The sequence below is a fragment of the Patella vulgata genome, chromosome 6 (genome assembly GCF_932274485.2).
Source record: "Patella vulgata chromosome 6, xgPatVulg1.2, whole genome shotgun sequence".
Lineage (NCBI taxonomy): Eukaryota > Metazoa > Mollusca > Gastropoda > Patellidae > Patella > Patella vulgata.
Window position 1 is genome coordinate 60,935,932 of NC_065884.2, and position 133,988 is coordinate 61,069,919.

A 133,988-nucleotide genomic window follows, 5' to 3' on the forward strand; every position below is an offset into this window, starting at 1 on the left:
TGAATCCGATATAATAGACCCTTTGACCAGTTCGTTCGGCCGTGAATTACGCCATATTTAATTTATGCGAATAAGTTTTTAAACTAAATTAAATCGAAAATGCTATTCACTTTCTCATCTTGAGTTCCTACTGCAACGATAAAGTTTTTGCCATTTGAAGTTTACGTTAGTATTAGTGATTTTAATATCGCAAGATTTATGCTTCTAAAGTAAAGAAGGCAACAATAATTCCAGTACATTTCAATAGATTCCAGACAATTCTTACTTAATAAGTAAATGTGGTAAGTAAAGGAACCCATGACAGTTAGAATTCGATGAAGAGATGGTGGAAACTCTCCTGGTCAGACAAAATGTCCCCTATAGAATACTGCACGGCCGTTTTCATTTTAATTCTGTGTCGTCGGCCACCCCTTTAACCTAATTAATCAGAATTATGAAAATCTAAAAATTATACAGAAACAGTATCTATTATATAGAGTAACAAAACAACGCCTAGCGTTATAACACGATGTCGATGATATCCAGACGGAATTAGTTGACGACAATAGTAAGTAATAATTAAATCGAAAAGCATGTAATCGCATAAACTTTACTCTAATAATCCCTAACGATATTGTTCTTTTATCTTTCAAATATCATTTATTTGTGTTATAAAGGTATTCTCTCTTCTTGATGTCCTAATACCGTATTAGGATTAAGCACTGTGTTTCATAACCTGGGGGTGGGGATTGGATGGTCGAAGGGTTAGGAAGTGCGCGCTGTATCATAAGGTCTGCCATTGAGTCAGTGGTTTCGATTCCCTGGTTGTACGTGACAAGGTGTAGAGTCGCCTGTCCAACCTCATGCATTTACTCCCGGTACTCCGGTTTCCTCCCACTGCTAAAAACCCAAATGCGCAAGCGAATTATTGAAATAAAAAATTGAACCACATAACTTGGGGGTTCGTAAAGTCAAAGGGCCAGGGGGTAAGCGGGTCCTAAAGAGAAGTATAATTCAGAATAAAAATATTTGGTATTCAGACAATGAATGTCAGTAGCTGTTACAAAAGTCACATGTATAGGAATGAAGTTTAGCCATGGGTTGATGTACGATGTTTTGATCAGAATGGCTTTTATTTTATGTTCACCCAAGTTAGAGGATTTCCAAGGATTTAAGTGAAAAGTGGTGTCATGTTCCTTAGGTCCTGACGACTGTTATATAAGAAATCTGACTGAACAGGGGTACATGGAGATGGCGTGGAAGTGGGCGGAGGGAGGGTGGTCTTCGGATTTGGCAGTGGTATAATGCTATGAACCACTGCGCTAGTAGATTCAAAGTTACCTTCCCGTGTATAAACTGGGTGATTTGAAGATATATTTGGACTAAAACATATTCAAACTAATTAATCTAGCAAACATTTGCTTCAAATCCCTCTCAAAACATTGTATTCGAAGGGGAAATACCCCAGGACGTAAACAATCTATTTTAGAAGCCATGTTTGTCATGTAACTTGCATTTGTCGTTACCTGCTGTCTATTTGCTATACATATAGCAAGTAAATTCTTGTATTATCTTCTGCCAATTTCCGCCGTTTAATCGCAGAGGTTTTGTACGTTTAAACCCTTCAATGTTACCACAAGAAATAACAAGCGCTTCCTAAGGAAAGCTGGCAGCCAAAAAGCCGTCGGGTTGCCAGTTAATGATACCCTGACATTTTTACCTAGTGCCTCCCTCATGGGTGTTTTTCAGGGACTCGGGTATTTTTCTAATAAGATTAGGGGTCTCTACTTTCCATATTTGACAAATTTGCCATACCTTTATTGGAAATAACTACCCTTTCAATACTTTTGTGAGAATGTATCTTTAACTAAAATATACTGAAATGAAATGGGGTTTAACGTCCTACTGTTCTGCTCCGACTGCTGGGCTAATGAAGACGGGCATACAGTGTGCTATGAGGGAAATTTTGGCGGGACAGCGGCGCTTATATGGAATTCTAACTGCCAGCTCTTCCAATTTATACACTGTCCCTTGTCAGGCCCTCTGTCCTGCACCAGTCACGATGAACTTTCCCGGCCAACAACCGGATCGAACACGGGACCTTCGGGTTAGCAAGCCAACGTCTTAGCCACTTGGCCACCGCGGCTTATTTAACTTAAAGAATTGAAGGGACATTGTAGTGGATAAAAGCAGACAGTTCGGGGAATTAGAAATCACACGTTATTCTAAAATTCTGAGATAGCAGCAAGATTTTAAGACAAATGGCCCTTGGGAAGGCAAACGTTCTATTATTTATTCTAAATTTCTAAACATAATATTGATTTTTATTTTTATAAAACAGTACATAAGTCGCGGTTGGCGTGAAGTCAGGATTCTGGACCCAGAGTGTTGCGGATTCGAACTCCCGTAAGGGTTGAAACGGGGTTAGATCTTACAACAGAAATGATAACAAAACGAACGTATACAGTCTAAATACTGACTAAACAACTACTAAACCTTGTTCTACGTAGGGGTTTTCGGTGGCCGAATGGTTAATGGTCACCTTTTAACCTCGCTGGGTTACTCCCAATCTGATTACAACACAGATACTATTTCGTTTCTTGTTTTGTAGTTCAAAATTTCGTTTTACTTGTCTTTACTACATTATTTTATGGATGATGTGAGGGATGAGTCAATGAAACGGCTTGTTACGGCGAGCTTTTGGCGTGAGGTGCGCGGAACTGTGTCCGTCATATTTGAAATAAACCAGTCTACAGGGGTCTGTAGGAGTCGTTCTGAAGTGCAGAAACCAGGTGATATTCTCTTCTGAAGGGTAATTTTTATTTATAGGTCCATTTTGGCACCATGGTCACGAAAGAAGAATTTTTTCCGCCATACTTGAAACAATCCTGGTTTCTACTAGTTCTACCGGGATGTTGTGACGCGTTCAGTTTGGAAATCGTTCTGGAGTAGGAGCCCAGGGGTTTATTTGTTCTGAAGTTGTGTTTTATTTACTTTTGGACCATACCCTATCAGCTGAAAAAGGAATCAAAAGTTGTCCGTCATATTTGAAATAAACCTACGTACTCGGGTCACTATAGGGGGCGTTCTGAAGCCATAAGCCAGGGGATTTTTTGTTCTGAAGGGCACCTTAAAGTTTGCCTTAGCAACGTGAACATATGTAGCGAAGATTAAATTTGTCCGCAAAAATTTGAATTAAATCGACTTTTTCCGCGATGTCGGGGATGTACAGCCTATTAAACCCAGGGGATGTACAACTTAAGAATTCCCATTCTGACAATCGGCCGGCGTGGTGCCTCCGTTAGGCATAGTGCCAATTTTGTCCGGAAGTTTAGGAACAACGGTCAACTAGCTCCCCTACTAAAAAGATCTGTATTTTAAACAGATTGGGTTTCTCCGAGTAAGCCGGTTTCCTCCCACTGCCAAAGACCCATACGAGCAAGCGAATTATTGAAATATAATGGACCCATATATTAGTCCCGAAATGGCCTAGTTCGTGTCGAGTGGACGTTAAACCCATCTCTCTCTCTCTCTCTCTCTCTCTCTCAGAAGTGGCACCTGTCGTTAGGAAAACACCGTTGTCCAACGTACAAATCGATACTGAACATTAAAGATATTCTGACATTGCACATTCCGTATGTTAGTCTTTAAAAGTACAGTGTGGACAAGACGTTAAACCCTATTCCATGAACATAAAACTCATTTAATATTTTCCAGAATTAAAGGTGTTAGGGTTTCGATAGAAGGTAAGGTTTTACACATAGGCCACATCTGTTCCCCAATCCATTTCAGATATCATGAATAAAATATTGTTTATAAACATAAATGGCTGTTCAGTGTTAGTAAAAGGGTTTATTTGTCCAAAGTGAGATGCGAATGCGTGAGGGCGGTATCTGTATGTTGATTTGTGATCTAAGCACTTATTTCAGAAATACCATAATATAGATTACAATGTGCGGAATTTGCGTCGAAATTATCACTGTCCTTTCCATTGTCCACCAAACCGTCAGATAGACTTAATCACTGACTATGCAATGTAACTTACCCTACCCAAGCTCGGTAACCCCGGCTAGCAATGGTAGTCTTCCATCTCGGTTTTCTAGATGGTTTGGCTTGGTTTCATGAAGATCCAGTTCTTGTACATAAAAGTACACTGGAAAACGCTTATTGTACTTTTTAGCATGTCCGATCTATTATTTGTGTTAAGTGAACTTCGTCATGCTTAAAAAGTACCGGAATGCAGTAACAGGTCAGTACTCAAATCAAATTGGAAGCGCAGTATGATATTAATGGTTGCAACATCAAAGATGGTCCCCTAGTGTCCTATCAGGGGCGGATAACCAGCGTGTAACACAAATACACCCACATCATCGCGTCGTACCCACGTGAACTGTCAACTTGTCACGAATGGGAGATAAAATGAGAGACCGTGAATGAAATCACTAAGAAGGAATCATCAAGCCGAGGACGGAGATTGCTCTGCTATAAACGATAGAACAAGGTGTAGGGAATATACATCATAGTAAAAAGGTAAGTTATTTTGTAAACGATGTTGAGATAGGATAAAAATCAATTTTAATTTGTTTTTTTTTGTTGTTTTTAATTTAATTAATGAATTTCGGCTAAGTTGTTCGCTTTGAAGATAACGGATATTTTAATTATTTATGTTTAGCCATATAAATTTTCAGTTTAACATTACGGAAACAATTTTTGTTTGGTTTCATCATTATATGTTATGCTTAATATGCCTGCGAGTACTATAATCGCGGATACTTTACATTGAAACTTATTTTCCTATGATTTACTAGATCTGTTTATGATTCTACAGTTGTGATGAGTATCATTCGCGAGGCAGGGTATGGTCTTATTTTCTGTAATATGATATGGTTTTTTTTCTGATTCTATAGTTAATGGTGATATCACACGCTAGTTCCATAGTTGTCGTGGGTATCGTATGTGGGACAGAATATGATTTATCGTGAGCATGTCACCGGGGTTTTTAAGTTCTAGTTAATTCAGGGATTAAGGCTTCCATTTAATCCATGAGTAGAACCGGATAGAGTTTATTCTATTCAAATATCGACCGTGTGTGGTGGCGGGGATTTGGGGTTTTTTGGGGGGGGAGGGGGGGTTGGGGGGGGGGATTTGTTTTGTTTTTGTTTAATTGACAAACCGGAAAAGACACTTTTTTATGCTTCATTTTTTTAATTACTTCGTACGAGTCAAAATTGTGTCGAATTTTATATATACAATAGCTTGTAGCATGAAGAACGACGGCAAATTAAAGAGGACAAAATTATAAACTTTAATTAGGGATTCATTCAAATATTGGTACTACAGTTTTGTTATCATGAAAAAAGGAAATAAAATGAAATGGGATTTAACGTCCTACTGTTCTGCTCCGACTGGGCTAATGAAGACTGACATACGCCATATAGTGGGCTACAGCCCTCTCGTATTTCGAAGTCCAACTGCCAAGGGGTCTTTTACGTGCACGCCGATGACTACACGGGACCTCGTTTTTTCGTTCCACCCGAACGACTATACAGCTGGCCTTGTCAGGCCCTCCGTCCTGCATCACTGACAAGGGGAAACCACACCGGAAAATCCCGATGAATTTTTCTCGCCTAACACAGGGTTCGAGACCTGGACCGCTAGTAATGGGTCTTACTCACTAGACTCCCTAGTAACGAGTCCTACTCACTGGCCAGCCTAGTAATGAGTCTTACTCACTGAGTACTGACACTAGCGATGGTGTAAAGTTTAACACTGCTTACAGTTTTTAATTGTTCATATGTAATGGTCAAGTCTGAAACTCGTGAATACCGTAAATACAATATTAGTAAATATACTATAATATAATTTTTGTGGGGCATGTAGTGATAGGAAATATAAAATAATAATACAGTAGATTATAATGGTCAGACAACTTAACGTTCCGGACAAACGCGTCAATAATGTTCCACAAATGCTACCCACTACTCTTAGGTTTTCATTTTTGTTAGACACTACTTCCTCCAAATATGGTATGGCGGCCATCGTGGATCTTCAATATTTCTGCAATGCATAAACCTACAACTACCATTTAGGATTGCAATCTTGACCTTCCTCCAATGGGTAGCAATGGGAGTGGGGGGGGGGGGTACTTTTGTTAGGGATGTTCACATCAACTTGCTAACCTGTTTCCATATTCTAATGTACATGGGTCCAGCTGAAGCAGACTGGTATGAAGTTAAAAGGTTGTAACCCGTGCATTGCTAAATACCTTCAAATAATCGCCTGTAACATGTTTCCATACTATATATATATATAATCTTATGCTATTTTTCGGTTGCCTGATTCACTCCATAGACTTTCTTGAAATGAAATGAAGAAAAATGGGGTTTAACGTCCCACTATTCTGCTCCGAACTGGGCTCATGAAGACGGGCATACGCCATAGAGTGTGCTGTGAGGGTAATTTTGCCCGGACAGCGGCAATACGGCCTACTTTTACATTGAATTCCAAATGTCAAGGGATCTTTTACGGGCATGTCAATGTGTACACGGAACCTCGGTTTTTTATCCCATCCTAACGACTAGACAGCTGTACTTGTCAGGCCCTTCGTCCTGCATCACTTACAAGGGGATGGGGCCACGCCGGAAAATCTCCATGAACTTTCTCGGACAACGCAGGGATCGAACACCGGACCTCCAGACTAGCGAGCCAGCGTCTTACCCACTTAGCCGCCGTGATCCCCCATCTAGACTTTCATACAAAATCCTAAATGTTTATGCTAGGGAAATTGATTTGGATCGATTTGTCATGATAAACTAAATTTGAATAGTGTTTCAGTCAAAGCCGCCACGACATGACAGTTATGACCTTCGATCTGTTTAGTTTCACAATGTCTAACTCTATAAAGCACTTTAAGTTATTAAAATCTTTTACACCATCTATTTATCAAACATTGGCATTTTATTAACTTGATTAAATTTTATTTTATGATTGTTTTATGCGTAAATGTGAAGGTATGTGCAAGGATGGTCATATTTATGGGGGATAACTCTCGAATAATTTTGGAGAATTTATATAGACCTTTCCCAGTTGTTCAATGCGGTTTGATTTATTGAATAAAATATTTTTAAATGTAATTCCGGTGTAGCAAGTGAAGAATATCGATATTTTAAAAGCCCGTTTCCCATTTGTCAGGAGTGATGTCTAGTCGTTCGGATGGGACAAAAACCGTGCCCCCTCCCCCGTGTATACACGTAAAAGAACCCTTGACAGTAGGAATTCTGTGAAGAGTGGGTGGATTTAATAATTCTCACCAAATTGCTACTTTGTGTACTATGTGATAAAGAGGTTAAATGGCAATTCACGGTTGATACAAAAACCATTCAATATTTGGAATTCATCATTTAATTTTTGATATTTGTAACATGCAGATGCTAAAAGAGGGAGTACTCTGACATACGCAATATGGTATCAGGCAGCAAACACATTGGCGAAATCACTACTGTGAGTTATAAGTTAGGGGTCCGGTTGGGCCCCTTGTTCCCTTCAAGTGTTGGGGCTGATTTGCATGTAACATAACTCTGCATGTGGGAAGCAGATGAATATCGAACTCTTCGCTACGTGTAAAAATGTATAGGAGACAAAGTCAGTAAATTTCAGAAAGTTGTACCCAGTAGTTATTACAAAACACTATAAAACATGTGCATGGGGTCCACGGAGACCCCACGTGAACCGACAAGGGTTAAAACGCGGGGGAAGGGGTGGCCGAATGGTTAGCACGTGCGCGTTGTATCATACGGTCTGTCATTGAGTCAACTGGCGTGGTTTCGATTCCCCGTTTGTACGTGACAAGAAGTAGGGTCGCCTGTCTAACCCCGTGGGTTTTCGCCGGGTCATCCGGTTTCCCCCAACTGCTTAAGACCCCTACGCGCAAGCGAATTATCTCTCTCTCTCTCTTTCTCTCTCATTAAAACGCAATTATCTCTCTCTCATTAAAACGCAATTCTCTCTCTCTCTCTCATTAAAACGCAATTATCTCTCTCTCATTAAAACGCAATTCTCTCTCTCTCTCTCATTAAAACGCAATTATATCTCTCTCATTAAAACGCAATTCTCTCTCTCTCTCTCATTAAAACGCAATTCTCTCTCTCTCATTAAAACGCAATTCCTTTTCTGTCTAATATATTTTAGACGATAAAATCCTTGCTGCGGAAATTGAGTTTAAGTGATTACGTAATTTTAGATTTTGGAGAGTATATAAATATATAAATATGGACACATCATATAATGAATTGTATGATCATATTTAGAACAGCAATATGATCATCTGGACGAGGCTTAGATCTTGATTCACTTAAATAAACAATACAATAACAACAATATATTTTACCCATATTCAAGGTAATATTGACTCGCATAAATTGTCAAGTTCTACCTACTTGATTCATCCCGCTGGAATTCATTTTTTTTATTGTTGTCCAGGGCCCTGTTTCTCGAAATTTTAACTAAAGATAAAATCCAAATTTTAGTAGATACTTCAATTTTGATTGGCTAAGCACCAAAATCAATCTAATACTATCCAATCAAATTTACTCAAATTTGGATTTTATCTTAGTTAAAATTTCGTGAAACAGGCTCCAGAGATTTCAGCTGGTTTGTAATAAGAAATGTTTGAATTGGCAAAATTATCGAAAAGCTTGTTTCCATAATTTACAATCGTGTATTCAAATATATACTTTCCGCCTGAGATATTTCAATCAGGCTCACGACAGAAATCCATTAATATTTCTCGAGAGCTTAGAATTAAGGGAAGTCAATTAAATATAAATTATTGTTTAAATAATGGACTTGTGACAATAATAAAGACATTAGCTCCGTTAGCATAAAAACTCATGAATTTAAATGCAGCTCATTAATTTTAATTTAAAATTTAAAGTCAAATAATATGGGTTATAAGGATAATATGGGTTATGAGGGGAATATGGATAATATGGCTAATATGGGTGATATATATGTACATTATCAGTAAAAAAAAATAAATAATTTAAATACAACTTATTAATCTTATTTTAAAATTTAAAGGAGCTAAATCGCTAACATTTGGGACCTAGAAATTTACAAAAGTGGGTCGCAACGCATATAATACTGTAATATGAATGTATATAAACTGATTTACATTTAATGGTTTCCGTTTTTACTCCAATTTCAAATCAGTTATGTTCGGCGAAATAAGTCAGCAATCTCAATCGCGTGCAAATTTCTAGCGTCTAGTTATTCTAGTCTACATAACTCCATTTGATTTAGTTCAATGTGTCTAGCCTCGTCCCTCGAGTCTCTCAATACACCTTGGGCTGAAGCGCATTATGGTACACGATTCGTGTACCAATGTTAAAAAATTATTTTTTCTTAAATATCGGATATCAGAAGCTCATCTTTTCCCGGTAAGTTTACATCATCAATGTTGATTTAAATTGACCAATAATTCGTGTTTTCGATGTCGAAGATTTTGGAGGATTTTGAGTTACGGACTTAGGTCCTTTAAAGTCAGATAATATGGGTAATAAGGATAATATGAGTTATAAGGGTAATATGGATAATATGTACTAGCCTGGAGGTCGGGTGTTCGATCCCTGCATTGGCCGAGAAAGTTCATCCAGATTTTCCGGCGTGGTTCTCCCTTGTCAGGGATGCAGGACGGAGGGCCTGACAAGGACAGCTGTCTAGTCCTTCGGATGAGACGAAAAACCGAGGTCCCGTGTATACATTAGAATGCACGTAAAAGATCCCTCATAGCACACTGCATGGCGTTTGTCCGTCTTCATTAACACGGTATAGGAGCAGAACAGTAGGACGTTAAACCCCATTTCATTTCATTTCATTTCGGTAATATGTGTTATATAATAGCGATATAGGTATTGTGGGTATTACGGATAATATGGGAGAGAGAGAAAATGGGTTTAACGTCCACTCGACACAAACTAGGTCGTTTTGGGACTAACACATGGTTCAATTTTATTTCAATAATTCGCTTGCGCGTAGGGGTCTTTAGCAGTGGGAGGAAACCGGAGGGCCAGGAGAAAACCCACGAGGTTGGACAGGCGACCCTACTCCTTGTCACGTACAACCGGGGAATTGAAACCCCGCCAGCTGACCCAATAACAGGCCGTATGATACAGCGCGCACGTGCTAACCATTCGGAATTACGCATACTATGGGTAATATGGATATGGACTATATGGGTAATAGGGATAATATAGGTAATATAGATATGGGCAATGTGGGTAACAAAGGATATTATGGGTAATGTGGGTGATAAGGATGATATGGTAATAAGGATGAATGGGTAATAAGGTTTGAATGGGCATTAGAGCATATATAGCGGTAATACGGGTAATAAGAACAAAGGGTAATATGGATGACATGAGTAATATGGATTCTTTCAGGATACGTGTTGTCATTTTAAGCATTTATAACACGGATTTATTACAGGGATTACAAGTAATGTATAATTTGCTACAATTTCATCATTTTCCACATCACACGCTAAGTAAAATTATTAATTTAATGGATTCGAAATCGTGAATGTCATAAGTAAAAATTAAATATCGATTACCACAGCTCAATTACAATGACAGAAATAAGAGAAGCCAATTAAAGATACATTATGGGAGATTCGATAACGCGAGTTGGCAGTTCTCACTATAATAATTAAAAACTAGATAACGTAAAGGCAATTTGCTGAAAATTTCATTCAAATTGATGGACTATCAACCGAGAACTAAGCGAATAAAATTTCTGCCTAGCCTCGGTCATCATTACTAAAGTCAGTACGTTAAACAGCATAGTCTCGATTATCCATTTAATCGTTTAATTGAAAAGGAAAGTTATGCAGTAAATCGGATCACAATCCACTTAAGATCGCAGGCTAGCGATGCCATCTAGCCCTTGCATAATGTATGTTTAAATATAAATTATCGTTTATATGTAAAAGACAATACTTATATTAACATATACATCATAGGTTAAAATAAATGAATAAAAATTGGACTCAACTTTTAGATGTGTAGTCAGAAAAACTATGGGTAATATAGATTCTTTTAACATATAAGTATTACATGGATCAGAAGAGAAACTTGTTATTATCATTACTGTGACGCTATACTAATCACAGGGTCATAACTCACAACGATTCCCCAGTTGTACGTGACAAGAAGTAGGGTCGCCCGTTCAACCTTGAACTATTGAAATAAATTTGAACCATGTGTTAGTCCCGAAATGACTCTCTCTCTCTCTCCCTCTCTCTCTCTCTCTCTCTCTCTCATAATTCACGACAAACAAACAAAAAACGATGTGACACTACGATCATTTCGTTTAACTAAAATTACGGGCGTTTTTTTTTATATCGTGAATCAGTAGAGATCACCGAAGGCCCGGATGGCAACGTGTGACAACGCCTCGACCAAGTCCGGCACATCATCTGGCAATATCTACTTCTCGTATTGCTGCTACTGTGTGGCGTTCATATAGATTCACCTATAGACGTTGGATCAATTCGAACGCCAAAACTGAAAGGTAAAGTTGTTATGACATCAGTAGGCCGAATTCCTTTTGTCGGCAAATACACAACCAACAATCACGTCAAAAAGCAAGTACAGAGCGGTATGTTATTGGGATGGTACAGTATTTAGATTGGTTTAAATCAAGTCAGAAATATATCGGCAGGGTATTTTATGTCATTCCAATTGGTTGATGATTGTCCCTTAGCATATAAATACAGTCCGAAGATTGGTCTGTAAATATGATATGCCACTGGGGTCAACGGTGCGGCTTCAAGACGTCACGATGCATAAGTCATTAATGCATTATTATACTTTCAGAAACAGATAGGTCTTATAAATCGTGACGTCAGCCAATAAAGCGAAGATTACTCTTGGTATCTTATGAACTAAGTGGTTCTAAAATTGAGCAAAGGGGCTCATATGTGAAAACATCTTGGCATAGAAGGGTTTATGTTGATATTGGCGTTTAAAGGACATTATGTAGGATTACATAAAGAGCTAACCACTCTCGCTATAACAGTTTAAACATAGATAATGAAAGGGGAATATGTTCAACATTTCAAATTACTTCACTCTTAGCCGAGTTATCTCCATTACAAGAATCGTGTAGCCTCGATTGTCATTTCTACCATTGTAACGATAAGAAACAAAGTCTCGGTTATCCATTTTTTACGTTAAATCATTAACCGCAAATCTGTTAAAAATCTAGAGTATCCGATATACAAGTACTACTAAAAAAATATGGTTTCTACCATCACCTCTGCCAAGCCAGGGCATCGGGGATTGGACCGGGGATGGGGGTTGAAGGCTCTGTGGGACAAATACCGTCTGTGCCGACCTAAAAGATTAAATAGGCCCCGGAGTGATGCACAGAAAGCCCCCGCCACCCATACCCCTCTCCTAGGGCCCGGCTTAAGCTTGCAATTAGCGTCAACAGACTTTCATAATAAAATAAAACCAAGTATAACAATCAAAGAAAAGAAATGAAATGAAATGAAATGGGTTTTAACGCCCTACTGTTCTGCTCCTATACTGGGCGAATGAAGACGGACATACGCCATACAGTGTTCTATGAGGGAAATTTTGCCTGGGCAGCGGCACTATCGCCTACTCTTATATCGATTTCCAATTGCCAAGGGATCTTTTACGTGCATTCCAATGTATACACGGGACCTCGGTTTTTCGTCTCATCCGAAGGACTAGCCAGCTGTCCTTGCCAGGCCCTCCGTCCTGCATCACTGACAAGGGGGAACCACGCCGGAAAATCTGGATGAACTTTTTCGGCCAATGCCGGGAATGAACACCCGACCTCCAGACTAGCGAGCCAGCGTCTTACCCACCTAGCCACGTGATCCCCTATAACAATCAAAACCATTAGACAAAATTCGAAATGAAATGAAATGAAATGAAATGGAGTTTAACGTCCTACTGTTCTGCTCCTAACCTGGGCTAATGAAGACGGGCATACGCCATACAGTGTGCTATAAGGGAAATTTTGCTCGGACAGCGATCTTTTACGTGCACGCCAATGTGTACACGGGACCTCGGTTTTTCGTCCCATCCGAACGAATAGACAGCTTTCCTTGTCAGCCCCTCCGTCCTGCATCACTGACAAGGGAGAACCACGCCGGAAAATCTGGATGAACTTTCTCGGCCAATGCATGGATCGAACACCCACCTCCAGGCTAGCGAGCTAGCGTCTTACCCACTTAGCCACGTGATCCCGACAAAATTCGAAGTCCTAAAAAAAACAAAAAAAAAAACGGTATAGGCAAAATAGTGTAATCAGCAAATGGACCGTTCACCATGTACAAAATACACGATGGGCAGTGGTAACAGGTGTCCGGAAGAGTAAGCTTACCCTGCCTGGCGCCGCACCCGCCATAGCTGCATCAAAACCATTAGACAAAATCTCGGTAAAATAGCGTAATTGGCCAATGGACTTGTCCGTATGCAAAATGATGAACATTGTTAACAGATGTCGTACACATAATCATGAAGAAGTATTCGCGTCGATTAAATATATCTAGAATAAAAGCCGAAAGAGACATGTTATTTACTAATCAAGTCAATATGATGACCATAAAACTTTTTAAAAGGTTTTTGTATGTTTAGTGGGTTAAAAGGAAAAAGCTCTCGCGTATTAAATTAGCTGAGACAGTGGAATGTTACTACTAATAAAGGGAAAGTTAACAATCGTTTATCATCACGTTTATCGTACAATTTAATACTCAGTTTATAGCAATTGTCAAAATCGAGACGCAGATCTATCTAGGAAGTGTTATTGTCGCTGTCAGTAGTATTTTTAACTTCGAGCTCATCAGGATATATGAATTCTAAAGTGATAGAACATCATCGATATATCGATATATCGATAAGTGAAATTAAAACGTCTATTTGTTTTTACGAGTTTCAACTGAAAAAAAAAAAAATTTATAAATTTAGATAATTTATCAGAATTATCAGGAGACAGTTTTGTTACAGGCACTTGAACAGAATAATTTTTTTTACATTGTAGTCTTGGCTAGCATAGTACAGTAGTGACACGATATAATACCCGCCATTTTGACAAAATAACTGAAATGGGGTTAAAGATCCTACTTTTCGGCATCTCATTTTCACATCATTTCAAGTTTGATTTTTTTTAATTAACAGCGCTGTAAATAGACCAATTTAGTTATACTGGAAACCTTTTAAGGATTGAATAAAGTCTGGCAATAAAGGTGCTTATTGCGAAATGGTCGAGAACGAAGTGTCCTTCACCGAGTCATAACAATATGGCGCGTGATATTCATGTCCTAGTCGAGATAATGTAATTGGGTTTATTTCAGTCCCTACAAGAGCAAGTGCATGTGTCTGTGCTGTATTCATGTATTGTGTGTTTCGTATAGGTCTCTCAGTCAGTTTTCGTGAAATATTATAAATCTAAAGTCCGCCGTTTGAAAACGACATTGACTTGTCATTGACATTAAAGGGAAAGACACAACAAGCTTCAACCAAATTTAAAACATGTTGTCCTTGTACAGGACTTGTTGGCATTGCAGGTTATGGCACAAAAGGCATGCAGAAAAGTGCTGTATATTGGTTAACCGACAAGATCAAATCCCTTGCACTGTCTTAATAGTGGAGCGGCACCATTGAGGCAACTAGTGAACCGATTTAAATTTTAAATACATTAGAAATTGAATAGATTATATCCAGTTTTTAGCGAAATAAAAAAAAATCGACACAACTGTGTTCTTATAAGATCTCATTAATGTTCACGATTCTGTAAAAAAAAAATCGGTATATGCTAGGTTCCCACTACCACGATTTGCGCTACGATTGAAATCGTGGTTTTAATCATGGAGTAATCGAGGTGATCCTATCAGGTCTTGTCATATTGAGGTCAGTCGTAAACATCGTGTAGATCGTATCAAAACGTACCCGAACGTATCTGCACGTACCAGATCGTGGACCCAATATAGACTTTTGGCAAGCATAATCCGTATGGATTTTGTGCGTGACGTCATCAATGTGTGTGTATTTCTCATTACGTTAAACTCCACACGGATACGGCAACACGTATCGAACAGTTTTCATACGGAAAAGGTCCGTATAACATTGTCGTCTTTTTACTGTCTTTTTTGTTACTTTTAGACGCTGAAAATTTGTATCATAGCGTTTTTATGAATCTACGTGTATCCTAAACACGAAGTGTATATTTGATGTGATTTTAACCATGATAAAGACTGGAATTTAATCATTATTTTTGATGGGTTTTTCTCGGAATTTTCATAGTAATGTTTAAAAAAAAAACATTTTGGTATATATATATTAATAATTGAAAAATAAAACACTGTTAACTGTTACTTGATCGTAAAGTAGACGAAAACCGGTGACTTTTCTGAATGTGGGTACCTAGTGGCTTAACTAGCCAAGCAATACAAAGTAACAATGCGTCATTTGCATTTTCGCTAAAGTGTCAAATTTTTCATCTCACAGCGTAATTCACGCTAATATGTACACAGATTGATATTTAACATTTATTAAATAAATAAAAATACCAACTCTGTAACCTCCCGACTTGGATTCAATCGGAATTAAAGCAGGCCTACCCATACCTTTTCGCGGACAACAAAATGGCGGTGGATATATTACATTGTAGCGAGGAGTGTATAGATCGATGACATTTCAATTCCACGTATTTTTGTAATACTTAACAAAGTTGGACCATTCTTGTACTGGTATTCCTATTAGAGATTAGTCTTTCACAATATTGTAGTTTGCATGTGATTCAAAAAACGTTAAAGTAAAATGACGCATCGAGACTTTAATGAATTAGAATTTTGAAACTTTGTATTTGAGAATTGTGGAGATTTGTGAGATTCAAGAAGTTTGTAGAAAACCAAAATATTATTTTATACAAAGATCGGACACGGTTGCTTTTTATTATTTTAATAATTGCATGCACAATATTCCAACTTTAACTCGCTGGTCTTAAAATCTTTGTTAAAATTGGAGAAATTTATATTAACATTTTTATTAAATGTTTAATTTTAAAATAATGTCAGTAATAATACTTTTTATATGTTGACAAATCGATTAAATTTATTTGTTTCGAAGCCATTTGAAAAGATCTGATCAGCTTCAAGAAGGATTTGATAGATGAGATTCATATATTGTAAAATGTTGTATAAAATACTAGATTGATGACTTCAAAAAGGGGTAAAAAGATTAATAGATCTCTAGGCGAGAAGATCTTGTCGTCTTTGTCTGGGTAATTTGATACAGTTAAAGGTGAATGATCCTTAATAAGATTGTAAAGCGATAGAATTGTTTTATGATTTAAGTTAGTTAAAGGAAATTAAATGCGCAGCATAATTCCTCGGCCTTTTTAAGGGGCAACTAGTGGTATTCTTAAAGTAGCTAAGTCTCTAACTCATTATCATCAAAAGTCTTACATGTTGAAAACACGAATTATTTGTCAATTCAAATCAACATTGATGTTGTGATCTTACCAGGAAAAGGAAGGCTTCTGATATCCAATATTTAAAGTAGCTAAGTCTCTAACTCAATATCATACAAAGTCTTACACGTTGAAAATACGAATTATTTGTCAATTCAAATCAACATTGATGTTGTGATCTTACCAGGAAAAGGCAGGCTTCTGATATCCAATATTTAAGACAAAATAAACATTTTACCATTGGTACACGAATCGTGTACCATAGTGCGTGTTAGCGTCATTTGCAACAAGTGACTAGAAAGAACGAGGCTAGACAAATTTAACTGGAGAGCCTGCTTAATAGACTGGAATAACCAGACGCTAGAAATTGCTATAGGGTTGAGACACATTCCGTATTTCGCTGGACATAACTGATTTGAAATTAGAGTCAAAACGGAAACAATTGAATGTAAATCAGTTTATATACAATCAGATTACATTATTATATGCGTTGCGATCCATTTGGGTCAATTTCTAGGTCCAAAATATTAGCGATTTAGCTCCTTTAATTTCAAAGGTTATGTGGGGAATTTAGTCCGGGCAGCGGGTTTCTACCTGCTTTTCTTGCACACATAAACTGCCAGGGTATGGCTTTCTTTCACGAACACTTCTATTCATATACGAGTGGACAACGCTTTTTGTTCTATCCGAACGACTAGACACACCTTTATTGTTGTCAGTCTTACAGTATAACCGGCGGGATTTGAACCCTGGAGATTCTAGTTAGTGTTTCCAAGGATTAAACACAATTTCTATAATTATCAGCCAATCTAGTGGAAACACACACCGGGGCTTGACATTCCTGGTCGTATTCATTTTATATTATCGTATATGTAGTATAATGATTGGGGGATGATTGGGTGGACCACGGTGGCTAAGTGAGTAAGATGCTGGCTCGCTAGTCTGGAGGTCTCTGGTTTGATTACGGTGTTGACCGAGAAAGATCATCGTGACTAACCGGCGTGGTTTCCTTCTGTCAGTGGTGAGGGCGGAGGGTCTGGCAAGGACAGCTGTCAAGTCGTTTGGATGGGACTAAAAACCGAGGTCCCGTGTATACATTGGCATGTACGTAAAACATCCCCTGGCAGTTGGAATTCGATTTAAGAGTAGGTCATAGTGCCGCTGCCCGGGCAAAATTTCCCTCATAGCACACTGCAAGGCGCATACATGTCTTCATTAGCCCAGTCGGGGCAGAACAGTAGGACGTTAAATTCCATTTCATTTCATTTTCTGCCTCGGCCGTTAAATCTGTGATATTGGGCCTTCAAATTCTTACTGAACACACTATTTGGATTATTGCATCCCCCGTAGAATTATTGAATGTATTTAACGGTCATTGGTAACCCTTTGATCATTTTCTGCCTCGGTCGTTAAATCTGTGATATTGGGCCTTCAAATTCTTACTGAACACACTATTTGGATTATTGCATCCCCCGTAGAATTATTGAATGTATTTAACGGTCATTGGTAACCCTTTGATCTGACGCCAAGGTAGTACAACCCTAGAGATTTCCCAAATGATAGATTTAGCCCGATTGCTTATTGCATATGGCTGTGTTAGCGGATGGTTCTCTCTTTTTACCAGCCTAAAACTTAATCTGCGCCCCCCTCCCACCTCGGGTCATTCAGAATACGTTACATCTTTAAATGGACTGCCATTCAGTATTTGTAGCCCATAGAAATTTTACGGATTTATTTCAGTTACCGTTTACATGTTGTTAATATATCAATGAGTTAGCCAACGATGATGTCATAATTATAATTATCAATGATCTGGGGGGATTTCAACTAAAATTTGTTGAGTTTAAAGCGGAAATTGCAAATTTTCAAGTTATATTTTTAAAATGTATTAAAATAAAGCCTTAAAATAGATGGTATCCATAAACAGTCCTACCTTGTTAAAGAATAACCCTATTAATCCTATAATTCACTATTTCCAGCTGAGAAATTGGCAAAAATATCATTTTTAACTTCAAATTTCAACGTTGGAAAATGGCTGCCCCATGTTGTCAATAGCAAAACAGGGGAGGTTATTGTGTTGTAATTTCCTGTGTCATACATTTTTAAGGGTGGCAAATAATGCACATGATCGTATAATAGTGATTTGATAACCTATTGAGCAAAAGACATAGAAATAATTATGTTTTGACTTTCTTAGAAAATTTGAAATTCTCGCTTTAACTAAATCGCTACACCATAAAAAAAAAACAGAGATTACGTTTCGCATATCATTTCGGTATTCAAATAGCGGCATGTTTATACCATAGACCAAAAATTTAATACCGATTCTATAATTTCCCTGGTGTAATATTACGCCATTTTGTATTATCGTTTCTATTACTTAATGGTGATTTATTTGATCAAATTCAATTTGGGTTCATTTACCAGAGAATCGAGTTTGACTTTTTCACTAAACGTGACAAGATTAATGATCGGGTAAAACAATTATTGGAGATACTTTAAATAGTAAGTGTGCGAGAACATAAAATGAACACAAAATATTTTAAAGGTGCCCTCCCAATCGGATTAAAGTACATATCTATATTTCGTTTCGTTTTTTTATACTTTCGATGGTCTCTACTACGAGAAGATCTGACCAGTTGTCAGACGTGTAATTAACCAATCAGCGTTGATGTTTCTAGTAAGATATCCTCAGTTCCGTGCATCGCACGCCAAGAACTCGCTGCAACAGACCGTTTAATTGGCCAATCTCTCGACAGAACTTTACTACGAGAAGATCTGACCAGTTGTCAGACGTGTAATTAACCAATCAGCGTTGATGTTTCTAGTAGGATATCCTCAGTTCCGTGCATCGCACGCCGAGAACTCGCTGCAACAGACCGTTTAATTGGCTAATCTCTCGACAGAACTCAGATTAAAAAACAACTGTTCCAGATCCTAGTATAGTAAAGGCATGTAAAACGAAATTTTGAGCTATAAAAAACGAAACGAAATAGAATCTGTGTTTTAATCAGATCCGTGTTTTCCCTGTTAAACCGATTTGTATTTTGATGCCTCGGTGAACTGTTTCATTGACTAATCCCTCACATTAACCAGAACGCGGGTTATATAACAACTCTTCCAGACCCTAGTGTAGTAAAGACAAGTAAAACGAAATTTTGAACTATAAAAAACGAAACGAAATAGGATCTGTGTTTTAATCAGTTTGGTGTTCTCCCTGTTAAACCGATTCTTATTTTGATGCCTCAGTGAACTGTTGCGCTAAGAACAGTGTGAATTTTGAATACATAATTATATCTCGGCAACTACTGACCGAATTTAATTTTCTAGAATAATTGGATGGTGTTATGCAAATGTGATTTAACCCCAAATTTGAAGTTTTGAGAAAACACCGAAAATAGAAAATAGAACCCATTCCAATAAAGAACAAAATTCAAAGTCCCAGAAAGCTTTTGTCACTTTAACATCATGAAATACAATATAGGACTAAAATGTACTACAATAATAGTTGAAATATGGAATAGTAACCATGGTAACGCATGAAATGTGATTAGGTCATTTTTGCGTAACTTCCAACCAAAATAATCTTAATTTGCGTAATTTTGCCCCAAAATGATACAATTGATTAAACTAATTATTCATCACTAAACTCCAATTCAAAGTCTATGATTCCATTAAAGCTATCAATGTCTTTTCTTAAATTTTTGTCACAATCAAAGCCAGTATAAAACTGTGTGCTATCACCAGGAATAGTGTGCTTCAAATTTTGGATATCCTTCGCACAAAAATTAAATAGAGTGTGGTGAGGTTGTGGTGAAATGCGGGAAAACTCTTGTAAGTGAGAAGGCATTTTCATGTTCTCACTACGCGTACACAATTCCCCCGCTACGCTCTTGGCACACACAATTTGCGCCGCACAGCAACGTCCCCACCGCTCTCAACACGACGCTCCAGCCCCATCATTGATACGCTGTTACAATGCTTTCACAATGATTAGTGGATCAATTGGGCTGTAGGACAGATACTGAGCCTCATATTAGGAGATCTAAAAAATAACCTAACTTCACACATAAATCACGACTTCGCTACGACCTAAAAAAAAATCTGCCAGATCGTGTATGAAAGCGGCATGGACGTGGCGAGATCTTTGTGAGCATTGTATCGAGAGGCAGTGAAAGCCGGGACAATGTAGTGGAACCGAAGCATATACTGAGAGCAGAGCGTGATGTGGGGAGAGGGGATGGGTTGGGGGCGGGGGCATAGCGAGGACTTTGTTTTGTCTGAAGGGGACTATACGAAGCCCGTAATAGAGGTGAGATAGCGTAGCACGATCTGACTGGTCTAGAGGGAGCTTGATGAGATTTTTGTCAACGTACTAAGAGTGCCACCATGGGCGTTCTACCCCGCTCTCTGTACGCTGTTAACACGCATTCTTTTCCATCGGGGATCTGCCTGATTTTTGAAGTCAAAGCAAGGTTGTGGTGTATGTGTGAAGGGGGTACACCTCTCTATTACCAGCATGTAGTCACCAGAAGTAAAAAGGCACTGCTGGCGCTTCAATGCGCATTTTAAATCACCAAAGTCGGAATCATTTGAAGAAAATTGTGTTTCAATACCCTAAACCGAAAATGGACAGTGTGAAGAGAAAGATCTAACCATCAACATAATTACCAGAAGACTGATCTAACACACACATAGCTTTGTTATGCAAAATGCATTTTCAGAAATAACAGTGATCTAACCCACTTACATCAGAATGTTTAATAAGCAAAAGGAGCCAGAGTATTTTGTAATGATGTTCTATAAAACAATCTATAAATAACTTTGTTCTATTAATAGATATCATTTAGAACAATATTGCATATCAATCGTCATGAATTCTTTAATCGAAACATGTACTAAAACGATTTTTGGAAATTTGTGGGTTAGAACACATTTGCACAACACCGTCCAATTAGATAAACGAAAGGAATAAAAGATTTAGCGGGCATTTGATATCTATGTTCTTAGATTCAAGGGCAACTACCGAACAAATTTCGTTGATTTCATATTTTAAAAATCCATTAGAGATTTAGTAATGGTAGATTCAATTGAGATAAAAGATGGAAATTGAAGATATTATGAGCCATTGTTAGTTTTGTGAATAGATTTAAAGGGGTTAAACCGATATATAATTTGATGTTACCGAACCGATTTAGTCGATTTTATTTTTTTAATTCATTAGAAATTAAGTAAAAATCTTAAATTATTAGATTGAAATAAACAACAAAAATTTAAACTATTGTAAGCCTTTGTTAACTCGTTTTGTTAACTCTTTTCATATATTTAATTTGAAGCCTCGGTGAGCAGTGACAAACAGAGTGGTATGCAGTTTAAATTCATATTCCACGGCAACTACCGAACCGATATAGTTGATCTAGGTCTTTTAAATGGATTCATACATTTAAGGGGTTTCATTGGAATTTTGGTCGGTCTTGTAATAAGTAAATATCCGTAATACTATTCATTTTATGTCCAGAACGAGAAATGAAAATGAAATGAAATTGGGTTTAACGTCCTACTGTTCTGCTCCTAACGTGGGCTAATGAAGACGGGCATACGCCATACAGTGTGCTATGAGGGAAATTTTGCCCGGGCAGCGCCGCTACGGCCTACTCTTATATCGAATTCCAACTGCCAAGGGATCTTTTACGCCAATGTGTACACGGGACCTCGGTTTTTTGTCCCATCCGAACGACTAGACAGCTGTCCTTGTCAGGTCCTCCGTCCTGCATCACTGACAAGGGGAAACCACGCCGGAAAATCGGAATGAACTTTCTCGGCAAATGCAGGGATCGAACACTCGACCTCCAGGCTAGCAAGCCAGCGTCTTACCCACTTAGCCACGTGATCCCCATCCAGAACGAGAGAATCCATCTTATTGTGACCGACGTTTATTGTAATCCTACTTCATTTCAGTATTAATATTTCTAAAGTGTTGGCGAATTGCTTTTACTAACTTTAGAATCTGAGTTAATTCATAATCATACGCATTAGCAAATTTAATACTCCCATTGCGACTCATTAACGTCACAAACCCTATTATACATCGATATAGTTATCCTAAACTTTATCAAATGATACATAACTATTATTTAGCGCGCATTTAACATATGCATGGTCTTCTTTGAGTGGCATTTAGCAATTTACACACGTAATGAAAACATAATACGGAACACAAATAGAATATTTATTACATCTACGTTTCGTTGAGGATTCTCAACGTTATCAAGCAAATGGTGTACATATACATGTAGTCATAAACTCTACACTATGGCATGTTGGTTGGTAAAGTCTAAAAGTTAGAGCCAACTGCAGATTTCGTCAAGGTCGCGAGATGGTTATGTAATCGCCCAAAGCTAATATTTGTCGAAAAGAAAAGCCATTTCTGAATATTTTCTTTCATTGATATTACATTAAAATACAAACATATTTTCTGAATCAATCTCAGTCAGATTTTCTTTGTCAATTGTGCAGGCATGGGCCTGGTAAGGTACAGTGTCTAGTCGTTCGGACGGGACCAGAAATTGGCAACCCTTGTGCGTGCACTTAAAAGAACCACGAAGAGCAGGCAGAAACACCGCTGTCCGGGCCAAATATCTTGCTTAGCACACTGCATGGTATACACGCGTCATCATAAGGACGGTTGGTTCATTAATCATCTTTTGTTTCCGTAATTTTGGAATACCAAAATTGAGGTTTTATTTTTTTTTAAATATATCTGAAATGCGTTAAAACAATAAATGCTATAGGCTTGATTCGTCGTGTTGAGTAGCGTTCTCCTTTACCCCCATTTTCATGTCTGATTCAATTTATAAGCCAGATACTGAAATGAAATGAAATGAAATGGGGTTTAACGTCCTACTGTTCTGCTCCGAACTGGGCTAATGAAGACGGGCATACGCTATACAGTCTGCTATGAGGGAACTTTTGGCCGGACAGCGACACTACGGCCTACTCTTTTATCGAATTCCAACGGTCAACGACTAGACAGCTGTCCTTGTCAGGTCCTCCGTCCTGCATCACTGACAAATCTGGATGAACTTACTCGGTCAATGCAGGGATCGGCTAGATACTAATTGACAAGGGATACTAAACATTTATAGAACACCCAGTACCATTTCAGCTTTGTACGTTTTAGGTGATGAATGCATATAGTAATATGGCTAACAATATTGTAATAAAAATTATAAACATAATTCTTCTACCTAACTTTTAAATTGATTATAAAATTATTATCAAAGGAGATAATTATTTCCTTCCTACATTGACCCATGCTTGAAAGATGGTAATTACCATTTGATATGGTTTGACTTAAGACGATTTTTTTTTGTTATTATCAGGGGAGATAATTACGACTTATAATATTTACTTACTTTTAAGCCTGATCCACGCATTCATGGTGGCCACTAGCCAGTAGTACTTTGATAATGATCGCTGATGATTTGTCTAATCTAGTTATTATCAGGGGAGATAACTACGTACATTAAAATAAGAAAGATTAGTGCCTTACATCACTGACCCTCGCTTTGATGAAAACCTAATAATCTATTTGGAAACTATTTGATGTGATTTGAGTATGAAATCCAATAACACTTTACGTTACATATACTCGAGAACAAGTTCTAATACCAAGGGAGATAATTAATATCACAGTCATCGATTACTTCCTTGTCTTCAGTAGATGACTTAAGATTTAATTCCTAATAAGGATACATTATAGTCATGTTAGTAACATTAACAAAACTTTTAGTAAAGTCTTGAGACTTATAAACACTTTGTTTAAGAGCTAATGGTCGATTAAAACTAAGAATTCAATAATTCTTATATCTCTTTGAAATCCGTTGGGAGGAAGAGACTTCAATGCCCTCATTAACATTAACGAAGAGGTGTGAAGTCTTAAAGACTATAATGTACTATAGAACCGTTACAAGGTCGTCATAATTAGAACTCCAGCCCCCATACTCCTCGTAGCATTGCCATATGTGTTAAGATTTATAAGTCTTGTAATTTTTATACAGAAACATGTTGGTTGTGGGTGGGACCATCGCCATACCCCCTGGGTTTAAAGGACTTTGAATCTAGAGTTATTTGTTATCAAGATAGGGAGATCGGCTATAGATTTATTTGTTATCAAGATAGGGAGATTGGCTATAGAAAAAAATAATCTGGCAACGTTACTTACCCATGGAATATTTTTGTGTGTATGGTATTCGATCAAATCAGAATTTTAGATGTGTTTTTTTATGAATGACAGTATCGTCGTCGTGTTGGTGGGATAATCAATCCTATAGTAGTTTGAACTGCGCCTTTCTCGGCTAATCAGGTAATTGAACCCAGTACCTGCTGGTAACTGATTCTGCGTCATACATACTCACCACGTCACCTTGACCCTCTGCTTGTTTGAATTGCGTGGTTCTGCATTTCCATTAATTGTTTAATAATCAAAAGCACAGCTTAAACATAAAACATCTAAAGCGGAGTGAACACGGTTAGGCGTCGTATTAGGAAGAGATGTTTTGTTAAGAAATCATTGCTTTCTATTTCTAGGTTGTTTTGATTTTTTTTTTTTTTTTTTTGCTTTTATACCATTTCACAGCCAGGGGTTTAGTCGAAGCACATTGTAGCAAACAAAAAAACAACCCAATAGTTTCTTATGCAATATAGAATTAAGTCTCCCTGAAAACAAACGAAATTCAGTTAAAGCGCGGGAAAACTGGCTCCGTTCCATCAAGTACTACTGATTATTGTATTATGGGTCGGAAATAACTCTGTGTGATATGTGTCTAAGAACAAAGTGAAATTGAAAGAACTATTTACGACGTTAGTAATACGTGTATTTCAAGGTTTTCTTATAAATATTTTATTAAAATCAATTATGGACCTTTGTTAACGTATTTGGACCAGTTTCGCTTGCATATTAAATCTATTTTTAAAGTAGCTAAGTCTCTAACTCAAAATCTTCGACATTGAAAGCACGAATTATTTGTCAATTTAAATCAACATTGATGCTGTTATCCTACCGAGAAAAGATATGCTTCTGATATTCAATATTTAAGACAAAATAAACATTTTACCATTGGTACACGAATCGTGCACCATAATGCGTTCAGCGCCATTTGTAACAGGGGACCAGAAGAACGAGGCTAGACATATTCCACAAGTCATGTCAAACGGTGACGCCATATTCTTATCTGGAGAACATGCGCAATAAATACTATCGGTGTAGACTGGAATAACCAGGTGCTAGAGATTGCCATTCGATTGAGACTTCTGGCGTATTTCGCCGAATATAACTGATTTGAAATTAAAGGGACTATCCCGATTTCAAGAGAGTCTCAAAAATAAAAGTCAGAGTACGTATGAAATTTAAGTGCCAAAATATAGAGGAATGGTGTATTTAACTTCTCTCAAAATACCAGCTCAGAATATTGAGTCGTTTGGACGTGAACGTCAAAACTGCTTATCCGGACACGTAACCCTTTTAAGATTTTGTGTCAGTTTTTTCGTTGGGAGACCTCATAATCGATTCCCGTTCCTTGAGAGGTCTATATAGTGAATGACCCATGTGCTGTACTTGATAACGAAAGGTAAACGTCACCTACACATTACTTTTATAAAACAAAAGTCTGGTTTTATCCAGACACCGCATAATGCAGCTTGGGACACCGGTCTCCATTTCCAGATGAAGGCTGGTGGGTTTCAGTTATTTGAAATCTTATCCCAAATATTGAGTTAGTTGCTCGGCCCTTAGCTAGAGGATTTTAAGGGATTTATACAAAATTAAGCAATTTTATTCTCCAAAAAATATCGGGATTAGCCCTTTAAGGTAAAAACGGAAACGATTGAATGTAAATCAGTTTAATATACATTCATATTACATTATTATATGCGTTGCGACCCATTTGTGTCAATACCTAGGTCCCAAATATTAGCGATTTAGCTTCTTTAACCTATTGTGTGTTTTACCTCTATGCTAAACACCATTCAATTACCCATAGCCCAGTTTAATACATACATATTAGTGGAGAAAATGTGGAAATCTCGGTATATGTACTTCGGGTGTTCATTGGCTCGCACACTATACAAGCCAATCAAATGCCAAATCATAAAATGTTGCGCTCATGAATAAAAAAGTTTTTTTAGGAACTGATGTTGTATGTGCATCTTATATAATAGATTAATCGAAAGCCAAGAAGGGCTATTAAAACCCTGCACGGAATCGGACGCATATTTAGTAAGATGGCGAGTGGAAAGATAGGAGGCGTTATATATACTCTCCCAAATATTAAAATATTTCTACTTTTTCTTTTTTTCCAGCATTTCACCAACCATCCAAGATGTCGGCTGTTACCAAGGTGTTTCTTCTTTCCTATTTTGCCTTATTTGGTATTGTCACGTGTCACGTTCGCCGTTCTCCTGTATTACCATGCCAACCGTGTAACTATTTAGACGTACCTATGATAGAAATTGTCAAATACAGCGTCCTGTGTGGAAACTGCGGAACGAATTTCGGATCTGAATATGAACACTGCTGTATGTGCCATAGCAAATTTCGACAAGTTTGTGCTATATCTCTTGGTATGAAGTAAACAACCAACAACGCTCAGTGACCAATGTTAAATGATATATCTTGCTCTTTTGGAAATGGCAAAGATTTCCACCCATGAAACTTTCTTCATTACAAAAACCGCTCATCTTAGTTATCTGTGTTATGCTGCCATCTTTAGTTTTGTTCTTATTCAAATTCAAAATGTCAAACTGTATTATATATCTGTTGATACTGCTTGCTATAATTGTTATAGCAGGATACGACTGTTGGCAATGGTGTTAACTGTGTAATGTGGTAAAAGCTATTGATGGTAAAATGTCGGTACACGATGTTGTGATCTTGGTCTGATGACGTGGTTAATGGTGTGGATTCCGGTGGTAATGCCAGGATTCAGCCCTCGATACCGACGTTCTTTGATGCCAATATAGATGTGGATGGCGATGCCTTGATGCAACTCTCAAAACTGATGGTAAAGCCTCAACACATACCTGCCCACGCATGACCTCTCGTTGATACATCTGAAGAATCTTATGGGTAAAGCGTGAATAGCTTCAAACTGGCGAATTGGGAAATCATCTGCTGATCAATGCAGCTGTCCACACGACACTATATTAAGGTACCACGCACAGCGCAGCTGCACAGGGTCCACGCTGTATTGAATTTAAAGATGTTATTCACATCCATACACCCAGAAAAAAGCCCAGAGAGTTGCTATTTGACAGGTTGTTTCTTCTTTAGGTTATGTGATGGCGGTTGAGTTGAAGTGGTCTTATGCCATTGTTTTAATTTTGTTTTGTGCTCATTAATTAAAGTATATTGTTTGTTAATTTTTTTTTGCTTCTTTTTTTTCAACAACGCAAGTAAACCTCACCAAAACAAAATCTGTATCCACACACCAAAGGTTGGTCGGTGAGGTGCGCACTAAATGTCATTTAATCTCGAGTAACAGTTCGTGGCCGGTGCAATGCCTCCTGATGAGTGCCCCAAGACCCCTCCCCCTCAACATACAAATACACCTGCTCTACTAAAGTTCATCGTACAACTCCGGTCAGCCCAATACTTTTCAACAACAGACAACATACCCATCGCAGGTATTATAGAATGACAAAGCGGTCGTGAAGCCAATCTGATTCAAATCAGATGACAGGAGTTTTATTTTGTTTATTGTTATACATCTGGCATAGTGTCGGTGTAAAGCAATGGTTCCCAACCTTTTGTTGGTTGCGACCCCATTCCATAAACCATCACCTGTACTCGACACCTCGCAGAACAAAGTCACCATTTACTATGAAATATTATTATCTTCACAGATCAAAATGTTGTGGGGCCACGGTGGCTAAGTCGGTAATACGCTGGCTCGCTAGCCTGGAGGTTGGGTGTTCGATCCTTGCATTGGCCGAGAAAGTTCATCCCGATTTTCCTGCGTGGTTCCCCCTTGTCAGTGATGCAGCACGGAGGGCCTGACACGGACAGCTGTCTAGTCGTTCGGATGGGACGAAAAACCGAGGTCCTGTGTACACATTGGCGTGCACGTAAATGATCCCTTGACAGTTGGAATTCGACATAAGAGGAAGCCGTAGTGCTGCTATCTGGACAAAATTTCCCTCATAGCACACTGTATGGCGAATGCCCGTCCTCATTATCCCAGTTCGGAGCAGAACAGTAGGACGTTAAACCCCATTTCATTTCATTTCAAAATATTGTAATAAGACTGAGGAAACAAATCGTGGTCTTGAGAGGGAAAGACAGTCGAACAATGTGACAAGAGAGAGAGAAATGGGGTTTAACGTCCACTCGACACAAACTAGGTCATTTCGGGGCTAACATATGGTTTAATTTTATTTCAATAATTCGCTTGCGCGTAGGGGTCTTTAGCAGTAGGAGGAAACCGGAGGACAGGTAACCCTACTCCTTGTAACATACCACCGGGGATTCGAAACCACGCCAGTTGACTCAATGACAGGCTTTATGATACAGCACACACGTGCTGACCATTCGGCCATCCAACCCCCCGAGGTATATATAAATCAGAGGTTCATATGCTTTCCATGAAAACAGCATTTCTTCGAAAGTTTCAAAGTAGTTCGCCACGATCACACACAAGTGCTCTGGGACCCCTGCTGAGGTCGCGATTCCTGGGAACCCAGGGTGTAAACGGTAGCCAATCAGTTTTGATCTAGGCGGCGAAAAATGGGGATTTTTAAAAAGCAGCACATATTTCTTCATAGAGTAAGGCGGGGGATAATGAGAAAAAACAAGCTCGTTTAATCACAATGGTGTATATGTTAAATTTACTATTCAAGGTTTTGTCGGGAGGATATTGTTGTCTTCATTTAGCAAGTAGAGGTTCAAACCACAGTCGTGTAGCAAAGTGAGGGTGGCGGGGGCAGCGGGGAAATGTTTTTCTTTTATACTTTACTCCTACCTCAGTCCACCCCAACAGCATCAGAGACTTACGCGAAAAGGGAGACATTTCCTCAAGGGTAGTCTCGGTCAACCAGAACCTCATAGTCTTCAACGCACGGTGGGGGGGGGGGGCTTGGCGGGACCGTTGTCAATCTTTGACGAAAAATTCTATTGCCCATACGTTTAATAACCGGGAGTTGCACCCCTTCCCGCAATAAATCCCATAATTCTTGCATTATTATAAACAACCAGGAATCGAGACGGCGAATTAGGATTAATTTAAAAAACATAAATATGACCCATGAGGAGAGAAATTTTACAATAAAAAAAAATAAGAGTGTTAGATATTGAACTGGCAATGCAATCAGATGGATTTGGAATTAATTTCATTGGCGTCGACATCTTGTCTTCCGTTGTTGGCAGAGAAAGTTCCTCGAGATTTTTCCCTTGCGAATGGGGAAGGCCTGTCACTGACAGTGTATAGTCGTTCAGATAGGACGAAAACCGAGGTCGGGTGTAGACACTGGCGTACCTTTGACAGTTGGAATTCAAAATATGAGTAGGCTGTAGCGCGGCGCTCCGACCAAAAGGTCCCATATAGCACAATGTAATGGCGTATGCAGATTTTCATTAACCCAATCGATGCAGAAGACGGGAAGTTAAACCCCATCTCATTACGTCTGTAACTCAGATGCAGGTTTCATAGACTACTAATCTTATGATGCATTTTTCAGTTTAAAGGGCAATACATGAATATACATAATATAAATACAGTAGAACATGGCAATCAATATTTTAAACATTATATACAACTATTTACACGTAATTTATCGTAAATGTCACTGTTATGATGGATTTTCCAGTTTAAAAGTGAATAATATAAGGTACGTGAATACATGAATATACATAATACATAATATAAATACATGTACAGAAGAACGTGGCAATCAATTTTTTAAACATTATATACAACTATTTACATATAATTTGCAGTATGATATTATTGTACTGTTAAAATAATAATGACAAAGCTGGGGCGACGTCCAAGGTTAAAGAGGGCAAAGACTCGAGCTTCAACTATTGGTATAAGGGGACCTCCCAGAAATGTTTGAAAAACAAAAACAGACTGACAGTATTGAGACACAGGTTGTCGAGATTAATATAGTTGACCAGATACCGCCTGTCCCCTGATCACTAGTTTATCCGACCAGAGAGGAAATTGTCAAACGAACGGACTTGCGAAGCTCCCGAAAGTTTGAAAAATAGACAATCGGAAATGCAGTCTGGCAGCATTTCAGGCACTGATGATCGAGATAAATAGGCTTACCAGATACTGCCTGTCGCCTGACCACTAGTTTCGTCGCTTTTCTGGCGAACCGACGAATCTGAAATATTTAAGTATTGAGATTTATGCGTTTGAAATTTGCGTTCTGTTGTTATCTCTGTAGCCATCAAATTCGCTGGACGATTGTGACTACAAATAAATCAGGTGATTGGTATAGCTAATCCGAGCCTTCGACAAATAACATAAATTGAAAGTATAGCCTCAGACTAATAATTTGCCCCACACCGAGATTTTTTAACATTACGATGATCTCGATATTTATAATCACAAAGAGTCCAATGTTTCACAATCGGATTGAGCCGATTTTTTTCTAGGCCTGGTCAAAGAAAGTAATAAAGGTGGTCAACAAGCCATAGAGGCTTAATGGTAGACCGAAGAAAAGGTATAAAAGGTATTTAGTAGGCGATCACCATAATTCATGTGTGTTTACTTTCTGGTCCTTCCACCTTAAAATCATGAATATTCAGCAAACTGCTGACGGAAAACGTAAATTCAAACACTCTCCTTCGATTTTAGGTCAGAAAGACAACAAAAATTGACATGCAAAATTGAGGAAAAGGGACAAAAAGGGAATTGCTATAAATACAGGCACTCCATAAAGATATATTGAGGAAAGCCTTGCCACAACAAATGATATGATATGAATAAACTCGACCCCAGGCCCCAAGTTCACAAAGCATTCTCAGACTTAAGTTCAGAATTTACCCAAAATTGTTCGCCTTATATTAACTAAAATATAACCCTTTATAAAACTTTTGTTGTTTTAATATATTAAATACATCAATAAAAAATCTATGAGCAAAGTTCTTTTTTTCTGAATCAAAGATGTTTCTCATAAACAGTGATTGAAAGTTGAGTAAATTCTTAACTTAGGTCTGAGAATGCTTCCTTAAACAACCAGGGCCTGGTCTTTTCATCGAGTTTCATCTCTGTAGACACCTTTTCAAGCTTCGTAAGTGTCAAATTCTGTATGTACAATCACGATGTTGACCTTGTTTTTGGTCAGATTTGGGCAACAGCCAACGAAATCACGGACCCCGGTTTAGGATCTAAATCGACAGGGAAGAGTTCTAAATCGATTTAATTTTAATTTGTTTTATGGGGAGGGAACTCCTTTAAAAAAAACAAACACTGATGGTGTTGATGTTGATATATAGCATATATGAACTGCATAATTTAATCATCAAATTATAACATCTGAAAACCTTCAATTAAGAGCAGATAGATATCTTATGATTTGACATCAGAATGAGAATGTAAAAGTGGTTGATTTTCTTTACGTATGTATTTTTAGTTCATTCTAATATACATAATCTAGCTGTATTCTCTTTTGTGAGCGTCCTCAAATATTATAATATATAATCACCAACATGATATACAGGTCTGTTGACCTCCCCAGGCACCTCGTCAATTTTTCATTAAGGATGTTCAAAGATATGAAAAGGGTTAGACAAGTGTTAGTTTTAACGTGGATTTTGTTTTAAGACAAGAATTGAAAATGAAATGAAGTGAAATGAAAATGGAATGAAGTGAAATGGAATTAGATTCGGTAAGTTTTAGATTCAGCGATCGATCTCCTGGGTTTTAATCAATAGAGACTAATGATTGAGAATTACTTTTTGATTTGTCTTTGAAACCAAACCCTTTGACGGAATCTTTAACGTACTGCCAATCTTAGACTGGGTTGTACTGCCAATCTAAGACTGGGTTGTACGTGACAAGGAGTTGGGTCGCCTGTCCAACCTCGTGCGTTTTTTCCGGGTCCTCCGGTTTCCTCCCACTGCTAAAGACACCTACGCGCAAGCGAATTATTGAAATAAAATTGAACCATGTGTTAGTCCTGAAATGACCTAGTTTGTGTCGAGAGGACGTTAAATATCTCTCTCTCTCTCTCTCTCTCTCTCTCTCTCTCTCTCTCTTGTAAGACTGTCCATAATGCACCATTAGCAAGGGAGAAGTTAAAGATGCTTAAAAGTTAGAAAAAGAGTTTATTAGAGAATATGATTGATATAAATAAGTTTACAGCCAAATTACATAATTGATCTATTGACATTTAGTTAATCTCGTCACTTCCGTATGGTTCTGTTGTTAAATTATACCAGGAAGACTATGTAAATTAATGAAAGGTTAAGTTTTATTATAGCCAGATTACATAATCGGTCTATGAACGTCCGGGAAGACTAGTAGATTAATGTCTTGTTAGGTATATACCTGTAACCTTTTGTTCTGTTATTTATTTATAATCCATTATCATGGAAATCTATTATTCTAAGAATGTATATAAAAATATATGTATGACATTTGCAATATTTTGTATACATTATTAATATCTGAAGACGACCGTAGAAGACAGCCAGCTAGCTCATATGATTTAATGTATGTCAGAATGAAGTAAAGTAGAGGATTTTTTACCTGCGGACGCATTTTCTTATATATTATAAATATGTTTTTGATAGAATCTATTTTGTAACTGCTTGTTTTCACAAAAGATTTTTAATGACTCTTGTAGAAAGTTTTTTTTTTATAATTGGTCTTTCCCCTATTGAATCAGCATCCTTTAAGCGTGTGCCACAAAGTGGGCGTTAAGAAGATCTAACAAGGCGACGAAAGACGAAATAAATTTCATATTTTGAAGAGAAAGAATATCGGGCTCAGTGGTAAAAAGTGAAATGGGTTTATACGTCCTACGTATATGCACCATTCCGACGTGGTTTCCCCTTGTCAGTGATGCAGGACGGAGGACCTGCCAAAGAAGCTGTCTAGTCCTTCGGATGAGACGAAAAACCGAGGTCCCGTGTATACATTGGATCCCTTGGCAGTTGGAATTCGATATAAGAGTAGGCGATAGTGCCGCTGCCCGGGAAAAATTTCCCTCATAGCACACTGTATGGCGTATGCCCGTCTTCATTAGCCCAGTATAGGAGCAGAACAGTAGGACGTTAAACCCCATTTCATTTCATTTCATTTTTCTAACCTCTGGGTCCATCCACGGGAGAGACGCATAGTCAAATTATCTGCCTTTGCTACTTCTGCTATTTTAATCGATCCAATCGAGTGGGCGAAGAGACGTAACTCACATTTTATTGCAACTAAGATGGCCACAGATCACTAAAGATTTCCCCATTGACTTTAATGTTAATTCCCGTCTCTTTGACCGGCGCTAACGTTTTCCCAAATTTTCGTTGGGTAGAACACTATCTGCCACAGACGGAACAACATGTGGCAAACTCATGCCCAAAAGCATGTATGAGGTTCACCTTGAAAAACTTGAGATACACAAGCTGGAAGTAGAGACAAATAAACATGCAATTTTCGGCCCTACATTTCAACTTCACCAATCTCCTTCCGCCTCAAAATCATGAATATTCACCAAAACCTGACAGAAAATGTATTTTCAAACCCTTTTTTTCGATTCTACACCAAAAAGTCAACAAACATTGTCATGCAAAAGGTAGAAAAAAGGAAAGGGAAAGAAAGACTAAAAATAACTTTCGCCCTACATCCGTGGGTGACGCCGTAGACATATTTGGTGATTTGTGTCCTATATAGGGGTGGAACTTCAGGTATCACCAAAAGGCCTTTTTTTATATATGCTTCCCATATGTTCTGGCAACATACCTGTGAAAGAAAATCAAAATCAAAGAATAACTGCAAAAAAGATGGCCCTTTAAGTATACATGCTGCATTATGTACAGTGGTGACGCTGGGGTCCATGGGCCTTTTGTGCTAAAATTTAAAAAATCTTTCTTATTAAAAGCAGTATTTGAGTTCTGTGACAAAAATTAGACAAGTTACAAAAAAAAATTACACAAAAACACTCATAATCTGGAATGTTTTTCAAAAATATAATTTTTTACTGCCATGTCATGATAAATGTACAAAATTTACATGTAGCATCTGTCAAAAAACAATAATTTTCCACTTTGTTTAAATAGCCAGACTGGCAAGAAATATATTTTGAGAAACCCTGGACAATATGCAAACAGAAAAATCACAAATCAGTTGCATTGATTGTAATATTAGATATTAATATTGAATCATGTATCCACACCCTCTAAACATGTCACTGACTGAATCAATCTAATCTTTGGTTGCAGAACTAACATTACCAAAGAAATCTTTTTAACAGCTATGTTTTACCATTTCTGGCTAACATATGTACATATAAACTAAAATATGTTCAATAAATATGAATTATGGTTAAAAATAAGCCTTGAAAGAAAAACAATGCCATATTTGGTCTATGACCACCCCTCTCTAACAAAAGGGTCACACTATACACAATTTTCACAAATTTGGAAATATTTAAATGTTTTCAACATCTCAAAGCTCAGGGGAATCATACAAATCTTTATTGCAATTCTTGTGCTGAAGCTAGATGTCTGGACGTTTACATCAATTTCCTGAAAAAAAATGAAGTCAAAAATGTAGTTATGACAGAGTTGACAACATAAAGGAGCAAAATTAACATTTTACTGTTCTATCAGTAACATAAATACAACAAACACCACAAATCCTAGATTTTGATAAGAAAATATTGAACATTAAGCTGGTATTTACACATCTACACCATTTTCGTATCAGGTTGTGGTTTCATTGGCCTGACATGTCTCAGGGTTTTGACTTAAAACAAAAAAGGTTAGATATCTTTGAAATGTACAAAATAACTATTTATTGGTGAAAAATAACATTCCTAGTCGCAATTCAACCACAAATTCCAATTACTGTCATTTAATTGTCAACACAGGTGCAATTAAATCTCTCAAAAAACATTAATAAAAAAGGTCTAGAAAGACTGGTATATTGCTTTCTACATGGAGGAAATGCAAGAATTTAATGTTTCAAAGAAGATTGTTAGACAAAATTTGGTGAAATTACAATACAGTTTACTTTATCTGGGCTTTCTGGGGCTGAATAAGCCGAAATTGGACATTAAAATATTTTTTTATTTACTGTTAGAAATTTAAAAAAAATGAAAATTGAAAAATTTGCAGTAAAACCACAATTTTTCTCCAAACTTTGACTTAATGCTAATTCTCGTCTCTTTGACCGACTCTAACTTTTTCCCAAATTTTCCTTGGGTAGAACACTGTCTGCCACAGACGGAGCAACATGTGGCAAACTTATGCCCAAAAGCATTGATGAGGTTCACCTTGAAAAACTTGAGATACACAAGCTGGAAGTAGAGACAAATAAACATGCAATTTTCGGCCCTACATTTCAACCTCACCAACCTCTCAACTCTTGTATCCCCCCGCCTCAAAATCAGAAATATTCACCAAAACCTGACATAAAATGTATTTTTAAACCCTTTTCGTGTCAGGGATCAAATGAGCGGCTTTTGACCTATGGCGTCAGACATTTGATTAACAAATCAGCGTTGATGTTTAAAGTGGGTATTTGGAAATACAACTCCTGCTTTGTCTTCGCCGGGAGATGTTTTAAATTGTAAGCCGGTTGGGGGAGGTTCGGGAATTTCCGACTCTAAATTGCGCCGAAGTTGAGTCCACAATTTCCGCTTTATATAAATGAGTATTTTGCTGAATACTAACCCTAACCCTAACCCTTTTAAGAGGTGTAAAAAGTAAATTGGATTTAAGTTCAGTCTTCTTAAAAGGGTTAGGGTTGATATCCCTCCAAAGTACTTATTTATGGGAATGGATTCGGCAATCATCGGGAAAAAGCACGTTAAATTGGCAAAATAATCACACCTCTAAAATAAACTGCCTCAATGGCATTTTGTAATTGAACTGGAGTATACAGGTTACAATAATTCTATGGAATACAATTACTGCTTATTACTGAGCGACGTTTGGACTAGGTTTCTCTATAGTCATTATCTAGAGAAGCCTAGTCGAAACGTCGCTCAGTATTAAAGGAGCTAAATCGCTAATATTTGGGACCTAGAAATTGACACAAATGGGTCACAACGCATATAATAATGTAATATGAATGTATATAAACTGATTTACATTCAATCAATTCCGTCTTTACTCTCATTTCAAATCAGTTATGTTCGGCGAAATACGCCTGAAGTCTCAATCGAAAGTAAATCAATAGCGTCTGGTTATTCTAGTCTACATAGCATGTATTGCGTATATGCTCTCCAGGTAAGAATTATGCGTCACCGTCTAGCCTCGTTCTTCAAGTCCCTCGTTAAAAATGGGCCTGAAACGCATTATGGTACACGATTCGTGTACCAATGGTATTTTTTTTATTTTGTCTTAAATATTGGATATCAGAAGCCCATTTTTTCCCGGTAATATCACAACATCAATGTTGATTTAAATTGACAAATAATTTATGTTTTCATTGTCGAAGATTTTGGATGATATTGAGTTAGAGACTTAGCTCCTTTAAGCAGTAATTGTATTCCATAGAATTATGACCCGTATACCTCTAATATAGTTTTGATTATTTTATGTCCTGGTGTCTGGATTAATACAAAGTACAAAATGACGCATCAGCGTCCTAGTAATATACTCTTTAAAAAAGTAGGGGATATTGAAATGCAAATACCTATGCAGGTTGTGATATGGTAAATAGTCATGGACCATTGACATGCTTTGAGAGTATGTTCACAGATGAAGAACTTAAAGGACAATATTGGTGTCAGTCATTATAAAATATGTGATAGAGCTCGTTAAATACATCCCAAATATAATTTTAACACAAAGATCATTGCTACGGGAGTTGTGTAACAAGCACGTGAAGAAACGGGAAGTGACGTCAAACATGATAAACATGAGTTGTCCTTCTATATAACTGACTGAAATAACGAGCGGTAACAGACAAACGATCGAATTTCATTTCACTGAAAAGTTGTTATTTCTGACGATGAGAGGATATCTGACAATCCCAAAAAAAGAATTGGCTGTCAGTAGATAAAAGATAACGAACAAATTAGAAAAAGTCCCTGCATTACCATGTTTTTATTAGGAACAGAATGAATAAAAACGGGGGATTGCACGGGATTTTTCCACTTTTTCTCGTGTCCCTTATCTAGTGACAGCCAATTCTATTTTTGAATTGTGAGATACCCTCTCATCGTCTCATATAATAACTTTTCAACTTCAACGGAATTATCAGTGGAATAAAATTCGATCGTTTGTCTCTTACCGCTCGTTACTTCAGTCTGTTATATAGAAGGACAACTCGTGTTTGTCATGTTTGGCGTCACTTCCCGTTTCTTCACGTACTTGTTACACGTCTCCCGTAGCAATGACCTCTGTGTTAAAATTATATTTGGAATGTATTTAACCAGTTCTATTACATATGTAATAATGACTGACACCAATATTGCCCTTTAACGCTCCAACAGAACCACTGAGCTGCACATGCGACACGCAATAGCGCCATACACGTGGGAGGGGTTCATTGCCAAATTAGACACTTCAAGGGAGGGTTGATGAAAACTGCCGCGTGCTGGTTTATCTACCCATGTTTGCGTTCCTATCGGTTCTTGCATAAGATTTACTGTTTAGCGTATCTTTGCTTTAGTGTGTTACGTTTAATTTGATCGGGAGACGTGTTCGTCGACGTCAACGTCAACCCTGCAAGAATTGGCCGTGGAGTGGGTCAGATTGCCCTAAATCGTGATTGGACGGTTGATTAGGAGCATGCCACGACGAATTGCTGAATGTCTGAGGATTGGTGGAGCAATTACTAATTATTAAGACTAAAATCAAAAACGTCCATTTTCACTTTTGACGGTGTATCTCTTTGCGAGTGAAATGGGGCCGTCAGATGAGCCGCCTATATGAAATGTTTATGTTCATGTGTAGGCAATTGGCCTGTTATTAACATACACTGGTTACCTCTAATAAAAACCGCATTGCATTCCGCAGTTTTGTATTGTTTCTGAATATCCCCTACCTTTTTTGAAGAGTATAGATCATTATGTTTTCGAAGAAGTAAACATGCACTGTCCCGTACCCGACACACGTGATTACTTGAGCTCTTCTCAGTAACATAAATAATATATTCAATGATGTTGGTGTATAAATGTATAATAAATAATTCCACAAATCAATCCAGCTACAACTAATAGAAATATAAACAACACTATGCTAGCTATAGCTAATTCCTTCGCTGTTTTACTGTGACGTTCGGCTAATTTCAAGTCACCGACTTCTTTTATAGCTCGTCTTGGCTGCAAAATATAGGATATAACAATATTTTTAAAAAAAATGAAATGGATTGGAGTTTAACATCCAATGGTCCTAATGAAGACGGGCATACACCATCCAGTGTGCTATGGGGTAGTAAATTTTGCCCGGGCAGCGGCGCTCCGGCCTACTACTCTTATGTTGAATTCCAACTGTCAAGAGCTCTTGAGCAGAAAAGTTAGGCGTTAAGCCCCATTTCAATTCGTACTATTTCAGTCTTGTTAAAAGCAAATGTCAATTACGTTTCGTTTTATTTCAGTGTAATGTAAAAATCAGAGCAATTAAACGAAACGAAATTGTAATCTAACTTAAATTATATTGCGTACTTTGTATGATTTATCATTGTCTTTTTTTTTACCTTATTTGAATGGATAATTATTGCACCCTTTTCTTACCTTATATGAATAAATAAAGGAAGAAAGTCCAACAGGACAACAACATTTAAGACAAGTAAAGACAGACAGTCGATGATGACTGGAAAAACTTCCGGTTTGGGAGGACGAGGTCTGAAATCACAAAGACATCAATCAATATAAATGTTCATATGAGAATCAAAAATAACAATAAAAAAAGTTGGTAGACTAAATATGTTATACCTTAATGTTGATTTAATGATCAAATGGTAAAAGAAAAACAGTATATCTAATTCTCAGAGGGAAGGCGGACTTCGATTCCTGTAAGCTAATTAGGCCACAAAAGAAACTGTTTTATTTTTTTAATAAGGTGATGTTAATGCTCAATGTCGGATTTAATCATAGTATTAAAACAAGCTTACACTGCGCTACAGCTCAGGGCCTCAAATCAAGATTTGTAGAATTTTGTGTTTATAATTAATCTGTGGGACCCACGTTGGCCTAGGCGACCTTCGGTTGCACGGATTTCCGTACTATAGTCGAACCATCTGCATGCGAATGACATTTAGTTGAACCAGTGGTCGTGATCAGCCGTACCATGCGATAAAGCACGGTCGGGATAGTTCAAAGATGGCTGACAAAACTGACACTTGAGAAGATTTTCCTAAAAATATAATAAAATTGCCGATTGCCTTTGCGTTATTTACACCTTGGTCGGTATTATAGTGCCCATGTTAACGCCTGAAAGTTAGTGAATGGGCATTGTAGTATAGATGTTAAATATGTTTTTTTTTTGTTCGTCTTTTTTGATGAATGTGACAGATTAGAATCTTCTTATTCGAATATATAGAGGTACACGACAAAAAACTGTACGTGTGAAATGATTTAGTTGGGTGACATAATTCCAATGAAAAATATTCTGATATTGACTAATCCTATTTGTAACCTATTTTAAGCTTGCTTTCACATCGCAGTATGGAAAAATAACCAGTTTTTAAAAATACACATGAGTAAATAGGAGAAAATATAGCAGGCGGAACAACTGACATGGTCGCCACCATATTGAATAGTCAATGGCTAGGGCCATTTGCGTTTGGGTGCTAGTTCAGACTGTAGTCGCGACCATAGTCTACATCCGAAGGTCGCCTTAGGGAGCAAGACATTGGCTCACTAACCTTCAAGTCTTATGTTCGATCCCTTCGTTAACCAAGAAAGTTAATCGAGATATTCCGATGTGGTTCCCCCTTGTCATTGGTTCAGGACGGAGGGTCTGGTAAAGGACAACATATAGTCGGTCAGATAGTCGTGTACAGATTGGCGTGCACGTAAAAGAACCCCTGAGTAGGCTGTAGTGCCGCTGTCCGGGCAACATTTTCCCCATAGCACACTGTATGATACGCCCTTCTTCATTAGCTCAGTCGGTGCAGAACAGTAGGATGTTTCATTTCAAATTGATGCGTGTTGTTGTATATAAAATGGCTCCTGAGTGACAAGTTTTATGTCATTAATTTTTAATTTTTTCAGAATTTCCAACAGTTAATAGTTTTTTTACGTGCACGGCAACGAGTATACGGGTTAATCTCGGTTTTCCATCCCATCCGAACCGTAGACACATTTCCGACACAACTTTTGTTACCGACAGTGCAGTTTCTTCAACTGGAATCCAACTGTTAAACCATATTAAACTCACCGTTTGAACAGGATATAAACTGTCTACTTGTATTGGCCTGTATGCAGATAATGTGTTGTCGGATTCTGCTATGTCGGCTGAAACATAAGAAACAAATAATGTTGTGTAACTTCTTACTTTTCTGAACTGACATATACAACCATCCAGTTTGCCGTGAGGGGAATATCTTCCATTTGTTTTCTGTACTGGACGTCGGTTTTCGTCCCATCTGAAGGACTAGATACCTCTCCATGACGGGCCCTCCATCCTGCACCGCGAAATATCCCGAGGAACTTTCTCAGCAAACACACTGGGATCGAACCGGAACCTTCTATTTAGTGAGCAATCCACCGTAGCTCTCAACATAGGCCTACATAATATAAATGATAGGCCTATATATGTATATTACGGCCAGAGAGAGAGAGAGAGAGAGAGAGAGAGAGAAACTAAGATATGTTCTAATTTTTTTTATTTCATTAATTCGCTTGCAAGAAGGGGTCTAACAGTAGGAGAGAACCCACGTAGCTGGGCAGGCCATCATACTCCCTGTCACGTACAAACGGAGAAGCCCACTTGACTGAATAACAGACCTCCCGATCCAACGCGCACGCGTTAACCATTCGGTAACCAAACCCATTAATAGTATGGAGCTTGCCCCATCATCGATCAGATCAATCGTAAGTAAGTAATTTGTTTATGAACGTGTCACACACTAGATACATTAGATACAATACACATACAAAAACAGCAGTGTCCAGTCCATATCGACTTACAAGACACAGTTGTCTATTCCAGGTCTTTCTTTAGGCCTGAAATGTTATCTAAATTATTAATTAGACATTATTTAACTTATCCAGACCATAATCAACTCTCGATGGCATCGCTAGCATCCGATTTGCTGCTCAACTTTCATTCATGATTTAATCATGAACTGGATAATCGAGATGACTATATTTTTTTTTTATCTTACCGACTTTAGTAATGATGATCGAGGCTAGGCCGAGAATTCAATCGCTAAATTCTCGGTTCAGTGTGGATCAATTTCACTGACATTTTCAGAAAATTCACTTTACATCATCTAGTTTTTAACTATTATAGTGAGAACTGTCAGTTCTTTATCTAATCTCCCATAATGTATCTTTAATAAATAGATAAAATACATTCTGATTAATATTCTTCTTCGTTTTAACATGATTAAAAGACAATTATCAAGAGTAATATTATTATTCATTTTTATAACATTTAAAAACATTTCTTTTGAAGATATAGTATCCAGATTTATACATAACACAAACTAGGTCATTTTGGGACTAACATATGGTTTAGTTTTATTTCAATAATTCGCTTGCGCGTTGGGATCTTTAGCAGTGGGAGGAAACCGGAGGACCCGGAGGTGTGTGTGGCTGGGGCTTTTACAATTTTTTGATTTTTTGTTACAAAATGGTGTCTAAATATGCACTTTCAGCTATTCTGATGAGTTTTTACCAATAACAAAATAGTTCAGAGAGCAATTTTTAATCGAAAAAAACATTCAATAAAGTGTTTAATATATTTAAAACAAAAGAACACTACACTTATATCCACTCTGCCTGATTCTTTTCCCTTTGTCTCCATTCTGGACAGCCCATGACAGGTTTTAAAAAATGTCTTTTCCGATAAATTTCCTAAATTTCTAAACCATTTTCAAAACAGTAAATTTCACTTACTTGTAATAATAAGTACACGATTCTTGGCTCAGCTTACTGTACTCCAAAAAATAGAGGGTTCGAGTCTTAAATTTTAGATTTAATTGCCTATATTCCACAGAGAGAGATAGAAACCAGTCTTTAAAAATACGTTTATTTAGTATGGCAGCAAATCTAGCATTGAAGGGTTCCCCTGATACACAAAAATCCTTTAGTTAGGTGATTTATCATCCAGTATACCAGATAAAAACAAAATCTCAGATATGCACACCTACATGGTATACATAATTATTATCATATTCCCTATGGAATATTTTTATTATTTACTGTTATAATATGAATTATCACTTATTCCCTGTTAAATAAAAATCGGTCACCGGGTGCAGCTGTACAACTTCAAGGACCCGCCTCAAGTGCCTGGGAACAACTCTACACTTTCTGAAATGTCAATAAAAGCTCTGGAATGATTTCAATTTTTTAAATTAAACATTAAGCAAAACATCGGAAATAAGTGGTGGGGGCACAGTATATCATGTCCACACCACTAAAAATATTGGGGGGACGCGTCCCGGTGTCCCCACCGGGATCTGCGCCCATGATGGGTATGAGCGAGTTCACGGTTGCGAGGCAGACATGCACTTTCAAAATATTCATTTAAATACATTTATCAATCGGAAGGTATGTGCAAGGTTTACAACAGACGGCTGATCAAACATATTCATGTGGGCCTGGTGCCTTATGAAATAATGAACTGCACATTTAAATCAAAGAAACTAACAAAATTGTATGGCGTGGGCCCGTCTTCATTAGCCCAGTCGATGCAGATGGTAGGCCGTTAAACCTCATTTCATTTCGTCTGTACAGCATATTTATGCAGGATTCAAAGACTACTACTCTTATGATGGATTTTCCAGTTTAAAAGTGAATAATATCAGATACGTGAATACATGAATATAAATACAGTAGAACATGGCAATCAATATTTTAAACATTATATACAACTATTTACACGTAATTTATCGTAAATGTCACTGTTATGATGGATTTTCCAGTATAAAAGTGAATAATATAAGGTACGTGAATACATGAATATACATAATACATAATATAAACACAGAAGATAATGACAATCAATGTTTTAAACATTATATACAAATATTTACATGTAATAGTAAGTGCCGGGGGACTGCACCACACATAATTTATACACAAACAAATCTATGGACAAGACACAATACGCAAATTTATACACAAACAAATCTATGGACAAGACACAATACGCAGAAATCACAAACAAACGAACATATCAAATTAAGTGAATCGTAACAAAAAGCACTTTGTTACTAAATTTCACTTAATATAAAGACCATGAATTTACATAGTTTTATTAAGTGTGTACCTTGAACCCAACAGGCTAGGCAAGAGACCCTACTTCTTGAGAACCACAGACGTGGGATCGAAGCCACATGTTTGAATTCATGACAGATCTTATGATCTAAAACGTCAGCGTTAGACAAGTCAATCAATCGAACAAATCCGGTGTTTGAAAAAATCTTAGATGTTGGAGGGGAATTGAACATGAACGGTTAGACTGACAATTACTGCGTGTAGTCTCGATTTTCATTGCTATCGTTGTTACCATAATAAACAATGTCTCGATTATCCACTTTTAAGTTAAAAATCATCATCCGAAAACCTATGTAAATCTACTTAATATCGGAGCCATCTGATGGCATCCAGGGTTGATTGTGGTCTTGGTAAGTTAATTAATGTCTAATTAATAATTTATATAACATTTAAGGCCCGAAGAAATAACTGCCTGTTTAACTACATAATATCCAGATTTTTACAAGAGTCTAATGGTGCTATTTATTTATTTTTTGATGCAATATTTGAAGGATCCAGGTCTTTAAATCAACTATTTCCACAGTTTTCAATATTGCAAACACGAATTATAGGACAAATTAAATCAACATTGATGTTGTTATCTTACCGTGAACATTTGGGCTTCTGATATCCAATATTTAAGACAAAATTAACATTTTAAAATCGTCACACGAGCGCCAGTTGTATGAAGCCGCTCGATGAAAAAGGCTAAACATACCCCGTGTATGGGAATACTTTCTCTGTAGACTGGAATAACCAGACGCTAAAGACTGTCTTTCAGTTCAGACTCTTCATGTATTTCGCCGAACATAACGCTGGAAAACCCCGGAGTGCTTTCTCGGCGAACACCGTTTATATCTAACCCGACAGGAAAGGGTTCTAAATCGATGTAATTTTTAAATTTCCATGTGGAGGGAACTCCTTTAAAAAACGCTGATGGTGTTGATGTTGATACATGGCATGTATGATCTGCATAAAGGCGTTTTATATTTTTTATATTAGTTATCTTCATAATGATCATCAAATTATAACATAATATGAAAACGTTCAATTAAGAGCAGATAGATATCTTGAAATATGATTTTATATAATATATCAGAATGAGAAAGTAAAAGTGGTTGATTTTCTTTATATACATTATATATACATTGTATACATAAATAAATAGGGGGGGGGGCGAATGGTTAGCTGTATCATACGGTCTGTCATTGAGTCAACTGGCGGGGTTTCGATTCCCCGGTTGTACGTGACAAGGAGTGGGGTCGCCTGTCCAACCTCGTGGGTTTTCTCCAGGTCCTCCGGTTTCCTCTCACTGCTAAAGACCCCTGTGCGCAAGCGAATGATTGAAATAAAATTGAACTATGTGTTAGTCCCGAAATGACCTAGTTTGTGTCGAGTGGACGTTAAACCCATTTCTCTCTCGCTCTCGCTATCTCTCTCGCGCTCAGTTAAATGAATAAATCAACCACTTTACTTCATTTTGATATACATCAAATCATGACCTATAGCTGTCTTATCTTTTTTGAGCGTCATCAGATGCTATACTGTATAATCACTAAGGATGATTTGCAGGGTTAGACATCAATTATGAGAGCAGATGTCGTGTTATATTGTTCGTCTACCCACACAGTAATATGATACACAGGTCAGTTGACCTCCTCGGGCACCTCATCATTTTTCCATTAAGAAGTATAAAAATATTTAAAAAAAGCTTAGTTAGTGCTAGTGTTAACATGGGTTTTGTCTTAAAAGACAAGAAAAGAAAATGAAATGAAATGTAATTAGAATCTGTAAGGTTTAGTTTCAGTAATATAGTTTCAGTAATGAATCCCCTGGTTTTTAGATCAATAGAGACTAATGTGTTTTGAGGTTTTTTGGGGTTTTTTTTGTCTTTGAAGCCAACCCATTAACGGAATGCACCATGATTGACTAGGGGGAAATTATGCTGGAAAATACCGAGGAACCGGAATGGACAGCAGGACTTCCTGGGTAGTGGACAGCCCCATATTCACCGATCCACCTGGCCCCGTTTTCACAAAGCATTCTCAGACTTAAACATACATTATGCAAGAGCTAAATCTCCCATTGCAGGTCTTTCTTTAGGCCTGAAATGTTATCTAAATTATTAATTAGACATTAATTAACTTATCCAGACCATAATCAACTCTCGATGTCATCGCTAGCCTGCGATGTTTCCCATTTGCTGCTCTCCATTCATGATTTAATCTTGAAATGTATAATCGAGACTATGTTTTTTTATCGTACCGACTTTAGTAATGAGGATCGAGGCTAGGCCGAAAATTCAATCGCTAAAATCTCGGTTCAGGGTGGATCAATTTGACTGATGTTTCAGCAAATTCCCTTTACATTATCTAGTTTTTAACTATTATAGTGAGAACTGCCAGCTCTTTATGTAATCTCCCATAATGTATCTTTAAGTTAAAACTTTACTCAACTTTCAATCACTGTCGATGAGAAATATCCTTGATCAAGAAACACAAAACTTTGCGCATGGTTTTTTATTGATGTATTTGATAAATTAAACCAACAAAAAGGCAAATAATTTTGAGTAAAGTATAACTTAAGTCTGAGAATGTTTGGTGAACTCGGGATCAGGACTTTCCTGTGATAATATTAAACGGTACGGTATCTTGCCCAAATCGATTTCAATAAGTATCGATTTTATATAGACGTACATGTTTTTGATAGAATCTGTTTTGTAACTGCTTGTATTCACAATAACCAAATAAAACCAGGGCTATTCTTGAACAAATTATCTATTTATATAAGTAATATACAGTAATTCAAAATTTAAGACTATTTTTGACTTCAATTTAGAATAAGATATATCTCAGGTGGCTCTCCGGTCGATATATATTTTAACGACTTTTGCAGATTTTTTTTATTCTTCTTTATTGTCATGCCGGTCAATAATACTAATATGATCAAAACTATCTGATTTATTCACACCCATGACGCACATTGATTCCATCATAACACTCACCCTTATGGTCTTTCCCCTTTTGAATCAACATCATTTAGGCCTGTGTCCCCAAAGTGGGCTACATCGTCCACCTGGGGCGAAAAGAAGATCAAACCGAGCGACGAAGAAGAAAAAAAGGCATCATTACCTAAACTAAACCAGGATGAAATAAATTTCATATTTTGTAGAGAGAGAGAGAGAGACAGAGACATAGAGAGAGAGAGAGATGGGTTTAACATCCACTCGACACGAACCAGGTCATATGGTTCAATTTTATATCATTATTCGCTTGCGCGTAGGGGTCTTTAGCAGTGGAAGGAAACGCACGAGGTTGGACAGGCAACCCTACTCCTCGTCACGTACAGGCGGGGAACAATTAATGTAGACGGTGAATGGTATAAAGATTAGCAATGCAGATGTCCAATGACTTCTGAACATACTACAGTTTACGAGTTTTAGTCTAATTAATAAAAAGGAGATTAGTTCTTTAACAAAGAGGTCACGGGTTTGCTCCCGATGTTTATCCGAGAAGGTTCCTTGGGATTTTTCGGTGTGGTTTCCACGTGCCAGATATATGCCATGTTCCTGAAGCAACGACTGTGAGTTTTACAACATCTGGAGGGGGATCACGTGGCTAAGTGGTTAAGACGCTGGCTCGCTAGCCTGGAGGTCGGGTGTTCGATCCCTGCATTGGCCGAGAAAGTTCATCCAGATTTTCCGGCGTAGTTTCCCCTTGTCAGTGATGCAGGATAGAGGGCCTGACAAGGACAGCTGTCTAGTCGTTCGGAAGGGACGAAAAACCGAGGTCCCGTGTACACATTGGCGTGCACGTAAAAGATCCCTTGGCAGTTGGAATTCGATATAAGAGTAGGCCGCTGCCCGGGCAAATTTTCCCTCATAGCACACTGTATGGCGTTTGCCCTTCTTCATTAGCCCAGTTTAGGAGCAGAACAGTAGGACGTTAAACCCCATTTCATTTCATTTCATTTACAACATTTGGACGTTCCTAGATTACTTCACAATTCCCGAACTTAGGGCTACGTTATCCACAGACACGTGAACAGTAGCGTCCAATCAGAGGTTTTGACATAGCAACCTCAACGGAAACCTTGACATTGAACGAACCTTGAACTTTGCAATTCGATCATCACAGGTAGACATTTTAGTTTGAAAGCGCGAGACATGGTATTCGCGACGATCGTGTAATATGATCCGCTCACAAGCTGGGCTTGTACCCAATCGAAATTAGTGCCGAAATATGCAGGGTACTACGTGAAGGCATTGATAAGATGTACGTAGTTAAAGCGAGATCAAGCCTTCTATTGAAGATGCAGATATGCAGGTCGGAGGGCCTGTGAACAGGGTGGGAAGGAAAAACTGAGTTCCCGTGTGCACATTGGCGTGCATGTAAAAGAACCCTTGACAGTTGGAAATCGTTATAGTAGGCCGTAGTGCCCCTGTCCGGGTAAAACTTTCTCCCATAGCAAACGGTATGGTGTATGCCCGTCTTCGTTTGCTCAGTCGCTGAGGAACTGCAGGACATTTAACCCCCATTTCATTCGAATCCACTGTTGTAAGGCAGCCATGCTATTTCAAAATATTCATTTAAATACATTTATCAATCGGAAGGTATTGCAAGTTTTGCAACAGATTGCTGATCAAACACATTCATGTGGGCCTTGTGCCTTATGGAATAATGACCTGCACATTTAAATCAGTGCAACTAACAAAATTGTTTTATTTTTTTTAAATTTAATACATGAAGCCTGCATTATTTACAATAACAAAAGTATATAAAAGGGACAGAGATTTCTTCTCAACTTTTGAACTATTAATATTTTAATATTGAAGCAGTATTTAAAATTCTTGCGAAGAAACAAATTAAAGCAGCGTGTACACCATGAACTTCTCGGTAACATGTTGACCAACATTTCAATCCCTCCACCATGTTGATCAAAGGTTGACAAGTGTATACAGAGTAAAAAGTTCGTCAATATGTTGCCCAACATGTTGCAGAAAGAATGCATATACTTTAACTAATCAGAAATCAGCTTCAAATCAGCTGACCTAGCTGAAATCATGTGACATTGAGACAAAATGGCAGACATGAAATGAAATGGGGTTCAACGACGGCCTACTGTTCTGCTCCGACTGGGCTAATGGAGACGGACACACTCTGAAAAGTGTGCTTTGGTGTATTTTTGCCAGGACAGCGGCACTTAGGCGTTCTATTATATCGAATTCCAACTGCCAGGGCATCTGTCACGTGCACGCCAATGTGTATACAGGACCTCGGTTTTTCGTGCCATCGGAACGACTATATGTTGCCCTTACCAGGTCCTCTGTTCAGCACCACTGACAAGGAGGAACAACGCCGGAAAATCCTCATCAACGCAGGGATCGAATACGGGACCTCCAGGTTAGCCAGTCAACGTCTTACGCACGGAGCTACCGTGGCTTCAGATCTGGAATTTACACAGCACACATTTTTTCCAACATGTTACCGAAAGTTGGCGAGTGTATACAAGGTCAAAATGTATGTTACCGAGAAGTTGATAGTGTACACCCTGCTTAATCCGAACAAATAAAGTTTAGAATTACTTGAAAGCCTTCTAGCGACGATCACTGGAGTTATTTTATCCAAGACTTTTTTTTATTAATTCCAGTTCTTCGGTTTTACATTTCTGACACATGTTATTACAGTTCTATTCAGTAACTGTACATTGCTTTCAATCATGTCCGTTATCTCCGGATACTTGATATAATATTCAATCGGGCAAAACAAAAGCACGCTAAATTGGCAAAAAATCACATGTCAAAAACAGTCTGGATAATTGCTATGTTCTAGTATCTGGATTGATACAGGGTACAAAAAGATATATGAGCTTCTTAAAATAAAGACCAAATGTTTTGGCAGAACTAAATATGCACTGTCCCATACCCGACATACGTGACTACCTGAGCTCTCCACAGTAATCTAAGCTATGTCCTAATATCTGGATTAATACAGGGTACAAAAAGATATAATTATGAGCTTCTTAAAATAAAGACAAGATGTTTTGGCAGAACTAAATATGCACTGTCCCATACCCGACACACGTGATTACTTTAGCTCTCCTCGGTAATATAAATAATATATTCAATGATGTTGGTGTATAAATGTATAATAAATAATTCCACCAATCAATCCAGCTACAACTAATAGAAATATAAACAACACTATGCTAGCTATAGCTAATTCCTTCGCTGTTTTACTGTGACGTTCCGCTAACTTAAAATCACCAGCCTCTTTAGCTCGTCTTGCCTACAAAATATAAGATATAACAAATTTAAAAACAAAAATGAATAACGCCCAACTGTTCTGCTCAGACTGGGCTAATGAAGGTGGGCATACGCCAGGCAGTGAGTTAGTGGGGCAATTCTGCCCGGGCGGCTGTCCTACGGCCTACTCTTATATCAAATTCCATCTGTCAAGGGTTCTTTTACGTGTTTTTGTCCAATCCGAACGACAATCAAGTGTCCCTTGCAAGGCCCTCCATACTGCACCACTAACAAGGGGAAACCACGCCAGAAAATCCAGATGAACTGTCTCTGCCAACACCCAGATTGAACATGGGACCTCCAGGTTAGCGAGCCAACGTCTTACTCACTGGGCCACCGTGGCGTCAGACTATAAAAACACGGGGATCTTAAACTTGAATTTTTAAAAATAGCATATTTCTTTTGTAATCGGGGTCATATGATATGTTTTTTTTTAAAAAGACATTAGAGTTTTGTAATTACACACCAACCTTTAAAGGATGGTGTTCAGATGGGTTTTGTAACTTACCAATCATTAAAAGATGTTTGTAATTACACATCAACTTTTAAAAGATGACAGTTGGGTTTTGTAATTACACACCACCTTTTAAAAGATGGTGTACAGTGGGGCTTTGTAATTACACGCAAAATTTTAAAAGATGGCGAGCAGTGCGTTTTGTAAACCGATCTTTAAAACATGATTTGCAGTTCGGTTTGTAAACCAATCATTAAAACATGATTCAGGCTCTACAGTGTAATTACAAAATACACAATATGGATGCCGGTGTGGAATTTACAGTGTGAATTGACATGCGTAAATGTGAAAGAATCTCCGAATAACGACATTTTAAAGGTCATTACATCTATTGTCCATATTGTTTCGGTGGGTCGCGGTGGCTCAATGCCAAAAACGCTAACCAGGAGATAATCTTGGTGTTGATCTAGAAAGTCCCTGGTCAGTGGCGTCGCACGGAGGGCCTGGCCAGAAACAGTGTTTAGTCGTACAGATGGAACAAAAATCCGAGAACCCATATACATACCTTGGCGTGTACGTAAAGAACCCTTGTCGTGACAGCTAGATGAAGAGAGGGCGGAAATGCCGCTGTCCGGACAAAATGTCCCTCACAGCAAACGGAATGGCGTTTGCCCGGCTTCCTTTGCCCGTTTTTGCAGAAAAGTAAGACGTTAAACCCCATTTCAATTCGTACTATTTCAATCTTGTTAAAAGCAGATGTCAATTACGTTTCGTTTTATTTCAGTGTAATGTAAAAAATCAGAACAATTAAATGAAACGAAATTGTAATCTGATTTAAATTATATTGCGTACATTGTAAGATTTATCATTGTCTTTTTTTTTTTTACCTTATTCGATTAGATAATTATTGCACCCTTGTCTTACCTTATATGAATAAATAAAGGAGGAAAGTCCAACAGGACAACAACAACAAAGACAAGTAAAAACAGACAGTCGATGATGGCTTGATGGTCGGTATTGGAAAAAGCTTCCGGTTTGGGACGGCGAGGTCTGAAATCACAAACACATCAATCAATATAAATGTTCATATGGGAATCAAAAATAAAAATAAAAAACGTTTGTAGCATATAACTATATCTGTTCTTCACTTGGATATTAATGTTTTCTATTCACTAGCGCTACGATTTTTAACAATATGTAACGATAAAGAATTATTTCTTTCTAGAATAAAATCTCTTTATTTTAAGTGCACTGCCAAAGGCGGAACACAATTACGTATTTTAAAAGAATTTCGAAACTTCCATTTCTTCAACATACCAAATTTGACATTTCTTATAAGTGTGTAACTGATTACATATTGGTTAATGATCTAATTGAATAATTGTATTTAAATTTTGTACAATTTACTAATTCCATCTGGATTATCGCCCTTACTTTTATGCCGTTATATAAATACCCTTTTATAGTTCGATTTCTTCAACATACCTAGTCTGCATTTCTTATAGGTGTATTACTTATTATATTTTGAGTAATCACATAGCCGATTAGTTCCGAAATTGATAGTTTATTAACTTTTTAGCGTTGTCTTGTTTGAATTACCGCCCTTTTTATTGTTGTTTTTTGTTATTTTTAACTATTGACGTCATTTGCCAAACTACCGCCTTTTACGTCACTTACTCAGCAGACAACTTTCTCCTGTTACTTCTTTATATTCAGTAGTGGACGCTTACGGCTAGTCCCCGGATTCATTCAATTAATCTGATATGCACGTTTGTGATTTCTGCGTATTGTGTCTTGTCCGTAGATTTGTTTTGTGTAATTGTGTGTGGTGCTGCAGCAGTCCCCCTGCTCTTACTAATAATGGAGATTTAATGATCAAATGGTCATTAAACATTATATCTAAATCTCTAGAGGGAAGGCGGGCTTCGATTCCTGTTAGCTCACGGATGAAATTGTTTTATTTTTCCATTAAGGTGATGTAGGTTATGCTCAATGTCGGATTTACACACAAGATTTAAACAGCTTACCTTACAGCTTAGGGCCTCACATCAACAGAATTTGTGAATTATATTGATGCGTTATCCTACTGTTGTATATAAAATGACCGGTGACCTTAAAGATGCCTTATGTAAGATTTAGGTAATGCGCTGCTCATTCTTGCCATTCTAAGCTAAGTTATCATTGTTTGAAGTTTTGACAATATGTAGAGAGAGAGAGAGAAAAATGGGGTTTAACGTCCACTCGACACAAACTAGGTCACTTCGGGACTAACATATGGTCTAATTTTATTTACATAATTCGCTTGCGCGTAGGGGTCTTTAGCAGTGGGAGGAAACAGGAGGACCCGGAAAAAACCCACGAGGTTGGACAGGCGACCCTACTCCTTGCCACGTACAACCTGGGATTCGAAACCATTGACAATATGTGTAGCATATATTGTTTATTAGACCTATCGTAGCAGTGGGACTTGTTAATCGTGACTAAGCTTCCATTCGCCATTTCTAAATTAAATAATTAAATGGCGATCGGGGTTTAATCCGTTTAAATCTCCGCTTGTCGTGTGAATAAATGTGTAAATAATAGTTTATATAAAATTTGAAGTCAAAATAAAGACCTGCAGTAGGCAGATATAGCTCTTACATAATGCGGAGGGTTGGATGGCCGAAAGGTTAGCACGTGTGCGCTGTATCATGAGGCCTGTCATTGAGTCAATTGGTGTGGTTTCGAATCCCCAGTTGTAGGGTTACCTGTCCAACCTCGTGGGTTTTCTCCGGGTCCTCCGGATTCCTCCCATTGCTATATAAAGAGCCCTACGCGCAAGCGAATTATTGAAATAAAATTAAACCATATGTTAGTCCCGAAATGGCCTAGTCGTGTCGAGTGGACGTTAAACCCCATTTCTCTCTCGCCCTCTCTCTCTCTCTCTCTCTCTTACATAATGCATCTTTAAGTGGGAAACTTTATATGCCATCGATCTACTTTATTTCAGACCTTCCAACAGTTAATAGCTCTTATAAGTGCACGCCAACACGTACACCTTTTCCGGACAACTTTTGTTACCGACAGTGCAGTTTCTTCAACTCGAATTCAACTGTTAAACCATATTAAACTCACCGTTTGAACAGGATATAAACTGTCTACTTGTATTGGCCTGTATGCTGATAATGTGTTGTCGGATTCGGCTATGTCGGCTGAAACAAAGAAAACAAATAATGTGGTGTAACGTCTTACTTTTCTGCTTTGACCGATACAACCTTCAGGGCCCTCACAAGCCCATGTAGCGCCCCAGGGCAAAAGTTTCAGTGACGCCCCACACCCTTTTGCATACTGTAACTGCTTCGTTCAGTGAATGTGCTCTGTAGATTTTTTTATGATTAAATTTATTTTAAAATACTATTTTTATACTTTTAACACTTTATCTAAATAACTATTTTTTAAATCAACTTATGTGTAAAAATGTTATGTTTATTTCCCCGTCAACTCTCCTTTTGATCAAAAAACCCTATAAAATATCTTGGAAAAATCAGAATTCTACCCTCTCTATTTGCTGAAATATGAACTTGTTTACACTGGTTATGGGGAAGCGAAGGCTGGTGATTTGCTATCTCGGCAATCTGATTAAAATACAGATCTATATTTCGTTTCGTATTTTTTTATACTTTCGATGGCCTACACCTAGTGTAGTAAAGACAAGTAAAACGAAATTTTGAACTATAAAAACGAAACGAAATAGGATCTGTGTTTTAATCAGATTGCTATCTCAGCCTCCAAGGGGGTAAGTTCATGCACTAAGATAATTTGCCGAAAGGTATGTAATTCATCACGTAACTTATAAACTTCTACCTATTATACAGTGTATATGTATTCACTGACCCCATTAACCCCTACAGTGTAGAAATGGTAGGCCTATGTGTAGATTGTGGCCCCAGGGCAAGGTATGTAATTCATCGCGTAACGTATAAATTTCTACTTCTACCTATACTGGCTATACAGTATACTGTATATTCATTCACTGGCCCCATTAACGGGGTCAAACAAACAGTTATTTGATGTGAGACATTTGTTGGCCAGTTTGTATTTTTGCTGTTGATTTTTTTTTTTATAATATTCTGTAATTATTTTATTCTTTTGTGTGTCATCTCAGTCTCACAAAACTTGCGTAAACTATCACTAGAGTCCACTACTAAGCACCCTTCCGACTGGATAATCGAGCGTGAATTCCATCGACCAATAGCTAGATCTATTTGTTAAGGCCAACTCAATTTTCGTCGAGGTCGCTAAGATGTAAATAGATTAGGTTGTAGGTTAGGGTAAATGTTAGGGGTAGGATTAGCGCTAGCCCTGTTTACATCGTGTGAACCTTTGACCAAACTTAAAGTTGGCCTTATCAAATAGATCTAACCATGGACCAATGCGGTATCTAGTCTCTATCATTTAGCGAAGTGCGGGTGCGTCTGTATTGGGGGTGGGGATGGGGGTGGCTTCCAGCTGGGTGGACGGTTGTTGAAGTTTGTAAGTGATTTTTGAAACAAAACCCTTTGTGGCTGTATCGTGCACCCACTGTAGCCCTTTCTAATCGTCCGTAACAGCTTCCTATCCGATTCCTTCACGAACAGTGCCATATAACGTAAATTTTTGGTAGCTTTATCTGCAACATTCGTGGAGAGCGTAGTGTATTCGTAATGAAGTCGGCATATTCATAAGCAATTCGGCATATCCGTAAGTCATTCGTAACTGAATCGCTTCGATTCGTATAGATGATTCTTTTATTTCGGACCTTTATCCTAACCCAACCTTGAAACCCCAGGCATATTTTTCATCCGATTACCTACGAATTATCGTAACTCTTTCGTAAACTATTCGCAACTGCTTCGTAGCTTCTCCAGATTCTTTACGATCTCTTTAATTTTTTTGCCGAATCGTCACGAATTTTGATTCGCCAATATCCGGGTCGATTCGTAGTTTTTTGTGTTTTTTTTAAATTTCAGACAGGTTAATGTATAAAATTAGGACCTATATCCCAGTAGCCAATCTCATTATATAGGAAAATATATTATGTTTAATAAATTGTCGTATCCATTTTGGCTCGCTATGCTTACACCCCTCAGATATGAATTTCGTTCCGACGGTTGCGTTGTTAAACAAACAGAGAATTGCGTGGGATTCAAAAGTCTATTGTTAAAGTTAAATAGAGTCAGCAGTTAGCCCTCGTTGTAAAGAGGCGTAAATAAAAAATAATCACGTGATTTTAAGACGTGTTTGATAGGACCTCTTACGAATATTGTCTTGTTCGTGTATTTAATTGGGTAACTGATAAGACCAGCTCCATACCATTAAATTTTGGTTTTCGAAAGATTAAGCGGAAGTTGGCTTGTTTATGGAGCTAAAATGGCATCATTCCACAAAGCAAACTATCATATAAAATCCAGTGAAATGGTCAATTTTATATTTGTCCCAAATCAAAAAGGTGATACCATTTTAATTTAGATTCATCTTTGAAAGCTATCAAATCAAACACAGCCTAACACAATAATGTCAACTTCTCGCACTCGTGCTAAATATCATGTTATAAAATAATATATATGAACATAAAATTGCAAAACATATTGAACACCGATATGTCATGTGGTTATCATGGGAATTACTCCTGCTTTAATTTAAATGGCAAATAAGTGCTAATGGTGACATTTGTCATGATTTGTAATTCTTTAATATGTTTTAATAGAATCTAAATCACTTTAACCCTAGACGTAGTCCCGTTTTACACACTAAATGCAGATGACCATCAAGTTTAGATCATATTTCCTGGTGTTTGAAAAAAAATGCAGGACTGTTCAACAAAACATAGACCGAGTAAACTCCATTATACATTATTGTGTGACCATATGCAATACATAGGCAACGGCAAGGATGTTCGGGCTTCGATCGTAAGCTAATGCAAAATAAAACATTTGCCATGATGGTACCGAAATGACCTAGTTGGTGTTAAGCGGACGTTAACTATCTCGCTGTCTGTTTAGCAGAAAGCACAACTACTGTTATGTAGATATGTGTAGAAGTTTCAAAAGATATCTTTTTGGGTTCCTAAGATATATTCCGGAAACAACACGGATATCCCCCCCCCACCCGCGCCCCATTAACCTCGCTGAGCGTGTTATAAAAGATAAATATTGTTACAGGTACATCAATTCAAAGCGGAAATACCTTTCTTTCTAATTAAAATAAAGTGGCTTACCTAGTTCAGGTGAAGACGACATTATTCAAAGGGCAAAAACATTTCTTTCTAATTAAAATAAAATAGCTTACCTAGTTCATGTGAAGTCGACATATTTGATTTTTTATCCTATAATTTATGGATATCACTGCTGGTGTGTTTCAGCTTGATGTTTAATGAAGAATATTAATTAATCATTCTAATTAATAACCTGTCGTTTAATGCGTCATGACGTCATGGTGGCCTCGAGGTGTGTCGGGTTGAACAGTGATTATAGTGATGAGGATAACGACCATGTTGTACGTGGTGTAAATTATATATAATTAGGTTTTATTGACTGGGTTAAATACATTGCTTACTGAAAACTACATAATATCAGATGATATTTGGTCAATGTCGTGTCATTAGGTCTGTCATTGAGTCAACTGGGTAAGACGCTGGCCGCTCGCGTGGTTTTCCCTTGTCAGTGATGCAGGACGGATGGCCTGACAAGGACAGCTATCTAGTCGTTCGGATGGGACGAAAAACCGAGGTTCCGTGTACATATTGGCGTGCACGTAAAAGATTCTTTCATTTTCATTCCATTTCATTTCATTTTCATTTCATTTTCCTCCCAGTCCCGATATGACCTAGTTTGTGTCGAGTGGACGTTAAACCCCCCCCCCCCTCTCTCTGCATTGTCGGGATTTATATAAAGAGGTCCCCTAGGCCATTGCACTTATAAGGCCTCTCCCAATTCTCCACCCTCTCGACTACATGAAAGTGAGTTTTAAAAACAATGGAGCAACGCCGAGGATGTTGAGAGACGTTTAAGACTACATTGTGTGTAAGAACGGCTATGACAGTGTCAAACATATTATACACCTTGGCCGGGTTCCCTATTTATTGAGGCCCTAGGCTAGAATATGAATCCGATACTAATGTAATTGGTTCAACATGCTCGCGGGTCTCTATAGTAAGCGTGCAGATTTGGCGTATGTTTACCACTCTTCACCATTTGGCAACAAAATATAATCAAAGGGACTGTTTATTGAGATATTAAATACGAAATTATGTTTTGTAAGGTTTAATAGTCTCGGTCACCCATAATCTCCTAGTCTTCAACGTACGGAGGGGTCTGGGAACCGTTGTCAATATTTGACGAAAAGTTCCATTGCCCATGCGTAACCGGGAGTTTGTTTTTTTATGTGGTTGGTTATCCAGTATTTTTAGCCAAGTCAAGTAAGAGTTGCGACCCTTCCCGCAATAAATCCCACAATTCTTGCATTAAACAAACATGAATCGTGGCGACGAATTAGAATTACTTAAAATAACACACATATGGTCCATAAAGAGGGAAATTTTACAATAAAGAAAATTAAGAGTGTGCCAGTACAATCAAATGGATTTTCTGGAATGACATTCTTAAATTATTTCATGGGCGTCGACATCTCATTTTAGGACTAGTTACCTCCCTTAGACTTTGTTTATGAGACTGTGAACGGCCGGATAATCTAGCCAATGACCTATTATTCTCAGACATTGACAACGCATCCAAACAAATATTCGTAGAATATTTTTCTGGATGATAAAGACTAGGTTTAATGCACATGGCCCTCGCGTAAATTCACTCATAGCAACACGGATAGTTGTTTAGAAAACTTCATTTCCACATTTGATGTGATAATTGTAAACCATGAACGGATTTTCAGCGTACGACATTTTGTTCTAGACATATAATATGTCTTGTTAGGTGCTCGCGATTTTGAAGGGTTTAATTCTTAATGGGTCGCGTCCTTGTATAATATTCTCCTAATATCTACTATTTGGCACGACCTTTAATTCCGGATTTATGCCCACTCTATCAAAAATCCTTGTTAACACGATAGAGGTTACAGGTTTTAACTGATCCTTATAAGACATATAGAAATAGATTTCACTAAAAATAAAACACACTTATATGGATATACTACTTCTGAATTTATTAACATGCTACGTTTCGATACACATACAGATATCGTTTTCAAGCAAATAATGATAATCAACAATAAATGTGGTACAATATATAGGTAACAAGTGGAAACCATTTAACAGAATAATCAATACTATCAACAACGCATTATCAAGATCAAAGAAGTTATATAAATTAACATGATGAAAGAATAACACTAATAATACAAAAGGAAGAGATTAGAGGATAATTGACTACTAATAATACAAAAGGAAGAGATTAGAGGATAATTGACTACATGAAACCGTAACATCAAGACGCTAATTAACTATATGAAACCATAACTATAAGATGAGATGAAAGTCAGAGATAGAAACAATCATCACAAGTGAAACCTTAACTACAAGATGAAATAAAGGGGGGGGGGGGGGGTCATACACTTATGACCACAGACACTTCTCATCACTAACACACACTGATTAAGAATTAAATAAATCAACCCAAAGATTTGGGAGGAAATGTCCTGAGTCTCTGTTTAATTTTGGCTTATGTTTTTGAATTTCCAAAGCCTCGCGAAGAACTCTGCTTTTCCATGTTGATTGGTTTCTAGCTAGTATTTCTGTACTTTCCCATTTGATTTGGTGCTGTGGGTTTTGGTGGATATGTTCTGCTAGCGCTGATTTGTTTTGTTCTTGTTTTTTAACTGCTGTCTGATGCTCTTTAGTTCTGATTGAAATTGGACGGGATGTTTCGCCCACATAGGCCACATTACACTCACAATTTATTTTGTATATGACTCCCTTTGGGTCCTCTTTTGGTTTTAGTATTCTACCATCAGCTTTTAACATAGTTTTAAGTGTGGTTCCGCTACTGAACACTACCTCTGCACCGATTTGCTCTGTTAAAATTATTTTTATTTGGTGGCTAGCTGGTCCTATAAATGGGATAGAGATAAAAAGCGGGCTAGTTCTTCTGATGGCAGTGGGTGGTTTGCAGGTATGAGTCAGTGTTTTCTTCATGGTGGCATTAACTGTATTAGCAGGGTAGTTATTGAATTCTGTAAGGACATGGTTGATATGCTGTAATTCATTATCGAGGAGGTCTTCATCACATATTAATTTTGCGCGTCTCGTTAAGGTACTAATAATTCCTGTTTTTACTTTGGTTGGGTGATTTGAACTATTATGTATGTATTGGTCAGTGTGGGTTGGCTTGCGGTAAACAGTGTTTTTTAGGTAATCTGCGGAGTTGTTTACTAATACATCAAGGAATGGTAATTGGTTGTCTTTTTCTAATTCTACTGTAAATTTCATTCGAAACGTAGCATGTTAATAAATTCAGAAGTAGTATATCCATATAAGTGTGTTTTATTTTTAGGTTTTAACTGATTTATTTCAAATTTAGTGTGAAGTATTGGAGTTACTTCCCTTCTTGCAAATTTTTTTTCAATTGGGTGTAAAGCATTGGGATCGAAGAAGAATATAGGGGGGGTTGATTTTAAGCATTTCAGAACTTGTGTTCAAGAGATATAGTATTGGCGGGGTTACCGGCCTTTTGGTGGGGTTTGAGAATTTATTACCGGGGTCGGTAGTCTACAGAAATTTGATAACTGATCGTTTAGATTGAAGTGCTACTGTCCATATTTGTTCTAACTAGTATAGGATGCCCATGGTGGCTGTTAGCGGCCATTCAAATGAATCTAAATCGTCGCCTTGTGAAGAAGGCGACAAGTCGACAAAATCAACCCGCCAACATGACAAAATAACCCGACGAGCGTCCCCTTCATTTCGTCGACTTGTCGCCTTCGACTTATTCACAATCCGACAAGTCGACAAAATACAATTATTTCGACTTGTCGTGCGGCGACTTGTCGCCTCGGAAGTTAATCTTTGTGCATGCAAGTTATCCAATCAGCAAATGCGCAAGCTCGAGTTTGACTTCCGAGGCGACAAGTCGCCGCACGACAAGTCGAAATAATTGTATTTTGTCGACTTGTCGGGTTGTGAATAGGTCGAAGGCGACAAGTCGACAAGTCAACAAAATCAACCCGCCAACACGACAAAATAACCCGACGATCGTCGCATCGTCTCAATTCTGTCGACTTGTCGCCTTCGACTTATTCACAACCCGACAAGTCGACAAGCCGAAGAATCGAGTCGACGAATTGACCCGACAATCGTCGCCTTCATTTTGTCGCGTTGTCGGGTCATTTATGTCGACTTGTCGCCCTCAAGTTATTTACAAGTCGACAAGTCGACAAAATACAATTATTTCGACTTGTTGTCGCCTCGGAAGTCAAACTCGAGCTTGCGCATTTGTTGATTGGATAACTCGCATGTGCACAGATTAACTTCCGAGGCGACAAGTCGCCGCACGACAAGTCGACATAATTGTATGTGGAAATATGCAGTATTAAAAGTTCAAAAACCTTACTACATTATGGAATCAATGACAAATCAAACCTTTTACCTTCTTAATATACTTTTATATAATAATAAATAAAGGGAGATAACTGACAGAACCTGATTATGGTGGATTTTGGATGCCTATTTGATCAAATATGTATTCTAACTTATGTACATCATCAGAAAATGTGAAATTGACTTCTACTAATGTTTATTTAATGGCTAAATTTTGTCAATTGGGGAGGTACTGTGACATACGAAAATTGGAAAGGAATTAAATTATTGACTCTATCTAATTCCCTAAATATATGTGGAAAACATCCAAAAGCTGTCACTGACAAGAAAAAACGTGATTTATTAGAGTTTTTTTATGTTTGTTATTTTCTGTTTTGAGTGGATTTTTTTTTTCAAACATTTTCTACGTAGAACACTTTCCAAATTGAACGATTAAATGCGGAAGAACGCCAATAAACATATTACATATATGACTTTTCACACAATAAGGTCTGAAAGACATTTCTTTACAAGGAAGTTTAAAACAATTAGGTTGCCAGGCAGTGAAAGATGCGTCTTGTTGTCCATAATCAGGACCTTAACTAGCTCAGAGCAACGAGGTGGACGGGAAGTGTTCTCAGGGTTGCAGTAAAATTGACGGACAATGTATATCCCCACCCCACCCCCCTAGTTACGGGCCTGTCCAGACCATAATCAACTGTAGATGGCATCGAAAGCCTGCGATCTTAAAGGGCCAATCCCGATAATATGTTGGAGAATAAAACTGCTTACTTTTGTGTTAAAATCCCTTAAAATCCTCTACCAAAAGGCCGAGCAACTAACTCAATATCTGTGATACTTTTTCAAACAACTTAAACCTATCAGTCTTCATCTGGAAATGGAGACCGGTGTCACAAACTGTATTATGCGACTTATGGATAAACCAGATTTTTACTTATACAAATAATGTGTAGGTGAAATTTACCTTTCGTTATCAAGTACAGCACATGGGTCATTCATTGTATAGACCTCTAAAGGAATGGGAATCGATTATCAGGCCACCCAACGAAAAAATGACCAGAAATCTTAAAAGGGTTACGTGTCCGGATAAGCATTTATGGCGTTCACGTCCAAACGACTAAATACTGTGAGCTGAATTTTTGAGACACGGTAAATACACGATTCCTCTATATTTGGGCGCTTAAATTTCATACGTACTCAGACTTTTATTTTTGAAACTCTGTTCAAATCGGGATTGTGAGACGATTTACTACATAACTTTCCTTCTTGATTTAACGATTAAATGGATAATCGAGTCTATGCTGTTTATCGTACTGACTTTAGTAATGATGACCGAGGCTAGGCAGAAATTTCATTCGCTTAGTTCTGGGTTCATAGTGGATCAATTTGAATGAAATTTTCAGCAAATTGCCTTTACGTTATCTAGTTTTTAACTATTATAGTAAGAACTGCCAACTCGTTATCGAATCTCCCATAATGTATCTCTAATCTAGTCTCAAGCTTATCTGTTAGTTGTTGTAGATCAGCTGCAGCCATTTTTAATTAGATCCGGATAAACTTGTGAAATAATATGTTAAAAATATCGCGTTTTAAAATTCAGAGAACCCGACGCCGAGAACTGGTTTTAAAATGTTCATTGTGTATTAGATATTATTATTATTATTATCATTGCAAGTTATTTATATAACATGTTCAGGGGCACTTTACAAAGTGACAATTTAATCATAAATAAACAACAAGATTACGATTGTATACAGAGTCTTCTGTTAAAAGCCTGATTAAATGAACGTGTTTTAAGTTGTTTTTTAAAATATAATAGAGATGTACAACATCTTAAACTAAATGGTAGATTATTTCATAAAACAGGTGCTTGATAACTAAAAGAGCGCTGACAATAAGAGACTAGTTGAACAGTTTTGGGCTTTAAAAGTAGTTTATCTGAGGTACGTAGTGTTCGGCCAGGTGTATAAAGTTCTAAAAGATCTGACAGGTAAACAGGAGCTAAAGTCAGTAGTAAAATCTTAAAATCAATTCGATTTTAACAGGTAACCAGTTCAAATTATATAAAACAGGAGTTATATGGTCGCATTTCTTCGTTAAAGTAACACGTCGAGCTGCAGTATTCTGTACTTTTTGCAATTTATCTATAAGCTTTAAAGGTAAACCAACTAAAAGTGAATTAACGTTATCTAAATGAGAAGTGACCAGAGAATTAATAAGTGACTTACCTAGTGGCCTCTACAGTTACAAATTTACGTATTTTACCTATATTTCTGATATTAAAATAGCACAATTTACAAATATTATTTACTTGAGCTGCCATATAATATGAGATATCAGGAGCCCATATTTTCACAGTAAGATAACAACATCAACATCGATTGAAATGGATCATTATTAAATCCAGTTGGTGTCTATAATGTGAAAGTTTATGGATAATATTGAGTTAAAGGTTTAGACCCACCCAATATGGAAGCGTATTTGGGTCACTACTTATTGAGATAATATCGCAACACATCGAACTAAAATATGTCAACTTCATGAGTTATATTACAACAAATCGACTAAATAAGTCGACTCGACGCATTAAATTCACCTCTAAACGACAAAAACTCGCTAATGGTTAGCACGTGCGCACTGTATCATAAGGCCTGTCATTGAGTCAACTGGCGTGGTTTCGAATCACCGGTTGTACGTGACAAGGAGTAGGGTTGCCTGTCCAACCTAGTGGGTTTTATCCGGGTCCTCCGGTTTCCTCCCACTGCTAAAGACCCCTAAAATTAAACCATACGTTAGTCCCGAAATGACCTAGTTTGTGTCGAGTGGATGTTAAACCCCATCATTGGCTGCACTTTCATAAATAAGCAATCTCGGGCAATGAAATTAAGCACGTGGTACATAACTGAAAACAGCGACATTATTAAGTCTATATATTGCATTAAAATATGACTTGTTGATTTAGAGTCAAATCGACTATTGGCATGATGTAAACATATCGACATAGTTTTTGTCGTTTAGAGGTGAATTTAATGCGTCGAGTCGACTTATTAAGTCGATTTTTTTGTAATATAACTCATGAAGTTGACATATTTTAGTTCGATGTGTTGCGATTTTATCTCAATAAGTAGTGACCCAAATACGCTTCCATATCTGGATTTTATTTTCTAGATATTGGAATTAATGTCCTCTGGCAATAAAATTGTTTATACATATATATTTTCTAATTCTTTTAGAATTTATTTTATTATTTTATTTTAATTTTTATTTTATTTTTTCTGGCGAATCGTGTCTCTAGGATCATTAGCCTATTTTATACTCACCTTGTTATCCGACTTTTCACGTCATCTAAAGACAAGAAATGTCTACTGCTGATGTGAATTTATTAATCTAATCCACATTATGTATGTAACATAGAATAATTGGGCTGTTTAATGACAATTACTAAACAATAAGTGAAGAGTTTAAGACACGGTTATTAGCAACATTACAGTAGCAATCATTCATATTCCTTTTTCTTTTTTTTTCGGCTAGTAAAAAAAAAAAAATCCTATATTCTTCATAACATGTACAGAGAAGTGCAAAACCTATTCACGCAATGGGGGGTTAGGGGCGGAATGGTTAATGCGTGGGCGTTGCATCATAAGGTATGTCATTGGGTCAAGTGGCGTCGTTTAGATTCACCGCTTGTACGTGACAAGGAGTAGGGTCTTCTGTCCACCATCGTGGGTTTTCTTGGGTCCTCCGGTTTCCCGCAACTTGCATACTAATGCCCAGCTACGAGAACGTAGCTAAAAACGTCGAGGTACTGTAATTTGTTTGTTTTTAACTACGATTGGATGCCTTTAGTTTCACCTGCCAAACTTAATTTTATATTTTTATTAATGCATAACTTAAAAATAAGCTAATTTAATACTAATGGAACTAATTAAACATACTCAGCCCAATATAAATAACTTTCGTTTGTCCGCAAATATTGTCAGTAAAGGTAATCAACCGGTGTTTTTAACAGAATTGATAAGGCCATTCTTGAGACCTATAAAGTTTTTCTTACTTTTCTCGCATTTAGATTAGCTGAACTGTTACATGATACATCTGTAGCCCTGCCTCCATGACGTAACTAGACGTCAATTTAAAATGTCTGGCAAAGAGAACAATTATCGCTTCGATTTAAAAGAGATGGTTTGTACCCGTGTCAGGTTAGATTAATTATATGCTTAATTTTAGTTGGATGTGGCAGAAATGTAATAAATAACAATAATCAATCGTTGTTTTGAAGAAAAAATTGACAGTTTTGCTTTTTGAGGCACAATCTGATTCGCATCGGGATTTTGCCAGATAAAACTGTAGTACCATCTCTTATCTCGAAACACGGAGGGTTAAGAGATAAGGTTTATTTTCTAACTATTGCCATCTAGAAATTTATTGAATCTTACAGTTCTCCACATTTCTAAAATAAAACGTTTGAAACCCCAAATTCTAAAAATTAGTTGGCAACCAAAATAAGGTTTGTTTACACAGAGAGAGAGAGAGAGAGAGAGAGATGTGGTGGTTTAACGTCCACTCGACACAAACTAGGTGACTAATGGTTCCATTTTATATCAATAATTTGCTTGCTCGTAGGGGGTCTTCAGCAGTGGGAGGAACTCCTTGTCACGCACAACCGGGGAATCGAAACCACGCCAGCTAACTTAATGGCAGACCTTATAATACAGCGCGCACGCGCTAACCATTCGACAACCAAACCTCCAGTCTGTTTACAGTAAGTGACGTTATAGACAGATTTATAAACAATGGACATCATTCTAGAATAGTGCTAGTATGGGAGCTTAAACTGTTAGAATTGTAATTCCTTTAGGAAAGGCCTCTGATCGGGCGATGTCCTTTCACCGTTCCGGTTCGTCCCTATTAAGCTGTAGTATGAAAATACCGCTCTATCCCCACCGCTATTCTAAGGCTATTTTGGAACCTTTATCTTCTATTTTTCACATTGATTCTTCTTTGTTCGCCAAAAGGAATCTGACACAAAGTTATAATAATTCAACACTAAACAATTTTCAAGTAGAATTTTGCGAGAGGACATCGCCCGGTCAGAGACCGTTCCTAAAGTAACTATTAGAATTGCTAAATACATGCAACAGTTTGTATGATTAAAGCTGATTTCTGACAACAAATTATTTTGCCTTCCATAGACTTATTTATTGTGATCGCTTTAAACAGTATTTATGCAAATTTACAACTGAGTGTAAAATAAAGTTGCTTAGTCGCACATGAAATTTTCCAGAGCACAATGCCAGAATACCTATGTGCACATTTCCTGTAAATCGTAAGTTTTAATCATTTCAAAGATAATCTTAACCGGTGGGAGATACAAGTCCCGTACGTAGCGCCAAGATCGCGAATAATCATTTGCCTTATTTAAAGATACATTAGTTAAAAGTTTAATAAAGAGTTGGTCATTCTTGCTATAATAATTAAAAAATAGATGATGAAAAAAGAAAATTTAGAAAATTTCATTCAAATTACTTCATTGTTTGTAGTTTTGACCAGATGCGTGCACAGTGGTAACCAGGGCACTGGTATAATCGTGACTTAGCCTCGCTTTTCCATTTTTAAATTAAATTTTTAAATGGCGAACCGTTTTAATCTAGTTAAAATCTAGAGTATCCGATGCCATCGAGAGTCGATTATACCCTTGTTTTGTTAATAAATGTCTAATTAATAGTTTATATAACATTTCAGGCCTAAAGAAAGACCTGCAATAGACAGATTTAGCTCTTGCATAATGTATGTTTAAATCAATTTGCATTTTAGCAAGACTACTTTTGATTGCGCGTGATCTAAAAGTCTGTATTTGCCTTTTAGTCAAAGATGCTGTGTCTTTAAAGTCAGGTAGGATCGCTTTAAATAAAATAATTTAGAACCCGTCATTGATGTAAGGGAGATTACTCCATTATTTTGTTTTACATACCCGGTTCGCCTGTTGCCTTTCATGTACAACTTTGAGCTTATTGGTTTCCAATTTCTGATTATTGATAAAAAATTATATAAATAATTATGCCGAAAATGATCAATACTGCTTTTCCAAACGGTTGGAGATTGACCGAACATTTCGCAAACGAAAGAAGATAACCTGGTTAGCTTTTAGTTATTGTAGCTGATCAGGAGTGAATATTGGCTAGCTGTGGGATAAACTGTAGGATAAGTTTAGGATAAACAAGCTGTAGGATAAACTATTGATGGTCCTTTAAAACTACGAAACAATGGAACAGTCTCTAAATATATAATCTGACAGAAGATAAAATCCTTTCCAACTACCTTACTTCTATCACGAAATGAAACACCTTTAACATTCTTCTGTCCTGTAGGACATTAAACCCCATTTCATTTCATTTCTTCCGTTCTGTATAACCACTGACAATCTTGAGGAACTTTCTCTGCCGACACCGGGATTGAACCCGGGAACTCCTGGTAAAACTTAGCTCACAACGCGCCCTGTGTGCTACTACGGACAGTCAATGGGGGAAATTTTAGTAAACGTGTGTCACTTGCGTGTGTTTGTGTTCGGCACCGTAGAAGACCCTATACTGGTCGTAGAGACTTAGTTTTGGTCCTGCACATACAAAATGTTCACCCGGTTTCTTGCGGCTGGTCTGCAAGCTACCAAACCCCACGATCCGTGCGTGTAAAAACGCGTACGGCATGTTGCGAGCTAGACTTCAGCGAGCCACCACGGCTCCATCTATTTAACTCAGTGATTCTCAACCAGTGTGCCGCGAGATCTTCCTAAGTGTGCCGCGGAATTTTGAACGGCACGATAAGAAAATGCAAAAAACTACATGAGCCCAATTGAGTATTCAGTGGTTTATTAGTTCATAGCTGCGTTTTTCTTTATTTATTTTGAGTCATTCTATGTGTCTATGACTAGTCTCTGTCTACGGATGTATGCCGTCTGACTTGCCATGTTTTTATTTTGCAAAATTCAAATATTTTTCATATATATTTAGCCAGGTGTGCCGCTATTTTGTCATGAGTTCCAGGGTGTGCCGTTAGCAAAAAAAGGTTGAGAATCACTGATCTAACTATAACACAAGTTAATAAGATTCTTTCAAGCAATTAAACAAAGACAGGTGACATATAAGTAAGGGATATCTTTAATTGCATTTATAATATAATACATGTACATATAGTATATTATTTATATATGGTCTGACTCATGCACTAGAAAACTTGGACCATTTGTTCAACTAACTTCTCTAGTAGGCCTAATTATCAATGATAGAGTGAGTATGGTCTCTCTCTCGTCATATTTTTTATAATAAATTTTAAAAAGAAACCTCTAAAGATGGAGAATATTGTTGGTGGTAGATATGTGCCAATTTCTCTAGCACAAAAACAACCCTCTAGTAGCTGATTTATTATCTGACAAGATGAACTGCATCATGCCAAATGACCTTATATGCATTATCTGAAAACAGTGGTCATGCATCAGTTTAGAAGGTAAGGGGTCTGACTGGACCGTGCAAACATATTGGATCTGTTTACAGTCCTCCCTCTGCACTTAAGTATCAATTTGTGTACAATCACAAGGACCATGCAGAAATATGCAACTAATCAAGATAAAGAGAAGCTACCTATTTCAGAAAAATTTGGGGTAGAGCAGGTATCATTAATAATTTTTGACCAATGGAGTTAATTAAAAATGCTATTCATTCAGAAAATGAAAGTTTCCTCTTATGCAGATTGATGCACAAATAACATATAGGGTGTGTCTTTTGCTTCTTCGAAAACAAAATGGTAATGGTGATCTTGCCATACTTAGTTTGAAATTTCCTTTGTTTGCAGAACCCCTACCAATGTATATTTCAAACCAGGAGTTAAAGATGCATTATTTAAGATTGATATAGAGCTGGCTGTTCTTGCTATTAGTTCAATAATAGATAATGAAAATTGAATATTTTGAGCAAAGTTATGGGTGTTAGGTTTGACAAGATCTAGCCTAGATTTTTCATTATCATAACAACAGTGCTTGACAATATAGTCTAACTTTCAATTATCCATTGCGTTAATTACAGACTTGACATGTCAATAAACATTTACACAATAGTTTATATAACATTTGAAGCCAAAATAAAGACTTGAAATGGGCAGATTTAGCTCTTACATAATGCATCTTTAATGTGTGAGTGCTATAGAGAAGAGAGAATTGTATGGTTCTCATTTACCCACGGAGAGTGGGTTAGCTTTATACCCCACAGGTTGATGACAATAAAATTAAATGTCAAGTACCTGTATGTATAATAAAGTCTTTGTATCTTATATAGTATACGCTCAATATTCAATGCTTCAGTTCAGTCCATTGTATTTACATTTATACCCTGACACAATATATCATATAATCTAGTTATGGTGCCTTAATACCTACATATAATATATGTCAAATCACCTGTTTAAGATGATGAATCGAAGTCAATCTGTGAAACGTTTTGTGCGATGTGTTGAACTATATTTTACAGAACAAAAGACTAAGATGTGTTTTATAACGTTGTGTCAATTATGCCCAGAAACCATTCCTATTTAAATTGTTACAAATACATGTACTATATGTTTTCAGATGTACGTAAATAAATTAATAATAATTATCTATCAATCTATCTATCCTTATTAAAAGGTTACTATATCTAAGTATCTTTATATTGGAGCAATCATATTCATATGGAGCCATCTGGCTTAGATTCCCCAGTCCCCACACCCACCCATGCCAAAAGGACATCACATATTCTTTAAACACATTTACACATCATAGAGCTGATTATATTTACAGTAAAGATAGGTTGTCAGGCAATAAAACATACACCCACAGCAGATAAGTCATCTGAGCAGTGTATAAAGGCTGTCTTATTTTTATTGTAGGTAATAGGATCATTTGTAAGACACTAAAATCCTATCAATGGCAAAAAAAAGCATTATCAGAAATAATTACAATTTGAGCGTCTCCTAGTTCTTCCTAATGCTGACATAAACATAACCTGTCCCTTTCAGCTGTTTGAATTATTAGAAATAGACTCTTGAACAGAAACACTGTATCAATTTCAAGTCAATGAGATGATAACTTTACCCTCTCGATCGTCCCCAAGATCTAGCGACACAACTCTGACAGAAAATATCAGAAATCGCTGGAAACAAATAGACATCTTCATCTCGTGAACATAAACATGGTGTATAAGCAATTGTGGACGACGAATGGATGGACAGACGTAGGTAACAACAATATACTACCATATTTAAATGTGGGTGAATATAAATGAATAATTTATTTTATCTGATGGAAAAAGTACAGAATTCCATTATTTTCATAAATTCAATTTAACTAATTTGAAATAAAGATTAAAAGTTGAGTTTAATTAAACATTCATTTTCCAAAAGAGACACAAAAAAAGACAGTTAAATGGATTATTTAACATATATATATATTCATATATCACATTATTAACAAACCAATCAAATCGCTTGTTCCAAACATATCAACCAATCATTTGACATGTTGCACACAATTATGGCTAGTTGGATTTAATTATTAGCCAATAAAATAATGTCTTTCATATTCTATACAGCAGAATAATATTGCAAATAAGAAGTAAAATATGAAGGTTTTCAACATTATCCACTGAATGGAATACCAAATAGTTCAAACATGATTCTTAGATTCCTAGAAATAGCTTCTCATCATTTCAAACATCGTTCAAAATAAACTGATCCTATGTGACCTCCACGCATCGACTTGGAAACATTCTGTTCAAATAATCTACGGTTAGATTGAAGGACTTCAGCAGCTTCTCTGTTCAATGGATCTTCAGGATTTGGTTCCTGGAGAAAAAAAAAAGAGATTTGAAATGAGATAGATGACTTGTGCATTTACTTCAACTGGGCTGAAGAATCTAGAACGTTGCTCTTGCAAAATGAAAAGGGGTTTAAATTCCTACTTTTCTGCACCGACTGGGTTAATGAAGAGTGCTGTAAGGGAAATTTTGCCTGATCCTACGGCCTACTCTTATTTTGAATTCCAACTATCAAGGGTTCTTTAACGTCCTGTGTATTGGTTGTGATATATAAACAAATTGGTCTAGACGTTTTTTTTTGTTTTTTTTTTTTTGGAAAAAGAATTTAAAGACACATTATTCAAGAACTAAATCTGTCTATTGCAGGTCTTTCTTTAGGTCTTAAATGTTATATAAATTAATAACATTTATTACCACAAGACCATAATCAACTCTTGATGCCATCACATGGCTCCAATTTAAGCAGATTAGAACACTTCAGCCATTTAAAGGTCACCGGAAAAGGTTCATAAATTTTTTAAATAATGCAAGGAATTATGTCAACATTTCCTTTCCATAAGTATAACATGATCCCGAATGTCAATGTTACCTGCCACTGGTAAATTTCAAAGACCTTTAATGATTTAATTTAAAAATGGAGAAGCGAGGCTAAGTCTCAAATAACCAGCACCGTGATTACCATAATAAACAATCAATGAACACATCTTATCAAAACTACAAACACTGATAATTTCGCTCAGAATAAAGTAATTTGAAAAAATCTTCAATATATTCATTTTGCATTATCTATTTTTGAACTATTATAGCAAGAACAGCCAGTTCTTTATCTAAATCTTACATAATGTGTCCTTAATAAATCTTTTGTAATTTTTTATTTTTATTTCAAGGAAACAACTTTGAGGAAAATACAACAAACTTCCTACTGTTTTGTTTGATAAGGACAAATCATTCTATACCCAAGATAAGACTTTAGTTTGAAATCTTGCCCTATATGAATGCAAGAATTATTATTATCAATAATTGGTGGATTAATTGTACAACCAATTGCTATGGAAAAAATGGGTTGCCAGACAATGCAACATGATTTGAATGGCAGCTGTTCAAAAAATATGTTAGATCTTATGTAGTGTAGTAAACCAAAATCTAACGAGAAGATTTAGTCATAAACATCAAAGCCAAATTTGTTTCCATGGAAACCCAAATATTATTAAATTTGTGAACTACTATAACAGGTTCACATATCTACAAAGTTCCTTAAAAATATACGGACTGGGACTGGTTTATGATATATGCTCTGGAAACAAAACCAGTAAACGAAGGTCAGAGCTCCATATACTCACCATCCCTTAACTCGTTTGAGTGTGTGAAATGAAATGAAATGAAATGGGGTTTAACGTCTTACTGTTCTGCTCCTAACCTGGGCTAATGAAGACTGGCATGCGCCATACAGTGTGCTATGAGGGAAATTTTGCCAGGGCAGCGGCGCTATGGCCTACTCTTCTTATATCGAATTCCAACTGCCAAGGGATCTTTTACGTGTGCGCCAATGGGTACACGGGACCTCGGTTTTTCGTCCCATCCGAACGACTAGACAGCTGTCCTTGTCATAATATAAATACAATTTAATTAGATTGTAAAATCATTTGCCATAATCTCTTGGTTGCACTGGGACTTTAAAACAGGTAAGGGCACATCCAAAATAAAATGAAGATGGGCATAGCTAAAATAAACTGGGTAAGTGCATGGCTAAGTTAAACTTTGGAAGGGTATGGCTAAGATAAATCGGAGAAGGGCATGGCTAATATAAATCGGAGAAGGGCATGGCTAAGATAAACCGGAGAAGGACATGGCTAATATAAATCAGAGAAGGGCATGGCTAAGATAAACCGGAGGGGCATGGCTAAAATAAACTGGGTAAGTGCATGGCTAAGATAACCTTGCGAAATGCATGGCTAAGATCAATCGGAGAAGGGCATGGCCAAGATCAATCAGAGAAGGGCATGGCTTATATAAATCGGAGAAGGGCATGGCTAATATAAATCGGAGAAGGGCATGGCTAAGATAAACCGGAGAAGGACATGGCTAATATAAATTGGAGAAGGGCATGGCTAAGATAATTGACTTACCAAGAATAAATACTGTAAACCATAAACAATAGAATTAATAGTAAGAACCGGTTTCCAATCTTCTCTGAAAGAAAACATTACAAATTGAGATATCACAAAGTTGAAGAAAAAGTCCTAACAGTAAATTGTTTAATCCAGACGGACAAAAAGATTGAAGACAAGAAACAGCATTAACCTCAACGGTCTTATAAACTGATGCACGAGAAATGATTGTTAATTCAAACTGAATCAAATATTCTCATAACATATCAGTATGGAAAATGTGCAATTTCTAAATACATGTATGTATGAAAAATAATTTAAAAATTGTTAATTTGAATTGAATCAAATACTCTCATAACATTATAAAATGGCTAAGAATATTTAAAAAGTCAAGTCCATATTGAATGTGATGTGAACATTATGACATTGGGGGTCACAATACAAGCAGGATACACATCATTGATAACCCTGAAGACTTCTTGACTTTTTGTGAGGTTCCCCAGTGTGTCTGGGGTTTTTTTTCCGACCACTTGAGAATCCTCTGATTATCTGCCATTTTCAATCCTCCCAAATTACCTGAGAATATTAAGGCAGACATTTCCTTCCAAATCTATATTAGGATGATAAACCATTGTTTCACATTTTACTTTTGGGGGATCATGAGGGTATCCTTGGCCAACTTTAAAACTGAAAACAAAACGACCACCTCTATAGAACCCCTGAAAAAAAAAAGTTTCTTTTAATTATCATCATCCTAATTTTACAAAAGTTCAACAAAAATTTGCCATCTTTGAACTCAAGAATGATAAGTCGTATCAGGTGTTCTACTAGAGAGAGTAAGCATAACCTGTTTTACTCACTGCACCCACCACTACTCATAACTAACTATTGTCACAATTGGCTTAATATTAGGATTTGAAAAGCAGAAGTTACTGGGTAATTTTTGTGTAAGGTTTTGGTACCAAGATCCATACAGTAGCTCTGTGATATTGTTAAAAACAATATCTTTATTTGAAAAAAAAACCCCTGAAATATGTTAAAAGGTTGCACAATGCCATATGCTATAAATGTGTGTAATAATAATAATAGAAATAAAAACTTTAAAATTAAAGTTTTTGTGTTGATTGAGACGCTGAATATTTTGTAATAATAATAATAATAATATGTCCATTTATAAAGCGCTATATCCACAAAATGTACTCATTACGTTGTATACTGAATGTTGTACAAATAGTTGAATGCATGTATGTTTCTCTTATTTAAATTTTTTTTATTTGATTAGAATACTTACTTCATCTGGTGAAATAATCAGTTTAAAGCTTAGTAGGTCATCAGGATCAGGAAAATTAACATCACATGTTTTAGGTAAATTCAGTTCATTGATATCTGCAAGAGAATGGATTAGTATTTTTTTTTTAAAAATGTGAAGTTGTTATTGCAGGCTGCAGTTGTTGTTGACCCCTTAAGTTAACACACAAAAGAGTGAAAAAAAAAAAAAAATGATTTAACGTCCTACTATTCTCCTGCACCAACAAGAATAAACAGCTAAAACACAGTATTTGTTTAGTTTTCAATATTATGATGTTATATACAGTTTAGAAACAACTTCCAGAATTTACAGTCCATTTCTTGTATTCAACATTTGTAATAATGACCTCTCATAATGACCACCAAATTTCAAGTCAATATATATCTTTGTTGTTGAGTTATGGCAATAAACATATCCCCCCAAAATAGCCATTTTAATGTGTTATGCTGTCTCAATTCAATAAATTACATTATGAAACTCAAATTAATATATTTTCTGTGACTTTTTTGGAAAGGATATAAATGCATGCTTTTATAGAACATGTCCTATAATAAATTGTGGTAGTTGAATTATACAAATGTGACGAATGATAACGGATATACGGGCGAATTTCTGCTCACTAATAATTCCTTCGGAGACCAAAAGTTGTTATATGGGACTGTAAGAGGATACCTGACAATTCAATAAAGTAATTGAATGTCATTAGATAAGAGAACACGAGAAAAATAGAAATAGTCTGTACATTCCCTTGTTTATATTCATTCTATACCTTATAAAAACATGGTAATGCACAGACTTTTTCTGTTTTTCTTTCGTGTTCGCTTATCTAGTGACAGTCAATTCTTTTTATGAATTGTCAGATATGCTCTCACAGTCTCACACAACAACTTTTGGTCTTCAAAGGAATTATTAGTGAGCAGAAATTCGCCCGTATATCCGTTATCATTCGTCACATCAGTCAGTTATATAGAGAGGCGACTCGTGTTTTCCTTTGGTGTTCGTCACTTCCGATTCAGAAAAACTGTATTACTCAGCCATCGTAGCAATGATCTCTGACATAAAATTATATTTGGAATGTGTTTAACCAGCTCTATCACATATGTGATAATGACTGGCACCAATATTGTCCTTTAAGGGAGTTCTAACTAATTAAACTACATGTGTTTCTGTCAAAGTGCATGAAAAATGCTGAAAACATACATCAAAAATGTGATCTTCAGTAATATTATATTACTTTTGAAATGTGCAATTTTAAAATCTAAAAATTTTTTTTTATTCATTTGAATTTGAAGTTTTTAAAGGAATTTGAAGTTTTTTAACTTTTTAAAGGTTACGTAACCATAAAGTGACCATACAGTGACTTATACTTAAAAAACTTCTCAAAATTATATTTGTAACAACTGATGAAGCGATAAAAGTATAAATTATAATGATTAAAATATTGAACTATTCATACTTAGAATTGCAAGGCAATTTATTTTTTCACCCTGGTAAGACACTTATTTGACTTATGTCACAAATACTGTGTTTTAGCCGAATGTAAGTGAGCATCTAGGTCATGCTTATGTCATATAACCGCCTCATTAACCGGTAGTAACTTGATGCTGTGCCTGTACCATGGGTTGGCTGCCGCTGAGTCCCCATCATTCTTTAGCTATAGTGAATGAGATGTTTCACACCAATGGCCATGAATGGCTTCAATATTTTGTATAGATCTATCTGTATTGTAAACATTCAGTAAAAGGACACATATTTTGGTCACATGACCCCGATTGCTATCGAATGGTGAACTTTATTTGTAATAGTATACCTGTCCAAAACCCGGTACCATAGGTCGAAAAGAAAAACCTTAAGACATAAAAAAAGTAAAATAAAAGTCGACCAGATATAGAATACATGCCATTTATTTTCAAATAACGGTTTAACGGGTCCTGAAATTTCATTGGCCATGATATGATGCCCCAAACTGTGAACCATCGATGCATTCTGGGCATTCAAAAACAACTTTCTGAACATCAGATTGCCTTAAAACTTCAACAATATAATTCAATATAAAGATTAATGGTTATTTTAATGGTCCTTATATTTTAGAAAAAATCAATTTCGGTTAATCCTATATTTTAGGTGATTTGAAAGTGATCCAAATTTCATTGTGAAAAAAAAAATTCTGACATCTTTCTTTTTTAAAAACGACGTTATACTGGGGGTTTTCCTCTTACGTTATGACATGGAATTCTAAAAATAGCCAACAAGAAAGCAATGAGAAACCAGGTACCAGGAAAGACCTAAATACGATCGGAACATTACTAGCATGTCACAGCGGAATGCGATGGCATCCATGATAGTTGGGATTGTCTCATACCTATAATAGTACATGTAGAGGTACTGAAACTGTGTCAGTCACTGAGTCAGTCTGTTAGTGAACACTACAAGCTAAAAAGGAAGGGGGGGGGGATTTGCCAAGGATATTTCTTTTGGCTAGATGTACGGCTAGATGCGGATTCTTGAATTTTGTTAATATTAAATAACACAGAAAAATGCCATGAATTTGAATGGCTCAAATTAGTCACACTCATAGTCATACTGCCCTTTTTGGGTATTCCGTTTTTAACATTCAAATATTACCTTTCTGTATTCTAAGCTGTGCTGCAGACGACTTTTTACCTCTTTCTGGTGCAGATTCACCATCTTTCTTTTGTTGTTTTAAAGAAAATAATTTAATCATTCTGTTGTTTTAGCAAACCTGTTGAATTTTTTGTTTATTTATGACAAAATTATGATTAGATTGAACAAACAAATAACATTACGACACACAGCTTCAAACCGGAAGTCAGACACACAGACAGTTTCATTCAGAGCAAATATTTATTTTCGTATCGAAAGGAAAATAAAAACTTTTTCACTGGTTCCAGAATATTTGAGTAATGCTAGTGTTGTATCTTTATTATGAAAATACTTTATGCAATAGATAAAAAAAAAGCCAAAGCCTAGGAAACGATTTTTTTGCTTCCTTTGAAATATTTTCGTATAAAACCCCTAGCTTTACTTGACAACATCGGCTGATAGAAACGTGATCAACTAAATAAAACTTTGATCGTTATTTATCAAAATATTGGGTTGGTATAAACATCTATCGTATTTTCATCACGACTATTTCAACTTCAGGCATTGTTTTCCTGGGTTTTTTTTCATTCTTGAATAACTTGACACCATAGTAATGCAAAGAACAACCTGTTCCTTCAAATATTCTCACTTTTTTTTATTTTATATTTTTTTAGTCACAAATTACACGTAGACTAGTTACACATTGAAGATTGCATTTCGTGACATATTACAGTATTTTATTTAAGAATTCTTGTGATAGAAACAAAATTCATCTGCGATCTTTTGGGGTCAAAAATAATTTCAACTAAGACTATTACACATGTACATATATTATTAGCAAACAATCAACTTGAACTTCCACCTGTCAGAAATTTTATTCACAATGAAAATGATTGAATGAACAGATTACTACTTGAGAGAATGCTAGAATATATAATAGGCTACTTTATATAAATAAAAACTTTTTGATCTTTAAAATGAACACTACAATGAAAATGAGTCCCATACATAAAGGTGTATAGCCAATAGCCAGGTTGAGGTAATGTATTTTGTACGAAAGATATATCTGTTTTATTTACTGGGGAGCCACAATGGCTAAGGGTGTAAGATGCTGGCTCACTAATCTAGAGGTTGCGTATTCGATCCCTGCATAGGCTGAGTTCGGAGAAAGTTCATCAGGATTTTCCGACGTGGTTTTCCCTTGTCAGTGGTGCAGGATGGAGGGCCTGACAAGGACAGCTGTCTAGTCATTCGGATGATACGAAAAACCAAGGCCCTGTGTATACATTGGCATGCACATAAAAGATCCCTTGGCATTTGGAATTCAATATAAGAGTAGGCCATAGTGCAAAATTTCCCTCATCATAGCACAATGTATGGCGTATGCCCATCTTTATTAGCCCAGTCGGAGCAGAACAGTAGGACGTTAAACCCCATTTCATTTCTTTTTTTTTTCGTTTTATTTACTTTTATCAGTGTATTTCTAAAGCACTGAATATGCCAATTTCTTGTGTTATATACAGGGAACAAACTACTCAAACCATTTTTTGGGTTTATACCGGTATGAACCCGCCCAAACCATTAGAAAAAAACATTAATTTTGAAATTCAATAGTTTTGACCACAGACGATAGAATCTAAATATGTAAATTGTAAGTACCATTATGACCCTCTCTACATGTAAGATTCTCTCGAATTTATCAAGTAGGGAGCTGCAGTGGCTCAGTGAGTAAGATGGCTTGCTGACCTGGAGCTCCCTTGTTTGATCCTAGTGTTGGCCGAGAAAGATTGTCATGATATTCGAGTGTGGTTCCCTCTTGTCATTGGTGCAGGATAAAGGGCCTGGCAAGGAGCAATGTATAGTCATTTGGATGGGATAAAAAAAAAACCAAGGTCCTATGTTCACTTTGTCGTGCATGTAAAAGAACCCTTCCCTCATACATAGCACACTGTATGCCATACATGTATGCCCATCTTCATTAACCCTGTCAGTGCAGAACATATTTATGCTGTATTTTTCAAATCTTTGTAACTGAGCTGATAGTAGATTGATTTATTATACCAATGTGGTTTTCCCCTGTTAGTGGTGCAGGACAGAGGGCCTGGTAGGACAGCTGTCTAGTCATTCGGTTCGTACGGAAAACCGAGGTCCCGTGTATACATTGGTGTGCTTGTAAAAGATCCCTTGACAGTTGGAATTCAATATAAAAGTAGGCCATTGTGCCGCTGCTCGGGCAGATTTACCTCATAACACACTGTATGGGGTTAATGCCCATCTTCATTGGCCCAGTTGGAACAGAACAGTAGGATGTTAAACCCCATTGTATTTCATGTAAATTTCTTATCAAGCAATGATAAATAAATTGATATCTCTGATAAGTTATCATTACAGTAGCCTATTGTTTTTACATGCATACAAATCGTGTTATGGATAGATTTCAGCCGTAAAACCATTTAAAAAGATAAAACAAGTAAAATTGCAAGTGATTTTACTGGGAAGCAAGAGATGGAAACAAGTAGGGGATAATGGGCATACACTCAAAATCGCCCCCGAGACTGATAGTATAGCTTGTTCATAATATACTCTTCAAAAAAAGTAGGGGATATTCAGAAACAATACAAAACTGCGGAAATGCACTGCTGTTTTTAGTAGAGGTAACCAGTGTATGTTAATAACAGGCCAATTGCCTACACATGAACATAAACAGTTCATATGGGCAGCTTATCTGACGGCCCCATTTCACTCACAAAGAGATACACTGTCAAAAGTGAAAATGGACGTTTTTGATTTTTGTCTTAATAATGAGTAATTGCTCCACCAATCCTCAGACATTCAGAAATTCGTCGTGACATGCTCCTATGCAACCGTCCAATCACGATTTTGGGCAATCTGACCCACTCCTCTTGCAGTGCCACGGCCACTTCTTGCAGTGTTGTCCGTTGACGTTGACGAACACGTCTCCAGATCAAATTAAACGTAACATACTAAAGCAGAGATACACTTAACGGTAAATCTTATGCAAGAACCGATAGGAAAAGCAAACATGGATAGGATAAACCAGCAATCGGCAGTTTTCATCAACCCTGCCTTGAAGTGTCAAATTTGGCCATGAACCCCTCCCAGTGGTTCTGTTGGGGCAATAAGTTCTTCATCTGTGAACATACTCTCAAAGCATGTCAAGTGTCCATGACTATTTATCATATCACAACCTGCATAGGTATTTGCATTTCAATATCACCTACTTTTTTTGAAGAGTATATATGTCAAACTTCAAATGTTGTGAAAGTGCTTCACACTGTTTCGATAGATATGGCATATTGTTACCCCTTTCTACAAAATGGTGTTTCCTGATGAGTGACGTAATAAGGTTCTATCATATGTCAAAGTTAGTGGAAGTTATGAAGGCTCTGTGAGAGGTAATCAGTCCGGCGTCAGGGTGTTTTCGAGCTATTCATGGTCAAAGGTCAAATGAGGTCATTTATGCTGAAAGTGAATATGCATCCATTCTTGTATCATGAAAACATGCTGAAAATGATTAAAACTAATCACCCTTTCAATAAAAATGTAAACTTGCTAAATTCACCTTTGTTCTTTGTGACCCTGGAGGTCAAAGGTCAAATTTTCTGTTTTTGCACTAATAAGATTTAACGCAATACACGTCCGCATAAAATATAAAAACTAAAGAAAGAGAGAAATGGAGTTGATCGTCCACGCCACTCGACACAAACTAGGTCATTTCGGGACTAACATATGGTTTAATTTTATTTCAATAATTCACATGCGCGTGTGGGTCTTTAACAGTTGGAGGTAACTGGAGAAAACCCACCCTACTCCTTGTCATGTACAAAACCACGCCAGTTGACTCAATGACAGACCCTATGGCCATCCAACCCCCCAAAACTAAGAGAAACCTGTTATAATTAATAATAGGAACATTTAAAATTTATCTGTATAGGGGGTCTTAACACCAGTATGTTTACTTTGGAATGTCGAAAAAGATCGTGCACAATAGGACCAAAACACTTCGAAACCTGTTTCAATAATACTTAAAAACTGTCAAATGGAAATCTCTCCCAGATTTGGTTTGTACGACGACTGCTATGCATAATGAAACTACATGTAGTTGTTCAAAAAACAATTGAATAGTTTCATGGTCTAACTTCAGCCTGCAAGCCGCGTGATTAGTTTTGATTATTTTCATCATGTTTTTATGATACAAGAATAGCTGCGCATTGACTTTCGGTGTAAATGACCTCATTTGACCTTTGACCCTGAATATCTCGAAAACGCCCGAACGGTGGACTGATTACCACTCAGCAACGTATTTTATGCAAAATATTACTATAGAAAAGTTGGGTCTGGTTTTATGCCCATTTGAAGGATTCTAGTCATTTTCAACGATTTCCAATAATTACTGCCAGAGTTATGGCCCTTGATCACTTTGAAATATCTTGTGGATGCTCTAATGACTAAAGTTGATATCCGATTGACTTGAAATTTATACACACCATTTAAGGTCATGAGGCGATGAAGCCTATTGATTTTCAACTATTTCCAATTAATACTGCCAGAGTTACGGCCCTTGACCTCTTAGAAAAATCTTGTAGAAGCTCTAGAGGCGTAAGTTAATATCTGATTGACTTAAACTTATACAGAGTATTTAAGGTCATGAGACAAAGAATCCTATTTTCAATGATTTCCGATAATTACAGCCTGAGTTAAGGCCCTTGGTCACTTTGAAAAATCTTGTGGTTGCTCTAGAGGCTAAATTTAATATAAATTGTTCAAGGTCATGATACAAACAACCGAAATAAATTCTAATGATTTCTGATAATTACTTAATGGGTTATTACTCGTAATAAGATTTTTGTGTGTTGTATTGTAACCGTTCTCCTTACTGACAAAAGAACAAATACGCTGGGGGCGTATGTTTTGCTGCCTGGCAACCTATCTTTACTCTTATTATTCACGACTATACTTCTAGGGAGCGCTAGTGTCGCTAGCTGTGAAATTAGTATATTGTTAGGTATTAGTTATTCATTATTAGGATTTACGTCAAATTCTGAAGTTATTGGATTATCCATGTCAGTGTGTTTTCTATAGAGCACATGGTGATATTTGGGAGCTCCTGGAATGATTTTTCTATGGCCAATTCAGCTCTTTATTTGTCTTACTTTAACCAAGTATGAAATCTCGATAATAAAAGCTACTTAATTACTCAAAAGAGAACAACATTTCATTAATGAATAATTATTATTAGCCCTACTAATATTTCATTTCTTAGTCCAGTATATTAATTTTTGTGTACACTATGCTGACAAATTGTGAATTCACAATACTCTACCGTGAATAAAAAAATGAAATACAAATTTATTTTGCAAATTTTTGTTCGTTATCAAAAATGTCCGACTGTGAAAATTTTGAAGTGGAAACCCTGGTTTGAAGAATTTATTTTTTTGTTTTGCATGTTTATTCCTACTTATAGATGTCATTTAAAGTATTCATATGGGACTAAAACACTTATTATATAGACATATGAATAATTTATTTGTGACTCAGTGTTACATTTTGTTTCAACATTAAAGAGAGTTTTAAAGACTCATTTAATTCTTTAGATCAGAGTGACAGGCTCTTGCAAACCTTTATCCTATCTCTGTACAACCATCTGAAGCTCTGTGTACCTTTGTAAAGAATGACTAACTTTCAGTTTTCATGTGGGCTGGGACACAAGTCCCCATTAAATCCACACTGATATGATTGATTATTTAACATTAATTAAGAAAAAATCAAAATACCGACTCTATATAATTTCCCGTCCGTGTTTAAATCAGATTTAAAATATGCCGATCAATTTGGTTCATGGCAAATAAAGATGTCATTTGTCCTCTTACAAAGGGAGCAGCATAGATTGCTTGAATTTTCAATTCGTCATATCTTTGTACTGATATTCCTGTTAGATATTGAACTTTCTCAGTTGTATAGTGTGCAAGGGATTCTATAGCACTAAAATCATGCATAGAGTCGTTTGTATTTTTATTAACAGGATATAATTCTTATGGGAGGCAGTCACTGGTTTTATTGTAAAGTAAAAACCTTGGTTTTATTCTAAAGTAAAAACCTACCTCCTTTTTAAGAGTGATAATGATAAGAGGATACTTGTCGAAACGTCATGCTTTAAGAATAAAACCAGTGATTATTTCCCTTGAAAATTGTGATCTGTTCATGTTCTTCTTAATGTCGCTTAAAGTTTAAAGATTAGGTATTTTTATTGATGTTTTTTTTTCTATATTTTTTTCAGATTGGTACAAACCGTACTAATAATAAACTGTAGAGTATTTTTCTATGTAAAAACAGAAGTAGATTTAGTTGTTCGGTAGTGTAGATATAAATGGCTTCCGTACAACGTGACCAATCAAATGGAGGCACACATCTTCATCAGATTCACTCAGCTACGGCTCATGACTGGGAAGAAGACAAAAGAAAACAGAATGATTTTTGGGATGATGGAACAATGTCTTTTTTCTGGTAAGTAAAAGTGTTTACATACAATAAATAGGATTTATAACTTGCCAATTGATATGAAGTTCTAAGACCTGTAGCCGTGTTGTGACATAAGTTCTAATGTTACAGGAAAATTCACAATAAAAGCGAGGGACTCAATGAATGACATCTAGATTATTAATATTTTTAGCTGTCTAGAGGTTAGTACTTTACCTTGTGGATGCTTTAGAGGCTAAAGTTCAGATTTATACAGAGTTTATGTTCATAAGACATAGTGTTCATTGATTTTCAAGAATTTCTGTTGTTTTGGCCACACAATTGTTATGGTCTTTCTAGAGGCTATGAGGGAAATTTTGCCAGGCCAGTGGCGCTACAACCTACTCTTATTTCAAATTCCAACTGTCAAGAGTTCTTTTAGGTGCACACCAATGTGTATGCAGGACCCCAGTTTTTCCTCCCATCCAAACAACTATAGGCTATGATGTCCTTGTACAGTAACCCAGATATCATTTAATCTTGTGTATCTAGCACTAATTTCTTTCAGTTTCACATTAGTTTATATTTAATCTTAAATAGCGAGCCAGCGTCTTACCCACTTAGCCACTGTGATCTCCCATAGTTTGGAGACTTCTAAGATCAATAACTCCATGTCAGGGGGTCATTCCTGGTTTCATAAATGATAATAAACCCCCCATGAGCAAATTTTCAATTTTAAGGGGAGGTCGAAAAGTTTCCCTCGATCAACATTCAGGTGTGTGGCAGGTACTCCGGAGCGATCGCTCGCCTTAAAAAAACAAGGACTGTAGAAAAAGTTATTATGAGGAAGAAATGCCTTTAGCTATGTTTTACGCCTCTTCGTGGTTAAATTGAAGAAATCTTGAGATTGAGTTTGTACTTTGTACAGTTGGTGCAGTTAATATTGCGATTTGAGTGTTCGTTGTGGGTTGTAATCTGTAAGCATGCCACTTAGAAAAACAAGGACTGTTTCTTTTAGACATTTAAAGACTATGCTACCCTTTTACTTTTTGGGGTAGCAAGGATATCACAACAGGGTTTTATAGGAAGAAGAAAATATACTATCATAATCTTTAAGACGCCATCTTTATTCTCGAACTCCTAGTGCATAATTATCACGCAACACAAATCATATAGACACAAAGTTTCTGGTTAATCGAATATAAACATGCATCATCAACATGACCTTGGCATTGAACAAGTAAAGAAGTTCTAAAGGATCCGAAATAACAATATGTAAAACAGTGGAATAACATAAGATATGGGCAAAAAGGGGTGGGAGGAGGGAATGGAATATCATACAAATATTCCTACAATGAAGTTTAAAATCAATTCAGCATTCAGGAGTGGTGATTACAGGTTCTGGTTGACTGAGAAACAGTAGGAGTTGAAATCTGATTAAAATCAATATTTCGTTTCGTTTTTTTATACTTTCGATGGCCTACACTTCATGAAGTTCAGGGATGTAGCCAGGATTTACTGAGTGGTGGAAAAAATAGCTGCAGAGCGAGTCCAATAATTTTTTCGGGGGGGTGGGCATGGTCTTTTATGAAAATTCAACCCTTCTTGGTGTATTTTCAGAGCATCTGCTGCCTTTTGTATTTGCTTCAGTGCAAATCAAATTTCCATTTATATATTCAAATTTTTACCAAATTCACTTAATTTTGATCAGTGATACAGAGACTCTGTCAGGGATCAAAAAACTTTTTGACACCGACCGACCGAGCATAAAATTGCACCACCCCACTCTGTTTCTCAGTTTTTGGTGGGGTTTTTTTTCAAATATTACTTTATTACTTTGAGATTAAAAATTAAAACGATTCTTAAAACATTTTTTGTGTCTTATTTGAGTACAACAAATTATGACAACAGGTAGATATTGATAATTAAAACACGTTGTTTTATTTGATTTGTGTCTCACGAATTATGACACCATTTATGACATCCAAACCTTTAACATTGGAGTGCCATAAATTGGTCTGGGTGACCTATTTACAGCAAATATACAAATATACAAATTTAAAGACTGTAGAATTGTAAAATTAATAGACCTACACAACTTCTAAATATAAATAAACAAAATACCAATACTTCTTTCTTTAAACTAATTTGGGATGATAGGGTCTACTATGGCACACAAAAATAAATTATGCCGTGGCAGACATGGTTTGCGTTGGCTTTTACCATGGCTTTGCCGTTTGCCATGGTAAATTTCGAGTGCCAAGTTTGTGTACAGAGAAGGACAAAGGGGTATAAATACGACTGGGTGGCTTTCTTCAATTTTTTCTTTGTGCTGGGCGGCAAAAAATAGTGTTGGGCGCTAGCGCCCAGTGCCGCCCGGCGTGGCTACATCCCTGCAAGTTATAGTGGGAGTTCACGTCAGGGGTCAAACGAGCGGCGTTTGACCCTAAGACATCGGACATTGATTAATCAATCGGCGTTGACTTTTCAAGGGATTGACCCACAGTTCCGCGCAGAGAAGTTGCCCTAACAGATTGTTTCATTCGCTAATTCCTCACATCAATAAGAATGCCTATTATATAACAACTCTTCCAGATCCTAGTGTAGTAAAGACAAGTAAAACAAAATTTTGAACTAAAAAAACTGAAATGAAATAGGATCTGTGTTTTGATTGTACGAGTTGCTATGTTTTATATCACCTATAATTTATTAATAAGATTTTTTATCTATACCCAAGAGAGAGAAAAGACTATTGTAGTGATCAAGTCATGATATGGCTCTTTTGAATGAACAAATGTGGCTGTCGTCTTTTTTTTTTTGTTATTGATTTTTAAAAAATTTCATGAAAATATTGTGGTGAAAGATTTTAATAATGAATTGTGTTGTGATACATTATGTTCATCTGTATTATATGACCTTCACCTTGATTTATCTATAGTATGTCTACCTGCATGTGGTAAGTAACAGGTGTTAAAGTTGCAATTTCATATTTTTACATTATATTTTTAAAATTTATTAAAATAAAGCCTTAAAATAGATGGTATCTATAAACAGTCCTACCTTCTTAAAGAATAATCCTATTAATCCTATAATTCACTATTGCCAGCTGAGAAATTGGCAAAAATATCATTTTCAACTTCAAATTCCAACATTTGAAGGTAGCTCATGCATGGAGGCAATAGGAAAACAAGGGAGGTAATTGTGTTATTATTTCCTGTGTCAATGATTTTTAAGGGTGGGAAATAATGCCCATGGTCGTATAATAGTGAGTTGATAACCTATTGCGCAAAAGACATATAGATAATTATGTTTTGACGTTCTTAGAAAATATGAAATTTTCGCTTTAAGGGAGCTAAATATCTGAGATGTACCTTTATTCTTTGGAACTTAAAGTCTATGAAAATGGATCAAAAAGCACATGTTGATATAATATGAGTGTATTTAAACTGATTTACGTTTAGTTTTTATAAATTATATGCCCAAATGGAAATGTGGTCGTGTATTGCCATCGCCTTCATCCGTCTGTCCGTCGTCCACAATTTACATTAATTTATTTATTATCTGGTATTTTCAAAATTTATGTATGTTGTTTACATTAGTGAGACGAAGAAGCCTATTTAATTTCAACAATTTATGTTAATTATTTCTAAGAGTTATGGTCCTTGTTAAAACTTTTGTTATAATTTCTTATCAGCCCAAAAATGCCTGAGCAGTCCAAATTGAATAGCAGTTATTCGCACCTGGTTAGTCCAGTCTACATTGGAAGTATGGTTTGGGGTTTCATTCATGCACTAACTTGTTGTCTCGTTCATCAAGATCTCTCATACAAATGGTGCTCGAGGGCATAGAGTACACATCCTCGATGACTGATTTAAAATTATTCATTGTGTCTTAAACATCAGGTATCGGGAGCCCATATTTTCACTGTAAATCGCTCTTGTAATGGCAAAAACGCTGGATAATATTTAGTTAGAACTTTACGCACTTTAAGTTTGCCAGTCCAACCTCGTGGGTTTTGTCCGATTCCTCCCACTGCTAAAGACCCCTACTTGCAAGCAAGTTATTGAAATAAAATTGAACCATATGTTAATCCCGAAATGACCTAGTTTGTATCGAATGGACGTTTAAGGATGTTTAAAAAGTTGATATTTTACAATGTATTGTACCGTGCCTTTGATCATTTCCCATGGAGTAGTATACAGTATGCTATATTACCCCAAGGTATCAGAACAGGTCTAGAATTAGAGAAAGGTCTGTCATTGAGTCAGTCAAATGCTGTGGTTTCGATTCCCCGGTTGTACGAGACAAGGAGTAGGGTCACCTGTCCAACCTCATGTTTTTTTGCCGGGATCTCCGTTTTTCTCCTTCTAAAGACCCCTAGGTGCAAGCAAATTATTGAAATAAAATTGAATCATATGTTAGTCCCAAAATGAGCTAGTTTGTTTCAAGTGGATGTTAAACCCCATTTCTCTCTCTCTCTCTCTCTCTCTCTCTCTCTTTAACTTTGTGCCAGATGTTTATTAAAAACACAGAAAAGGGTAAATCAAGGCACGTTCGTCGTTGTTCATGGTTTTTAATGTCCACTTTCATCAGCAAGAATGATATAGCAGACGCAAGTTTCTTTTTTTTTTATTTTTTTTTTATTTAACTTGGCGCACATGCAGGGGTCTTTCCTGTTGGAGGAAACCAGACTACTCTGAGTAATTCCACAAGGTTGAGAAGGTGCTAGTATCTCAAAGGCCACATACGCTTAAAACCACAACTTCATGCAGAGTTAACCAGTCAATTAGAGCTCGATGAAGTGCAACGCTCCAGACCACTACACCATCTCAATCCTCCTCTAAGTCTAAGCTGCACCCGACAAGCTGCCTTTTATAGTTATGTCATCTGTGACAGTGTTGTTTTACGTATTGTTGATTAGTTTTATTTCATTGTTATCATTTATATAAATAATAAAATAAGTTTGTCTTATTATTGATTGATTTTGAGATTTTGTTGCAGTATAATATCTGTCTCCAAGCTTATCTTATCTGGACTCCATGCAGTGTGCTATGAGGGACATTTTGCTGTGTTTGCGTCTTTTCTTCATCAAATTCCAACTGTAAAGGTTTCTTTTGCGTGTGTGTGTGTGGGGGGGGGGGATGGCCAAATGGTTAACATGTATGATAAGGTCTGTCATTGAAACAACTGGCGTGGTTTTGATTCTCCGGTTGTATGTGACAAGGAGTAGGGTCGCCTGTCCAACCTTGTGGGTTTTCTCTGGGTCCTCCGGTTTCCTCCCACTGCTAAAGACTCCTACGCACAAGCGATTTATTGGAACAAAATTGAACCATGTGTTAGTCCCAAAATTACCTAGTTTGTTTTGAGTGGACAAATAAACATTAGTCGTCCCATCCGATCGACTAATAATAATACTGTGACTGAATCCTCTATGTTTAATAATTTGTATTTTTTTCAGGAGAGCTCACACAATATCTGTATTGGTGGTTTTTTCATGTATGTTATTCTATGTTGCGTTTTTGGAAGATGTTGTTGATGACGCTGATTATAATACCAAAAGGTATGTTATTTCTTATTTCATCCTCTGGTTAATAAAATAAAAACAGTAGGGGAGTTGGCGGTGGCTGAATGATCTAAGGTTTGCGCTTTATATCATAAGGTCTGTCATTAAAGTCAAAGTACAAACTGATAAATATTTACACAAACACTCTTAAATTGTTTGGGGCCTTATTTTGATCTAGATCAACAAATTGAAAAAAATCACTCCCCTAAAAAAGCTCTCCCAGTTTCGATAAGAAGAGCGATATGATATTAAGGAGAGTGATTTAGAAATGAAGGAGAGTGATCTGATATTAAGGAGAGTGATTAGTTGTGTGTATGGGAAATGGTTCTGAAGATCAATAACTGCATGTTAAGGGATCATTCCTGGTTTCATAAATGATAGATAGTATAGCCTCGGTCATCATTACTAAAGTCGGTAGGACAAAAATCATAGTCTCGATTATCCATTTAATCGTTAAATCGAGAAGGAAAGTTATGCAGCAAATCGCATCATAATCCAACAAATATCGCAGGCTAGCGTTGACATCGAGAGTTGATTATGGTCTGGATACGTTAATTAATGTCTAATTAATAGTTTATATAACATTTCAGGCCTAAAGAAAGACCTACAATAGGCAGATTTAGCTCTTGCATAATGCATGGTTAAGTATAAGGTCAAAGTTCATTAATATATTTTTATCTGCTTTCTTACAGAGGCTTATTGGCTGTTATTTTCGCCTTCTTATTATTTGGTGTGACCCAGACACCTGATGGGGTGTTTGTACGCCCCCATCCAGCTTTCTGGCGACTTGTATTGTGCCTCAGTATTGTTTATGAACTTGCCTTAGTTTTTCTGCTGTTTCAGGTGAGTTTTATATGTTTACTTTATTTGAAATGTTTTTAGCGTGAGTTTTATATGTTTACTTTATTTGAAATGTTTTTGGAAAATGTTTGATATGACTTTAAGGTTTAGCAGCAGTTAAACTGTTTGAGCAATATTTAAGGCGTTTTTGTGAACCGATTAGATTAGACCGATTAGCTATTATACGCATTTTTGAACCAAGTTGATTATGCTAATCGTTACATTTGTGAGACGATTTAACTCAACTGATTAGGCAAATCGACCTAATCGTCCCAGGAGGTGTTTAGGCGATTAGATTTGACGTTTTCAAAATGGCGGAATGTTCGACATCGTAAGTAATTTTTAATGCTTATTGTTGTTTTTCTCCATAAAAAATGTTTTTTTAAAACGCATTTGATGTGTTTAAAGCAGCTAAGTCTCTAACTCAATATCATCCAAAATCTTCAACATTGAAAACACGATTTATTTGTCAAATTATATCAACATTCATGTTGTGATCTTAACGGGAAAAGATGGGCTTTTGATATCCAATATTTAAGACAAAATAAACATTTTACCATTGGTACACGAATCGTGTACCATAATGCGCTTCAGCCTTAGTTGTATCAAGAGACTCGAGGGACGAGGCTAGACACATTGCACCAAATCAAACGGCGTATGTAAACTGGAATAACCAGACGTGACGCTAGAAATTTGCACTCGCTTGAGACTGCTGGCTTATTTCGCCGAACAAAACGGATTTGAAATTGGAGTAAAAACGGAAACCATTGAATGTAAATCAGTTTATATACATTCATATTACAGTATTATATGCATTGCGACCCACTTTTGTCAATTTCTAGGTCCCAAATGTTAGCGATTTAGCTCCTTTAATGTTAACTTTATAGTCCACAAGAATGTTAGATCACCTCTGGCTCTAAGCAATTTTAGGCCCTCTGGGTGCCAGCAGTGTCACTGTAATCTGTAGGTAACTTGGACTGCACGTGAAACACACGCCCCCCTCGTCATGTTAGCAGAGACAATTTTTTTTCTGATCGGTGTCCGTGATGGCAGCCATCTTACCAAATCGTAATTATCAAATTTCACATTTGTGGACCATAGCTAATCAAATCGAAATCATACCAAATCGTACTAGCAAATCAAAACCTAATCTAATCGACTCACAAAAACTCTTTAGTTCATGATCTATAATTACTACAATTACTACAATCTATGGACTATAATTACTGCTTACTACTGACTGATGTTTTGGATAGGTTTCTCTAATCCTTATCAGATCTTATTATTATTTAAAGGAGCCAAGTCTTTGACTCAATATCATCCACAGTCTTCGACATTGCAAACACTTAGTACTTATTGGTCAATTTAAATCAACATTGATCTTGTTATCTTATTTTGAAGAGATTGGCTTCTTATATCCAATATTTAAGACAAAATGAAAATTTTTAAATTGGCACACAATGCTTTCGAGCACCATTTGTAATGAAGTGACTCGATGAACAAAACTAACCACACAGGAGAATACTACCGTTCTAAACTGGGATAACCAGATGCCAAAGACTGCCATTCTGTTTGCACTCGTCACATATTTTGCCGAACATAACTGATTAGAAGTTACAGTAAAAACAGAAACGATTGACAGCAAATCAGTTTATATACTTTCATATTACATTATTCTCTGTGTTGCGTGACATTTTCGCCATTTCTAGGTGCCAAACAATATAGCGATTTAGCTCCTTTAATAAAGACAAGATAGTCCTAGTCTAAACATTGCTCAGTAATAAACTGTACATGTAATTATATGCCATAGGTGGTTTCCCCTTGTCAGTGATGCAGGATGGAGGGTCTGACAATGAAAGCTGTCTAGTCGTTCGGATGGGACAAAAAACCGAGGTCCTGTGTACACATTGGCGTGCACGTAAAAGATTCCTTGGCAGTTGGAATTCGATATAAGAGTAGGCGATAGTGCCGCTGCCCGGGCAAAATTTCACTCATAGCACACTGTATGGCGTATGCCTGTCTTCATTAGCCCAGGTTAGGAGCAGAACAGTAGGACGTTAAACCCCATTTCATTTCATTTCATTATATGCCATAGAATTGTTTATTGTGTAGTAAGGAATAATAAGATATAGTGAGACTAAGACAGTACCTTGTTTACCAATCAATGAAATGAAATGGGGTTGAATGTCCTACTGTTCTACTCTGAACTGGGCTAATGAAGACCACAGCTGTCGGTAATTTTTCACAGTTGATTAGCAGCACTGCTAATCAAAAAGTCCAAGTCCAATTTTTTCAAATTTGATTAGCAAATTTAAAAATTGATTAGCAGTTTTTCAGTTTCAACATAAAACAACCTAAATAACAAGATATTACTTTGAAATTATGATTAGATTTCATTCTTGGATTTTTTTAGCACTGCCACATGTAGTTGTGACAGTTTGTGAATGTGATGTAGACTTTTAGTTAGGTCTTATGTCTGAAGCCAATTCTTGGCAGTGACTTCCGAAGCCCCACTGATTTTAATTATTTCTTCGTTGCGTTAGAAATCTTTGTTAGAAAACAATTTTGTCTGCTTTTTATAGTGTATTACTATTTTTGTTCAATCTGACACACGTTGATTAACTAGACACACACACAATATAATATTTTACAGAAATTCTTACTTTGATTTATCATTTTACAATACGTTAACATGTATTTATTTTTTTATATTTTATTTACAATACGTGGGGGATACACTGGATTTACTTCTTTCAAAATGAATACTGATATAATTACTTGAAATTGACATGTCTCGCAACTTGAGTGGTACTACTTGATTCCCTATTTCAGGTTTAATAGTCCCTATTCATAGAGTTATGTCCCTGTATTATATAGTATAATGAATTGTGTCTGGGTAGTTCGAGAAGAAAATGTCACACAGAGAATTCATTTTTATACGTCCACATTGAAATGTGGTCGTATATTGTTGTCGCCCCTGTCCATCTGTCCGGCATCCACAATTGCTTGTGGACGCTCTATAGGCTAAAGTTAATATCGGATTGACTTTAAATTTATACAGTGTTTAAGATCATGAGACGAAGAAGCCTATTGATCTTTAGCGATTTTTCGATAATTACTGCAGGAGTTATGGCCCTTGATCACTTCAAAAAATCTTGTGAGCGCTCTAAAGGTCAAAGTTGATATCCAATTGTCATAAATTTATACACAGTGTTTAAGGTCATGAGACGAAGAAACCTATTGATTTTCAACGATTTATAATAATCCTGCCAGAGTTATGGCCCTTGATCACTTCAAAAAATCTTGTGGACGCTCTAGAGGTCAAAGTTAATATCTGATTGACTTTAAATTTATGCACAGTGTTTAAGGTCATGAGACGAAGAAGCCTATTGATTTTCAGCGATTTCCGATAATTACAGCTAGAGTTATGGCCCTTGATCACTTTGAAAAATCTTGTGGACGCTCTAGAGGCTAAAGTGTTTAAGGTCATGAGACGAAGAAGCCTATTGATTTTCTGTGATTTCCGATAATTACTGCCAGAGTTATGACCTTTGATCACTTTGATAATCTTGTGGACGCTCTAGAGGCTAAAGCGAATATCCGATTGACTTTAATTTTATACACAGTGTTTAAGGTCATGAGACGAAGAAGCCTATTGATTTTCTGAGATTTCCAATAATTACTGCCAGAGTTATGACCCTTGATCACTTTGATAATCTTGTGGACGCTCTAGAGGCTAAAGTTAATATCCGATTGACTTTAAATTGATACACAGTGTTTAAGGTCATGAGATGAAGAAGCCTATTGATTTTCTGCGATTTCCGATAATTACTGCCAGAGTAATGACCCTTATTACTTTGATAATCTTGTGGACGCTCTAGAGGCTAAAGTTAATATCCGATTGACTTTTAATTGATACACAGTGTTTAAGGTCATGAGATGAAGAAGTCTATTCATTTTCAGCGATTTTTGATAATTACTGCCAGAGTTATGGCCCTTGATCACTTCAAAAAATCTTGTAAATGCTCTAGAGGCTAAAGTTAATATCCGATTGACTTTAAATTGATACACAGTGTTTGAGGTCATGAGAGTGAGAATCATATTGATTTTCAACAATTTCCGATAATTTCTGCCAAAGTTGTGGCCCTTAATCACTTTGAAAAATCTTGTGACGGTCTAGAGGCTAAAGTTATAATCCGATTGACTTCAGATTGATACACAGAGTTTAAGGTCTTGAGATTTTCAATGAATTTTTATGACTTGAACAGCTAAATCCATGATGTTAAAAGTTTTGTATACTAAACGTTAGCATGGGGCAGAACTTTATAAAAACCAAACAAATTCTAATGGTTTTCTGATAATTACTTAATGAGTTGTTACTCTTACTCAGATTTTAATGTATTATAAATGTTTCATTACCGAAAAAAATAAAAATATGCGACAACTCTTGTTCACTGCCCGGACGATATAGCTGCTGTGGGCGTATGTTTCGTTGCCTGGCAACCTATCTTTGTTTATAAAATTTTATTTGACATTTTATACACGTTGAAAGTGTTCCGAAAGTTTTCTAGTCTTCAAAATGTGGGTAATCTTTGGGTCAATATCCAAAATGGCAGGCATATTAATGATGGCAGCTCTGACAAGGGGCATCCACGCTGGAAAATATGGATGCATTTTCTCTGCCAATGCAGGGATCGAACACCCAACCTTCAGGCTAGTGAGCCAATGTCTTACCCACTTAGCCACCGTGACCCACCGATCAACCTTTGTAGCATACAACAAATAAAATCTATTAGATACATGTACCCTTGATACTTATATATTTTATTGTAGACTGTTGATACCGCTCGCCATTTATTAACTCACCTGGACCCAAGTCTCGGTCGACCTCTACCAGAAAAAAGTTATGGTGCAAAATGTGATATTTATGATTACTCAAACCCCAGTGACCCCTGGCATAATTTAAAGGTAAGCTGTATACTAATCTGCTGTATCTGTGATATGATGTTTAAAATACTTCGAATACTCGATGTAGTGATGGTGGGGAGGGGAATCATCGTCATCATGGTCAGCAGGAAAACTTGAAAATGAGAAGGGTTTTATTCTGTAATCAAGTTTAAATATTTAGCCGCTGAATTGTCATTTGCATTTTGCCTTCAGTAACTATTTTAACGTCTTAATCCAAATGTGACAAGGAGTAGGGTCGCCTGTCCAACCTCGTGAGTTTTCTCCGGGTCCTCCAGTTTCCTTCTGCTGCTAAAGACCCCTATGCGCAAGTGAATTATTGAAATAAAAATTGAACCATGTGTTAGTCCCGAAATCACCTAGTTTGTGTCGAGTGGACATTAAACACCATCTCTCTCTCTCTCAAAACAGAATACCAAAGCTTGTGTACATAATACATTTAAATACACTAAGACTGTTGGAATTTCATGCTTGCACCACCATGCACCTTTCTTTTAAAACCTTTCAATGTTAGACATTAATATTTTTGTTTATTATTTTTTGCAGGATAAGCTTGATGGGTTTGTTCCAACACATTTCTTTGGTTGGTGGCTAAAAGTAAGTTTTGTAATTATCCTTATTTTCTGATGGGGGGAAAAACCCAAGAAATGTAAAAAAAAACAACTGTAGCAAATATCCTTAAATGACATTTAGAAATAGAGGCATAACAACGTCTTGGTTTATTACATGCAACGTTCACCTTCCTGGCATTCCACACTTGAATACAGAAAATTAACTATGTAAATCTCAAAATCAGCAAAGTATTATCATAAAGAGACATTAAATTCCATTCCATTCCATCTTTTATATTGCATCACAATATTGCCATATTCCATATTGTAATATTCCTGTCTGGAAATACAGGCTGTAATGATTGTACCTAACAAGGTACCTGAAACTGTTTTAAATGTAGTGAAAATAACAATAAGAAGACAAACTTGTGCCTAACAAATTAACCAACACTATTGGAATTGTGATTGATGAATCCTCTATGTATATGACCGGTGCCTTATTCCAGGCTTATAAATAATTATTAGTTTGTAAATGAATTATTGTGTTTAATTGTTTATTTCAGACATTGATATTGTTTATTTTAGACATTGATATTTGTCTAAACATTGATATTGTTTATTTTACTTTTAGACATTGATATTGTTTATTTCAGACATCGATATTATTCATTTCAGACATCTATATTATTAATTTCAGACATTGATATTATTAATTTCAGACATTAATATTATTAATTTCAGACATTGATATTGTTTATTTCAGACATTGATATTATTAATTTCAAACATTGATATTATTAATTTCAAACATTGATATTGTTTATTTTCAGACATTGATATTGTTTATTTTCAGACATTGATATTGAGAGATTGGTGGTTATGTACAGTATTAAGTATAATGTTTGAAGTTTTAGAATACACATTAGAACATCAGTTACCTAACTTCAGTGAATGTTGGTGGGATCATGTAAGTGTTTTAATTTTATTCATTTGTAAAACCTAACATTTGGAGCTTAACCTTTGCTGGATTTCATTGGTGATGAGGTCCAGTGTTATGTTACAATTATATAGCATGACAGATATTGTCTTATGAAAAGCAAAAATACTATCTTATGAAGCATGACAGATACTGTCTTATGAAAAGCAAAAATACTATCTTAAGAAGCATGACAGATACTGTCTTCTGAAAAGCAAAAATACTATCTTATGAAAAACAAAAGTATTGTCTTCTGCAAAAATAAAATTACTATCTTCTGAAAAAACAAAAGTACTGTTTTCTGAAACAACAAAAGTACTGTTTTCTGAAAAAACAAAAGTACTGTTTTCTGAAAAAACAAAAAGTACTGTTTTCTGAAAAAACAAAAAGTACTGTTTTCTGAAAAAACAAAAAGTACTGTTTTCTGAAAAAACAAAAAGTACTGTTTTCTGAAAAAACAAAAGTACTGTTTTTTGAAAAAACAAAAGCACAGTATGAAGAACGAAAGTACTTGTCACAAACTCTTAAAGTGAAAACATAAACAGTGTGGTAACACTAGCCTGGCAGGTTGGGGGTGGGGTTGGGTTTGTAGTCGAAACCTTGGCTAAGGTGTAAAGAAGTGCAAAGTTTTCTCTGCATTCTGGACTCTAGCCTAGCTATAATACCCATTAATTAATAATTATGTCCTCCCTCTTTTATGTTTGTGTTCATATAAAAATGTCAACATTTTAGTAAAACAGTCTGAAAAAGTCTTTGCCTCTCTAGTACTGAAAGCCCTTGCTATGTAACTATAGGGTGGAAACCATGTAAATTGCATGTGAAAAATCACTATTTTATAGCCGAAATTAAGTAGCAAACATACATTATTTACTATAGTTGATAGTATTTTCAAAGAGAAAAATGGAATGCTCTCAAGTCGTGTGTACCACTTTTGCTAACAAACATGTTAATACCATTTTCTCTAGCAGTCCCAAATCTAGCATGTAGGCTGGTCTGTTCATTGCTTATTCATTCATTAAGTAAGGTTCATGTCGCGACCTTTGCTCCCCCCCTTGATAATCACTACATATATTATTGCTTACATTGTGATTTCGATTAGTTTAAAATTTTAACATGTACCACTGTCTTGAGGATTTTCTCATACCCTGGATTTAAATCAAATTGATGGAGTGATATTGTAATGTCAACACTTTGTTTATATTGTTACAGTGGATAATGGATGCATTAGTATGTAACGGCCTGGGTATATATCTAGGTATGAAAACGTTACGATATTTATCAATGAAGCCTTATCATTGGAGAAGTATGTGGAACATGCCTACCTACAAGTAAGTATTAATAGCAGAGACTGACATTTGGAAATGCAGTGCTCACATAATTGCTCTCCCTGTCGGGTTTAAGAGGACTGTTTAGAAGTATGAATAGCTGAGAATGTCAAGACTTTCCAATAAGGCCAAACAAATTTAATATTCAGTTCATCGGGTTCTGATAAATAAATAGCCACCTGAATCACATGAAAGATGTTTAGGGACAAATAGCTTTTGACTTTCGGTTTGAAATGTGGTCGTATATTGCAATCGGTCGGTCTGTCACTCTAGAGGCCTTATTCATTTCTTCCATTTTGAATATGCAGGAGTAACCAGTATTGTTTTCATGTGTTGCCCAAGAAAGTTCTTTAGGATTTTCCGGCGTTCTTTCTCTTGTCAGTGATGCACAAAGCCTAGTCATTAGGATGGGATGGAAATTTGGTCGTGCACGTTAAAGAAACCTTGATCTTTGGAATTGGAAATAAGGCCAGTTGAGGCACAACAACAGGACGTTAAACCCCATTTCATTTCATTCTATTGCCTATCTACAAATTAGAATATCAATTTTTTTTCCATCATTTGCATGATGATGTCGATCATGACATTCTCCGTAATGAAACATTATAAATAATAATAACTTTATTTTAACTTTCAGGGGTATGTTGAAACGTGTAGCTGCTCAATTTACTCCATACAGTTGGACTGATTTTGATTGGAAGCCATTTACAAGTTTAACTCGATGGTCATCCATGATTGTTCTTATTGCTATAGTTAGTATAAATATTAAACTTGTTATTTCTCATGCAAATAGTCTACTAGTTACTGCCCATTTTTATTTACCAGCTGGGTGCTCGATTTTCAGTCTGGAACGTCCCAAATTGACAGAATTGCAATGGCGTGACACAGAATTCAATCCTGTCTCTGTTGTGTCAGTCCGCAAAACAGAGGCGATAAGAGTAGAATCTGCAGAGGCAGAGAGGTAATTTTATGCATTGAAATTTGTACAAAATTTCTGGTCACAAGACGAAAAATGCTTATTGATTTCCTATAGCCCCAAAAAGCTGTCAAAGGATCATTGGTACATTTTTGTTTTTGTCAGTCCTAGAAAGAGAAGCAGTGTCCTTATAAATAGTCTGATGAAAGAGACTACCGGTATTGGGTAAAGCTTGCAAAGAAAAATGGCATCTCAAATAAACGCTAAACATTTTATGATGAATATTTGCTTTTATTTTAGTTCCTGATAGCTGAACTTAATACATTCTATCTGAAATTTGCTCTGTGGATTCCACCTGAACACTGGCTGTGTCTGGGACGTTTAGTTTTCGTCCTGTTTATGGGAGCTGCTGCTATGAGAGAAACGTTCCAGTACTTGGATGATCCGTAAGTAAAAATCATTTTTATGAAAAGTAACGAGGCCAAAATAAAATATTACTGAACCTAAACTCCAATATAAATCTCAATAGCAAAAGAGATTATTTGCTGATATGTGCACAATGTCAAAATTTTAGCAAGATGGTTTTTATGTGGTCTCTTTCGAAAGATGGTGCAGAAAGGTGTATCCTAGATTATGCTTGGTTCATACAAACATATAGGAGGCTTAACCCCATCTCATTCCATTTAGATTTCAAACATTTTGCTGATTTATCTATTTATCTTTGTGGGAGAGGGGGTAGTGGTTACCGAATGGTTAGCGTGTTCGCATTATATCATAAGGTCTGTCATTGAGTCAACTGGCATGTTTTCTTTTCCCCGGTTGTACTTGACAAGGAGTACGGTAGCCTGTCTAGCCTTGTAGATTTGCTCCGGGTTCTCCGGTTACCTCCCACTGCTAAAGACCGCTACGCACAAGCAAATTATTAAAATGTGTTAGTCCCGAAATGACCTAGTTTGTGTCAAGTGGATGTTAAACCCCATTTCTCTCTTTCTCTCTGATTTATGTTTTCATTCACATTTTGACTTTTGAACCTGTGAACGTGACACTGTGGAATTGTTTAATCCTTGATGGAAAAATATTAATTGATCAGAACCCTGAAGAACTAAATATTCATTTGATTTGGCCCTGTGCTCGACATTTACAACTAGATATAACCATTTTATGTTCTAGATTTCAAATTCCTTAATTGTGTAACTTAGGTTGTTATGTAATACATTTATGCCTAGATTTCTAGTTCATTAATTTTCCAACTAGATTTCATGTAAATTCATGCTTAGATTTCTAGTTCCTTCATTTTGCAGTAAATGTATGACTAGATTTCTATTTCTGTAATTTTGTATCTAGATTTCTCATTATGAACTTGACCAGATCTTATTTAAATTTATCACATGATCGACTATTTTGTAAATTTTAGGTATATGACCAGTGTTGTAAATTTATGACTGGATTTTATGTTGGTTTATTATTAGATTTCTGATTCCATAAATTTATGACTATGATTTCTGATTCTGTAAATTATGATTTCTGATTATTTAAATATGACTATGATTTCTGATTCTGCAAATTTCTGATTATGATTTTCTGATTCTGTAAATTTATGACATGTCTGTTTTGTAAATTTATGACTCAACGACTCAACTTCTGAGTCTGTAAATTTATGAGTCAGTTTCTGATTTCGTAAATTTATGACTCAATTATTAAAATGTGTTAGTCCCGAAATGACCTAGTTTGTGTCAAGTGGATGTTAAACCCCATTTCTCTCTTTCTCTCTGATTTATGTTTTCATTTACATTTTGACTTTTGAACCTGTGAACGTGACACTGTGGAATTGTTTAATCCTTGATGGAAAAATATTAACCTTGTCATAGTTCATAATTTTTTTATCGTAAAATGTGGCTGTATCACCATGTAAGGCAGGCATGTAAACAAGATACAGGACAGATTTCATCATGGAATTTTTAAAAACATGGTTGGATTTATCACCACTTGTATTTGTTGACAATGTTTCTTCTTGTGGGCATTTGGCTCTTTAACCAGGACATACCGTGTTTGATCACGGTGTTGACAGAGAAAGTGCCTGGCAAGGTATTGTCATAAGGATATGACGGTGTATGCCTGTCTTCATTAGCCCAGTCGGAGCAGAACAGTAGGACGTTCAACCCCATTTCATTTTCATTTTCTAGTCGAGGTAATAGGTGACTTGACAAGGCCCCTGTCTATGTTTTGTAAGGGCTGTCTTGTATTTGACATTAACCCAATGTAAGAACGTAAAATTGTTTTTTATTTTGCAAAATAATTATTTATTAAAGATTTCCATAAGCTGTTAAATCTAGAAATTCTAGCTATGGCTTTTTTTCTGTTAATTCTGTATATTATTTTGTTTCAATTAAATTTTGTGATCAAAATTTCCATTAAATTTTGTGATCTAAATTTCCATTAAATTTTGTGATCTAAATTTCCATTAATTTATTTTTTAGGAATTGTAAAAAATTTGGACGTCAGTCATGGTTGATCGCTTCCATTATTATCACAGAATTCTTAATCATTGCCAAGTTTGACTGGAAGACGATAAGTAAGCCACTGCCCCAACCTATCGCTGCCATGTGGATTGTGGGATTAGTGGGATTAGTCGTCTACACGATCTGGAAGTTTTATATCAAACGAGACGTAAAGAATGATATTCCGGAAGAAATAAGCAACAACAACATAGCAGAAGTTCCAACTCCATCCCAGAAAGCTTTGCATTCCTCACATAATCTTAGGTCCCGTAATAATAAAAATGGTGCTATCCATTGATTAAGCAGCCATGACATAAAATACGTTTGGTTAAATGCTGAGAAAATGCTGTGTTATTTGTTAAATTTTGTTACGCTGTGGTTGTTTATTTATGTTGGTAATTAAGAGTTGTTGTCCTTGTTTTTAGTCACACTGATCTATCACACTGCTACCAAGAATAATTAGCTTAAAATTTAATTTTGTGACTTTTGTATTGAAGCATAAAGTTTATGAACTTTATTGGAATATAGGGCTTTAATTTAACTTGTTAACATTGTTGATAAATATATTAACAATTAAGTCCAACTGAACATGAGTTTTATATTGGAATATAGAGTTTATAAACTTGTTAACATTGTTGATAAATATATTCACAATGTAGAAGTAATTCCATCATAACAGAAGTTTTATACTAAAGTATAATTAATAATATTAACGTAAGTTTTGTATTGAAGTATAATTAATGATATCAACTTAAGTTTTGTATTTAAGTATAGGGTTTATAAACTTGTTAACTTTGTTGATAAATATATTCACAAAGTCTATCTTGTATTGAAGTATAATTTATAATGATAGCATAAATTTTGTATTGAAGTATAATTAATAATATTAACATAGGTTATGTTTTTTATTGAAGTGTAGGCTTATAAACTTGTTAACATTATTGCTAATATTAACTTAAGTTTTGTGTAGAAGTATAGAATTTATTAACTTTGTTAATTAATGCTATTATTGAAATAGGACCGGCTTGTTAGCATGGTAAATCAGACATATTTTAGAAATTTTCCCCTTACTTTAAACTCATTATGATGTAGTATATAAGGTCTATATCTTTGTACCTTTGCTGTATCCATGTGACTCCAGTTTGTAGTCTCCAGATCTAGATCAAATTAAAAATAAGATTTTATAAGAAATATTTTTGGATAACTTTTAACTCATTTTTAATCTCCTACTGCTGATAAAATCGTGTACATTCATTGTTTCTGTATTTAAATACTAACTGTTGTAAGCGATTATCAATTATTTAATTCATTGCTGCGAGGAGAAAAAAAAGATAGCTTTTTTCTTAAATATGTAGCTTTATTTGTTCTCAGGGATTTTCTTATCCACCTCTCAGTATTATTCCCTGCCGTATGTCAAAGCTTACGTTATAAGAAACATATTATTTTAATCTTTTAAAGGCAATGTTTCAAAGAGTATTTGTTTGCCTCACAATTTGTTTTACTTAATTAGCTGGATAACGTTTAGTAAATACTCTTCGAAATGTCATCCAAATGAACTAGTAGCTGTTTTCCATAAGTATGTGTTATAGTTTATATATAATTTTTGTTTGACTTATATGTTCTGCTACATGTCACAAATTATGTATTATGTTGACGAGAGAATCTGACATTTATGACCAAGATGTCTTTTAAAATGACTAAAACTCTTTGATTTGGTTAACAAAACGTGTTTTAATTTAATGGGGATCTGTCTACATTTGAGATTTTTGTTCCGTAGATACCGAAGTTGAGATATAATCAATTATGTGTTCCAACCATCGATTAATTCAGACATTATGTGCACTGAAATTAGTAGACAAACCGACTTCCACATATATTTGAAAACGTAAAGTTTTGTATATCTTGTCTAATTATTAATCAAAATAACGCAAGATCCATCTAATTCAATACTTTATTTTAAACTAAATCAAAGTGGTTTAGCTGTTTCAAGATTAGGCTGACTCAAGATAATATGGCCTGAATTTCCATGCATTATACAGTGTGTTCACACAGAATAATTTGACTGCATCTTTGCTTTTAAGTCATAGTAGACCCAGTGACTTAAAATTGAAAACATGTATAGTTCTATTCTGTAGATCTTGCTTATCACTTTAAAAAAAACCACCCAGAAACATTATAATTAACTAATTAATTTCTTCATTACTATATATTTTGATACCACAAAATAAAAACATAAATATAGACTGGGACTACTGAGATTTTAAAGCTTGATAAGGCCATACAAAAAAAAAATATTCTGGTTCACAGCCACTCCTGCGTCACTTAAAAAGGGCCGCATGACCTGTTTTTATTTCAAAATATAAGAAATAATAACAATCTTGTCAATTATCCCTTGTAAATATATTTCCTCAGTTACAGGAAGTAAAAATAAAATTTGAAGCGTACGCAACCCTGACATTCTTGATGACACTAGATAATCCTACATTCCTATAAACGACATGATGAGGTAAATGTAGTTCCGTGAAATGTGATGTGAGAATCCATTTAGCCCAGTAGTGACTTAATCCTTTGACAAAATGAAAACACAAAAGTAAAAACCTCCCTCTTCTATCAGATTGTTTGGAAGGATTTTCTGAGAACCAAAATAATTTTATGGTATGGCCTTAGATAATTTCTCAGCATTTAACTAATTATTAAACCTTTGTCTTAAAACTAATCTGGTGCTTGAATATAATCAACATGTTTTAATAAGATCATAAAATAAACGTTTTTGTACTATTAGCTTAGATTTTTGTAACAATCATAATAGATTTCTTTGTCTCAATATTTATTTATTTAAAACATAGGTGACTATTGTAGATGGCTTAGGCCTTTCCCATTTGAATTTTTGTTTTTCAGATTTATGATTCTATAAATTTTTTACTTCATATCTGATTCTGTAAATTTATGACTACCATATATCTGATTCTGTAAATTTAATACACAACTTCTTATTTGGTAAATTTAAAAACAAAAAGTATTTGTTTACTATTTTAGTTGCACATTTATAAGTTTTGAAATTTTAAAGAAAGAAATTCTTCATGGGACTCAAGAGGATATTAATTGATCAGAACCCTGAAGAACTAAATATTCATTTGATTTGGCCCTGTGCTCGACATTTACAACTAGATATAACCATTTTATGTTCTAGATTTCAAATTCCTTAATTGTGTAACTTAGGTTGTTATGTAATACATTTATGCCTAGATTTCGAGTTCATTAATTTTCCAACTAGATTTCATGTAAATTCATGCTTAGATTTCTAGTTCCTTCATTTTGCAGTAAATGTATGACTAGATTTCTATTTCTGTAATTTTGTATCTAGATTTCTCATTATGAACTTGACCAGATCTTATTTAAATTTATCACATGATCGACTATTTTGTAAATTTTAGGTATATGACCAGTGTTGTAAATTTATGACTGGATTTTATGTTGGTTTATTATTAGATTTCTGATTCCATAAATTTATGACTATAATTTCTGATTCTGTAAATTATGATTTCTGATTATTTAAATATGATTATGATTTCTGATTCTGCAAATTTCTGATTATGATTTTCTGATTCTGTAAATTTATGACATGTCTGTTTTGTAAATTTATGACTCAACGACTCAACTACTGAGTCTGTAAATTTATGAGTCAGTTTCTGATTCTGTAAATTTATGACTCAATTTCTGATTCTGTAAATTTAAAGACTCGAAACAAGATCTCAGGCTTATCCATTTCATTTGTTTGAGATTACTTAAGCTGTATATTCCATCAATATTGACAGTATTTTTCTTGTTATGAAATTGATTTGTTCGTCCTGTAACAGTCGTTAGGTGTGTCAATCACCTGGAGCCATGCGAACTGTACGACCTTGGGTCAAACCCAGAGTCTAGAGGTAAAATTAGAAGAGTTATATATTTCTGCTATCATAAATGATTTTTGCTTTAGTGGGCAGCTGAATCAAGATTGTATATTTATATATTGTAGTTTTGTATCGGGGCTTGTCATTGGACAAAGACCAGTATTAAATCAAATTTGACTGGCTTAAACTCCACCTGTCGTCCAATCGTTTCCAGCCCTCAATTGTACTATTATTATGTAGTTATAGTTTATATCAAGTGGTATCTGCTTTCTATTTATTCCTGTGAAATTATATCTATTTATCAATATGCGACTGTCAAGGCCTAATTGTCTTTCTTTGTGTTCAATGTGCGATGCCATTTTTTAAAAAATAACAATTTTGTGAATGCATGAAATATAGATTTATATATATATATATATTGCTACGAAAAATATTTTTATACGCCCACATTTAATGTGGTCGTATATTGTCATCATTTCCGTCCGAATTGTCCAGATACAATGTCAAGGTCAAGGATGGGATTGTTCATTAGGGTGTAAAGAAGAGTCCTAAATAATGTAAATTTTCAACATGTTTGGAAGAGTTAATTTTTCTTGGACATTTTAAACTTGTAAACGTGTCACAGGACAAAATTAGTAATTATATTTTTTCTAAAAACTCAGTAGAATTTCTCATTTGGAACTAATAAAGAATTTTTACGATTAAAAATCAGAGTTATCCCCCCCTGTTTACATTTAGATTTATGAAATCTAGGTAAATGTATACAGGAAAGGGATCATGATTTTGCAAAGTTGTCTTGTTTAGATTTGTTCAAATCTTATTCAGAATTTTTCATTCTCAAATCGCTGAGATATTCACCCATTAATGTTCGCAATACAGGACATGGGTCTTTAACAGAATACATGTATATTGGAACATAAGGAAGACTCCTATTGAATTTAAAAAATCTTAAATTTCAAAAAGTGGAAATTGCTGGTGGTGGGTGTACTAGGGGATGTGATAAGTCTTCGTTTATGTTTATTTGAGAACATCAAATATTAAAATTATTTTTCATCATCTTTAACTGATAGAAATTATTTGTCAGAAAAAAAAATTGGCCTCGTTGCTCATTTGTATTTAATGAGTACAGACAATATGAGTAGGATTCCAGCCATTGCAGAGATTTGATATTTGTTTATATCTAAAATTTTAGACTTTTCTCCCCATTTACATTTGCAGAGTTACGATATTTTTTACTTTAAAGCTTTTAAATTTTGGGCTTGTCTGCTCATTGACGTTCAAATTTATGAAATCTTGTGAACGCAATATAAAATAGTCGATTAGACGGAATATTTTTAAAACTTGGTGAAATGTTTCATAAGGTTATATAGTACCATTTAAAAATAATCTTTCCGTTCCCATTTTGACTTTGGATGCAGTGTTATTCTAATTACCATCGTATCCATAAAGCCAGATGGCTGTGTATAGTTTAATATAGAATTATGATACAATAGCTGAAGTTCTCCTTTAAGGTTGAAACTATGATCTCTATCAGCTATTATGAAAAAACTAACTTTGTTAGTCTAAAGCTTGTTGTTGATTATTGTATAGTTTATATCATTCAAGTATTTCCGTTTAAAGGAGAAGTCCCAATATTCACTGGGTCACCAAACAACAAAATAAAATGTTTATGTACATGTAAGAAAGTCAAATGCCAAAATCTAAAGATATGACTACCAGGTAGATTAAAATATTGGGCTGTGTGGAAAAGATTGCCAAAATAGTTTACAGAATTTATGCAGCTTGCCTCCAACTTTCTGTAGAGTAATCTGATAAAAGTGACTACCCGATACCGTTTGTAAATTTTGCCACATGGTAATTATGACATGCAAAAAAAAATAATAAGTTACAGACAAGTTTATCCAGACACGAGACGATGGCTATTCAAGCAATTCGTCCTTCTGACAACTGGTCATTATTATTTCTTGGAAAACATCAAAGATCTTCAGGCTAGAATAAAAGATTCTAATTAAGAGCCCTACACAAAGAATGAGTAAGGGTTTTTTTTTTCAGTTAAATTATATCTGGGATTTCTTCTTTTAAACTGATGAAAATTAACGTGTACAGGATATATAGATCACTTTCAAATTAGGCAAACTTTGTTAGGTCAAGAAAAGAAAATACCTGTGATTATGGTTACTTGACCCGCCCCCCCCCCCCCAAATAGGGTTGGCCAATTTGAAAATCTTTTTTTTTATTATATTTATTTTTTTCTGGGTTTGCATTATCTATTTTCTTGCATTTCTAGCTTAATTACTGAGTAAAATTCTTGAAAATGATACCAAAAATAAGGTCTAGAAGACTGAGAGAAAAAAGTTTAAGGTCAACAATTTTAATAAAATAGGTTTGGTAGGGTAATCGTAAACACATGTTGGGTTTTTTTGACCTTCCTTATACACAATATGGAAATCGTATTATAAACTGTTGATTATTAAATATACTTAAGGGATTTCTCCTATAAACTGATGACTACTCGTAGTATATCACCTTAAAATTAGACGAAATCTTTCACTATGTATATGTTGTTTATCATATTGTATAAACTGTTGTTGATTATCATAATGTTTAAACAAATTAAATGTATCAATTCTTTAAATGTTGTTAGATAAGTTTATTATTCTTCTAAATATAACTGATGTTGTATATTTTTGTAAATCCACAACTGGACTTGTCCTTTGGATATTGGGGTTTTGAAACTGTAACAGATTTTTTAAGTGCATGCATTAACAGTTTGTTGGATGGCTTGTTTTTAACCAACCACAGAAATTTTAGAATTATCTCACTATTTACTCTCAACGTTATCAAGTTTTGAGAATGTAATAGAGTACATTTAATTATTGTTGGAGTAAAGTTATGTTGAATGGGGACTAATACTTAATGCTCAGAGGCATGTCGACAATTCATATAGGCTATGGGTAGAAATCGAAACATATAGCACCATTATGTACATAAATCTACCTTTAAATCAAAAAGGTAAAAAGAAGGGAATAAAAACTCCATTGAATTTTCTTAATAAAAGAAGAAATGAAAAGTTTACCATTCAGAGGCCAAACAAAAAATGTTGAAAAAAATAAAGGGACCTGCAGGAATGACAAAGAGTGTCATATCTTTTGGATAGCATGGGGAAAACGTGGTCCACATTGATTTACATGTTAAAGAACACTTAGCAGTTGAAATTTGAGTATGCTAAAACAAAATTGTTTACACAATTGTACATGAAACATTTGAAATGTAAATTGCCACATATTATTCTCAAAATGACTCAAGTATTATGTTGACGAAACATTGACCCCCGTTTCATTCATCAATTAATTCCCATTGGACATATCACACAAATTCCTTCTTCTAAAATCAAATCACAGAAGCACATATTTTAAAAATCACCTCTTACATAAATAAATAGAAAATACGTCCAGTTACAAAATTCAACCCCTTTTACTTCATTCTGATCGACGTCTAATCATAAGCTAACTGTCTGCTCTTTATCGAGCATCTTCAGATGTTATAATGTATATGTAAGCATGCCTATAAAAATTCTTTGTTCAATTCAAGAAATTGCCTAACATTTATAAATTAAAGTTACTGCATGAAATTGCCTAACATTTGTAAAAAAAAAACAAATTATTTTAGCATGGACATGTATCTATAATTATTACAGTTTACTACATTTCATTATTTTTAGTTGCTCAAACAATATTTATTTTTTGTCTTAAGATGTGCCGTAAAGTATGAAATTAATATTAACTTTAAAAGTTTTTTCATCTAAATTTTGAAGTGTTCAAGTTTATGTGAGTTAAATATGATCATAGTTTATAGATCACTTCCTTTGCATGTCGAACAAACTTCATTTATTCATTATAACGATTACTGCGTGGCTCTTTGAGTATGGGACTAGCTTACTAACCTGGAGAGAGGGGCTGGGCTTAATGACCAAAATCATGCGCTTTAGATTGGAAGGTCTGTCATGGAGTCAAGTAGTTTGGATTCCCAGCTTGTACGGGGGTTGTCTCTGGTTTCCTCCCATTGCTAAAGACCTCTACACGCAAACGAATTATTGAAATAAACTTGTAACATGTTAGTCCCAAAATGACCTAGTTTGTGTCAAGCAAAATTTAAGTCCCATTTGTTTTGTTTTCTACCCCTCTATCTCTCTGTAGTAAATATCAAGATTGAATCTGTGAGTACTGTCTGCACAATCCTTGAAAACAACCACTGACAGATGTTTGACACACTTCAGCCAAAATTCAAATCATGTTTACTGGTCAGTGACTGCTGAAGTTATGAGAATAAAAATTGTTTTCTTAGTAGCCAAGTATTACTTGGCAAATATCTGCATGCAAAATGAAATGAAATGGGTTTAACATCCTCCTTTTCTGCACTGACTGGGATGATGAAAACGGGCATAGGCCATTAGGGAAATTTTGCCCAAACAACACTGAGCGCTACGGCCTACTCTTATTTCAAATTCGAACTGTCAAGGGTTCTTTTACGTGCATGCCAATGGGTACACAGGACCTTAGTTTTCCGTCCCATCCGAACAACTATATGTTGTCATGCTGGAAAATCCCTATGAACTTTCTCTGCCAACGCAGAGCAAACATCTTACTCACTGAGCCACCGTGGCTCCCCTATCTGCAAACAAACATTTCTCTATCAAAGCAGAAATCACTTTTAAACTCTTATTTAATACATGTTTGTTAATAAATAATAATTTGCTGATTTTTAGCATTATTTAATCGTGAAATTGTTATATTAAAGATTTCTATAATTAATCTTTACTAATCCTTGTCATCATTTTAAGAAAATATCATTTTTATATTGATGAAATATTAATCAATCTTTGCTGATTCGTATAATCATCTTTTTAAGAAAATGTAATTTTCATATCGATAAAATATTAATCTATGTACATACATATATTACCAGTTTGAAGTAGCAATATTGAATGAATAGCATATTTTTGGAATGCAGCTAGCTGACCTAGACATTATGTCAGTCAGTAGACTTGGCTTTTGAGAATAATAGCAAATTTAATGTATGTTATTTTCATGCTTGACATGTGAATGAAAAATGTTGTCATACCCGGCTTATTGTGAAGTTTTCATCAAAGATGTATGTTTTTGACGTTTGACGTTCTGCTTGCATAATCAAACTAGAGGATAACTCTACTTTCCCTTTCACATACTAGTTGTGACCATTGATCATCAAGAGAAATCATCTCTTAATCTTGTTAAGGTTGCATCAGATCACCTAAGGCCACATAAAAAAATATTATTTACCAGAAATAAATCTGCCTATTGCAGGTCTTTCTTTAGGCCAGAAATGTTATATAAACTATTAATTAGACATTAATTAACATAATCAACTCCCCATACCATCTTATGTGTCCGGTTTTCATTGGAAGTAAATCCAATCTGCCATTGATGATTAACCGCAAATAATGGATAATTGAGACTTTGTTAATTATCGTGACAGTGGTAACAATGACAATCGAGGCTACATTGATTTTAAAATAAGGTTTTCTTGGCTTAGAGTCAAACAATTTGACTGAAATTTTCAGCATATTCCCTTTACATTATATAGTTGTTAACTATTATAGTGAGAACTGCCAGCTCTTTATCTAATCTTCCATAATGTATCTTTAAACAGGCATTATTTAAGAGATAAATCTGCCTATTGTAGGTCTTAAAGTAGTTTTATAAATGATAATGATTTATATATAAAAATGAGTTGATTTATGATCACATTAACTCTCGAGATAGTTCATACACTCTAAACATGGGTATCCCCAGTGGTATCATTCCGTTCTACTCCACTAACCCCCACGAGTCCATTCACAGGGTTTTCACGATTCAGATTATCTGCTCTTGATTTCTTTGGGTTCGTAGGCTGATTCTACATACCAATCAAAAACAGTTTACATACTGGTCTTAGCGCCATTGTTGACGTTCACCACCATACAACAGCTTTACGTTCAATTATGAGAGGTTTGCAATTATCATGCAAGTCCAATATTTCATCTAGTTTTATATAATCTACGATTGGCAAGTTGCCAGTAACATTATTCGAAATAATGGTAACGGACACCAAATATGACATGACAATTGTATTTTAAGACATGTAAATTGACTAATCAGTCAGTCAGTGTCACTGTCATTGATTCTAGAGGGGCAAAAAAGAATAAAACAAGAGCCCTGGTGGGGGGTGGATGGCCCAGTTGAAATAATGTATGAAAATATCCTGTTGAGTTATCTGGATTTACTATGGTGTGATAGACATTTATATCTAGTACAAAATAATGCAAAATAATAACCTTTGTTAATTAATAATTTCATAATAAAGTTACTCTTAGGGATTTTTTATTAATGTCATCTTCATTAGTCAACTATGAGTTGTGTACCTTTATACTCGGCTGTGAAGTCTAAAAGTCTACTTGACATAAAAAGATTTTAGTGTATGACATCCAGGCACAATTTCTTTACTGACTGTGAAATCTAACTCTACAAGTCTACTGGACATAAAAAGATTTTAGTCTATGACATCCAGACACAATTTCTTTACTGATTTACAGATGTTGGATTTTGAGTATATTAGTCTCAGAATGATCAAAGTATTCCTAGTTCTACCTTTTTCCCCAAATATGAAATAAATATTTTTCATTTAAATTTGAGAGATATTTGGAGAAAACAATGCAGTTAGTATAGTTTTTTTTTAAAGAACCTCAAACCACAAAAGGTGACGTATTATCTTGGCTAGTGAAGATGTCATTAACTCTTATATTTAAATTATTTTATACAATGGCTATATATTCTTGTGAATGTTATTTTTTTTTTTCATTAAGTGCCTCCACATGAAATCAAATAATTTTTTGTAATGCTATAAGTGGATGTGTTGGTGACAGAAAGTTATTTGTTAATAAATATCATGTTAATAATTATATGCTTTGTTGTTCTTAACAGTAGCCACAGTGGCCAAGTGAGTAAGACTCTGGCTCGCTAGCCTGGAGGTCACAGTTTCGATCCAGGTGTTGGCCAAGAAAGTTCATCAGGATTTTCCGGTGTGGTTTCTCTTTGTCAGTGGAGCAGGACAGAGGGCCTGACAAGGACTGTTATCTAGTCGTTCGGAACTGAGGTCCCTTGTACACATTGGCGTTCATGTAATATATCCCTTGGCAGTTGGAATTTGATAGGCCGCAGCATGGTTGTCCAGACAAAATTTCCCTCATAGCACACTGTATGGTGTATGCCCGTCTTATTAACCCAGTCGTAGCAGGATGTTAAACCCCATTTCATTTCATAGTTCTTAATGTGGTTGATTTTGTGACAAGCTGTTGGTGGATCTGTCATTTGTAGAACCTTACAAAATTTCAGCAACCCAATATGTGAATATTTTTCAGAAACTGTAGAATATTTGAGACTAGTTTCTCCTACAGGCCCGACAAATTCAGCAGAATATTAACAGAATTTCTTCCAACAGAAATCGGGCACCCCCACCCCTCCTGCAACTTAATATAGAATGTCTATCGAAAATGGTATTCTTCTAAGTCAAGTGAACATTAAACTTCATTCTTTCTCAGTCATTACTGTACCAGTATGATGTAAAATGTGTTTTCAATGGGGAGGGGGGGGGGGAGAGTGGTGGATCAGGTTTACTCCAGGGATATATAATATTGTCCGAAAAAGTTTTTCAGGATTCTCTTAGAGGTGCAGGACGGAGGGCAGTGTCAAGTCGTTCATTAGCCTATCGGCGTCGAAAAGTAGGATGTTAAACCACATTTCAGTTCATTGTTTCAATGGAGTCATTTTAGACCAACATTTTTTTCAAAAGAGGATTCATGTCAAGACAAGTTCCCAAGGATTTTTTAACCAATGTTTTAGGTTGACTTGCGTAGCGATTTAAATTACTGTTTAAAATTCCTAAATATTTGGGGGGTTTTATTATTTATTATAATATAATCTTTTTTTTTTTTATCTACGTCATTGAGCAAATTGATTAATGTTCTCATTTTGATCCAGGGGACGCAACTCCAATGTCTTCACCCTTTCTCCAGCTCTTTTGTGAAAGTGAAGATATTTCGTCCCATCAGTACTTTCCATGTATCAAGTTCGTTCAGGTTTCCGAGAGAAGTTCAACAACAGAAGAAATATAGTTCCATAATATTTTCTTTACATTACATACTGATTAATAATGTCAAACGTGTGAAATGTAAATCATCATTTTGAAAATGAGCCTTAAACCAGTAATATTTTAAACATCAGAGGAAACGAAACATCTCCAATAAACACAAATCTGGGTTGAGACGTTTCGAGACTTGATTAATGCACGCGATTCAGCGGGAAAGGGATAAAAAAAAAAAAACATTAAAGAAAATGTCACAACTATAATACATTTGGAGACTAAATTAAAATCTAAAAATGGAGGAGAAAACAATGATATTCAAAGATGTGACTTTTTATATCGTCGGAGATATACCGCATGATGTAAGTTGTTCTAAACATGAAAAACTCAGATATATAATCTAAGACTCTTAAGTTGATAATGAATGTTAGCCATTTTTTTTAGTTTTACTTAGTCGAGGGTATGATCTTTGATCAGAAGTAAATTTGCAGAGCTAACAATCTTGATGTTTTCTTTATCAACAATTCAGAAGTTCTTTGTCAAAAATTGTACTTAATTTTATCCCCTCCAACATAATAAAAAGTTATTATTATGAGTTGGAGCTGTCAATTATAAGAACATGACACGTACAATGATTGACAGAGGTTTTGGTTTTCAGTGTTGAGGAAGATGCTATTGAACTTTTGCAGTCTTAGAGTTTAGACTCTTCAAATTTTAGGGGGATTTGCGCTGCATGTAAAAGTAGCCTAGTAGGAATGGTCTCTGATCAGACGATTCCTATTCGTCCCTATTGCTGCAATATGAAAATACCACTCTTCCCCACCTCTGCTCTAAGGATGTCCCCACAAGCTGTTGGTTGGAAGGTTTCCTCAAGTCAGATAGTCCTAGAAAGTTGCACGGCCTGTAGATCTGATTGTCTGTTATTCCAAATACTGCCTTATTCCTTGTATTTGATAATAACTGTAGTAATTGTATATTTATATTATGCAGGTAATAAATCTTTTGATATCGGAAGGAGGGAAGCGTGACACGTACCTGAGTGAAATGGTTAGTCATGTGATCGCAGACTCAACAGTACCTGATGAATATTCTGAAGCTAAAGAGATATTTGAACGACCTATTGTTTCGGTAAGAACTATATATGATGGGGGTTTTTTTTATCCTTATCATTTTATCATACTGTACAATGTTTTGTTATTACGGTACCTTCTTTTTTTCACCTTGATTCGTTATTTTTCGCCAAAAGGAATCATTTTTTTATTAACTTATAATGTATTTTTCTTTAATAGAGTGATTGGGTACGACTTTCAGTTATTTGTAAGAAACAGTTACCGAAGGAAAGATTTGCGTTAGAAGGATGTTTATTCTCTGGTGTAGTTGCCTGTCCTTCCAGGGTAAGTTACCAGTCATTCCACGGTATGGTTGTGGGGAAAAGATATGCCAGTTTTAACAGTGTGATTCTTAATTGATGTTTGGCCTCTTGATTGTACAGAACATGAAAGACATTGGTCTATATGCATTGATACAACTTTGGTTGAGGGAGCTGAGGTGGCTCAATGAGTAAGGGGTTAGATCACTAACTAGGATGTCCGCGGTTTGTTCCTGTTTTTGGTGGAGAAATTTTCCCAGGATTTACCAGCATGGTTTCACCTTGTTGTCTTCATTAGCCCAATCGGTGGAGAACAGTAGGCTGTTAAACCCCATTTCATTTCATAACTTTGTTTTAGTAATGGTATATTTTCACTTCGAAGCCGTCCAAAGAGAAATACCTTGTAAATTATTACTTGATGTCAAAACATATTCTAAAATGATATGCACGAAATATCGGTATTGTTGTTTTGTGGTTTCTTACAGCTTTGATCATCAAATTTAAACAATTCTTTTATCTTTTAAGTGGCTGATCATGATCATGCATTTACCTTACAATGTACAAATACATTCAATTTAACATTTGATAATGAAAACAAAACAATTTCAACAGCCGATAATCTCTGAAATATTTATCGTCTGCAGAAGATGTTGAATGTCTGAATAGAACCATTTTTTTTCGATTCGTAATTTGCAAGGGATTCTAAATGACTGAATTGGTAATCAGAAGATTTTAATTAAATCAATGTTTTTGTTTTACAGTTAGATATAACAGATGCTCGCTCCTTGTGGTCTATGCTTATCTACAATGGAGGACGATGTCAACTCAAGTTCGATAAAAATGTTACACATTTAATAGCTAGTGGCACGGATGGGGTATGAGACTTTTATTTTCAATGAATATATAGTTAAGTTATATAGTGAAACTTGTAGTGGCTTTTAAAAGGCAGAATCACTCTGATGAAAATATTAAATGAACTTGGTGATTTTCTTTACTTCTGCCAGGTCGACTATGATTGAAATGAAGCTTAGCCTACCTGCTCTTAGGAAAATTGTGCATCGATTGAGACTTTCGAGTTTTGATGTCACTGTTTAGATTATCTATCCATTGTGGTTGAAAGTGATAATGTACAGATGTTTTCTGTATTTTATTTTAACTCAGGGCTGAATGTACTGTCTGAAATGGACGTTATATTTATACTTTTGAAAAAAAATCTTTTTATTAAATTATAGCTGAAGTATACTGAAGGTTTGTTCAAAGAGAAAGTGAAGATTGTTACCCCAGATTGGGTGTCTGAGTGTATCAAGAAAGAAGCAATTCAAGATGAGACTATTTACCATCCTCGGCTAATAGTGTATCCAAAACCAGAAACACCTCCACCCAAACCCAAACCACCAATTGTCAGCAAAATTCCAGATCTTGGCGATCTCTCCAATCTTATTGGTCAACAAATGGCACTTGGTGGTCCAAGCCCTTTTGCAAGGCGGCGTAAATCATCCAGTGATGACTCCCCAAGAAATGGAAGTCGTCCAGGAACTCCTAGTGCCAAGGAAGCACTGGCCAGAATGGTCAGCAGCAGATTACAAGCCAGTGGAAAGTCTTCTGACCCTGCTGACATATCTGCAACTCTAGCTTCCATGTTTCCTCACGGACAATATCCTATGCCTGGAGTTCCCCAGAGTCCTGGACATACCATGCAATATGGACAAACACCAATGCAAGGCATGCATTTTGGTATGGGAATGAATCAGGGTCATTCTCCAACAAGAGGCCAATCTCCAATTCAAGGTCATCCCTTAGCTCATGTACCACATCAAGGTCAAGGACATCCACAAAATCAGATGTTTATGCAAAATCAAATGCCACATATGGGTCAGGGTCAAATGCCACCTCAAAGTCCAGGACATATGCAGCCTGGTCAAGGTCAAGGTCTAATGCAGATGCAGCCACAAGGTCAAGGCCAGATGCCATGCCAAAACCAAGCGCAACAAATGCAGAATTTCCAAGGACAGATTCCTCTCCATCACCAAGGTCCTCCTCCACAACAAATGACCCAAGGTCAAATGAGGTATCCAGGTCAAGGACAGATACCTCGAAGTCAAGGTCAGCTTCCAAATATAATGCAGAGTCAAATGTCATCACCTCCAGGGCAGATGCGGCCTCAAATGCAGGGTCAGTTTCCTGTACAAGGTCATCGTATGCCTCAAGGACATCCGCAAAGGCCACCTCATCCTCAAATGCAGGCACATCACCAATTTCAAGGTCCTCAAAATGCCAATATTTCACCTTCAAAAGGACAAACACAGGGTCACATGCAAAGTCAAGTTTCAATGCAGGGTCAGATGCCACCAATGTCTTTACCAGGGTTACCAAATTCTGGTATGATGCAACAACTGCAACAAGAAGCTTTACAACAGAAGCGAACTTTACGTAATATTACTAATAATGCCGACATGACTAAATCGAAGGTAGGTGTAATGTTGAAAATCTATTTTGATCATTAAATAGATTGATATGTGGTTTGTATTGATGGTGGCTAGAAAAGCACAAGCATGCGTACAGTAGAAAGCCTTACTTTATGCAATGAAATGAAATGAAATGGGGTTTAATGTCCTACTGTTCTGCTCCGAACTGGACTGATGAAGACGGGCATATGCCAAACAGTGTGCTATGAAGGAAATTTTGACCGGACAGCGGCATTACGGCCTTCTCTTATATCGAATTCCAACTGTCAAGGGATCTTTTACGTGCACGCCAATGTGTACTTGGGACCTCGGTTTTTCGTGATGTATCACATTTAGTCAGAGCTGCTCACTATTGTCAAAATATAGAGATCTGATTCTCTGGAAGTAGACTTCCCTTCCACTACTAAACCCAAACAATTTTTAAAAAAATTTCAGTTTTCAATTTTGAAATTTTTACAAAACATCACACAGGGAATTAAGTGACATGTTTATTGAACAAGACCCCATAAAACTAAAAACTGGATTGACATGACTTAATATAATATAAACCTCCACCTATATTTTACAGATAAGTCAGATGTTAGAGATGAATCGGCCTCCACCACCAATGTATCCTGGTCGAACTGCTCAACCTGTATCTGGACCACGCCCACCTACTCCAGCAGTACCTATATACTATGGTCACGATACTACTGAAAATGGTGAGACATGACTATTTCTAGTTATAATAATATTAAGCTTTATGATAGAAATATTTATCTTTGAAAAATCTGGTAGGCCAAAAAAAAAGAAGAAATACCAGTGGTTAAATTTATTTGACCCCACAAAAATAGTGTTGGTCCTTCGGAAATTTTTTTATTTTATTGTCGCCCTGTCGGGTATTTATTATTCATTTGCTAGCAATTCTAGCTTAACTACTGAAAATAATAACGAAATTTTTACGCTAGAATTTGTCTAGAGAAAATCACGGCAAGATGAATTATTCTAGAGCCTGGGCAATGAGAGCAAAAAGTTTAGGGTCTGTGATATTAGTTTTACAAAATAAGGTTGGTCGGGCAACCTTAAACAGCAGAATATTTTTTAGGCCTTATAAAGTTAAAATTGTTATATATTGTATTAAAAGCGAACTTGTGTCCTATGAGGAGGTTGGGTGGTCTAGTAGTTTAACATGTGCATGTGAAACCATAAGGTCTGTCATTGTGTCAAGTGGCTTGTTTCGATTCCCCGCTTGTACGCGACAAACAGTAGGGTCGCATGTCAAACGTGGGTTTTCTCCAGTTTTCCCCTAAGCGCATGCTAATTATTAAAATAAAATTGAACCATATGTTAGTTCCGAAATGCCTAGTTTGTGTCAAGTGGGCATTTAACCCCATTTCTCTCTCTGTGTCTCCAATGATCATGCAATTGTATTATCCCTCATTGAAACATGATGTTGAAAACACATTGAGTAAATATGCATGAAGAGTTAGCTATGATATAGTGATGTTCATTTTTACAGAAACACAGATATGTGTCCCAATCGGAGAAGAACAGTGGGATGTTAAACCCCATTTTATTTTCAGATTTGTGTTTATTACTAGCTATATATAATTATATTTATATTTACAGTACCAGATCTGTATTTACTAGGTTGTATATATTATGTTTATATTTACAGTACCACCAGATATTTGTTTACAAGGTTGTATTATATATAACTATGTTATATTTATATTTTGCACTACCACCAGATATGTGTTTACTAGGTTGTTTATATATAATTATATTATGTTTATATTTGCAGTACCACCAGATATTTGTTTACTAGATTGTTTATATATAACTATGTTATGTTGATATTTACAGTACCATCAGATCTGTATTTACTAGGTTATTTATATATCACTATATGTTATGTTTATATTTGCAGTACCACCAGATATGTGTTTACTGGGTTATTTATATATAACTATGTTATATTTATATTTACAGTACATCCAGATATGTTTACTAGGTTATTTATATATAACAATGTTATGTTTATATTTACAGTACCACCAGATATGTGTTTAGTAGGTTATTTATATATAACAATGTTATGTTTATATTTACAGTACCACCAGATCTGTGTTTACTGGGTTATTTATATGTAACTATGTTATGTTTATATTTACAGTACCACCAGATATGTGTTTACTGGGTTATTTATATATAACTATGTTATGTTTATATTTACAGTACCACCAGATATGTGTTTACTGGGTTATTTATATATAACTATGTTATATTTATATTTACAGTACCACAAGATATGTGTTTACTGGGTTATTTATATATAACTATGTTATGTTTATATTTACAGTACCACAAGATATGTGTTTACTAGGTTGTATTATATAGAACAATGTTATATTTATATTTACAGTACCACCAGATATGTGTTTACTAGGCTGTGTATTTTATATAACTGATTATCATCAACTACTTGGAGCTGATGAGATTAAGACATGGAAAGATGTGAGTATATGGCAATATTAACTGGGATTTATTCCAACTATGACTTCTGACCTAATACTATTAACCAGATATTACATAGTATGGAATTATCTGTCTGTAAAATATAGGAGTTGTGGGAATCTTAATGAAAAGTTGTAAGGTTGATTTTGCTTTGTGAAACAGACTAGTTTCTCAGGATTTTTCTGTATGGATTTCTCTTGTCAATTATGCTGGACAGGGGAGGGGACCTGCCTTGGATCAGCAATGACTCAGTATTTATTCATACTGATGGAATAAATAAAAGTTCCATGAGCATGTTAATGTGTACATAAAACAACCATTGACAGTTGAATAGGATGAATAAATAGTAAGCAGAAAAATACTGTCCAGGCAAAATTTCTCTCATGGCACACACTACACGGCATATACCCATCATCATTACCCTGGTCTGTGCAGAAAATTAGGACAGTTCTAATGCTCCTACGGTTAGGATGTTTTGTTATTCATAGCTATAAGTTTATAATAGTAGCTATTAACCGGTTAGTAACCGTTTGGAGGTGCGAGTCATTACTTGCACTAGACAGTTCACCCTATTTTATTTTATTAGATAACTATTTTATATTTTGTTTTATAAGATAACTACTATATATTTTGTTTTATTAAGATAACTATTATATATTTTCTTTGATTAGATAACTATTATATATTTGATTATATAATATTATATTTGTTTTATAAGATAACTCTTATACATTTTATTTGATTAGATAACTATTATATATTTTATTATATAATATTATATATTTGTATAGGTTATAGATCAACATGGTGGTGAAGTTGATGATTCTTACTCTAGTCGTATAACACATGTTTTATGTTATAACCAGCATAGTGATGTCTTTCAACTTGTAAGTATTAACTGTCTTATACGCCACACTGTGGTCAATATGTTTTCAAAATTTACGATTGGGTGACTCTCTAACCAAGGGGCGAATGTTTTAACTCATACGTCGTAGATCATAAGGTCTATCATTGAGCCAAGTGACGAGGTTTTTATTCCCCCCTTTTATCATATAAGTTGTGGCGTCGCCTTTCTAAACATGTGGGATTTGTTTTTGTACTCCAGATTCCTCCAACAGCTAAAGACCCAAAATGATAGAGTTTGTGTCGAATAGATGTTGACCCCATTTCTCTTACTATCTCTAACCAGGAGGGTCTGGCAAGGAGGAGTGGTTAGTCATTCAGATTGGACCAATTAAAAAAAAAATGCTTTGTCATACTATTTGCAGTACATTATAAATCCCTTGACAGTTGAAAATCGAAATAAAGAGTAGATTGTAGTGCTGTTGTCAATGGAAAATTTCTCCCATAGCAACACCTTTATACACCCCGTATAAGAAAACGATCAATCATTAATCATTAATTGTAGTTATAAATCTGGGTGAAAAGTCTTTATTAATAAATGATCTACGGGGTTATGAATTATGTATAGATTCCATTATTATTTACTTTTAGGCCATGAATGATCAGAAGCGAGTTGTTACAGCATTTTGGTTAAATGATTGTCTAGTTCAGAAGAAGATGTCACCACCTACTCAAGGTTTACATCTTCCAGTTCCGTTCGGTGATCAGAAACCATGTCAGAATCAGGTCAGTAATATGGGGGTTTGCACATTTTGTATCTCATTATTAATTATTCTGTATCTCTTTATTAATCATTCTGTATCTCATACTTTATTAATCATTCTGTATCTCATGCTTTATTAATCATTCTGTATCTCATTCTTCATTAATCATTCTGTATCTCATACTTAATCATTCTGTATCTCATACTTTATTAATCATTCTGTATCTCATACTTTATTAATCATTCTGTATCTCATGCTTTATTAATCATTCTGTATCTCGTTCTTCATTAATCATTCTGTATCTCATACTTAATCATTCTGTATCTCATACTTTATAAATCATTATGTATCTCATACTTTATAAATCATTTTGTGTCTCATTCTTCATAAATCATTCTGTATCTCATACTTTATAAATCATTCTGTATCTCATGCTTTATTAATCATTCTGTATCTCATACTTTATAAATCATTCTCTACTTCATAAATCATTCTGCATCTCATTTTTTATTAATCATTCTGTATCTCATGCTTTATTAATTATTCTGTTTCTCATTCTTAATTAATCGATTCATATCTCGGTCTTTATTAATCATTTGACAATTCTGCAGTCGATATATATATTCATACAGTGTTAATTAAAATCTTTTGATGGGCATCTTTTAATCCAGTTGAATCCAACCTGGGAGTTGTTAATATACGTTTTCATGGGTCAAGAAAAAAAAAACAAGTATTGTGTGGCTATTGGAGTACTCATAAAACAACCATTGACTACAGGAAATGCCAATTCCCAGGCCAAATATCACTAACAGTAAATGGTATGCTCGGTTTGTGCAGGACAGTAAACCCCTTTTCAGTTGATTTATTTTGTAATTGTAGATTATTTGTGTGACTAATTTTGATGGAGAAGAAAGAAAGAGAGTAAAACAACTAATTACAAGTCTTGGTGCTAAATATACTGGTTATATGACACATGCTAATTCAGTTCTAATATGTAAAAAGTAAGTTCTATCCATTCAATGTAACATAAAGTAAGGCCATGATAAAAAAAAAGATTAGGGTTCTCAGATACCTCTGTCGCTCAAAGGTGAGTAACTGAGAACCATAATTTATTTTCAATTGGCCTAAGTTTAGGCAATTAAAACATTAATCTTTAAGTGGCATTTAGCGATTTGGAAACACATTAACAGAACACAAATTTTATGGGAAATAATCATTAGTTTTATTCTAAAGGCATGGCGTTTCGACAAGTATCCTCTTTATCATTATCACGCACAATGATAATGATAAGAGGATACTTGTCAAAAACGTACTTTTAGAATAGAACCAGAGAATGTGTTCCATAAAAATTGTTTTTTGTTAATTAAAGCATTGTTAGATTTTTGTGTTTGTGTACAATCTGCAGGGCTTGGTTTACCATTAGGCCAACAATTGCAAGTGGTACATTAACACTGAAGTCACAGTACTTACCTTTGAGGGTCACAATGTTTATATTTGAAAAAATTCTAGCATGGTTTCCCCTTGTCAGGGATGCAGGATGGAGGAACAGATGTGTATATATTGGCGTACACATAAAAGATCCCCTGACAGTTGGAATTTGATTTAAGAGTAGACCATAGTGCAAAATATCCCTCATAGTACACTGTATAGCATATGCCTGTCTTCATTAGCCCAGTCAGAGCAGAACAGTAGGATGTTCAACCTCATTTCATTTCATTTATTTGAAAAAAATAATGAAAGATTGATGTTTTCCATATTTAAAATTAATTTAGCAATTTTGTTTCTAGAAAACATCTAGATCTGTGTTTGAAAACAGAGTTGTGAAAATTTCTTTGTGTTGTTTTTTGATGGTATGGGGTGGGGTGGGTTGTAAGTAGTTGGCTTCGTCTAGATTGCCAAATAATCTGGCTCTGGGAAATGATATTTGAATTTTCACTTTATTTATTTGATTTTTTTCTATAGACCCGAGGGTATAAAATATCAGAAAGCTAAAGAATGGAAGATTCCTGTTGTTAATGTTCAATGGTTGACAGATCTCGTATGTGGACATCTTGAAGCTTTACGTCTGCCTATTAATTCTAAATATAAAATACCTAATGCACCTAATCCATTTTTACTGGATTCTAATTTAGTAGCCAGACTCCTAGGTAAGTTGGTAGTGGTTTCTGTTAGTAAAAGTACTATCTATATATCCTTTACTCATTTAATTTTCAAAGGGTTATACTGTTTTAAACCCTATTGATTACTATTTGAAGTCAAATCACTTGATATTCTTGCAGGAGCCACAGTCACTAGCATGGAGGTCGTGTGTTCGATCCCTGCTTTGGTCGAGAAAATTCATCGCGATTTTCCAATGTGGTTTTTCCATGTCAGTTGTGTAGGATGGAGGGTCTGACAGACAGCTGTCTAGTCATTCAGATGGTACGAAAAACCAAGGACCCGTGTATACATTGGCATGTACGTAAAAGATCCCTTTGCAGTTGGAATTCGATATAAGGGTAGGCCATAGTGCCATTGCCCAGGCAAAATTCCCTCATAGCAAATGAATGGCATATGTACGTCTTCATTAACCCAGACGAAGCAGAACAGTAGGACGTTAAATTTCATGATAGTCTTGCAATATTCCTAGGGTCGCCTGTCCAACCTCGTGGGTTTTCCTCTGGTCCTCGGGTTTCCACCTAGTCCCAAAATGACCTAGTTTGTGTCGAGTGGACATTAAATCCCATCTCTCTCTCTCTCTCTCTCTCTCTCTCTCTCTCTCTCTCAATATCCCTGTCCTTCATGAATTAACTTTTGGTGTTTATCTGTTACAGTTGGTTGGAGATCTCCACTGAAAATCGCTAAAGAAACCTGGAAGGTATATTTCATGACTTCATATTTCAATCTTTATTGTGTTACAATTCTATACTCTTTTTTTTTTAAATTTTGGACTTTCAAAGTACAAACTGATAAATATTTAAATAAAGCCACTGACTGTCATTTGTAGAGTTTTGAATTACAATATTGTGAAAGTTGAATCTCTAAAGTGATTATCGGGGGGTTGGGTGGCGATATGGTGCGTGTTGTATCCGGTGGTCTGTCATTGAGTCAAGTGGCGTGGTTTTGATTCCCCGCTTGTACATGACAAGGAGTGGGGTCCTCTGGTTTCCTCCCACCCCTACGCGCTACTGATTGATTGAAATAAAATTGTTATTCCCGAAATGACCTCTTTTGTGTCGAGTGGAGGTTAAACCCTCTCTCTCTCTCTCTCTCTAAAAGGACTATCAGTCCAAAAAAGGTTTAATTTCATTCAGTATTTACAAGGATATGAATTGTTATATTTTGTTACTTCAATTTTATTTTAGAACTTTATTTCCAAACCCAAACCCAAACCGTCCCAAGACCAGGAGAATATTCAACAGAATGGTAAAAGACCACACCCAGATAATGATATAGATGAAATACTTGCTAAAAAACCCAGGTGAGATGTCATGTAAAATTAAGTGGTAGGACACTGGCCTCGTGACTAGAATGTCCAGCGTTCAATTCTTGGTGTAGGCTTAAAGGACAATATTGGTGTCAGTCATTATAAAATATGTCATAGAGCTCGTTAAATACATCCCAAATATAATTTTAACACGGAGATCATTGCTACAGGAGATGTCGAACAAGCACGTGAAGAAACGGGAAGTGACGTCAAACATGAGTGGTCCATATATATAACCGACTGAAGTAACGAGCGGTAACAGACAAACGATCGAATTTCATTTCATTGATAATTCCGTTGAAGATGAAAAGTAGTTATATCTGACGATGAAAGGATATCTGACAATTCAAATCAAGAATTGGCTGTCAGTAGATAAAAGATAACAAACAAATTAGAAAAAGTCTGTGCATTACCATGTTTTTATTAAGAACAGAATGAATAAAAACGGGGGAATGCACGGGATTTTTCTACTTTTTCTCGTGTCCCTTAGGTAGTGACAGCCAATTCTATTTTTGAATTGTGAAATACCCTCTCACCGTTCCATATAATAACTTTTCAACTTCAACGGAATTATCAGTGAAATGAAATTCGATCGTTTGTCTGTTACCGCTTGTTACTTCAGTCTGTTATACAGAAGGACAACTTATGTTTGTCATGTTTGGCGTCACTTCCCGTTTCTTCACGTGCTTGTTACACGTCTCCCGTAGCAATGATCTGTGTGTTAAAAGTATATTTGGAATGTATTTAACCAGTTCTATCACATATGTAATAATGACTGACACAGATATTGTCCTTTAAGATTTTTCAAGCCCATCCGTCACTTTTCAGATTTGGGGTTTGTGGGTTGACAAGAACACTGTGTGTCTAATTGTTCTGATGGGATAAGAAACCCATGTCCACCATTGTAAATATTGAAAGATCCCTTGGCTGTTTGAATTCAACAGTAAACCATGGAAATGATAGAAATGAAATATATATGTTAATCTAAGAATGGAAAAAATGTGAAGAGGAGACAACATAGGCTTAGCGTGTTCCCCAATCCATTTTCAATTGAAATAAAATATTGTTTATAAAAAAAAAAAATGACCAAAAAGTTTAACCCCAATCCATTCCATTACGTCGAAGACTAAAGTAATTTTTATGGAAAGTTGGACTGTTTATGATTTTTTACTGAAGGTTTATATTCAATAGTGTGGTTAACCCTTAACCAGTCGACGTCTGGCTAACTAAAGGCTGAAGTGAAATATTTTGTATGCCTATTTCAATCGACTACTGCTGGATAATTTTAAATGAAAGACTCTTGACACCAATAAAAAAAGTTGAAGGGGATAAGTAGATCTATAATTTGCAAATCATTCTAATATCAGCAGAAATATCATCTCCAGAATCAGTATCATCGATATAATCAGAGTTGGAATCATTCATAATTATTTCAACCACTTCGAGCGTCTTTAATCTTCCCTACATCGTTAAATTACTTTTTTCGTCAAAAAATGTTGAACAAAGACATGTTTTTCTCAATGCCCTTGACAAGACAAGTTCCTGTTTGACACGCATGCGTGGCAATATCAATTAAATACAAAACTAAATACTCAAATGCAGCTTATAAAAAAGGTTCTTGCTGTGTTCGACCGTGACCACTTAGCTGTATACCGTTGTGGAGATTATAGTCGACAATGACTGGTTAAGGGTTAAACAGATCAGATGATTGTTTATATTTAAAATGTTTTCTATTTACAGATTGGAAGCACCAACATCATCACCATCAGTTTTATTTACAGGTTTTCCTAATATAACAACTAAAAAACTCACTGCTGTAAGTATTGTAACATTTTACATATATATTCCCTACGATGCTCAATTGTAGAGCCCTGCCATTAATAATTAAAGATGGCGAAAGTATTTCATATATGGTTATATGCCGAGATAATTTCTTATCTATTTTATGTTTGCTTTGTCATCCAAAATTAACATGTTCTCTTCTATATCTGAGAGTTTCAGAAATTACCAAGTTCCTTTGGATTATCAGAGAGTTTCAGAAGTTTAAATGTTCTCTTGGATTATCTGAGAGTTTCAGAAATTATAGTGGTCTCTTGAATTATCTGAGAGTGTCAGGAATTATCTGAGAGTGTCAGATCAGGAATATATCCAATCAAACATCAAGATATGGTGATTGATATTTAAAACTCCCCAATATATTGGGGGTGTTGGATGGCTGAATGGTTAGCGTGCGCGCGCTGTATCATAAAGTCTGTCATTGAGTCAACTGGCATGGTTTCGATTCCACGGTTGTGTGTGACAAGGAGTAGGGTCGCCTGTCCAACCTCATGGGTTTTATCCAGGTCCTCTGGTTTCTTCTCACTGCTAAAGATCCCTACACGCAAGTGAATTATTGAAATAAAAATTGAACTATGTGTTAGTCCCGAAATGAACTAGTTTGTGTCGAGTGGACGTTAAACCCCATCTCTCTCTCTCTCTCCCCAATATATTGACTAATAATAATCTCGATTGTCGTTTATAATAAGCAATGGCCCTGCTTGATTTGTCAATACCGGTGCATACCGTCTGACCACAGTTCGGCAGTTTTTACGCAAGGTCACTTGATTTCACCGGAAGTCGACAAAAGTTTGGCTGCGGTGTACGCCAAATGCGTCGCTTTGGCGGCAGCGGCGAACACTGGCGCAAGATGGTGAACATGTCTACGAGATAAAATTCACGTTATTTAGGAATGCCATAAAACAAAAATTTTAAAGCGTTAAAATTAATCCAAATGTTTTGAAGTTGAATTTGAGCTTCGTAAAACCAAAAGTTCATATGTCATTTATTTTTTCTCGGTAATATTACTACTAATAATTTTCTGCTTATTTTGCGGGCACTTTCAAGTCATACTTTCAAGAATACTTTTTTTGATTAAAACATGTCATGTAACCGATTTAATATTATAACATTACCCGACGCCATATTGTTTATCTGCCAGGTCACTTGATTTTTTGTTGATACGGTAACCTGACCGGCGTACTCTGTAGTAGAAACCGGCTCATCTATCGGCGGACAAATCAAGCAGGCCCATTGACTGTACTGAAGATATAACTAATCTTGATTGTTTATTGATAATTGGCGGGATTGTCGTCTGATTCATCCAGTTCACGATCCAAGTAATTAGTATTCTATGATTGCATAAGTTGTAAAGTTTTATTTTATTTTATTGTATTTTGTAACAGATTGCCGAACATTTAGGGTTAAATGTTGTACAGAATGCTCGGGAGTGTAGTCATGTGATCATGCCGTCATTATCTAGAACAATGAAATTATTCGAGGCTATCAGTGTTTCTAAATATGTACTAACTAAAGAATGGCTAGAAGCAAGTTTAAATCAAGAAAAATTATTAGGTAAGTAAAAACATTAATAAACAGATATCTACAGAAGAGTAGGGAGCCAAAATGGCTGGATCAGTAAGACAATGGCTCGATAACCCAGAGATGAGATGTTGATGCCAAGAATGTTCATCATGATTTTCCAGCCCAGTTTTCCCTCGTCACTGACATGGAAAAGCCTATAGTCGATGGAGTGATATGATGTCCAACTGAATACTTGTTTTTGTGCATGTGATAGAATCCTTGACAGAATTCAAAGAAGAGAACATGGAAACACTTGGAATTTCCTTCATAGAACTCTGCATTTAGTAGACACATCTTCAGAGCTTCAGAGACATTCTTGAAACTTGCCATAGTTGAGTATTATATAAAACACAAATTTATATGGAAAACAATCACTGGGTTTATTTCACACTACGTTTCAACAAGTTCCTCTTGTCGTACTTACTTGAGAACGACAAGAGGAACTTGTTGAAACGTAGTGTGAAATAAACCCAGTGATTGTTTTCCATATAAATTTGTGTTTTATATAATATGTTCAGTTACTAAATGCTGTATAAGGATTTCATAGTTGAGTATTGTACACGAAGGATGACACCAATTGATTTTCATTGATGCACGACGCAAAGGGGATCTCCAGGAGGAGGTGCCACACCCTCTTTTATATAGGTGGTTGTTCCAGTTTCTTCCTGGACCAATTTTCATTTAGTCTATTTTGACACTTACGCTAATCTTATTTGGAAGTTGATGTATTATAATAAAATGGTGATTATATTTTAGATGAAGAGAAGTATTTATTACGAGATATTAAAGCAGAGAAAGAATTTGGTTGTTGTCTGATTGATTCTATACATAGAGCTCAGATCAAATCATTATATCAGGTACATTTATATAATCAGGATTTTAACTGACTCTGTATACAATCGTTAACATGTCCATAAGGCAACACAAATAAAATAAGTTGTTTCTCGGGCACCGCCCGCACGCAAAATTGGTTGCGCGTGCGGCCTATTTATTAGTCTTGGTGAAAAATAAAAAATATGTAACGCCCGCCCGAACATCGATAAGCAAGTCATAAAAAGAATATGCCGCATGTACCTACATGCGTCATACGTGTATATCCATTCAAATGTATTAACCTGATTCAGATGTAAATGCTCATTTACGGGTCTTTTTATTGATATCGAAAGAACCTCCATTTTTGTATCACGTGATTTTAATTACCTCCCCTGGTGAACTAGAATTTGATTCGTGTTCAACACCGAAAGTCATTGACAACAATACAATGTATTTCAATCATTCGATATTAATCGGCTCATTATTGCCGGCTTCAGTCGGTCCATGTTTGAAAAATCCTACTGATAAAACAATGAATCGTAGAACAGGTTAATTATTACTTGTGGCTACGAATACGACAAGATGATAGTCACCATACCTCAGTCAGAATTTGGGTCATTAGCACATTTAACGGTAGTTTTGATAATCCGGAAAATAATAATTGGATTACACATTTGATGGTTTTACTGACCAGTTGTTAGTTAAATTTAAATAGTCATTCGATATAAACCCCAGATAGAACACCGAACATCATGAGAAACAGTCATTTCCCGAATCCCGATGACACGTGATATGCATTGGTTGGAATTAGGTCAATAATTATAAACCAGCGATACTAGATTTAGTTCTAAGTGTCGTTTACCGTGATGATTATTTTTGATACACATGCTGACAGAGGCTTACCCTTTAAATATTGTCGTTATTATGGACGGCTATTAATAGTCGTACGGAATTTTATTTTAAACCAATTTCAATTATGTTTGTCACCAATAAGCTACATTACGTGAATTAAATATGGAAAATTGTTTTCCTTTCAGTCAGTGTTCAGTGTTTGAGTAGACTTGATTTTTGGGTTTATGTTCTAAGTATGTACAATATATAACTGAAAGCAAAACCGTAGACAAGTAATGACTTTCTCATTAAAAAAAAAAAAAAAAATACAAGGCCGCCCTCCCGCCCCAACAATTTTCAACAATAGCCAAATTTTATTTTGCACCATCCTCTAGCCGGCAATGGGGTAAAAAAAAAAAGAAACCGCCCTCCCCCCCTACAGTTTCAGCTGTCAGTTGCCCGAGAAACAAGACATTTATTTTGTGTAGCCTAATCTTGTTGTTTATTTATGATTACATTGTCACTTAGTAAAGTGCCCCTGAACATGTACTATAAATAAGCTGCAATGATAATAACAATAATATATGATGTCTATTCATTTTAACTTTGAATATACTAATCTCAGGTGACTTGCTAACCTGCTGATCCCCAGATCGCTTCCGGTGTTGACCGAGAAAGTAACAGGAAGGAGGGTCTTGCAAGGACAGTGTCTAGTCCTTCGGATGTGACGAACAATGAGGTCCTGTGTACATATTGGCATTCACGTAAAAGAAACCTTGATAGTTGAATTCAAAATACGAGTGGGCCATAGCAAAATTTCTCTCATCTCTCATGGCACACTGTATGGCTTTTTGCCCCTCTTCATTAGCCCAGTCAGTGCAGAAAAGTAGGACTTTAAACCCATTTCATCTACTAATATCAGACAAAAAAGATTTAGTTTTAGACAGGGTGGTAGTCGAGGAGTGGGCATCTGGCCTCTCAACTGGTTTGTCTGAGGTAGAATTACTAATGTGGGCATCAGGATATTTCAAGCTTGAATACCATGTGTCTTCGGATGACACATGCGGCGCTGACATGAAAATGTGTAGAGTTGTTTTTGTGGTGAAAAAAAAAAAAAACTCTACGCATTGGTTTTCACATAGATATCCCCTTTTGCAATTGGAATCTATGATATAGGTAGACTTTTTAGAAGACAATATAATTATCATCAGAATATTCAAAAGATTTATCTTAAAATGATGTTGTATATGACAGGGAATAACTTGCGTTATATGATATAGGTGCACGTTTTAGAAAACAATATTGGGTCTTATCTCAATCTGATTAAAATACAGATCTATATTTCGTTTTTTTTTGTTTTTTTATACTTTCGATGGCCTACACTACGTGAAGATCTGACCAGTTGTAGTAAAAGGTTGCATCAGAGGTCGTACAAATGGCTTTTGACCCTGTGATGTTAGACATTGATTAATCAATCAGCGTTGACGTTTCTAGTGCTTTACCCACAGTTCCATGCATCGCACGCCGAGAAGTCGCCATAACAGATGGTTTAATGGCTAATCCCTCACGCTATCCAGAACGCAGGTTTTTAACAACTCTACCAGATCCTAGTGTATTACAGACAAAACGAAATTTTGAACTATAAAAAACGAAATGAAATAGTATCTATGTTTTAATCAGATTGGTATCATCTCATTTGAAAACATAATTTTCACAATATTGAAACGATTTTACCTCAGACTGTTTTGTATATTACAGGGTATCACTTTCTATCTAACACCTAGTGTTGTACCATCCGTTAAAGATTTTACTAAGATTATTGTTAGTGCAGGTGGCACTGTAGTCAACAGACGTCCATCTGCTAAAACCATTATTAACATGGTGGGTGATAAGGTCAGTTTGAATTACTACATTTCTTTGTTAATCTTACCGATCTTGATCCTGCATTTTTTTAACACTATATAATTTTTCAGAGCTTTATTTGCGTTTAAATGTTGATTTTTTTTACGTTTAATTAAGACAACTAAGCCAAAATATCAAATCACTGATAAGCTTCCAACATGGATTGAATCAGATTAAAAGGAGTCCCTAACAGATCTGACCCAACAATTCAAGGTGGCACTTATCTACTTATATAGTATGCTATGGCGAGGATGCCGAATGTTGTGAAATTTAAATTTATCATATCTTTATCAATACTGAATTAATCTGAACTATTTTGGACATTGAAACTGTATGTTATATGCTAAATAATCGTATATTTATTTTTTTAAGGGTAAACCAACATTTATTGTAATTACCTGCAATAATGATCTTCATTTATGTCGAGATTTATTCGCACAAAAAATTAGTAAGTATTCAAACATTTTATTACATGGAAATTAGACTTTGACTGTTTTTGTTCGCTCCCCCTTCACCCCCTCCCCCAACATTATCAGGATTAGTCATGGTGGATCAGTGAGTAAGATGCTTTCTTGCTAACCAGGAGATCTTGAGTTGTCTGCCAGCCGAGAAAGTTTCTCAGGATTTTCCATTGTGGTCTTCCCTTGTCAGTGATGCCGGAAAGAGAGTCTGGCACAAAACAGTCTCTAGTCGGATGGAACGAAAAGCCAAGGGCCTATCTTCACATAGGTGACGCTTGGAATTCAAAATAAGAATAGGCTGTAGTGCCACTGTCCGAGCAAAATTTCACTCATTGCACACTGTATGGCGTACATGCCCATCCTCTTTAGTGGAATAAATATATCTGATTTGTAGTTTTATTTTATCTTATTTCAGATGTGTATAATGCAGAATTTATTTTAACCAGTGTATTACGTCAAGAATTAGACTTTAGTTTGTTTACAGTAACCATACCTACGTGATAGCAACCATTTGTAACAAAGATATAGGGCAATTAATGCACACTTTATCCATCAATGAAATCCAACCATTTATTTCTAGCTTTTTTGAATTAAATCAAAAAGGCCTTGGAGACTATTTAGAAGAACATTTAGCTTCCAAAGAAACTTTGATGGTAGTGCTGAACAGAAATATATATTAGTATTATCACCAGAGCTGACATTTTGTTACTTTTGTATAATGAATATTTAATTTACTGCATGAAATTAACCCTTAACCGGTCTTTGTCAACTATAGTCACCATAACGTTATACAGCACAGTAAGAACCTTTTTTATAAGCCACATTTGAGTATTTAGTTTCGTATTTAATTGATATGGCCACGCATGCGTGTCATACAGAAACTTGTCTTGTCAAGGGCATTGAGGAAATCATGTCTTTGTTCAACATTTTTTTTACAAAAACCGTAATTATTTAACGATGTCGAGAAGGTTAAAGTCTGGCAAAGTAGTTGAAATTCTTATGAATGATTCCGACTCGGATTATATCGATGAAACTGATTCTAAAGACGATGTTTCTGATGAAAATGATTTAGAAAACAAGAGACAACGTGCAAATAATAGATCAACTTATCCCCTTCAACTTTTTTATTGGTGTCAAGAGTCTATCACTTATAATTATCCGGCAGTAGTCTTTTTGAAATAGGCATACAAAATATTTTTCTTTAGCCTGACCACTGAAAGTCATGACGTCAAAATTACATAGATCGGTTAAGGGTTAAGACAGTCATAGACTGATAATAAGGATTTGTGTGTGGTATAATGTATTGTTTGTTTGTTGTTTTGTTAAGTAGCCAGACAGGATTTTTTTATCTCAGAAAGCAACAGACTCTGTAAGACAGTAGTAATATCTTGCAAAATTTGGGTAAAGGGGGGGGGGGGCAGTAGTTATTTGGTTAGGGCACTGGAGTCAATATTAGACTGTTCCTGATTTGAATCTGGGCTTTTGTCGAGAACAAACTTTGAATTCTCCAAGACCGGTCACCCTTGTTGGTGGTAGCCTAGATTGGACGAATGTAATGAGGTCAACAAAACAGCCGGGTGAAATGCCATCATCCGGGCAAAGTTCAACTAGTATTGCAGTTTGCATACATGACCATAGAACCAAAACCATATAATTAATCTTAAATTGACAAATTGACTGATTCTGCTTTAAGAAGACTATCCATATGGTTCAAGGCCAGTTCCCATTTGTCTGGGGTAACACAGCAAGTAATA

The 133,988-nt window shown here is 35.8% G+C and overlaps 3 protein-coding genes and 2 long non-coding RNA genes across 5 annotated transcripts; 4 read left to right on the forward strand and 1 right to left on the reverse strand.

Annotated features, from left to right (window-relative positions):
- Positions 1-4,204: 4,204 nt before the first annotated feature.
- LOC126824530 (uncharacterized) lies at positions 4,205-27,905 on the forward strand. The gene is made up of 2 exons (XR_007681550.1): positions 4,205-4,509; positions 26,842-27,905. It is a non-coding gene; the product is annotated as an uncharacterized LOC126824530 (long non-coding RNA).
- A 40,637-nt stretch (positions 27,906-68,542) lies between these two features.
- On the reverse strand, positions 68,543-77,504 carry LOC126823775 (NEDD8-conjugating enzyme Ubc12). The gene is made up of 5 exons (XM_050552749.2): positions 77,286-77,504; positions 74,643-74,737; positions 73,928-74,070; positions 73,370-73,433; positions 68,543-71,271 (listed from the first exon to the last, which is right to left on the reverse strand). The coding sequence occupies exons 1-5, from the start codon at positions 77,383-77,385 to the stop codon at positions 71,131-71,133; spliced, it is 543 nt and encodes a 180-aa protein (XP_050408706.1). The 5' UTR covers positions 77,386-77,504; the 3' UTR covers positions 68,543-71,130.
- Positions 77,505-77,701: 197 nt separating this feature from the next.
- LOC126825754 (phosphatidylserine synthase 2) lies at positions 77,702-101,993 on the forward strand. Its single transcript, XM_050555530.2, has 11 exons — positions 77,702-77,776; positions 83,563-83,789; positions 89,200-89,301; positions 89,997-90,147; positions 94,978-95,112; positions 95,656-95,706; positions 96,514-96,627; positions 97,846-97,964; positions 98,599-98,713; positions 99,178-99,323; positions 101,355-101,993. Exons 2-11 carry the CDS (start codon positions 83,653-83,655, stop codon positions 101,671-101,673), a joined length of 1,389 nt encoding a protein of 462 aa, XP_050411487.1. The 5' UTR covers positions 77,702-77,776; positions 83,563-83,652; the 3' UTR covers positions 101,674-101,993.
- Positions 101,994-102,254: 261 nt separating this feature from the next.
- Positions 102,255-112,244, forward strand: LOC126825755 (uncharacterized). Its single transcript, XR_007682170.1, has 2 exons — positions 102,255-107,300; positions 107,414-112,244. It is a non-coding gene; the product is annotated as an uncharacterized LOC126825755 (long non-coding RNA).
- Positions 112,245-113,587: 1,343 nt separating this feature from the next.
- LOC126824429 (PAX-interacting protein 1) lies at positions 113,588-120,877 on the forward strand. Its single transcript, XM_050553652.2, has 8 exons — positions 113,588-113,787; positions 114,416-114,553; positions 114,715-114,819; positions 115,556-115,669; positions 116,027-117,262; positions 117,828-117,960; positions 119,169-119,192; positions 120,861-120,877. Exons 1-8 carry the CDS (start codon positions 113,722-113,724, stop codon positions 120,875-120,877), a joined length of 1,833 nt encoding a protein of 610 aa, XP_050409609.1. The 5' UTR covers positions 113,588-113,721.
- The last annotated feature ends 13,111 nt before the right edge of the window (positions 120,878-133,988 follow it).

Bases quoted from the DNA above. Each gene is read 5' to 3' on its own strand.
- LOC126823775 (XM_050552749.2), bottom strand. From the start codon at position 77,385: ATGATTAAATTATTTTCTTTAAAACAACAAAAGAAAGATGGTGAATCT. The intron at 73,434-73,927 runs GTAATTTGGGAG...GTTTTCTTTCAG, and splicing joins GTCTGCCTTAATATTCTCAG to AGAAGATTGGAAACCGGTTC. The intron at 71,272-73,369 runs GTAAGTCAATTA...TTTTTTCTCCAG, and splicing joins GTTTACAGTATTTATTCTTG to GAACCAAATCCTGAAGATCC.
- LOC126825754 (XM_050555530.2), top strand. From the start codon at position 83,653: ATGGCTTCCGTACAACGTGACCAATCAAATGGAGGCACACATCTTCAT. The intron at 95,113-95,655 runs GTAAGCTGTATA...TATTTTTTGCAG, and splicing joins ACCCCTGGCATAATTTAAAG to GATAAGCTTGATGGGTTTGT. The intron at 95,707-96,513 runs GTAAGTTTTGTA...GTTTATTTTCAG, and splicing joins TCTTTGGTTGGTGGCTAAAA to ACATTGATATTGAGAGATTG.
- LOC126824429 (XM_050553652.2), top strand. From the start codon at position 113,722: ATGGAGGAGAAAACAATGATATTCAAAGATGTGACTTTTTATATCGTC. The intron at 113,788-114,415 runs GTAAGTTGTTCT...TATATTATGCAG, and splicing joins TCGGAGATATACCGCATGAT to GTAATAAATCTTTTGATATC. The intron at 117,263-117,827 runs GTAGGTGTAATG...TATATTTTACAG, and splicing joins CCGACATGACTAAATCGAAG to ATAAGTCAGATGTTAGAGAT.